Raw genomic sequence first — 112022 nt, 5'->3', positions numbered from 1 at the left:
TCGGTAAAAATGTGAAGTCTAGGTGCTGCAGAAGGTGGAAGCGGGACGACCACAAAGAGAGAGCCACTTGTGTGCGACAGCTGCGAGAGAGAACAAGACCAAAAGCAAGACACAAAACAAGAGCAAGAGAGCGCGCGCGCAACGTTGCGACGTTAATCATAAGCAAGGAGACATGTTCTAGTCATTGTTGTTGCCTGTTACCATTGAATGCTGTAATGCTTATCAAATGGAGCTCTTGAGTTGAGAGTGAAGAGGAGAGTAGGTCGAGGGGGAAGGATGATATGGAAGACACTCGGAATCGAAACGTCAATTGTGACGTCATGCGCACTTCTTGAGCAAACAAAGTTGTGCAATCAGCAATGCGAATTGTTTTATGATGTGTTTAATTACTTATTTAAACATTTATTGGTGCAAATATGAAATTGGTACAACGCCCACCCCATCCCATGCTTTGGCGTGACGTTTGCAAAAAAATTTCCACAGCGCCGCCTGAATTAATGTAGTGCAATTTTCATAGGCGCTTATCAGAAAGACAAAGGCCAAGCAATTTTGTGAAATGTTTTGATTTTAATTAATTTAGTGCATCTCGAACTTTTCCATCGTGCCAACTGCCATAAATTGTCATTTATTTGCTATGACATATTATAAACGATGTGACGATCATCAAATTGACTTTACTACCAACAACGACGACAATAACAACATCACCATCATCATCGTGACGCTGATCATGAGTGTGGGTGCTTTCAATGGGATCCGATTTCATTCTGTCAAGTCTCTGACATTAAGTACGACAAATTGTGGGTATTGAATATTATTAGTTAATTGCGAGTGATTCAAGTGAATAGGTAAGCACTTATGGTTTTTTATTCATATTACATTATCAATATTCGAAAGTTTAAAAACCACAAATCACAGAATACCGCAATCAAGGTCAAGTTAAACTGTTTTGATATTCAAAAGTTTTCTACCTAAAAAGTCCTTTTTAATTTCCCTCCAAATACAAATAAAATATCCCAAAGTCAATAAACGAAATGATGCATACTTTTATGAGGTGTCATAAAATGGAATTGGTTTGTGTCTCCGCTTATGTTGACTGTGGCTTGAAATTTATAATTTTGAAATGTTTTTTTGAAAAGTGTTATATAAAAAACGTGATATACTCAAGTATAGGTAAATTTTAGGGCAGTTGTCGTGACCTTGAATCTAACTAGAAGTTTTATTTCGTTCGTGCACGAACTAAGTGCAAAGTCTATGAATTAATTTGACTATATTTTGCAATGATCAAATATCACAAATCTAGGAATTGTGTGGCCACAAAGTCCTGCTGGCCATTTGCATATATCGATAAGCAAATCTCACTCAAACACACACATCATTCCAAGCCCACGCTGACATTTCATTATTCAAATTTACATTTGACGTTTCGGCGTGGTTAACGCCCAACATTGTGTGTGGGGAGGGGGGACCATTGTCCTTGAACTTTGAGGCGCAGCATGACAAGGCACTGCGAGTGCTATTTTGCATGCCTAGTTGCGAGTCCTTAGTCCGTAGTCCTCTTAATCCCCTGGGTGGCACATACACATAAGGCATTATAGAGTAAGTTATGATATTGGGCTTGGAGCAGGATGTGAATGACTTGCTGAACGGAACGGGACAATGACAAATGAAAGGCCGGATATTAAGCAGAGGGTCAGTCAATTAAGCAAATTAAACGCCAACTACAAGTACACACAACACACACAGCAATAACAAATATATAAAGCGCGGAAGTTTAGCTTCAAATCACATGCAACTCACAGATTTGCGGCTATTTAGCGAAAACAGCTTAATGCGCAAAGATTAGCGAATCTTCGGCTTATCAGCTAGCTGACTAGCTGAGGTTGGGGTAAGCAAAGCAAACATATGCTCATTCCCATTTCGATTCTCATGTCGATTCCCATTCCGATTTCCATGCTAATGGCTCTCGAACACAACACGTACCAGATATAACACAACTGCCGTGCCCAAGCTACAAAAACCCCAACAACAAATGCAGCCTGAATAAAAAGTTCAAAACAATATATGTGTATGTATATCGAAAGAAGCGTTAAAAAACAATAATAAATAAAGAACAAAAAAAAAAGTAGCTAAAATTGAAATACTGTTCTCGGTGTTCGACTCAGACTGAGCAAATACAAGTATGTTTTTATACAACAATTAAATAAACACAAATGGTAAATGGCAAATGGCTATTGGCCATTGGCCATTGGCGAACAGAACACACAAAAGCTCCAACACACGCACTTCAGTGTGTCAATCAATTCGATTTCGATTCGTTTTGTTTTTATTTTCATTTGTGTACTTTTTTAATTCAAACTCAAGTGTTGCCGGCATGAGGCTAAACAAAAACTCCATCCAAATCTAAAAAAAAATAACAAACTAAAAACCCAAAACCACAATTTTTTAATTGCCTGCAATTTCTGGCAGCGCACGCGTCGCGTTGGCAGGAAGTGCCTCAAGATGACGACGCCTCATTTGTCAGAGATCTCAACGCAACGCAACTTAACGCAACTCAACTCAACTCAACCGATCTCATCTTGATCTCGCAGATTCTTTGTACTCTTCCGAAGTGTATTTATAGCACTAGAAATGTGTTTTAACTACGGTCCACTTTACATTAAGCTAAAGTTTAGTAAAACATTTATTTGACGATTTGATAGTATACTCCTCTTAGTTTCTCTAGTTATGCTTTGGTTTATCTTTAAGAGAATCTTAAGCTGCAGTCGTATACTTTATTATTTTATGTAAATGTTCTGAAAATTTCATTAGTGCAGCATATTTATCATTAGTTTTATGATGTCTACAGCTTCCTATTAAGCAATTTATGATGCGCAGTCAATTGATCAAGTTTCTTCACCAAAGAACTTCGTGGTTTGAGCACTTGCTAAAGGGATATTCGCTAATTACAAATTGGGAAATATGAGATATGTATACCATTTATTGCCCACATTCTGAGTATGCAAGTTAAGTATTCTATTTTAACGCTAAATTTAGCATACTAAAACATTTTTGGTGCATACAATAATAACTTTAGTATTTAAGACTCCTGAAACTTGTGAAAGTTATTAAAGATATATTTTTATATGGACAAAATGCCTACTTACTATGGGTCTAAGGTGCTTTGGCTGACAATATGGTATATTTTGAACTCTATGGTATATTTTGAATGTAGTACAATATACCTAAAACAGCAATTGGTATATTTTTATTATTGTTGTTGTATATTAATCTGGTATATTGTGCACTCTATGGTATATTGTAAATGTAGTATTATATCAATATACCTAAAATAGCATTTAGTATGTTTCGTATTATATTCCGGTATATTAATTTGGTATATTTTGCACTCTATGGTATATTTTGAATGTAGTACTATACCAATATATACCTAAAATAACACTTCGTAAAATTTGTAGTATTTTTGCAGTATATTCATTTGGTATATTTTAAAAGTAATACCGCTTTTATTCAAAATTGGTAGCGAATATCACACAGTCATGTCGCTTTCTTACTTTTTTTCTTATGAACTTCTTCACTTCTTCTTTTCACTTCATTAAAGCAGAGTATTTTCAAGTCGAGCAATCTGAAATTAGCTCCTTCAGATCGCTGTTGTGTAATAATACTTACTCTTCTTACTCTTCGAGTATTAAGATTGGCACTCATTGGCGAGCTGTTCATTGATGGAGCTTGCAAGGCGGATTAATGCGTATATTATACCAGTTTTGCATAGCAGATTCGAGCGAGATTCAATGGGCAAAAATGTGAGTACATTCCGAACTGGAGTACAACGACGACAACATTGTTGAGGCATTTGGCGAAACGCCCACGCAACGCACTTGAAGGAGAATTTCCCACGATCTGCGTGTGTCAAAATGTTGTCAATGGAGCTTAGAGCAATTGTGTGGCCAACAATAACAAACGGTTCGCCGAAGTCATGGCGAAAACCAAAAGCAAAGATGCGAGAACAAAAAGTAACAAGTCAAAAAAGACTGAAAGCTGATGACAAGCGGCGACTGAATTGTGAATTATTGAGGCGAAAAAGCAGGCGATGGCGCTTACAAAAATTTGCATTAGGCGGGCATTATTAGTACATAAATACAGGGAACAGGTATATATATATATACATATATAGTAAGAGATACAGAGACAAGTACAAGCACGGGTAGAGGTTCAAAAACACTCGCAAGATTGATGGATGAATCTGAAGCTGCGCTCTGAAGTGTCAAAGCTGCAGCCACAAAACCAGCATTGAGCCGACGACATTGACCTTTATTCGCTCAGGGTGTGCGGGTGTGCGTGTGTGTGCGTGTTTAGGCCAAGTTAACGATCATTTTGGACTGACAACAATTGCACCCCCAAAAGTGAAGTGAACCAATTTTTGGCGCAAATGTTAAATCAAAGTTTTGTTAGTTTGATAATTTCATGGCCCGTTTTGTACTGACTCATGGGCGTTTATTGCTGGCTGTTAGGCTTTTGCCTACACACACACACAGAAATTCATTTCGTCTCGTGATTAGCGTCGGCAATAACTGTAAATCATTGCGGCCAACAACATTGCGACTCGATCGCACATCGCGACTGGATTCCATTTGGAGCGGCAAAATTTCTTGCCTGGAAGCTCGTCGGCACTTACAGATACTTTTATTTTATTTGATTTCTTTGCGGGGCTTGAAAGCTCGCAAAGCTGCTTCAATGTCGCCATCAATTGGCGACGCCAGCTCCACATAGTGGGTGGCTGGTGGGCGGATCGAGAGGGGAAGGGGAGTCACAGTCAGCGGCTGCGGCAGCTATTGAATGATATTTGAAAAATTGTTTTCATTGTGCGAACAATAAACAGGCCGCAAGTTGGAGTTATTTTGATATACCCTGTATTATGTAGATACTAAATGGGTATTGGGATTATGCAGTTAACATGAACAAGAAAGAGAGCTAAAGAGGTGAAGTTACTATATATTGTTAATAAAAGCTAAGAAGTGCTGCATTATTCTTAAAATATACCAAATTAATATACCGAAGACTATATTTGGTAGATCGATATACTATTAAAATCAGAACATAACCATAAAAGGAATTTTTAATATCATATATTCTAAAATTGTTGATCAAGAGAGAAAAAAGTGGGGCATCTCTATTTTACAGGGTATTAATTGCTTAATGTTTATAATAATTCAATTTATTTAGAACAGTATTAAAGAATAAATCCTGCTTTGAAAGGAATGTTGAACTTGACAAAAAGCTAAAAGCATATTTATTACATTTTATTATTATTACTTTTAACATATACTTTAAGTTTCGTTTTGTATGCTTTTATGATATTTATAGGGTATCAGCTAGTATTGCATTTGAAATAGTTGCATTCATATTTTATTTATGTAAACCAAAAAGGTAATTGAACAAATTATACACAATTTTTGGCCATATTTGCCATAAATACCATGCAAAGTTGTGTATACGAAGGGTATACTCAATTTGTTAATTGTTATAAGAAGAATTGAAAATATATGTATATATTATAATAATATATTTTATACTAAAAAAAAGAGCAAAATCGCATACAGTGATTAATAAATATATGAAATTATTCTTTGAGGTTAAGAGAATCAAAATATTTTGTTAGTTTAACAAAAGAAAATAAAAAAATAAACAAAATAAGATAGGACAATTCTAAAACCAATTAGCAACATCTAATGATCGTAGGGTATCTACAATGAATTCTAAAGTTATATAAGCAAAGAAAAAACGAAAGAAAACTATAAAGTTAATCAAAGTTTAATTTGCTGGGAAATTGGGATACTAAATTTGTAGATTTACGACTGAAGATGAGAATGGAAACCTTCCAAGATTGCGTCACTGGAATGAGTCGACGGCAAAACTTTGAAGTCTGTACTAGAGATCTAATGAAAGTGATTAAAATTGTATACTATAGAAGAGTGTAGAAGTAATAATAATTTGGCGAAATTGTCCAATTGTTCAATGTGATTAGATAATGTAATGAGATGTTATATTGTAGAATTCTCTGGACATCTGATTAGTCGAAGCACAATTCCGATTATTGCGTTGAGCAAAAGTATAAATATTCATATTCACATTTGAATAATTCGTTCGTGGCAGTTTAATGAGCGTCTGTGTGTCTTTAAGCACTTACTGGTAATAATTGCTTAAATCGTTCGGTCGGTTTCTTTAACTTTGGGTCCGCCCCACTCATAAATAGAAAAATCTGTCTGAGCGCGCATTACTTATGATTGTTTATCAAATAACGAAAAAATGAATGAAGAAAAAAACTATGATTGTTTTCGTTGTTGTCTGTCATTTGTTTTGTCAATAAGTTTGCAACTGTTGCTTGGGCCTGAAATAAATATGACAAGGTTCACGAAGAGGTTACGCGCCCTCTCTACAGAGACAGTTCCATCCATTAACTTAGACAAGCAAAAAAAAAATAGGAAAAAAAAACAGTCTGTAATGTGCAATAATAATCAATATTAAAGCGGAACTGAATCCAAAGCCGAACCTAAACGAGGGGAAATTGCTCGAAAAAGTGAAATATGAAAAGTGATAAGCGCAAATTCTTTCAACCATAACCCATTAGCGACTGGCAAAAACAAAAATAATACTCTAATGTGCTGCATGCCTTTTAAATGAACAGCAGTAAAAATAAAAATGAAACTGGAAATGAAAACGAAATTGAAAATATCTGATATGGATGTATTGCCCAGTCTCTGGATGGAGGTCGTGCTTGGATAACTGTTCCGTAATCAGTCTGGACGGATTAAGTTCTTCACATCGATAAGGTTTTCCCCTTGAGCAAGTTAATCTACCTGGGCCACATGTCGCATTATTTCTGGAGTGCAAAAAATGTAGTCTAGTGACGTTATTAATAAAGGTACATAAGTGCAGATCATGCATACTTACTATATGTGATTGATTACAGACTTGCTGCACGCAAATTGTTTGACGAAGATTAGATCTCGATTAGATCTCCGAACTGTTATAATATTGTGATCATATACTGATACAGACATCATTAAAAGCATGTCTTCAAAATAGAAAATCGGAAGCATTTCTGCAAACTGTTATACTATGTTAATCATATACTGTTATACTGTTTATACACTATGATCATAGGGGATATGACAAGTAAGAAGAATATTACCACACTTAATACAAACTGTTATACTACTGGTATACTGTTATACACTATGATCATAGGGGCTTTTGTAAGAAAGAAGAATATTGCCACACTTAATAAAAACTGTTATACTACTGGTATACTGTTATACCCTATGATATTAAGCAGTATATCTTGAATTAATAAACGTTACCCGTAAGAAAAATAGTGTGTTTCCTTGACATGCTAGTTAACATGTTGAAAAGTAGTTAATAAGTTGGCAAAGTCGGAATCCCATATGAATAATTCAGCAAAAATACTAGGCACGAGAAAATGCGTGCTTTACACATTTTTAGAGGGTATACTTGGTATACATGACATTACCAAATAAATAAAAAAGGCAATTCCCAACTAAATAAGTATAAAATTAACGAAGAAACATTTTTCTGCACTCCCGCAAATACTCCCGTTGCGAGCAGAAACTTACAGGGTATACAACCTGTATGCAGAACCATTATTAAATTTGCTAATTAAGTCATAAGGGCAACCCCGAGCCCAATCCAATCCTTTAACGACAATCAAACTCCACTGAAAACTGAAAGCAAACGGCAAGCCCAAAAAACAAAAACAGCAACAACAACAAACTCTAACGGCTGCGCTCTGCTGTTGTCGCAGGTTTGGCAGCAAACGTCAACGTCAACTTCGCTGCTGACGCCGCAGTCGCAGTCGGCGCATGGTCGACTGAGAGTATATCAGTTACAGACACAGCGCCAGCAACGTTTATTTGCGCTCGAGCAGCGAACGTGGCAGCAAGCAAAAGCAAAAGCATAAAGCAAAGACAAACAGCAAAGCCAAAGGCAACGGCAAAACGCAAAAGCAAAGACAAGCAAAATCAAGTGCGAATCGAATCGAATCAAAGCGAAGCGAATCGTTTTGAATTAAATCAAATCAAATCGAAATAATAAATCAGAGTTCGTCGAGTGTTAACAATAATAATTTAATTTAAATTTGAATTAAATTTGTGCAAAATTGTTATTGTTGATTGTTGATTGTTGTAATCGAGTTACGCGCTTTCGTTTCAAGTCAATTAAGACCCATCTAAAAATAAAATATTGAGGAAAGATCTGCAAAGAAAATACGAGAAGTGGTAATAAATTGTTGTCAAGTGAAATTGACAAAAGTTGGCAAATCATAAATAATAAAAAAAAACACTCTTAAATCATTTTTGTGTTTGTGTTGGGCGTTTGCGCAATTGCAACTCGTTCAAAACAGGCGCTTTTCAATTTCGAATTTCAATTTCAATTTGAAATTGAATTTCGAATTGAATTTTTATGGTCAAGTGGCAATTGTGCAACGCAGCCAGCAGCCACTTAACCTTAACAATTATTATTACTATTATTTGGCAATAAGACATTTGGCACAATAATTTCATTCAAGTGCGCCAAAAAATATCAAACAACGGTATCAACAACAACCACAACAACAACACTAACGCACTTTTACCACTGCGAAATAGACAACGAAAGCAAAACAACAAAAACACAACTCAACGAACCCACGCGGCGAACGCTAAACTCTAGTGGCAACAACAACAACGATAACTCCGACAGCAGAAGCAGCAGCCAAAGACAAAGAGGGAAAAGAAGAAGAAACAGTGCAAAATGGTTGAGAAAACAGGTGAGTTTGAGTGCAAGTGAAGATCGAACACATTATTGAGCAGAGTGAATGGAATGAAGTGCGGTTGAATGAGTTTTGGGGAAATTACAAATGAAGGTTAATGATTTCATGCGCCACGAGTGGGAAATTTTGAATACTCGTAGTTTTAATTGCCGAGTACTCCCCCATTTATAATAATTATTTGACTATCTCAATTGTGAAAACATGGATAATCGAAATCCAGCACAATTGAATTCAATAACTTGCTGTTGGCAATCTTCACATTCCATGTTGTTCCTGCATGTTCTATTATGGCAAAGAAAAGAAACTCGACTTGTTTGTAAGCAAGCAATAAAATTTGATGAGCAAATAACTCTCACTTGACTTTGTTTACTTTGCTTCTTCATAAAAATATTACTACTATAAAAACTAATGGTATGTGAGAATAGATAAACTTAATGGAACCAGAAACAACTTGGCGCTTTGAGAGCATATTATTTCATTTATTTAATGTTTGATAAAAAAACATTATTTATATTTAATATATAATTATTATTTTTATTATAAATATACATTTATTTAAGAACTTGTTTATTATTATTTTTATAAAATTTCAGTTATTTTCTTTTAAAAACTTTTATATTAATTTTGTAAAACTTCAGTTACATTCATTTAAAAACTTTTATATTGTTATTTTTATAAAACTTCAGTTACCTTCAGTTTTAATAAAAAATCTGTATTGTAATATTTTAATTTTAAATTATGTTCTTCTTACTTTTTATTCTTCAAAACTATTCTAAAACGATAAACAAATTCTATTTGACAAAAAAAAAATAAAAAAAAAAATCTTAAATAAACATAAGAATGAAATTGTGATAGTAAATAATGAAATATTTATCTAAAGTTGCTTCTATCTACATGAGATAAGAAAATGAAAAGGAAAATTATATAAAATATTGATTAAATTCGTATGCCACAATTCTTAGAAAATATAAATACATTATGAATAGAGTTGTATTGTTAGAAAAGAATTTCAAATTAAAACAAAAATGAATAAAAATGTTGTATGTTCTATTCTGAAATTTATATGTATAACATTTTAGTGTTCTGCAACAGTGGATACGCTAAATATCATGCGATCCAATTTATTTAACAATAAAAATGCCGATATAATATTGGACTTTGTTGCACCCAAAAATATATTGCGCTATTTATCTAATCTGATAATTTCCTAATGATCGGATAATAAACACAGAAGTTGTACGACAAACTGTGTTATATAAAATATGAGGCAATTTATCAGTTCGAGGTTCAACATCTGTTTTTAGCCACATTGTCAAGCATAAATTTGACACAGCTGAACAAAAGAAGTTTAAAAATAAACCCAGATTAAAAGAGTTGTATTTTTAAAAAGAATATTTGTAAGACTTTCAATTTTTCAATTCTTCGGGAAAAGATTAATAAAGGTTTATTTTTAAAAGACAATTTTTCAGTTCTTCGAAAGCTTTCTTTATGAAGGGATTACGAGTTGTGTGTGTTTTAAAAGACAATTGTCAGGGAAATCTTTTCAGTTCTTCTTCGGGAGCTTTCTTTATGCATTTGCATATAAGAAGTTAACATAACGTTAAGTGTTGTAAGATGCCACATTAATCATTTAACAAAAAAGTGTAAAATCATTGGCGCACGTTTAATCAAAACATGCATGCTAAAGATTGCAAATGTTTTTTAATATCTTTCTTTGTGATTGCTGTTGTTGTTGTGGTTGTTGTTGTAGTTTTTTTTTGTTGTTTATCAATAACAAGATGATTGCCTTTCAATATTTTCACCGCGTGGCAAACATGACGGCAAATTAACTGCTGACTTTTGTGGCAACAGCTTCAGCTTTAGCTTCAGCTTCCGTGCCAGTTGCTGTTCGATAATTAGATTCGAGAGCTGAAAGTTGCATGACACAACTCCACCTCAGATAGAGAGAGAGAGAAAGAGAGATGATGATGACTTCCTCGACGAAAGCGGATCGTAAAAACAATAAAAATGAAATAACAGTTAAAAGCGCAAGTGAATGAACTGAAATGTGGCCAGAATCTAGTGTCGAACAGCATCTGGCTATTGAGTACACAACAAAGTCTTATGGCCCATTATTTGTCTCCGGCTATTTGCTTCCAACTGACGTCGAAAATATTTGCTGGGGCTAATTAATTTACCCAGCGATTTGCGTAGACTTCTCTAATTAATGTCAGCCCATATTTTCTTTGTTATTATTTACACACAGTCAATATTTTTATTTAAATTCTCACAAAGTCACAGTTTACATGGCTCTGACCTTGGTCATGGAGTTTTTCCTCTCTGAGTTGTACAATTTTCTTGACTTTGGATAAAAACGTGTCTCTAATTTCACCTGCTCGTGAAATTGTTGGCAATCGGAAGTCGAGACGCGTCGCGGCTTTAAACATTTCTGTTATTGTTGTTGTTGATAATAAAACTGAAAAATTGTGAGTCCCAAGTATTTTGCTATTAATCGCCAGTTGACAATTGACAGTCATGACATCACGGTGAAATTCGCATTCGCACACAGTACAATTTAATCACAAATAATACTCATGAATCGCATCGTATCAATTCGAGTTGAAGATACTTTTAGGCGCCAGTTCTATTGGGATTGGGAACTGAGATTGGAATTGAAACGGAGATTGAGCTTAAATGTGGAATAGGCGTAGCAACGTGTTATTAATGAACACAACTTATAATTAAGTTAATAAGCTGATGTTCTCTGGGATTTAACAAAAGTTTCATGCTCAAATCTTCCCATGGAAAGTTTTTCGTAAACAAACAAAGTCATTATTAGTTGCACACATATGAAATATTATATTTCGATAAATAAAATAGTGATTTTTCAACTCTATTGTGATGCAATTGGCATGCGATCGCCGGAAGCAGTTGATCTTTTGATCACTTGGGATAAGTTTAATCCGTAGATAATCGAATTAGGAAAGCTAACGAGCTTATCGAATCAACACAATTAAAAGTTAAAGTAAAAAATATCATAATTAAGAAATTGTCTTGATTAATGGAAAAAAACTCTTTTATATCAGATTAATGATGAAAACAAATAAATTTAATGTAGTATTTTGTATTTAAAAAATACTAACTTTATTTCATTAATTTATTAATATAATTGCTTGTTATTTTGTAGGAATATTAATCTCTCAGTATTAAAAAAAATACCGAACATTATTTCATTGATTTATTGAAATACTTGCTAAATATTATTGTTTATAGTTAAACACTTATAACTAAAATATATCTAATTTTGCCAGAATATTAATCACTCACTATTAAAAAATACTAGCGCTATTGCAATAATTTATTGTAATGCTTGTTAAATATTAAAGTTTAATAATGAAAACTAATAACTAAAATATATTATTTTTTAGGAATATTGGTCTCTCAGTATTAAAAAAATACAGACCTTTATTTCATTAATTTATTGCAATACTTGCTCAATATTAAATACAGTTTAATGATAAAAACTAAAACCTAAAATGTAGCATGTTATAAGAATATTGATCTCTCAGTATTAAAAAAATACTAACTTTACTTCTTTAACTTATTTAAATACTTGCTAAATATTAAAGTTTAATGATGAAAACGAATAACTAAAGTGTTTTATTTTGTAAGAATGTTGATCTCTAAGTATTAAAAATATACTAACTTAAATATCATTAATTTATTGAAATATTTGCCTAAGTATAAGAATGTCTATAATTTTTACAGTATTTTTTTTTTTAAGAATATCGACCTTTAAGTATACAAAAATATGTTATCTTCATTTCATCAATTTTAAAGTACTTATTATTGACAATGTTATTTCATGTGATATATTATTTAACTTTATTTGCAATGTAATACATTTCAAATACTGTTCAATATTAATTACCTTTAAAATTCTCTCGATAAAAACAACAATTAAATTGAAAAGTAAGCAATCAAAATTTGAAATATTTGCAGATCTGTAGATTGATCTCGTAATGCGAAAAGATCTTTGAACCGTAAACACCGAAATGCGTGTAAAAAATATTGTGAATAAAATCAGCAAACGATCAGTTAATGTGAATTTAATCATTCGCAAACGATTCGCGAATTGTTTTTTTAATGCTGCTGCGATCATCCAAATTCACAATAGATACAAAAAATAGTCTCTATTAGGTTATGGGAGTAGAGAGAATTGGCGCTGATTTATCGATTCTGTAATCGAGTCAGCTTAAAAGCATAAATTAGCAGGCCATAAAACACACCTCCCGCATACAAATTGAATGGAGACCAGAGACCAGAGAGTTGACTAATTAATAAATTTATAACGAAATTTATGACCGAGCAAAAAAACAAGTTTTGCAGTTATGAAGAACTGTGATTCGATTCGTTTTGTTTTGTTTATGTTTTGGTTTTGGTTTTGGATGTTTCAATAAAATCATCACCTAAGCGAGTCAAGTGCTGGGAAGAAAATTAAAAAGAGATAGAAATCCAAATAATCGCATTAAATTGATTAATTATTGTCGTGGGATGATGATAAAGTTGGAAAAACACGCGCCTTTTGTCTTCAGTTTTTTGGCTTTGTTTCTTTGCGACTTTGCAACTTTGTGACTTTTTGTAATTATGGCCAAGGAAGCGAGACAAAGGCTACTAACAAAAATTGATGTGTGTTGCTCGAAAGCGAAAAAGCGAAAAAACGTAATAAAACATTAACCAAACATATGCTCGCATATGAGGTGAATATACGTAAATTAGCCAAGTTATGTACGATTCGCGTGTTTGCAGCTCATAAATGAGTCGCTTGTTCTTTGAACTTATTCAGCATTCGCTATTTGCCATTTAGCATTTTGCCATTTTGCTATTTTGCCATTTGGCATAATCAAGTTGGCAGCAGGAGCAGCAGCTATCAGAGCTGTCAGTGACATTGCTCATACGCAGCGTGGTGCGTTCATCATTCAATGCCACGCCCACTCACTCATCGCTAGTGATTTCTTAAGGCAGGATTCAGGTGTGTCACACAGCCAAGCCTTTGACTGCTGGTGTGGCACGTGTGTGGCATGCCGCGCCTTCTGGTCAAGGCTGCCACAACGAAACTTGCTGCACCTTGCCACTGACACAACATCCTTTTGGCCATGTTCAGGATGTGCCCCAAAAGTCGGAAATCGGAAGTCGACTGCAAACTGCAAACTGCAGCGCACATAAATTTCTCAACCATTTTTTTCGAGCACATCGCGTGACCCCAAAAAAAAAAAACAAAAGTCGAGGTCAAGTCTGTGATAATTGTGGCAAACATATTAAAGTAACTCAACTCATCTGAGCAGACAACTCACACATTCACCCATTCACCCACTCACACACTCGTGAATAGTATTCACTAGCATTCTGTCTGGCCTCGTCATTCGCTTTTATCTTATCAGTCTGCACACATTTCTAATGCTCGTAAATTGCTCGACGCTCGTCGGAGCACATAAAAGGCGGACACCGAAGATCGTATCTGAGGCACTCACTGAACAACCGCAATATGAATGCCACTGAGTGTGAACAGCCATGCCCACTTTCGAGGGCGCAACTTGACAAGTTCAAGTTGACGGTTCTCCACATGAAATTTCCCCAATTTCTTGAGGAAGTCACATAAATTTGCAAATAATAGTTACTAATAAAAATTAAATAGAAAAACAATTAGTCAACTAGTTTATTTTTAGTAAGGAATAAATTAGAATTTCATTAGTCAACTAATATAACTACTTTTAGTTTGAGAATTTAAAAAAAAAGAAATTATGGAATACATGAAATAATTCGTTCAATGAACGACAGAAAATTTCAATTGTAAATTCTAAATATTGAAATAGAAATAAATCATAATTACATTATCAATTTTTATAATTCAATAATCAATAATCAATAATTATAATTTAGAAATAACTTATAATTAAATTTCTCAACTAATATAACTACTTTTAGTTTGACAATTAAAAAAAAATGTAATTATGAAATACATGAAATAATTCATTCAATGAACGAAAGAAAACTTCAGTTGTAAATTGCAAATATAAATATAAAATATAATTTCAGCAATTTTGATGGAAAATTCATTAAAAATATGTCGTAAAAATTATGAAAAACCTTTCAATTTACTGATTATATAGCATCTTAAATAAATTACTATGAAAAATTATTATTGCTCATTAAATTATTTCATTTATAAACTTCAGCCGGAAATAGCACGAAAATGATGTAATCAATAAACAATTGAAACCATTCAGATTGAAAATAAAACAATATTTATTTCTTTAATTTTAAATGGAAAAATCAGTGTCAGTAAATCATCAATTTAAATTTCTCAAATTTTAAATAGAAAAATCATTGTCCGTAAATGATCATATTAAATTTGTATAAACTTTTAAGTAAAATATAACCGCAAAATAGAACAGCGCAAAGTACATTAAAAATATAGTTGTCGATTCTAATAATATTTGGAGTAAATCAATAAATTACTGAGAATAATTTTTGCAGCAAATAAATATATTAATATATATTAAATACTAAGCTGCATTGGAATAGAAAATATCAACGCACATAAGGTTTTAAAATATAATATTTTATTTAAACATTTTTTTCCGTATTCCTATTATATTAGATAATATTTGATTTAAATTGTACTTTATCTTATATGTTACTTAAATCATATTCATAATCCAATTTTAATTCAAACAACAAATGTGCACAATATATAATATAAACCATTCTTATTGTAAATAAGTAACAATCACCAAGTTCCATAATTTATTTTGTGAGATTAATTTTCTTGCTTAAATCTTAAAAAATTCTTTTATAAAAAAAAAACATTTCACGATTTCCCTACTGCCTAAGCAACCCTCGCTAGGTTTTCTTAAAGTTGCCTGAAATTTCCCGAGTAGCTTAAAGATTTACCGTTAGGCAAAGCGGCCAAGAATCAGAGGCAAAACAAACCCATTGATGGCACTCAGATGATAGCGAAAGTAGCTTGCATAAGTTGGAGTTCGAGTTCGAGTTCGAGAGTGAGTGTGAGTGTGAGAGTGAGTGTAAGTGTGAGTATTTGCATGAGTACTCGACCTTGACATTAGAACTGAATTGTACGAGCTGTGTGTAGTGTGTTTGTTAGTAATTCAACATATGTATTTTATTTATAAACAACAACTGAAACGACATCAACAGCAGAAGCAACGGCAGCAGCAGCAGCAGCGAAAGATTATAATCTTTGCAAGCCAAATGCGGAAGAGTTCAGTGCAGAGTCCGGAGGCAAAAAGCGAGCTCGAAACTGTGCTTCTACCTGTTTTGCATAACAATTTCGCGAGTACTCGCCGTTTTGAGTGTGGCATTCATTTGCGCATTATTCGCGCATCGCTCGTTATTCACGCCAGCTCGCAAATGGGTTAACAACTATTACCTGTTAGCTGGCTGTTTGAATGTGTTTTGTTCTTGCCTGTGCCACTTTCCTCGCTCCAGAATTCCGTTAAGCGTTCCGAAGGCGGATCGCATTACACATGCCACTGCACTATGTTGAATTTGACCCTTTTTTGTGGCCAAAATTAAAATTTTTTAAATTAACAAGATTTTTGAATGCAGGTTTCTTGTATAATAAAGGTTATTGCTATAGGAAGGTATTTTAGAAAAGTGGGCGTGTCAACGCCCACATAAATCGAAAAAAAGCGAATATATAAATCAATTTTCAAGTTAGAGACTCGAATTTTGGAACACATGATGAATGTCCTATTTCAAATGCGTCCTGAAAATTTGGTTCAGATCGGATAATAAATATGGAAGTTATTCAAGAAAAAAAAAATCGCAAAGGCTTTAGCAGTTCTGCAATTCTGGTCAAAATGTTGCTTCCCAAAAATTCAAATTACGCAAAAAACCGCAAAAAACGCATAATGAGCTTACATGTTATGAATTGAGAATTGACAGATCTACAACATGTATATGGACACTCACTGAACAAATTTGAACATTTTAGTTAAAACCTTTTGGAAAGTTCAACTTTTTTTCGAAAAGTGACAAGGGGACAACACTTGCTAAATATACAAATTGTTAGAAAAATACGAACAAACCACGCAACATATTAGTATCAATACATAGTAATAACTTGAAGAAGTAATATTCCTTTTGAATTTTATTATTCAATGATTTTTTGTGGGAGATATGCCAATTTGAAATTGCATCGCAAATTTAACATTTAACACTGCACGTATTGTCTGCTTGCAACAGCTTACTTTAACAGCTGTTATTTTAACATTAAACTGTTAAGTTAACATTTTCGGTATACAATATCGCGATTTGATCATTTCTCAACATGGTAACATTAAAGACACGGAAATTTGAATACTTGCGAAAAATGAGTTTTGGCCACGAAAACGGGTCAAATTCAACATAGTGCACTGGAATATCAACCGACTGCCGCTAGGTGGCGTCTTTCTGCTGCCTGACATCTCCTTACACATGCCACTGGAATGTCACCAAACTCCCGATAGGTGGCGTCTTTCCTCCGTCTGCCATCTCATTACACATGCTATTGGAATGTTAGCTAACGACCGCTAGGTGGCGTCTTTTTGCTGCCTGACATCTCTCAATTAAAAATCAATGTTATTTGTATTTGATAACAGGTTGTTTTCGAGTACTCATCGTTGTATTCGCTGTACTCGGATGCGCACTCACTAATTAATTTCTATTGAACGCTTGTCTTTGGCCTCGACTCGATTCGACTTGAATCGATTCGACTCGTGCTGCGATTAATTGGTTCGGAAAAGAAAGCCTTTAATTTGTTAATTGATTCAATTAGATGCCATTAAAACAATACTCTTTAATTTATTTGCGCAGATTTCGTGTGTTTCCATCAGATACACGATCCGAGACATTTGTAGCCTTGCTCGATGTTATTTATATTTATACAATATATTTTCGTTTGTTTTTATTTATCTCTTGTCTGTTTTCTGTTTGTTTGTTGAGGGGGCTTTTAAGTCCATTCAATGTCTTGTCGTCACGCCCTCACAAGCAAAAATAATAATCATAATAATAACAATAATCGCCTTTCATTTGCTTTGCTGCCTTTTTGTGTGTTTATGTGTAAATTTGATTTGATTGTTTCGCTGGCAACAATTATTAATGTGCTCAAAACAATCGCAATTCATTTGTTTGCCTTTTGGCCATTTTCTTAGACCCATTTTCAAACTCAAGATCAGTGATACTCATCTACAACTCTAGTCCAAGGATGTCGAATAAATATATTGTAGAAACAATAATAATAATAAATTTCATCTGCACACGGCACGCCCTGACATTGAAGAATGTTGAAGCGAATCCATCCATTCATACATTCATCCATTTTGGCATCCATGACACCATGACATCTAAACAAGCGAGTACTCGTGAATAAGTGGGCCATAAACCTAGAGAAATTCGCTGAGTAATTTACGGGTTGATTATGCTCTGGCCACCAGATTGATAAGATTCGTCCAAATCCACAGAAGTGGACTTCTGATTTCTGATTTTTGCTACTCAACTTTGTGCGACTTGTGACTTAGCTGATAAGCCAACTGTTGGCCAAATTGTTGCTATCTTTACGAGCATTATCCGAGCAGTAGCCAGCCACAAGTTTAATGCCATAAAAACTCACACACTACTATTTATATTTGCACTGCGAGCAACTGAATAAATGCTGCTTATGGTAAACAGCAGCTTGTGAGCTTATTTCTGTTTCTGTTTCTATTCCTAATTCCAATTCCCCAGTTTAGCTCGTTAAATAAAAGAGAATCTTATCTGGATTTCACTTGCCTTACACTCTTGACTCTCCAGATACTATATCTCTATAGCCTCAACCGATTTTTGCTGCCATTTCGACTCAGTCTCAATCTTATTTTCACTTGGAGAGCAAGCAAGAGCCGAGAGCTATTCCAGGTAAATAATTTTGGATTGGCTTGAAAGCGAGTGATGACAGCTGAAAAAGTTTCAATTGAAAAGTGTTCAAATTAATTATCAAATTTGTGGTAACAGCTGTGAAGTAATTGAATGTGAAATAATAGAACATCAAAATAATAATCATGCAGATACTTTTATTTCTTATTAACGTGATTAAATGATGTCTGACAAATTTCTTTGTTTTACATTCTATTCTGCGCCTTAATATATAAACATATTTAGTTAATCAATATTTATATTTTAGTAGTATACAAAATAATACAAAAATAAAAAAAGTGCTTTAGTTTCTTACTCAACTAAAATGAAGTTTGACACATTACTTTATTTTTCAACATTGTGCTTCTTTATCTTACGATATACTTATTGTGTTTACTTCATGTTTAATATTAAAACTTAACTTGTTAACAAATATACTTGTATTGATCAGTTGTCATTTTGTTATACCACAAATAGCGACACTTCATAAACACTTATTTTGTGCTTTACATTTTCTTTTTTTTTGTATATTTTGTTCGCTGCACACGTTTAAGTATCTAACAGATACTTTTGCATTGAATGTGACGAGCACGTGCTAATACTTTCTAATCTGAGGAATTCCATAGATATATTTTTGATTTATTGGCCACGCTTCCAGAAAGAAATGTTTAAATATGGAACAAATACTTTTTAAGCTGACAAATTGAATCTATTTTAGCGTCTTATGTATAAAGACTGCTAATATCTTTAAATAACTTGCTTTCTTTTGTATTTGTTTTTTATATAAAATCAGGTATTAAACACTTTACTTAATTTTAGAGTAAGAAGAGATTACTGGCTGCTAAGAACTTTAACTCAACTGTTTCTTTTTTATCATGCAATAAGTCAGGGATTAGATTAAGGTTCATGTCTAGGCTAAGCTAAGCTTGGATTACTTTAGTCGAGTGCTTTGAAGTTTGGCAATTTCTCAAATCAATAGAGATAACTTTCTAACTTTTGCATTCTTCCACTTCAACAAGTATTATATATAGTATGTTACTTTGAGTTCATGCCTTGATCTTTCAGAGTCGCACGCTTGCGAGCATAGTTCAGTCAGTCAGTAAATAGATGTCGAGTTAGAGTATTGAAGTTTCACTTGTGTTTGCTTATCAAACATAAATATCTACACAAGTATGAATACGAATACGAATACGAATACGAGTCTGAGTATGTGTTTAGTGTGTTACCCCATTCCCATTTGGCCATTGGCAAGGTGAAACCCATCAATTATACTCGCACCCGTAACCCGTGAGTCAGTCGAAGTCGGTTCGGGCTAATAGCTTATGGAATCTATGTATATGGCATCAAGTATAAAGTACTATAAGTATATTGTACAATTTGAACGAGCCTATCAACAAAAAAAAGCGGCCTAAGCCAGTTGGCAAATAGTTTTATTTGCTCTTAAAATAGAACTAGTGGCTGGCTGTTCATAGCGACTAATTCAAGTGCTAATCAAAAAGGGAAATATTTATATTTGTTTGCGACTTTGTGTGTGTGACAAGGGCGAAGTTAACACCTCGTTTGAGTCAAGACCGTTGCCATAAATCATTTGAATTTTCAATAAAAATTTAAGCAGTTGCAATTTCAATTGCCCATTTCCAGATGACACTGCATTTCAAGTTGAAAGCCACAGCCAAGAAAAGCTAATGCTTAGCTGGTTTCATTGAACTTGAATTGCGAATTACGATTTGCGATTTGCCTCGAGTCAAATGATTAATATACTCGTAGTTGTTGACCGTTATGGATAGAGCGTATTAATGATGAGCAGCATTGCAATTATTGCTTGATTGATAGATTGATTGATTGCCGGCTGGCTGGCTAGACTGATTGATTGATTGTCGCACACATTAGCATCGCTTGTTGCAATCACCCATTCAATGTAATTACAGGCTTGACATTTTGCAGCCTTCATTCACCTGTTGCTGCTGTTGCTGCTGTTATTGTTATTGCTGCCACAACTGCAACCTGCAGCCAACTACTGGTTGCAAGCACAGCTTGCAGCATTTGCATAAACAAATTGAGCGCACAATGCGTTAAACAAATGTCCAATGCAAATAAACCATAAATTTTGGCTTATGCTAATTGCCTTTGCCGTTTGCTGTTTGCCGTTTGTCGCTTTCAGTCTCAGTTTTTCAATCGCAGTCGGTGCGCGGATGTTGTCAACAAGTTGATCTCGTTTCGTCGAGATTTATTTATGATTATTTCATTTTCAATTCGAAATCTTTCAATCTCTACCATCATCTGTGGGTGTTGGCATCAGACGCAAGACTTTGGCATAAAAGAACGCTGACATTTGTGGGTCGCCTTTGATCTGTCAAATTGTTGCGATTTGATGAATTTCAATTAGATGGTAAATTTGGAATTTATTGGCTGAAAGCATTGTATCTATTCTTTAAATTCCAATCGCTTAACATAGTTTAAAGTCTAAGGCAATACCTTAACTTGTTCGAAACATTAAAAGTGTAGGGTTTAATAATAACATTCGCAGAGATTAAAGTATAATGTGAAACACTTGCTACACAATCTGATAAGATTAAAAGTGTAGCAAATAATTCTAATAGAATAGTAATTCTAATCTAATAATCCACAATTTCTATAACATACATTTTCTATCTTAACATTTTGAGCTCATTAACAGCTCAAGGTTGTGGAGGGTATTACTTTTAGAGATAAAGAATAAAGAATCATAAAGTAAAAGTGTTAAAAATTTTTGTCGGTCATAAGGAACCTTCCGCAAAAACTAGAAATAGAAAGTAAATATTGTGAGCTATAACTTTATATAACTACTACCCATAGAGTAGAAGAAATTTAAGGAAGTTTGTTGATAGAAGTTATTAAATAAAAATTTTTGTATAGGCAAAAACGCCTACTTACTAGGGGTCCTATTTTACACTCTATAGTAATACTGTATCAACATATCTTAATAGCTTTTGGTATATTTTTAGTATTTATACGGTATATTAATTTGGTAGATTTCTTACTTGTTTTGGATTGATTTAAATTCCTTTGTTTTACAATCAGGTATGTTTTGTGCTCTATGGTATATTTTGAATGTAGTACGTCAAAATACCAAATATTTTTTAGTTATTTAGAATAGTACCACAATGTTTTGCATAGATAGCCAGCATCTTACAGTCAAAGACGCTCGACTGTAGCTATCTTACTTGTTTTGGATTGATTTTAATTTCTTTGATAGGCAATTTAGTATTTGTTGTGTTCTATAGTACATTTTGAATGTAGTATGGGAATATGCATATTCTTATAACATAGTATTTAGTTCTTTAGAAATACAACACACTGTTTACCCTTTTTAGAATATAAGTATCAAGAATTTCACAGTTGAGCATCCTCGACATTAATCTTCTTACTTGCCTGTTAATATATTATAGCAATTTTAATTATGCTTTTCAATAACATGACAGAAGCAATTAGTTCTTCACTTTTCTTGCAATTTATTATTGTACTACCCTCAATCGATTAATTTGTTAATAGCTTTATTATGACTTTTGTGGAATTCTTTATCTCGCCATTAGCTACCGAGTAAAGTTGAACTTTCTCAGTAGCTATTTCTCAGCTATGAACAATTTGTGCTGCGATAATATATGCCGAGATTGTTTATACTTTGTCAAGCGTTTCAAGTGTAAATTGTTCGAAATGTGTGTTTTATCGCAATGATTGACTTTGATTGATTATTTTATTCGTGCTCGTGCAAATAACTCGACTATAAATAGTAAGTAGTACAGTAGTCGCAGTCTTTTGAAGAATTCACTGGATGCCGCTGCCTGTCATAAGCTCCCGCATATAGAATTTTTCCTCTCAATTTCCTGACGATTTTCAACAACACAACACATCAATCAAATCAAGTCAAGTCGCATGCTGAGCACGATTGAATGCATTTTGTTTGGTGTGGCGATTGCACAACGACGATTGTAACACGATATGTGTTCTCTGTGTATGCCCAATGAATATGAATCTGAAATGTTAGTCAAGTGGTTGTTTTACGACGGTGTGGAGTTAACTGTTATTTCTGGTTAAACTATTTGCACCAAGCCAAATAACTGGCGCTATGTTTCAGTCACAGTCACAGTCTGTGTCTCTCCCTCTTATCAACGTGTCATGGGACTCTGGCCAAAATGACAACAATGTCGTCAAGTGAGGAGGCGTGAGCAACATGCAAGATAATTGGCGTATTAAGTGAAGTATGCGCACCTCACTGATAACGTGGCTTATCAGCAACCAACCAGCCAGGGGGGCGGAAGACAACGCGGGGCCAACTTTGGGGAGCACTTTTGATGCGTTGACACGCTGCCATTCACAACGGCACTTCGGTATCTATTTACAAGCGGATTACAAGCAGCTTTATGACCCATTTTACGACCGTCTGCCCAGCAAATCCTTTTCTAAGAACCCCAAAAAAGTCAAGAGACTTTGGAGAGAGAGACCGCGACAATACTCGTAAATATTCCAGTTACAAGTGGCTATTATTGACAACGTCACTTATAAGCAATAGTCTGGAATATAATGCAATACTTAAGAGTGCTTTTGTTATTTAAATACTCTGCACGTGTATGTAAGAAGAGAATGCATTTATTATCAACTTGTCAGCTGAAGTTCAGACATTCAAAACTAAATGCCAAGTAATTGTAAATTACTGAATTCAAAGCTTAAAATAATAGTTTAGTTAATAAACTTAAAACATTAGTTAAATTCAGCTTTTTAGAAAAAAACATTCTTATTTTAAGATTAATACCGAAAGACATTATTTCTGCTGCAAAAGATCTTTAATTTCCATTAGTAACACAGAGTTATCAGAGGTAATTTTAGTAGCTTTTATTTTATAATTTAACCTTTAAAAGTTCACCTTTAAGAAAAGTATTAATGGAATACTCAGCTTACATTTCTTTATAAAATCAACAAGTTATAATGCCACTGTCGAGTGTGGTCGACTGTGAGATACTCACTACTCCACTCTCAATAAAGGCAAAAAAACAGCAGAATTATTATTTAAATGTACTAAATTAATATACCAAAAAGTATATTTGATAAAATATACCAAATTGCATGCTGAAAAGAATATTTGGTAAAATATACCGAAATAATATACCAAAAAGTATATTTGATAAAGTGTATCAAATCCATATACCAAAAAGTATATTTGGTAAAATATACCAAATTGATATACCGAAAAGTATATTCGGTAAAATATACCAAATTGATATACCAAAAAGTATATTCGGTAAAATATACCAAATTAATATACCGAAAAGTATGTTCGTTAAAATATACCGAATTAATATACCGAAAAGTATTTTTGGTATATTGATATAATAAGAAAGAAAAAACGTGCCAAATTCAAGAATAAAATCTTGAATCAAAATTGGTTGATGTCACAATTTAACCAATAAGTTTTATTCGTAAATCTAGATCGAAGTTCGAACATAAATCTAGATTGGCTAATATTTAAAATCGAGATAAGAATCTTGTTTCAAGAATGCAAAAATCTCAATACAACTAAATAATAATAATAAAATATTTTAATAACTAATAATATTCTACATATCAACAAGATTTTATTGCAAGCTAAAGTCTACTTTATTGTCATACCTAAATCCACAAATACAGCACTAAATTTTAAATATAAACAATGCGATTTGCATTACACCCTACCTTACTTTTATAGGATATAAAGACTTGTGCATTTGGTTTAAAAGAAAGTCATAAATAGCGCTAATTGAAATGTGTGTGTTCGAGTAAAACGGCACTTGGAATAATTGAGATATTTATGCCAAAACACGTCGAGGAATTAGCTAAACAATTAGCACTTCCAAGGCAGCTAATAAATCAATAATATTATTGCTCATTATTGAATTGTTAAGAGATACCTTCAATATTTGATTTATTCGTTTGTTTAATATAGATTCAAATAAACGTTTGCATTATTAATACAAATAATCGCAGGTATTGAGGGGATTGCAAATGAGGCGCTAATATTACGACAGCATTAACGTTATTATTTGTTTAAACAAATTAATTAACACCCGCTTTGTTTTTTTTTGCATTCAGCTAAGGTAAACAGCAAAAAACAGCCACAACAAATTGCCGCTAACTAAACAAATTGTGGGAGGAAGCGAAGAGTGCAGAGGGCGAGTGCGATTAAACAAATTAATTAATCAAACAATGTGAAATTGCGAACGCAAATGCAAATGCAATTACGAATACGAGTTTATCAACAGCTCATGAGAAGTTTTTTACTCTAACTAGACTATGCGAATTTATCCAGAGATTAAAGATTAAAGAACGTTGTGCAATAATTACCTGCAAACAAATTGTAAATAATGTAATTGTACAACAAATATCAAAATTATGGCTTTAATTCTTCTACTGTGTAACTTTCGCACCTTTGGGATTTTATGCCTCAATTATATAGTTTATGAATATGGTAGTTGGTAGTTAGATAAGTTCGTTAGTTGATTGTTTTTTATACCCGTAAACAATAGAGTAGAAGGGAAGCTTTATGCCTGCAGGAAATGCATATAAGCGGCAGAAGGAGGCATCTCCGTCGGTCTGTCCGTCTGTCCTTCTGTCTGTCTGCCTGTCTGTATAAAACACTGGACCTTACAGACTATAAGAGATAGATCAATACCAATCGACAGTACTTGTTGCACGCAATATTTCCTTGTCACGCCCTCTTTCGACCTCGGAAATCGAAAAAATTAAAAACAAGAAAAATTTTTAAGTTAGAGAAGCGTTTTTTGGTACATACAATAATAACTGCAATATTTGATTGCGATCAGATGAAAATTGTACAATTTACTTAAGAAATACTTTATGTTAAAAACGCCTACTGCAATCGGGTCGGATTTGCTTAGCCTGAGAATCTGGTATATTTAGTACTCTATGATATATTTTGAAAGTAGTGCTATATAAATATACCAAATAAAGCAGATGGTATTTCTTAGTATTTTTGCTGTGTATTTTTAGTATATGTGTAGAATATGGTTTTATGAGAGACGGGTAGCGGGTGTCGCAGAGTCGAGCAGACCCGACTGTAGATTTCTTACTTCTTCTTTTTCAAATTATGCATATTTTCGAGAGATTTATTTTGAAATAAATTTCAGTTTATAAATATTGTCGCTAATTTAAATAAGTGCATTAAAGAATAATAAAACTATTTCAACGAAATTTGTTAAGCAATTATATTGTCTGAAATTTTAATTATGTTTATAAGTGTTAAAATATACCAAAATTCTTATAAGATATGTATAGTGGTCAAAAATTTCATGTTTACTATCTGAATTGATAATTAACAGCACTAAATATAAATTGAAATTCCCACTTTAAATAGGATTATTAAATATTTAATATCATAATGGTTATAAAAAGTCGTAGATCGTTTATTGATTTTTTTATTGAATTTAATGAGCCAAGACAAACTCGAATAGCTGAAAAATTAATGTTTTCGCAATAAAATATATCATTTTTTTTTTGAGCTGCGCTTATCGAGTGACCTCTATTCAGAATCAATAAGATCGTGTTAAATCCCAAAAGCACAGCCCACATTTCCTTTTCAAATCGATTGCAGATCGATAGATCGAGTCTCACATAATAATTAATTAGTATTTTGGCATGCGTTGGGCGAGTTCTTAATCAAAACGTGTTGCTCCTAATGAATATTAATTCATAACGAATTGCTTTTATTTATCTCTCTCTCTCTGTCTCTGTCTCGTTTTCTCGCTCTCTTTTAGATATGTCGAAATTCGTAGGCGTTGCCGATATCACGGAGAACAAGAAAATCTGGCGCATGCTGCTTGGTGAGCTGGTTGGAACATTTTTCTTGGTTTTCATCGGCGTTGGCAGCACGGCGACCGGAAGTGCAACAGTGCCACAAATCGCATTCACCTTTGGCTTAACCGTAGCCACATTGGCTCAGGTAAGTTAAGACTTAAGATTGCCATCGAAAGTTTTATTTTGGGCCAATAGCCATTGCCAATTTGCTGTCAAAGCTCGATCGCTCGCTTTGCTCGAATAACAAGCAAAACAAAATCATGCGTTCAAGGACACGCCACCGCCGCGTTACACTTTCAGCTTGGTTCGGCTGAAAAACTCATTCACAAGCGCTACGAATGCAGTCGCATTTTGGGCAAGACATTGGCATTTAAGACAACGACGACGAGCGAACAAACAAACGCATAAAAAATAACAAAATCGACGCCAATCGACGACGCGTTGGCCGCGCGCGAATGTAATTTACAAAATTGACAGATAGATTTACAGACGCACAAAGATACAGATACAAATACAAATACAGTTGCAGATACAGATACAAATACAGTTTGAGATACAGATACAAATATAAATACTAATACAGTTGCACATACAGATACAAATACTAATACAGTTTAAGATACAAAGCTGTAGCTCTGATCATGATCATTAGCGCTGCGCACGCTGCGTATGAGTAACGCACAATGTTGCTGCATACAAAATGCGAATACTGTGAATGTGAATGTGAATGCGAATGTGAATAATAAATGCGTACTCGCTGCTGCGACTGCGGCTGCGTCGGCAATTAACATTAATCAACACGCAAAATATGCAATTAGATTATTATGCGTTTAATTACGTTATGCCTTTGATGTGTGTTCGTTGTTGTTGACGATGTTGTTGTTGTTGCTCTCGTTGTTTGTTTCGCGCATTTTAAGCACTCAAAATTTGCATTGATGACAACACTTTGGCATCCCAAGCACAACTAATTGAGACTTATAGCTGACATTTAGATCATATCTAATAATTATCGCTACTTATAGACTGGAGAATATCTACGAGAATGCTGATTAATTACCCAATAAATGTAACTTTAAAATTAAAAACGAACACTCACGTCATTCATAGCTTCAAAAACTAGGGTTAACAATAAAGATTATATGTTGTTAGTTAAAAAATAATAGCTTCACTTTTATGTAGATAATAATGTTATTAGACATGCGTATTAGCTCAAATTTGATAACAATAATATTAATAATTAATGAGCAACACTAAAAAGTTGTTGATGTAGAAATAGACACATTTCTTACACCTCAATATATACCCGTATTTTACAAATTTGTAATAAATTATTGTTAATTCAGTATATTAAATTTACATAAGTCAAATAACAACACCTATAATAGAAAAGAATTTAAAGAAAATAAAAATAGCGCCTCTTTCAAGAAGTATTCATTACAAAAGCGGCTCCAATTTAACTTTTATTATACTTAAATATGTTTTTAATCACCAAAAAAGGTTTAAAATAAATATTAGTGCTATTCTTAATTTCGCAGCTGATATAAAATCACTTTTTTCAATTGTTACATTTATATGGTTTAGAGATTTTTAAAAAGAAACCTGTATGAAAGCTACAATCGGGTGTGCTCGAGTGTGATATACCTGCTACCCATTTTCAATAACAACAGTGCGATATTATTCTTAAAATAAACCAAATATACATGACAAAAGATTCTAAAATATACCGAAGACTATTTTTGGTATTTCAGCATGGTACTACATGAAAAATATACCATATAATAATACAAAATATATCAGATTGTCAGGCAAAGTAATAAAGACCCGATTGCAATAGGCATTTATTGCCAAACAAAGTTTATTTCTTAAACTTAACTTAGGCCACCAAATTTTCAGGAATTATAATAACTGCAGTTATTATTCTCTGTAAAAATTAAACGTTGGATGCTGATGTAAGTCCATTTTTTCCATTATTAGATTAATATAGTTTCGAGATTTTTAAAAAGAAAAAATACTTTCTTAAGGTTAAGTATAGAGAATTAAATCTGATCTATAAAATTTATGCTTAGATGGTTTACTTATTAGCATGGTCGTTACTTTTCCCGCTCTCAACTATTTGATAATGTGTTGAAATGGTAAAAGTTGTAAAAGTTTTCACGTTCTGCGAGATATCACAATAAGTTGCAAGTTACAAGTTGCAAGTTGCACACGTGTGCCCCCAAAAGTGAAATATTGAATGTAACACAAATTGAGTAATATCCATCGATGCATCTCCAGCTGGGTTTTCCACACTTTCGCCAATTGGTAACAGATTCGTTACGATTGCCAAATGCCCGCGACAGGTGAAAGATAGTCACGAGTGTGTTTGTTGTTGTTGTTTATGAAAACCGAGCAATATTTCAGCGATTAGTTGCAGTGGCAGTTTTAGTTGCAGTTGTTGTTGTTGTTGTGGCAGTTGCAGCTGCAGCTGCAATGACGTGTGCCACGAGACGTGGTCCGAGTGTGGGCATTCATTTGGGTTAACTGAACTCGATCCGTGACCAGACAATGTGACGACAATTGCCTTTAGCTCCAAGCTGACGACGATTCCCCATTCTCTCTATTCGATATTCGTTATTCACTGTTCACAATTCACAATTCTCCAATCGCCCAGTCAATGAAGTGTAACAAATGAAAAACGTGACAATTAACTGAAATTTAATGCTTAACACTCACACACACACAAAGTTAAGACTTATATGGAAATTGAAACCGGAGAAGATTGCGACTGGAATGTAGATTTTGTTGAGATTTTTGTTGAGGGGGGAAGGAAACTTATAAGAAGATATACTATGCACATATATAAGTAGGAAATTAATGCGAAAAATATTAACTTGAAATTAAGTTCTAAGTATTTTTAGGCTAAGCAAAAAAATGTATATCAGGGATCTTTTAAAACAGAATCTATAAAAAAATTAAAATTTTGTTCTATTAAATTAATATCTTTTTATTACAAATTCTGCAAGAAATGAATATGTAAAACCAAATTAAACATTGAAAACATTAAATTCAAAATGTTTCGCTTTTTATTAGTTAAGCAAAAGTTTTATGTTCAACAATTAGAAGACATTTAAACTTGGAATCTGTGCGAATTTATTCTCTTTTGAATTCGACTTTAATAAGAGGTTGACTAGTTTTGTAAGGTAATAATTAAGAATTTTTTATGTATCTATTTAAAGTCGATTATAAACAGCCGAATAAAAAAAATGTACTTTTTTAATTATAAATTAAATAATAACAAAAACTTTAAAGAATCTTATAGTTAACATTATTGAATTCAAGACTGTAGTTCTTAAAAGCAAAATAGTTAAAATAAAAAGAAACGAATTCAAGAATTTTTAAGTTTTAACTAAATTAAACTTAAATATAGTTAATTTTGTGTAAGCTGAAACTGAATTTATAAGCGAAGTTTTCAAATTAACTAAACTTAAATATAGTTAATTATGTTTAAGCTGAAACTCAGGCTCAAAAGTCGATATAAACTGTTAATCTGTTCTTAACGCAATCTGAAACTTTTCATAAGACTTAAGGACTATCTTAATTGTGATCTGTTAAATCAGACTTTTCAACAGATAGAAGTTAAAGGCTATCTTAATTATGATCTGTTAAAAGTGCCGCCCACTCGTCAAAGTATCAAAGTATCAACTCGTATCTAGATGCGACTTTTAAGGCAGTCAACAACACAAATGTTATGCATGAGTTAAGCGCTGATCCCAGCTGCAAAAGTATCTCATAGTATTCGCTTTCCCCGCTCTACACTCGCTTTCCCTCCCATCAAAAACAAATCGCTCCATTTGTATGCAGTTTGCAAGTTTGGCTCGTTTGATGTGGAGACGTTCGCTTTGACAGCTTGGCCAAAAGGAAGTGGCACACAGCAAAGACCACAGCGAAAATGCAAATAACAATGCAAATAGCAATAGGCAAACGCTTTTTATACCCGCTACACATAGGGTAGAAGGGTATTTTAAACTTTGTGTCGGCAGGAAGTGTATGTAACAGGCAGAAGGAGTCATCTTCCTATAAAGTATATATATTCTTGATCAGTGTCAAAAGTCAAGGCGATCTAGCCATGTCCAGCTGTCTGTCTGGCTGTCTGTCTGTCCGTCTGTCCTTATGAACACCTAGATCTCAAAGACTATAAGAGATAGAGCTATAATTTTTTTCGACAGCATTTGTTATATTTGCACGTAGATAAATTGACAAATCTCGAATAACAAGCGTAATTTTAAAGCTAGAATTTTGGTATATACAATAATAACTATAGTCCTTGAGATTCATGAAAATTTGGTTGCGATTACTTAAAAATTGTAGAAATTATTTAATAAATACTTTTGTATGGCCAAAAATTCCTACTTACTAGGGATCTTAGTCGTCTTGGCTGATAATCTGGTATATATTGCACTATATGGTATATTTTAAATATAGTACCATATCAATATACCAAATAGATATTTTTATTATATTATGTATGTATTATAAATACATATTTTTAGTATTTTGTGATTATTAATTTGGTATATTCGTGCTATATTAATTTTGTATATTTTTGTATATTTTGCTTTTATTCAAAATGATTACCTGGTATCTCACAGTCGAGCACACTCACCTGCAGCTTTCTTACTTGTTTTATCTTGGCAAACGAATCGAAGGGGGAAAATTCCAGCATTGCTTTTGATGCGGGTCCCAAACGAATCACATGAGTGAATGTGTGAATGAATGTTTGAATGAAGAATGCCAAGAAGCGCTTGAAGTCATAAATTGTGTGTGCAGTTGCCGGCAATCGAATCAGACTTTTGAAATCAGCCACAGTGGCTGGCAAATATATTTTGGGGGTTGGGCCCATTGATTAATGGGCAGATGATCCGTGAATACTACTCGCTAAATTATGAAAAGGCCAATGTGAAATACGCCTCGAAAACATCTCTAGCAAATGGAGTCAAAGTCGCTAGAATCAAACCTCCAGCAGCAATCAAGGTGCAACATGCAAGATCAATAAAAGCCCAAATCAACGGCAACAACAACGACAACAACAACAACAACACAACTGCAACATTGGCAACGCAAAATTGTGCGTGCGCCATTCACAAAAGTTGAAATCAAACGGCCCGAAATCAGCGTAAATGGCAAAGTCAGGCTTGACGGTTTGGGCCAATGGCTCAAAGCGAACTTGAAACGTTACACAGCAACAATCACCAACAACTAGCAACAACAACTAGCAACCAGCAACGACAACAACAACAACAACAACGTGCGCAGCGGGCAGTTGCAGAAAAGCAGAACGAAATAAACAAGTTAACATTCAATTTAACAAAAAGCTATAAAATATGATTTAAGCGCAAATGTCGCACAACAACTTGGACAACAACAACATTAGCAACAACAACAACAACTTGGACAACAACGCAGACATTTGTGCGCCGACGCTGCGCATGCGTAAGCCTCGATCCCAGCGATCGATATCTCTATATACTATACACTCATATCTTCCATGGGTAACTGACAGTCAAAGCGACAGCCAGACAGCCAGAGAGACAGACAGACGGACAGACAGCCAGACACTTAGTCAGTCTCACACGCAGTTAACCAGTCTTTTGCTTATACCTTAACGCAAATTCAAAGCCATTAAAATTAGACGCGTTGCAAGGTCACAATCTTTTCATGTGTATGTCAAAGTTAAAACAGTTGGTGCTAAAAATCTGCCAGACAGTTCAGCCACATTGTTGTCTCTCTCTCTCTCTTTCTGAATACATTGTATTTTTGTTATAGCCCAATCGACCCTCTGCCACATATTCAATTACTCTACAGACTCTTTGACAGCGACGCAATTCAGTTGCGAGTGTTGACATCATGCCGACTGACGCCTTAGGCTGGCCAATGACTAATCAATTTGACCAAGTTAATGACACTACCTGTAGTAGAAAAGGAAAGAATTTTAAAATAAAAGTAAGATATGGCTTAAGATGAATACAAAACTCACCATAAGAATCAACAAAATATTTTCTAAGAAACCAAATTTCTGCAAGAAATCATTTGACATAAAAGTTGTTCAATATTTTTAATCAATTGTGAGATTAACATTTTATGTAATATAAAATGCTATGACGGTTTTTTTAACCTCATACAAGTGTCAATGCACACCTCGTAGATAGGAAAGTCATTCGTTACTTTGCCATTTACTTGAACTAAATAGCATTCATTGGTTCTCGAATTGTATTTATATTGATACATTAGAGCTGGCACATGAGAATTTGGTTCTTCGTTGTTGTTTCCAAATTCTGGTTTTCCACATGGATCCGCATTTAAATATTCACAATATTTATGGATTCGATTAATAATTAATGCAAAGTTAGTTCTTTTTATGGTATACATTGAATAAATAAGACTAAATATACTAAAAATATGCAGATATACTAGGTTTAAAATGCGAAACGGTATTTTTTCCTACCAATTATATTATATGTTATACTGATATAAGTATAACATGTGAAATGGTATTTTTTTCATATCAAAACTATATTATACTGCTATATTTACAAGTATATTTAGTATAATTTTATTTATACCGCTTTTATTCCTTACCTAATGGACTGGAATGCACAGCACCAGCAACCAATATCAAGAAAAGTACAGCGAATTTCATTCTTAGTTTGTTGATTATTTATAAGTTATTATTTAGCTGCTCACTTTCTCTACTTTAAGTTGTTTTTAGAAGAGTCAAATACGAACTGAGCTGTTCATTAAACAATTGTGTATTTTATATGATTTAATAATATACTAAATACTTCAGAAATTCTTAGAACTTTCATGACCAGTTGTTGATATTCCTGATTTTACTTCTAAACAAACAACAAAACATATTTGAATATTGAATTATACGTATTAACACCTATTAAGAAACCAACTGTAAAGTTATCATTATAATAGACCCTTAAGGGAAGATAAGAGAAAAACTTAAAGAACTTACAAAGATTTAAAGGTACCAAAAATTCTTGTTTGATGTACACAATTCTATATTTAAACTTATATAAATTTAGTATGAAAATATACCATTTCATTCGAAGAATACAATATATATATATAGGTAAGAATTAGGTAAGAAATATATATATATAGATTTAAATATTTGTAGTATATTTAGTAGTATTTTATTTATGTCGCTTATATTTCTTACCTATTACGAATATACATATAGGATATAATGAATAATAAGTATTAAGAAGTTGACAATGAAAATTGAACTATTATTAGTCAATATTTATTAGTCACAATAAAAAATAAGAAGAAATGATGAAAATAAGCTTTCAGAGCCAAAAAATTTAAGTCCGCAATTCTGAATTTGAGCTGTCTAATTTCGGTAAACTTAATCGACTCATTTTAATTTATTTGTATGTGAAGGGTCTAACTAAACAGTAAAGTGGAAAGTAAATAAAACAAAAGAGAGGAAACGTTTATATATATTTTAATTGTAGTTACTTTAAATTTATAAACTATGATTTTATAATTTTCGTAAATTTTTAAAATTTCAACAGTTTTCTTTATTTATACTTCATAAGCAAATGAAACTTTTATAAACTGAAATATTTTGACTTTAAGTTCGTATATCGTGTAATAAAAGTCATAGTATCTAACATGCTACATGAATGAATCACGTGGCCGCATTCTCACGCACTTGTGGCATGCCACTCGGTATAAGTTAATGATGGGTTCTGCGTGCCCCATCGAGTGCTTGCCACAAAATTTGATTAATATCAAATGGTGGCGCGATGCTGCCTGCCTCAAGTGCGCAATTAAAAAGTGCGCAGCCAACACAATCGCAGCACAAAGCGCTAACAAAAGCCCGATCTCTGATCGATGTGGCAAAGAGCTGACTCAGCCTCAACACTTGAGAGTGTCTGCCTGACTGCCTGGCTGCCTGACTGCCTGACTGCTTGCCTGATCTTGATGATTTCAAAAGTGCATTTTACTACAAGTCGAATGATAATTCGATGGCGTACACAAAAAATTGCAATATGCGTGCGTATGCCAAATGTCAAGTTGCCACAGCCGCTGTTGTTGTTGCACACACACACACACACACACACACACACTTGCAACCCGTTGCCGGGCGTAAACTTGCGGCAACTTTTAGCCGCCTCGACAGGTCTTTGCTTGGCCTGGCCCGGTCTGAACTTGCTCTTAACTCGCACTGTAATTAGCAGCACTGTGGAGCAGCAAATGGCCTGCGATCAACGACCAGCAACGCCTCCATTCCCCTCCAGCTGCCGGCCATCCCCTCGGGCTTTGTGGCTTGCGCATTTATTAATTAAACACACGCAGACAGCGCCGACATTGGCCATGTGTGCACTTGAAGCTGCGACCGTTGCATGCCACAGCCAAATCCAAATCCAACTTGAAATCCAAATCCAAATCGATATCTAGCAAGCCAGAGAGTTGCTCTGAACTCTGCTCGACTTAGAAATATTTGGTAATCAGTTAAGATTACGAATGATTAAATTGAAACTTTAACAAAAAAATGGATAATTACAAATCTTACAATTTTTAAAAGAATTTCTTCCTTACAGACCAATTTCGCTTTTTCTATGTTAACAAAAGAAGTTTTCTTCTTTACCTCACAATTTTGCCTTTTCTAGCTTAATCGATTCGCATAACGAAAAACAAAGTATTAAGAAATGAAGGAAAATCTTTTGAAACAACCTTATACAGAGTGAAGTTATATATTTGTGTGATCATATTTTTAACTTAGAATCAAATTTCAAAAAGATAAAACAAACAAATCTTGAGATTGAGAACTTTAAGAAAATTCTTAAGAAATGATGATATAAACAAATTCTTGAAACAAGATATCGATTTTAAATTAAAGGATAAAAAATTTGTTTTAATGCTGGCTATTTAGAATAACCTTTGATTATTTAATATATGGATAATTTTAATTTTAATTTAATAAATAGCGCTTTCTACTGATGACTTATTTCATTACGACTGATCTGCCAATACCGATATAAATGTATATAGAATATAAAACACAATGCGAAAACAACTGAAATCTTTATTTTTAAAGGTTCTTTGCTTTGAGAATAAAACTTTTGTAGTGAAATAAATATAATTAAATATATTGATAATATTTGAAGAATATACATAATATAGCCAATTAATGCCTAGAAATCACTCTCTTAGTGCTTGACATCGAAGTTTGTCACTTAAAGAGGTGGAAAAGCATACATTCATACATTTTTAAATATCCAACTTCACTTTCAATACTACTTTCAATTACCACAACACTATCCTAACCATTTCAACTACCTCCATCGGGTATAAAATCCAAATCCGATACGAAAAATCAAATCGCCAAATGATATGGAGCTACATAGAAGCCTGCACATCGACCTTGGACCAATGCGTTTTCATTCATAATACGATTGCGAATGCAAGTGTGACTATAAGTGTGAGTGTGAGTGTGAATGTGAATTTGAGTTTGAGTATACTCACTCATACAGCTCGAGTGGCAATTTGTTGTGTTTGAATTCTAAGTGAAGCGACGATGGGCACTTGAGTTACGATGATTCAACACAAACAAGCAAAGCGAAGCGAAACGATTCACTTTTACTTTCGATCTGCCAAATGGGAATTGCACTCAACATGGCATTAACTTTGGCTCTAACTGTAGCTCCAGCTTTGGCACTTCTCTCTGTCTTTGGCTTGGAAGTTCAGTGCGTTTCCATGTCAGATAAAATTGCTTGTATCCGTTGGCAGCTCATTGACACTCTCGGCTTGTTTTTTGGTCTGCCTCTACAACTGCGTTTAACTCTGTTGCGTAATGACCAAAATGCAGACTCCGTGGCAAAGGGTAAACATTACCCAACCCATCGTCATTGCCAAAACGTCACTGACTTTAAGTGTCAACTTGACATTTGAAGTCATTCACATGCAAGTGGAAGTTGCAACTAAAAGGAGGTGAAACAAGAGGGAATCAGGAAACGTTGTTCAACTATACACGAATCTTTAACTGATTAGAATATTGATGCTTATAGTTGTACTCGTACTACAGCAAATTATTATTTAGAAATCAAAAATATCTTTGAGCACAATTACTAAATATTAAGTATACGTTTCAAATAATTGGGATATGACAAATAAAACGAAGCTCAGCAAAGTCAGCAAATGAATCTTATGTTTCTAAGAATATTAGTAATGTTCTTTGTAGTATATTACTACTACTTCCGAGTAGTACTCATAAGTATACTTAAGGAGTACTCAGCAAATATTAAGTATAAGTTTCAAATAATTAGATATGAAAAAAGAAAGCAAAGCTAAGCAAAGTCAACCAACTTTATTCAACTATTCATGAAATTTAAGTTTTATTACTTTTCTTTTCACTATATTCTCTGCTATAGTGCAAAGCAAGAAAGTAAATAAGTATTAAAATTATATTCGGAACCAATGTGAATATTTTAATGTATTCTGCAAATATTAAGTATACGTTTCAAATAATTTGATACCAACATTTGTTGGCGAAACTGGCCAAAACATTGTTCCACAATTATTAAATGCTAAATGCACTTAGCATTTTAGAATTTATGGAAATCTTAAATTGCAAATATCAAAAATTACGTATACGTACATAATAGTCATATGTACATCTATCGTGGGAGAATCTTCTATTTCAATTGTATTTAATTTAAAATTATATGCTAAACAGATTATCTTTTGTTACATCATCGAACAAATATGAATATATTAAAATGCTTTGCGAATTGGCATTGCGGGAAGATATTTCAAATATTTAAATTTAAAAATTTTGTTTACTACTTTACACTGCTGGTTTTTCGTTTGACGCAAGCTTACTTACGTTAAAGTTTGTTTAATATTTATTGTTTTAACGAGGATTGAAATTAAATTCATTGGTTAATAGGAAATATATTTAATTTTCAAGCTGTTACATAGATTTCTATAATGCTAATATGAGAAAGCTTCTTAAACAGATTTTCCTTTGTTCATAAACAAAAAAACAAAATATTTGGCTATAACTGAAGTGTGAAATTTATTTCGTCTTCTAGTCTTTTCGTAAGAATTTCTCTCATCACGTAATCGCATTGTTTTTTAAAATTAATGTCACATTTGTCGTTACACTCGAAATACTCACTTAACGAGTTAATAAAAAGAAGAATTTATGAGCGCAGCTTTATTGCCAGCTATAACACAATAAGACTGACTTTACGATATTACTTAGATCAAAATGAACAGATTACAAACTGACAAATTGCTCTTGAAATCTGTAATTGCAAATATTTTTTCCCCAAATGCAATGCTGATTCAAAGATACTCATTGCAAACATCATTTACCACTTTTTCCAGGGTCTTGGCCACATCAGCGGCTGTCACATCAATCCGGCTGTAACCATTGGCTTTCTGATCGTTGGCGAGATGAGCATCCTCAAGGCAGCCTTCTACATAATCGTTCAATGTGTGGGCGCCATTGCTGGAGCTGCTGTCATCCGGGCAGCACTCAGCGGAATTGTGACCAGTGGACTGGGTGTCTCTTCGTATGATGAGTCTCTGGATGCTGGTCAGGTGGTGTTGATCGAGGCTCTGATCACCTTCATTCTGGTGTTTGTGGTCAAGGCTGTGTCGGATCCTGGCCGCCAGGACATCAAGGGATCGGCTCCCCTGGCTGTTGGTCTCTCAATTGCCGCTGGACATTTGTGTGCGGTAGGTGACAATACACAACTTATTCCACAATGAGAGACTTTAACGTTTTCTTCACCATTTTCAGATTAAGCTCAGCGGTGCCAGCATGAATCCTGCTCGCTCCTTTGGACCAGCTGTTGTCCAGGGCATTTGGGCCAATCACTGGGTCTACTGGGTGGGTCCCCTTGCCGGCGGTATTGTGGCCGCCATCATCTACAAGTTCATCTTCAAGGTGCGCAAGGGCGACGATGAGGCCAACTCGTATGACTTCTAAATGGAGTCAGCAACGGACTACGAAAACCTTTGTTGTTGTGTGTGTGTACTAAATATGTGTCTATTGTACCGCAGATGCTTTGCAATCGCATTCACATTCACATTCGTATTCGTATTCGTCTCATTCACACAATCAATGTATTCCAAACGAATTGTATTCGATTGAAAACGAGCCCACAATCCACTTAGATTTAGCCAAGCGAAAGCCGCACAATTTCCAATTGTACAATTTTTATTTGTTGAAAAATAAAAATGTTTATCGCTTTGTTTTTAGCCTTAATAACGTCTAAAATATTCAATATATGTACTCTATGTTTTTATGCTTAAGATAAATTTAAAGCGCATTATTATTAAACTGACGAAATTGTATCTCGAAATGTAATTACAATTCACTTAACAGAATTTCCCCCATTATTTGTTGAAATTGTTATAAATGACAAATTCTATGTGTAATAAAAAAAAAACGATGAAAATAATCGAATTTGTTTTATGCTGTCAATTATTTTATTTGAATTTACCGCGCAACAACAGTGCTGCAAAGAGCGTAGTATTTGCAAGCGTAAGTCGATTATCGATATTCTTATCGAAGTCATGTTATCGAAGCACTAAACCAGCGCTGTACAACACTAAAGACAATTCGCTCGATTTGAAAATTTGCCTTGCAGAAACTAGATTCAAAATAAAATACTGAATTTATTGATGTAAATGCGTGTCTAGACGAGATTTTACAACAGTAATTTAATATTAGATTCCGTCATTTACAATTCATAGGAATGTTAGCTTATCTAAGACTACGACACGTTCATTCCACACTCGAAACAACAGGAAGAATTAAAATAATAAATAGCAAAACTAATTCACAAATTACATAGTAAAGACACACTTTTCAAGTTGTATCGCTTACTACTAGCTGGCTTTTCTCTTTAAACACAATTGTCTGTATATAGTAATAAGGAAACAATAATAATGTATTATTATCATCGGAGAGTTACTGCTGAGCGTTCAATATATGTATATAAGACTCATTAACGACACAATATATAAATAGCACACAATCCAAACCGTATCTGTGCATTAAATTTTGCATTATCTTTCGATACATAAAATGTATGTACGTGCACAGAATAGCAATCACTTGACCAGCTATATACACAAATCTTAGTATATATCTGTCTGTCTGTATATAGATAGATGTGTATGTATATAGTATACCTATTCCTAAAACCAATAAGCAAAGCTAATGGGGCTGCCATTTACAATTTACGCCCTAAAGAATCTTACAACTCGTACAATGTATTGTCGGCAAATCGGGCACTCGGGTAGCACTTTTCCACAGTTGGTGCATGTCGCCATATGTCCGCATTCCAAGAACACGCATTCAATCGGAGCATCCATGCATATCTTACACAGCTCATCAGTGGCAAGTTTCTCAACAGCTACGGAGAAAGGGAAATCCCATTAATATAGAAATCTTTGGTACTCCTATCAAGCCTTACCTGGAGCAGTGCGCATTGTTTTCCACAGCCTTTCGACGCGATCGAGCAGCTCGTGCTTCTCGCAACAGCCTTTGAAGTCAACACGATGCAACATCAGTACTTCCTTTAATTGTTTTACCGTTAAGTTTTCCAAGTCTTTTCTGTGGGTGCAATAAAATAATGCTTTCATAGGTAGCCTCATAAAGTATATAATAAACTTACAGGTCCTCAAAGTCTTCCAAGTTTACGAATCGTGAATCAATGCCATTGGCTGGCTCATAACCAAGTGGCGCCGCATACACATGAATGCCTTCATCATCGTCCCAAGGCCCATCGTCGTCCTGCGTCGGTGAGAACTCAATGGTCGGTGTGATTGGCATTCCAGAGCCTCGACCACCAGCAGCAATGCTGCCCGCTTCGGCACCGCTCAGCGGCGAAACGACATGACTATCGGCCTCGGAGCAATCCAAGGACTTGGTGCGCTGCTCCAGATACGTGAGAAACTCTTTCAGCTCCCGCTTGATATCCTCCTCGGACATTTGTGAGTTCTCCAGATGGCGTCGCATCTTCTCCACATGCCTGCGTATATTGGTCTTATTCTTGCCACAACGCGAACAACTGCTGGAGGCAGGACCTGGTTCCGGTTGCTCACTCAATGTGCTCAGCACTGGAGCATTGGACCCCACCGGTGATTCATCATCGCTCGAATGATGTCGTCGATTCAGATAACCCTCCGAACGCCGTCTAGTTACCTTTTTCACGCGCTGTGGCAACTGCGGTGGCATCGTCGTGACCGTACGCTGCTCAATATTTGGTGTCTCCCCCGGCTCATTGCGTAGCGTCACCTCCAGAATCTCCTCAGTGGCTGCAGCAGCATCGGCAGCAGCTACAGCTGCATCGGGAGCCTGTGGCAGTTGATTGCTGCCATTGGGAGCAATTTGCTCGAGTAACTGCCATTGATCCAAGTTGCTGCTGTTCGTATCCGTTGCTGCCTTGCTCTCGTCCGAGATGCCCCCAATGGCGCCCAGTTCCTCGAAGCTGGACTGCGAAGACTCCGCACCACATGCATCGACTTTAGAGCTAAGCGATCCCTGCTTGGAGTAACCCGGACTGGTGTTCGTTGTGGCTGGCGTTGCAGCCGCTATTGTGGCACCTAATCCCGCAGAGCCACCCGTCGTCATCTCGCCATCTGTGTCCAATGGACGACTGCTGTTCTCGCTGTTCTTATTCGATGCACGCTCGCTGAACGTTTGCATAATCTCATCATCGGAGCACTCGCACTCGGAGTCATCGGCGGCATGGGCAGCACTATTATTGTTAATTGACCTAACTGGCAATGTGGCGGGCACCGGCGCCGATCGACGCTCCTCCGTTGCCGTCGGCGATGTTGTTGTGCGCGTCGATGAGGTCGATGGACTCACATGGACATGCGCCGTCTCCACCGAGCTGCTTCGTGTTGCCGTCGCTTGCGTTCGTGCGTTCGCTGCACTCGCATACGTGGGCAACTCACGGGTTGAGACGCGTGGCTGCTCAAAGATGTGCGTGGGCGGCGGTGGTGGAGCCGATGGCGCATAGTCACCATTGTCGTGGGAGGCATGCCGACTGTTGGCGCGACTGTTGTTCGCTGTGGATTTCGCACTGGACTTTGTGTCGAAGGAGGCAAAGGAATCACTGATATTGTCACTCAGATTGGTGAAGAAATTTTGGCACGTTTGCTTCAGACTGTCCATGGGATTGGCTTGGCCACGCCCCGGACTATGATTGGGCGGCGCTCGTCCTGCACGATCCGTTTGTGCGACATGCGCCAGCACCAGACCGACCAGCTCCTCCTTCTCTATAAGAGTATAAAGTTCAGCGACAATTTGAGATAGGCCAATCTATAACTGTGACTCACCCAGGCAGCCTTCAGTGGAAATGTGTTTGGATTGCAAATAGAATATCAAATCTTTTGGCTTCAGTTTCAGCAGATCTGTTCGCAGCAGCGGCCGCTGAGCAAATATTGCACATCGTTGGCAGCGTCGTGTTGTCGTCACAGTCAAACAGTTGTTGCAGTAATATCGCCTATTAAAATTTTACTCAATTTAATTGTGGAACTTGTTTAATTGATGTGAGATATCAAGTTACCTGCAATCGAAGCAGCTGCGTTTGCGGCGAAATACCGTGAATTCAACGCCACAGCTCTCGCAGGGCATCTTGTGATTCTTTTCGCAATTTCTATGCTCTCCTTTCGATCGACCGTTGTTGTGCTTTATCCTTGCCCTTCGTCGCTCTACTTCTTCCACCACAACCACCACAACAGCATGGCATTTGTTTTTCAATGTCAAATCGTGAATCAATTCACTAAATCCTCCTCAGTTTACAGCTGTTTGGTGTCGCACTTATTGCGTGGTGATATCGTTTATCAATGTGCTATTACTCACCGCGACGCGAAGGAACTATAACATTAGCAACAATATGATTTTACACTTTTTTTTAGCAAATAAAAATATATGCAGCCAGCCAGTAAGTACGTGCGTCTTACATATGCACGTACGTGTGTATGAGTGTGTTTATGTGTATGTACAATTGCGAGTGAACTAGTGAACTTGTTCACACTTAATTGTCACCGTGTTCTTCAGCCCTCGTTTCAAAATATTTTGCTGACGACAGAATAATTTGCTTGTAATAAAATCCTCAAATTTCATTTGCACTAAATTTGTTTTTTATAAGCAATATTTCTTCTTTTCACGAAAATTAACGTTTTTTTTTATTGAATTACAAGGAATTTCAAAATCTTCAAATAACGATTGCCACAATTTCGTTATGAACTAACGACATTATTTATAAACGTATTTTTTAAGGAATGTTGACTCACGCAAGAATTAAATTTCGCAATAAAAACAATTTTAGACAAAATGAGCGAGACTGTGTTTACTCAGGGCTGAGTAACTCCAAACAGCTGATTCATACTTACACCAGGGCAGCATAAAAAGCGTCGATACCATCACGGCTGTTACAATTTGAAAATTAAGACGAATAATCCAAACAAAATTTAGTTTGAAAAGAAAAAAACCAAAATAGTCAAATTATAGAGGACAAAATTTGAGCTTTTTAATTGGGCTTACAGTAGCAATTCGATTTTATTTGTTTTACTTTTATTCAAAATGAGTTTACATTTGAGAAAATAAAAGTACAAAGAAAACAAACCCTTTATATTAAATTCAATTACTTCGTTTAACTGTTCTTCAGGGGTATTACAATTTGAATGTAGGATTCAAATTAATTTATTTAAGCTAAATTATTAATATAATACATAGAGGGGAGGAGGCATTAATTAGTTTAGTTTATGTTTATTTAATTCACATCCACTACTTAGAGCTAAGTATGTAATTTATATGCAATTCAATAGTTACGTGCCATAAAATGTTGCAATCTTTTCAATTTAAAATAATACATCCGTTAATTGCTATATGTATGTTTGTATATATATTGTTTTTGTTTTTTTCGTTTTATATATATATATCTATATATTGTATAATATACGATTTGCACACATTGAAAAGATGTTTGCTCTTCTACTTAATCAAGTCAAGTTAGTATATACACATGTGGTTTCGTATGATTGAGCTTTTCATTTTTTAAAATTCTTGTTGATAAGTCTTTAATTTATAAACAAATGCGTCCGTTGCCCTTTTCTTGTTTCTTGTGTCACTACGCGCACTTTCAATTTTTTTTCTTTTTGTTGCTTGCAAGTTAAATTATCATCTAGCTGGCTCAATGGCTCACTGGCTGGTTTTGTTAACACTATGCATTTGTTCTACTTCTTCGCTTTTTTTTTTTTGTTTAGCTGATTGTGGTATTTGCTGGTGTTGGTTTAATTGTTGTGAATCATCATCATCAAGCAGCGCCAGCACCGCATCGTAGATCTATGTCCAAAGGTTGGCCAAAGAAACTGACTAATAGAGGTGTAAACACAATTAAGCGTTTGCTAGAGAACAGCGTGATTGATTGATACTTGGTTAAAGTTAAAGAGAGCAAATCATTATATCGAGTTTTAAATATACAGCATTAAATTACTATTGGCGAGTTGAACGTTGTTGGTTGCTTGGCCCTAGACGGTTATATATATATATAGTGTATATAAGAGTGTGTGTGTCGTGTGTGGTGTGAGTGTGTTTGTGTGTTTGGCTACTACTGGCTGCTTCTTACAACTATGACACGTGACGCGTTGTTTCGCAGCCGGATTTGACATGGCTCTGTAATGGATCGTCATTGTTGTTGTCATCATCGTGCACGGCCACTTCCAGCTTACGATTCTTTTCATAGTCGACAAAGTCATCGAAGAGACTTGGCCACGCTTCGGTATCATCGTAATTGTCTATATCACATTGTTCGGTAAAATTGAGGTACATGTTCCATGTATCCTTGGGTATGCGGCGTATGTTCGGATGCTTTTCGAGGAAGTTTACCCAGTTTGAAAAGAGATCAGGTGTTTGTACAGTGAACACAAGTTTCCACAAATCGATTGCCATTTCCAGCGACAAGACCCGCTGATCGGGCTCCAAGCCAAATCTGTAACAACATGACAATAAAGTAGTTTCATTCATTTAACTATCAAAATTGAAGTCTTACCGAAAGGTAAAACGATAGAGCTGCTTGAACATTTCCGCATCCACCTTCAGCATCTCAATAGTCTGTTCAAGTCTCAGGCGTATGTTGGCAATTGTGTCCGCCCGCATTTTGTGCAGTCCTTCAATGAATTCGGTTTTGGTAAAGCGGCACATCTGTGAGGCATCCAGGCACCAGGCAAGCACAAGTATTGCAAACTCATCGGGCTGATAGTTAAGATCGTTGCACAAACGCTCAATGCCATCAGTGAGTATCATATCTTCATCGTCAGGATCTTTGTAGACATCAAAGAGTTTGTTAAGCGTTTGATGTGACACCTCCATTGATTCCTTGACCGCTGCACAAACAAATAAACAAACACAATAATAATAATAATGTAACAAATGTATTCATGTATTCAATTAAACGATGTTAATCAGAGGCACGCAATGCAAGCACGCGATCAGGTGACTTGATTGACTCTCGCAAGGTTTTATTTTTGTTTTGTTTTGTGTTGCTTTCTTGTGGTGCAAGGTGAACATTCTTTCTATATACATATATCTATTTATAGATAGTGCAAATATTTTGTCGTACATACCAGTTGTTATAATTTCGCTCATGGTGGGCGCACTTCCATTAAGCAAGCCTAAGGACTTAAAACTATTACGCTTAGTATCACAATTGTTTGCTGGCTTGAGTGGAGTTCGAGAAGAGAGCAATTCATCGGTTTCTGTAACAAAAACAAAAATCACAAAGCACCATGATGACACATACAATATATGAGTGTGTATGAATTTTCCTATCACTTACCGCGTGGCCTGTCGTTGTAAAGGGCGTAACGTTCATTTGAATTGGGCCCAACAATTTCGTAGCAGTTGCCAATGCTGGTGGCCGCTTGGCAGCTATTGGCGTTTGTGTGCAATGCGTTTGGAGATGAGCAGCTGGTTGTTGTTGTTGTTGTTGTGGTTGTTGGCAACGTTGGTGCGGCAGACGAGGACTGGAAGCATTTCAGGCAATTGCCCATAGTGCGTTGCACGCTCTCCAGCGGCCCTTTTGGGTTCCAATTATATTTTGTTGCCTGCTCTGACTTACTCTATGTTTATGTATGTATGTGTTGTTGTTGTTGTTGTTTTTGTAGAGTTGACACTTGTTTCTAACTGATGTACAGTGAGAGGTATCCCGGGTAATTGTATTGGTAATGATAATGAGAATTTAAGCGAAGCAATAGGTAACGAGGGCGGGGAGGGGCGGCAACTATTGAATGATATATATTGATAATAATCACTAAGCTAGCGTTAGCTCGCTTTGACTTTGACTGCTTGACATTGGCACTGGAATTTCCATGGAACGTTACCGAGCTGACGATGCACGCGGACACACCATAGATGCATCGAACATATGGTGAAGACTTTGACTTCTTCTTTGTTGGTTCTTCGACTGCTACTGCTATTGCTGCTGCTGCTGCTGTTGTTATTTTGATGCCTCCTACGCAAACTCATGTGTATGTATTTGTGTATGTGTATACATACATATACAATTGTAGTAGTCAGCAACCACCACAAATGTGCGTGAATTCATCAATTCCACTGGTTTTCACATTTTACTTGTGTTTCCCACGGCACTCTTCTTATTATTTATCATCTTTGCAAATAATTTATCAATTTGCTTTTGTAGTTTTTTTCACGAGGCTGCTGCGCTTTTTTCTGCAGTTCTTTTTTTTTGTTGGCCCTAAATAAGTATCGCCACAAAAGTATCGATATGCTTTTGGCAGAGCAGGGCTGGGGAATACGATACCACTGCACAGGGCTGCAACTTGTTTATAAGTTTTATTTTTTTTAAATAGTAATATATTTAATTTATGTTTTTGAATTTACCATCATTTTTTTAAATTTCAAGTCAATGAACATTTTTATAATTTAAATTTTATAACAGAAAACATGCGCATCTGTAACGTGGCAACTCTAAGTTCCAATTGCGCGCTCTCGCTTGCTTGCGCTCCCGGTTTTAAGCCAACTTCAATTTCAGTTACCAACAAACACTCGACGCGGCCAAAAGTGAATTACACTCCGTCAGCTCAACTGATCGCGTATGAGAGAAAAGAAAACTCTCGATTCAGCTGGCATAGAAAAAGTGTCAAGTTGTTGGAAAACATTTCGTATGTGAACTTTGCCAAAAAAGACAAATAATAAAGCCATCCCATTGCAAGTGTTATTTTCATTTGATGTAAATGGTTGAGTGCCTTAAAACGAAACTTCGCTGGTTTTTTGGGCAATTCAAGAGACACCAACAAGGTTGACTGAACTTGCTGCTAGGTATGTACCCAATAAACATATGTTTGTAAGTCACTTCGTGACCGTTCGTCGCTATGTATGCAAGAATGTGTGTGTGTGCACACATGCATTGCAGATGCTCGCCTATATGTGCGTGTGTGTGTGTGTGAACTCCAACCGGAACGTAGTCCGAGCTTTTCCTTTTCACTTCACTGAAAGTGTCATGTAGAGTACAGCACATGAAGAGTCTTAATAAAAGTGTAGATTTATAGCGTGTGAATGTGTTTTTTCTTTTCTTGTACTATATTGTACCTTCTACATTAGGCTCGATTTCTTTTTTTGTTGTAGATGTTGTTCTGGTACAACAAATTTGAACCCAGTTTAACGAACTTAACTATACATGTTTTTAGCCATTTCAGACATTTTCTTGGGCATGAAAAGGATGTCATCAAAATATGATATCAGCTCGGAGAATTGATTCGCTGAGGATCCCGATGCAGATTCGTCTATTTCACACATGACATTATCGCACTCGTTTAACATCTCATTCATGTTGTAGTTGGGTCTTATTGCTTTCTTTTCTGCGACATTTCGTCGACTCCATGTGGTGACGTTTGCCACTTCAGTCAAGTTAGATTCCAACCAGTCTTTGCCCTTTAAATTGGTCTTATTCTTCAGTTGATGCAATATTGGTTTTGTCAGTAGCGTGCGCTTCTTTACACGCCCAGATCGTTTTTCCCAGAGGCTGAGATCGGTGGCTTCATATGATGTATACAATGGATTCGAAGTGATTTCTTGAGATGGTATACATTTTTTGGGGGTCAGATTGGATGGTAGAACGTTCGCTTGGTTAAGCATGCAGGCCAGTTCCTGATCACTATCCTCAAACATGGTATCTTTTGGGTTTCTTTTTTAAGGGAGAATGGTTTTACAAAGAATTTGCTGTGTGTGTCGTCAGAGCTAGAAAAAGTAAATATATTATTTGTATGTATGAGTGATATTCAGCTTGACTTACTAGACTTATGTCGAGTCCTATGTCGATAACTCGTATTATGGTCAAATATTAATTTGTTCTTACTGCAATTTTCAGGTACTTCCGCATTGCTCATCATAATTGTCTATGGAAATAACTAAGAGATAGTAACGTCGAACGAAACAACAACAAAAATAGAATGTCTTCAGATCGATTTCACAAGTGAGTTGAGAACATGCAATTAATAATGCTCCCTCGCTGTCCTATCTTATCAGTTCTGGAACACGAATATTTCGTTAATTGTTTTGTTGTTTGCTGGCAGAGCGGCCAAGGATGGACTGATCGATGTGCTGAAGGAGGCGACACGCAAGGATGCCAATGCCAAGGACGATGATTCAATGACTCCCGTGATGTGGGCGGCATTCGAGGGACGCCTCGACGCTCTTCGTTTGCTGTGTGGCAGAGGGTTAGTCAACCGTGATGTTTATGAATCACACACAAATAGCATTAGCGATTGCACTTACCTACTATTATTACTATGTTGTATATTGCTTGCAGTGGGGATCCCGATAAGTGTGATCAGTTTGGCAATACGGCACTGCACTTGGCCGCTGCCAAGGGTCATTTGCACTGCGTCGATTTTCTGATCAAGTTTGGTGTCAACATTTATGCCCTGGACATTGATCGGCACAATGCCAAGGATCTGGCGGCCATCAACAATCGGGATGAGATCTTGCGCTATTTGGACGGTGCCGCGGCCAACTTCGAAACTAATGAAAAGTGAGTGATAGCGATGGTCAGAGCTTTCGATAGTTTAGTGCGTTTAGTGTGCCAAAAGCCTCCAAACTGGCAGCGATAACGATAAACGATAAGTCCTTCTAAAGCTAATCGCTACTAAAATGACGGTTGAAATTTCAAAATAAACAATCTGTTAATGAATCAATTTATTAACTATTCCGCATTTGCAGAAAAAAGGCGAAGGCGCTAAAGGAGCTGGCTGAAAAGGAGTGCGAAAAGCGTGTTAAGGAATACATGAAGCGACAGCAGCAGCAGCGTCAAGGACACGGCGATTACAGCGATCCAAAGCCGAGCAGTGCTCAAACGTTAACGAGCAGCAAGTCCAGCAATATGCTTTCGACACTTAAGCAAAAGATCTGGTCCAGTCAGGGCAATCTGAATAAAACCCCCAAGGAGCAGCCAGCAGCTGCTGCTGTTGCGCCTCCGCAGCCACCACGCAGCGGAGCCAAGTTCAGTGATCTGGTGGGCAGTGGAAGCAGCAGCAGCGGTGGCTCTACAATTGCTAGTCGCATGGGTACAGTTCAAAAGAAGCCTTCACTACTACAACCAGCAGCCAAGAGCCACCAACACTCCAGCGCATGTCCACATGCGGCGGCAGCTAATGATGGTGGCTTCAAGGTGCGCGAACTTGAGCCGGATGGCAAAAGAACAATCACATCGCTGACGGGATTGCAACGAGACTCGGAGGTGCTCTATGTGGGCACATTTAGTTCGACGGAAGAGAGTATTGGCAAGCGTGGCAAGATCGCCGATGTCTTCGAGGTGGACGATGGCACAATGGAGCGCGAAACCAGTCGATTGGGTTATAGCACCGCGTTGTCACGCAGTTTTTCCCAGCCGGATATACTTGGCGATACACAGCTGACTCAAGAACTAAACGAAGAGTTGGTGCTGCAGCGTCCAGTGGGTCTCTTTGATCGCCCCACAATGCTGGGCAGCATTGCATTTAGACGATCGGTGACGGCAGCGTTGAGTCAGCTGCAATTGCAAACAGATTGTGTGGACAGTATGTCCGGTTCAACAATGCGAAATGCTGCCAATACTAACAGTAATAATAACAATAATAAATCGCGAAATGGCGGCAACAAGGCGCGTTTGTATTTGAATCTGTCCGATGAATCGGACTCGGAAGGCGATGGCGATGATATTTACAGCGACGACGACGAGGATCAGGAGGTTACGGCAAGTGCGCTGCAGCGATTCCTTACCGTCTGGGCATTGGATGAGTACCTGCCAGTGTGAGTGCAATGCAAGAGGCTTTTTCGGAACAATTAATTCAATCATTTCTCTTGCAGTTTTCAGAAGCAGCAAATCGATTTAGAGACACTTATGCTCCTCACAGAGGCGGATTTGAAGAGTCTAGGCTTACCCCTGGGACCCTTTCGCAAGCTAACCTTTGCTATACAGGAACGACGAAATGCTCTCGCCAATCCCGGACCCATGGTCGACAGTAGACTGTAGTTAAATCATTATAAAATAGAGCTTTAATCGATGTACAACAAATAGAACTACAAACTAATTAAGTTTAACAACATAAAGCCTAACTGGCAACCTGTTGCATCATATAGAGATTGGCATAGATGCCATTCAGTGCCATCAGATGATCATGTGTTCCCTGCTCCACCACAACTCCCCTCTTCAGCACACATATCAGATCTGCATCTCGGACAGTGCTGAGGCGATGTGCAATCGTGACACATGTGCGTCCAGCGCGCGCCTCGTCGAGTGCCTGTTGCACCACCTTCTCGCTCTCCAAATCCAGCGCCGATGTCGCCTCATCCAATATCAGAATCTTGGGATTACGCACCAACGCTCGTGCAATGGCAATGCGCTGCTTTTGGCCACCCGAGAGTTGTGACGTCTTGCCCAGACGTGTTTCGTAGCCCTGTGGTAGGGAGCTGACAAAATTATGTATATTGGCCTTCTTGGCCGCCTCGATGATCTCCTGCATGGGCACATCATCGCGGAAATTGTTGCCATAAGCAATATTCTCGGCTATGGTGCGATCGAAGAGCACCGGCTCCTGAGACACCAATCCCAGTTTGGAGCGTATCGTGTCCAGCGGAAAGTCCGTGCTGGGTACGCCACTCAAATTAACCGAACCAGAGACGGGATCGTAGTAACGCAGCAGCAGCTGTATGCAAGTGGATTTGCCAGAGCCAGAGGGACCCACCAGAGCCACAGTGGTGTTCTTCTTGATGGTGAGATTCAAGCCGTGCAGGATGGGTGTATCCTTGCGCGTCGGATACTCAAATTTGACGTTCTCGTAGACAATGTCTCCCTCGGATTTCTACAATAAAAAATAGAATAGATTAGTGAACTGGTAGATGCTTTTGGACACATGACAGCAGAGCCATATTAAGATAGAGCAAGAAAGTGGAAAGTTTTCAAGTTAATTATACGTTTCTAAGCATTTTTTCGAAAAGTCTAAAGTTAATACGTTATCCCAATTTGAGCTTAGAAAATCCTTTTTCCGAACTAAACTTATACTTACTTCTGCGGTGTTGTAAGGATTGAGAGGTGGATTAGATTGCGTCGGCGTCTTCTCAAACAGTTTCATTAGACGTCCAGCCGAGATGATGGCATCGTTGACATTGGGCGCATAGGCCAAGGCCTGACCCAACATCCAGGAGCCAAAAATGAGCGCCTCGGCCACCTTGATGACATCCTCGTAGGGCAGACCATCGTTGGCAATAAGCATGCCACCATAGTAAAGTGACACGCCGTAGGCAAGGAACGGAGCCGTCTGTCCGAGAGCAAAGACCAGACCACGGAAGCGCACCTTCTTGCGACAGGCGAGATCCACCTGATCGATCTGCTTTGTGTAACGCTCCAGCACCTGTTCCTCCAGTCCCAACCCGTTGACAGTGCGGATGTTGGAGATGGCCTCGACAGCCACCTGGGAAGCATCCTCGATGGCCTTCTTGGACCACTGCACGCTCTTAGCAATAAAGCGACCCTCCAGATACACGGAAAGACAGAGGAACGGCAGTGTGACAATGGTCAGCAGTGTTTGCTGCCACGAGAAGACGAAACCCACAATCATGCCCACCAAAAGGGTGACCACGGCCTGCAGCATGATGCCCACACGAGCACCGGTTGCCTGTTTTTGAAATGACGCAGCAAGATTAGTTAGGTCGGAAAAGTAATAAGTAATTGAGCTGCTGAACTTACCCCCTGAACGTTAGAGCAATCGCCGGCGAGACGAGCGCAGAGAGCGCCAACGGAATTCTTGTCATCATCAAAGAACGCAATCTCCTGGGACATAATGGTCTTGAATGCTGTTTGCCGCAAACGACTTGTCATCTTCACGCCCGCCGTGGTAAACAAATAGCTCTGCAGCATGGTTCCCAGTCCAGCCATCAATCCGATGCCAATGAAGATGTACGAGATGTTGTTTCCCTCGTGACGTACAACATCCGGATCGCCATTCGACAGTATGCCAAAGAAGTCACCGAAGAAGAGACCCCAGAGTGGGAAGGTTATGCCGTGCATGGCAGCTGCAATGCAGCCCCAGACGATGTAGCGCCATTCGGGCGCATTCAGTTTCATGAGCTGCATAAAAGTGATCGTAGGCTCCTCCACCTTGTTCTTCTTCTTGCGACGCTGTGATCGGCCTGTAGGGGAGAAGAAATGGAGATAGGATTAAGCCAAATGAGTTCCACAATGTTTTCTGATTAAAAGAGTAGTAAATATTCATTAGAAGACAAAAAATAGAGAAGGACCTTATCTTACCTTGACCTTATCATTTGATTTTATAATAAGGCACTTTGTTAATTGCTATACAACAATGATCTCTTAAGATTATAAACTAATTGTTAGTCACCAATTATGAGTCTAAAAGTTAGAATGAGCTACACACTTGGGGAAAATGATTAGAAATAAAACAAAAGTAGGGTAGAGTGGTTAAAACGGGGAACAAAAAAGAAACAGAAATTTTACTGTTTGATATCATACGATAGATTAGCAATCTTGATATGGAATTTTTTTTCAATGATAGCAAATGGTCGTAGATAAGAATTATAATAGATGCAAATATAGAAAAAGATAATCGAAAAAATTATTCGGTATGAATGGGAACAAAAACGAAAGACTTTGTCAGTTTAACGGAACAAGGTCGATAAAGATTTAATTAAAGCAGGAAAAGTTCATAAAGGTACCAGCGAAAGGAAAAAAATGATGATGAAGCCTTCTTTGGAGATTAGTTAAACCTTACTTATGAATATATATAAGGTAGTAAAAGGAGTAGAGAGAAATGATGATAGACTTGTAACCAAAGGGAGGGTCGACTGTAAATGAGGTAGGTAAGGAGTAACAACCCTCTCTCTCTAGGCTTAAGGTAAGGTAAGGTATGAATACAAAAGGAGGCACTTACGTTTGCCACGTGAGCTCACGCTGAACACGTCATCCTTGCTGTCGCTTGCCGTATATGCTGGATTCACCCCATCATCGTCTTCGTCATCCTCATCACCATCCTCGTCGGTCTCATCGTCTTGCGCATTCACAATATCCTGCTCGTTGCGCTTTGATAGTGCCAACTTGCCAGCAGCACCGTCCTCGTCCGCACCCTCGGTGGCCTCCTTGCGCTTGGTGATGTTCACTAGCTCACAGTATAAACCACCCTTGTCCATCAGCTCGTCATGGGTGCCCTGCTCAGCCACAACGCCGTCCTTGACAAACACAATTTTATCGGCATTAGTCACAGTCGATAGACGGTGTGCAACCACAAGGGTGGTTGGTCCCTGGCTGGCCAGCTCCAGTGCGTCTTGCACTCGTTTCTCGGAGGTGGGGTCCAATGCGGATGTCGCCTCGTCCAGCAGCAGGATCTTCGGATTACGTACCAAAGCCCGGGCAATGGCAATGCGCTGTTTCTGTCCCCCCGACATCTGGGCACCCCTTTCGCCCACTTTGGTATCGTAGCCCTTAGGCAGTTTGCTGATGAACTCATGGCAATTGGCATTTCGTGCAGCACGTTCGATATCCTGTTGGGTAGCCTGGGGATTACCATAACGTATGTTCTCGCCAATGGTTGTGGCAAATAAGACGGGCTCCTGACCCACAACACCGATCTGGGAGCGCAGCCAGGCAACGTTGAGCGAACGCAGATCGCGGCCATCCAACTTAACCTGACCTTGTTCGGGATCGTAGAAGCGTTGCATCAACTGAATGACGGTGCTCTTGCCACAGCCCGAGGCACCAACAAAGGCGACCGTTTGTCCAGGTTCCACATCCACAGTGAGACCCTTAAGGATCTCAATATCCGGCCGAGAAGGATATCGGAAGTGTATGTCCTCGAAGCGCAGACGTCCCGTGATGCTGTCTGGCTTGCTGCCAACGTCAGACATGGGATCGATTTCAGACACGCGATCGATGATTTTAAAGAGATTGCGTGCAGCGCCTAAAGCCACGCCAAAAGAGTCCACATGGGGTGAGGAGAAGCCCAAGTTCTGAGCTCCCATAATGATTGCAAACAGGACAATGACCAAGACGGCCGGAGTATACTGACGGTCATCCAGATCGCGATCGTCGAGGATCAAGTCGACGCCATACCAAATGGCAATGGCCATGCAGATGTAGATTAGCAGCCACATGACACCAGCTCCGATACCCGAGTAGAGACCCTTCTTTGTACCGGTGACCTCAGCGGGAACGAGGAGCTTGGCAAATCGTTCGTTCTCTTTGCGTTCGCCACTAAAAGCGAGCACTGTGCGAATACCACTGAAGACCTCCTCAGCCACACCTCCAGCATCGGAGTAGGCTTTGAGCTCCTTCTCGGCCAGCGAACTTTGGATCTTGGCCACCATGGCGGTGGCTACCATGATGAAGGGACTGCAGCTTAGCACAACGAGTGTGAGCTTCCAGCCATAAATAAACGATGCTATAACTCCCATGACGAAAGTCATGATCAGGAAAGTCACAATCGCCACCTGAAAGCACAAAGAATTAACTAGCTGCAAACGATAATGAAGGTTAAGGTATACAAACCTTTTCACCGATGCCTTCTTTGACCTTATCCAGATCTCTGTAGAGCGTAGAATGCAATTGATTAATTCAAGCTCCCTTAGTTAGTCTGTAATGTTTTCACTTACTCTGTCATTTTGCTGGCAAAGTTTGTGCCGGAAGAGGTGTCATACCAGGACATATCCTGTCGCAGGATGGCCTCCAGAAAGAGTTTGCGTATGCGATTGATTTGATTGAGCGCCACGCGATTGGAGACATCGATGGCAATGATGATGAGTATAAACATAATCACAGATCCAACTAAACTGCCAATGCCAAAGGCAATTGAGTCATCAATGATGGCCTGCTTGTTCTCCTCCTCGCTGGCATCGGTGCTACATAGGACAATCAGATATAAGATTATAACATATAATCCTTAATTAATTAATCCTTTACTTACAGTCGTTGTCCGCCACCAAAAAGGGCGAGTATAAATGTGGGCGAGGAGGTGCCTTTTCCGACAGTCCGATCAATGAGCAGGGATGTAAATTCTCCGTAGATCAGGATGAAATATGGTATGAATATGGAAGCCAATGTGGCCACAATCATGCTAAGTGCGAGCAGAAAACGCTCCCCACATGTGGAATACCGAAACTAATACAAGAAAAACTCAGTAAGGAGGCGAATTTCATTTACAATAATGATCCTTGCGACTTACCAGGTCAAAGTAGGTGTATTTACGCTCTGCTTGAGTGTTGGCATCGGATGCCTTTTGTACTTGAAAATCGCCCAGGCCAGGCAGCTTGGCGCTGCCCTTTTTGGAGTGCTCTTCGCTGGGCATTCTGAGATCGACTGCGTTCCTGCTGTAAGTAACATAAAGTTGGTGAAGGGAACGAGTTTAATCTACTTTGGTATTTCGTATGCATTTAAATTGTCGATGCGCTCAATTGGGATGCGGTTTTCATTTCAATTTAGAGCAGACATCAAATAATTAACGTACCCTCTGCTGTTACAGCAATTTATATAAACGAGAAGTGCACTAACAGACAAAAAACAAAAAGTTGAAACACGAAAACAAATGATTTCCCAAGACAATTTGAAACAGATGCAGCTTGATAAATTGAAATGATGATGATTGCACACTTGTGGCAATTGAAAAACTGGAAAAGCATCCATAAATGAATAAATTACAAGTGAAATATCTTTGTGATCGATTATTGTTTGAAAGGCGACAGGCGACACAATTGAATTGTAATCTGCTCTGCTCTGCTCAGCTCTGTGCTGAAGCTCAATCAATTTCATATTTTATTATTACCAATTTATGTATGTAGATTTATTATCACGCTTCAATAATTGAATCGACAAAAATAGGAGAATTCAATTTCTTGACTATATTATTGATAAGCACAAGCTGTAATTTTTGTCCGTTCGTTTTCGATTCGTTGATTAATTTGATATTTGCGCGTTATTCGCGTTTACGGTTTGAATTCGCGGCTAAGAACGATCTTTCCGGACACCAAAACACATTGCATCTCGACAGCTCGCGTGCGGAATTGGAACTGATTGGACCAGCGTGTTTGGAGCCGACAACACCTCGGTTACCGTCCAGTCTTGTGTGTCTTCGTCATACAACTTGCTATAAGAACGTTGCGAGAAACGCGACATGGCAAAAACAAAAAAAAAACCGAACTCGGTTGAATGGCAATAATAAACACGATCGTATAAATTTAATCGGCAAGAGGCGGCAATTAAATGATATCTCGGTTGGTCAAAAAAAAAACCAAAAACCAAAAAGCACAAGCAAACACAAACAAAAGTTTAACATCTGGTGGTAAACAAATCAGCAAACTGATAGTTGTTTTTTTTTGGTTTTGTTTTTGTTTTTATCAAGCGTAGCACTCTCGTGCAGCCACGCCCACTACGCCCCATCGCATTATTCACGTCAATCTGTGTGCTCCCCCCGTGCCGAAAAGTCACAAAACAGAAAACTGGCTTCATGACTCGTCAACAATTCTGAGAGATCAATTCAAGCTTTCACTGCACTTTGCGCGCTCCAAAATGATATTTCCCTGCTATACCAAGATGTATTACTAATACAGATCACGCACTCGAAAGGCAAAACTGCAGAGACTAAGCTGGGGGGGGAATTACCAAAGTGCGCTTGACGTGGATACTCTGTTGGCTCGGTGGTTGCCTTCTGTAAATTCCTTGGAAACTGCAAAAAAATAAAAAAAAACCTGAAATCGCTTCCCATCCACATTGTGAAATTCTTGTTCACTTCTCGAAGCATAATACGGGTTTCTATCTTTGGCAACGGCAACAGTCAGAGCCACAAGCATTTGCCTTTAATCTATATGATGTCTACCCTCCATTACCCTATCTATAAGTATACGAGTATGGGTTTGTACCTGAGATCTCTATATAGGTATATGGTATATAGTATTTGTGGAGCCAGACAAATTGGTGCAAACATCTAATCATAGACGAACATTCGAAAGAGAGATGATTTTCCAAAAAAAAAAAAAAAAAAAAAGAAAACAACAAATTTATATTTATAAATAAAACTGATAACTTCAATGTGAAATGCGCATTGCTATTTGCGTACTTCAGCGTAGTCTAGGCGTAATCTGTGGGCGCATGTGCAGCAATGAAGAGTTCTGCACTTACACTACAATACAAAGTTTTTGGGCGAATGAAATATTTTTATATTTTTGTACTTTTACACTACTTAAGTTATGATTCAGAAAATTAGGAAATTACTTTCAATTGTTTACACTAGTCTACGTGGATTGGGTACTAGAAATATTGTGTTTATTTTTTAGTTGTGGAAGAAATTTTTTTAGGAACTTGCTTGGAATGAAAACAGAATTTGCACTACACCATATAGTATTCAATTTTAAATATTTTGAATTGTATAGTAGTAAAATTTTCAAGTTTTTCATTTAATAATGGAGAAGCAAAGAATTAATATTTACAGAGCACTAAAGAACAAAAAAATGTAAAGTAATTTTCCTTTAGAATAAAACAAATATCAGGTAATTCGTTTGCACAACACAATAAAGTTATAGTGACTTCATATTATCAAATTAGCAAAGTGTTAGGCAATGAAATTCAAGCTTTATTAAACAAAAGACACTTTTCCGAATTGATATTTAAGCCCTCAATACATCTTGTTTTGGGCACATTATTCCTATCATCACCAACTTCGGGTAACTGAGCAAATATCCCTAGATCAAACTCACACTTATGTAAGCTATATTAATACCTTACACTACACTACAACATTTCGCTACAAGCAAAACAAAAATGTTGAGTTTACTTTTAAAGTATTTCCCCCAAAAATTTTACACTGGTATTCAATAAATTCTACAAGAAAAAAACACAAATTTATAGGTTAATTTTAAAACACATGTATTTCCCCTAAAATTTTACGCACTCGCTAATAACCAAGATTGTATTCAATAAATGTTATCAAGCTATCATAATGAATGAAAGAAATGGATAAGATATGTTTTGAATCTCCGAATTTCACAACCTGATGTAATTCAGTTAAAGCAATATCCTAAAATGTGTTGCCAAGTGTTTGGGAACCATTGACACTTATCTATTTGAAGTGCCCGCATACCTTTATGAGAGGAATACGACAATTTACAACACCGCTATAAACAAACCATCAAGATTAGGTTTGCAAAATTACGTTTATTAGTGTAAATATTTACCAAAATGTTATGCCCTCAAACTGTGCGGCTAAAACCGAATCGCTTAGATTGATAGAGTGTCAGACAACACCGTCAGTCACTTACCAGGTGTGCTGCTCTTGTGATTGAATAATAATGAAATACTAAAAAAGGTTCGTACTAGTTTTGTATCTCGTAGATTCTATGCCGATTGCGATTAATCACCGAACGGCCGAACAAACATTATCGAACTGCGCTGCACTGGCGAGAAGCGCCAACATTTATAGTCCCCGAGAACCACTCGAGAGTTACATCAGCGGACGCAACTGGCATTATTCAGACCTGTACACCGAATGCATACATTAATAAATTGACTTGGTCAGGTCAAATCGGAGTCCGGTCTAGACGTCATTAGTTGACATTCCCTGCGATAACTGTGAGTACAGCAGTAATTTACATACTTATTATCTCATAGGTTCGTTTTAATAAGGATTTATAGATCAAGCTATATTTCTACATCAAATTAGTTGGTGTGAACTGTATACATCTTTACTTTTTTCTATTAAATTATCATCATTAAAGTCTTATTAAGAAATTATTGAAATTTTCATAAAATTAGCATCATTAAAATCTTATTTAGGAATTTGTAATTTAATTGGAATATTTGTACTTCAATTATTAAACATACTTGCAATAAAAATTGCAATTCAAATTATCTATTAATTGAGTAGTAAATAATCTTTTAATTTATGGATGATATGATATAACTCATTAGAAATATTTTATGTAAAAAGTTTGTGTCTAAATTAAGCATTGTTAAACACTGTTCTTATTTTCCTGCATACATCAAAATTGGTAAAAAGCCTTTTATTAACAGTTTTACGATATAATAACATTAAGAATATCTTTGTAAGAATATTTTTAATTAAGATTCTTCATAATATATTATAAACTGGATAAATCTTCTCTTATTGAAGTGTTTTCAAGCTCAAATTCATCTCACCCTGAACTGAAATTGAAATTCACAGTGCGTTTTAAGAAAAAGAATAATTCCCCTATAATTGTTTTCTATCGTAGAGTTATGCGTGTCTGGGACATGTGTTAAGCTTATAATGATAACCAGAGCGGAACTTCGTAGGTCTGCACACGTACAAGTGTGGCTTGTAAAACTTTTTAATGCCACAACATTAAATGGCAAGGCCACAATGTGTGAAGATGATCTGATTTCTGATGAATGAATTTGAAATTTGATTTATGAGTATTCTTATTTAAGGCAAACACGTGTGGGATGCCTTCGTTAGAAAGAGATACAAAAATGCTTGAGGGATTGATAAACAAAATCTATCTTATAAAACGGTCACAAAAAACTTTGCAATAGATACAAATATATAAGAAAGTTTGCACAAACATTATGCATTCAAAAGTCTTGAATAAAACATAAGGTAGCATTTTATATTGATCAGATTAACACTTAGAAAATCAAAGAATTTATTATAAAGTCAATTAAAAACCGGTTGCTGCAATAATAATCCATTTCTTCATCATCCATTGCATTAAATATTACAACAATAAAATCAATGTTTATTTTTCATTATGAGGTGTCTGCGAAAAATACTTTTTGTTGTTGATGACTCATTGTGATGTTTGAGTTCAGCTTCAGTAATTCGTGTTTGGAATGCAAATTTCTCAGCATCGAAAATCTTGATTTAAGATTTGCATCATTAGTAGGTTTGAATTTAAATGAAATAACAAAAAATGTATATTGTTTTCATTTTATTTGTTTGTTTACAATTCATTGTGTTTACCAATACTAAATTAGCATAATATTTTAAATTCATTATTGTCAAAAATGTGATTTACCCATTTGATCGTTGTGCGAAAATTAATGAATGAAATTTTTTTTGTCAGTTCAAAATATAAGAGCATTATCCCATTTGTATCATAATCACAGAAGGATAGTCGCAATTTGTATATAATGTGAATAATATAATGTTAAATATTAATAAATAACTTCAAATAATAAATAATAAAATAATTATATTAACATCTTATTTGTTTTCCCTATATTTTATATATATTAAATTTGCTTTCACTATATTTTATATTATATTACGTGCCTTACATTATTTTTCTGTACATTTTTTTTATTAAATATGTCTAATAACGATTACTTTTAAATTTTTTCCTTTTTTTCTCATAAAGTGTTCTGAAAAATCATTTAAAAACTAATACCATTTTTTTTTTGATACATAATACCTTTTTTGTTTCCATTGCATTACATCTTCATTCAAAAGTTAATAGTTAACTTACTTTATTTGTTGTTCCGTAGCAAATTAAACCCAATTTCCACATCAAGTGCATAAGCAATGCATCATTATGCCAATCAAAGAACTGCTTTAATAATTCCATTTCTATCATGATCACCAAAGAATTATTTGCAATTTTTATAAATTCTGAAGATCACTTAATAATATATAATTTGTTTTCACTATATCTTATTTTATTCAATACATTGTTTTTCTGCAAATTTAACCTATTAAAGAGTTAACAAACTTTATTTGTTATTCCGCAGGAATTTAAACTATAAAACTATCGCAGTTTCCATCTCAAGTGCATAAACAATGCATCATGCTGACAATAACTATTAAATTGTTAGTGTTATAACTAAGATTTATCTTTACAATGAAAGAGGAAGCTTAGATAAGTATTGAAGCATCTATTTGCTAGCTTCATATTCATATCTAGCTCATGGCAAAGATAATAAGAGCAGTAGTTAAGATTAACAATTATAAAGAGAGTACACAATTTGTAGATTTGGAGTCCTAACAAAGTTTGCTTCGATGATTCCACTATAGAGTCGATTCTTAACTTCTGTGAAACCTTTTAAGCTATTATCTTATAGAAGGTGAGTTATACTCATTCATTTCTATATTCCCAGTCATATATTCATTCATCATAATTTGAAATAAAATGTAAACAACGTTGCTAATAATATTACAATTTCAAAATTGGTTTCCAAGTGTGTTTTAAAAGTGTTGGTTATAAAGAAAGCTACGATATGACGTCTAAGAATCTGTATGTTTTTCCCCAGCAAGATGCTGACAATGCTGCAATTTATCTATAACTACAACTAAGTTGTATACTGAGAACTGTGAAAGGGGGTCAGTAAACCTGACGCCCCCAAGGCTGAACCTGAACTGAATAGAACGCACGGTTCTGGTTTAATAAACACACACACAGATAGGAAGCTAGACTAGAATTATGGGTTGTAAAAAGTGGAAGACATTAGCTTGGGTTTACGTTCGTGACGTAGCCCGTGAATCATGCGACGAACTTCCCCATTGCGTGAACGTTTGAATAAATACGAGTATATTTTGTTAGTTAGTGAATAAAAGTGAATACATAAATGAATAATAACATATAAATCAGTATGTGCGTCTTAGGCATAGGTACAACGTGTATAAGAGGTAGTTATAGAGCTGCTCAGTTAACCAAAGATGACCTTCCCCTGGCTTCTAGTACGAAAGGTTGACGGCCTGCTGACGATGGAAGATCTCGCTGCGCACCAAAATCTCATAGCTGCTGATGCCCACCTCCTGTCCGCCATACGGAATGTGAATGCAACGATGCGATTGTTGAACCTTGCCCGGCGTCAGGCTGCCACAATAGCGAGCTCTGCCCACAAACAGAGGCTCCCCGTTGAAGGCACGTCCCGCCTCCACGGCTCCAGGAGCAATGCTCCCCTCTGCCCGATGCACCCAATGGTATTTCCCCTGACCCACGAGCACCTCATAGTTCGACTCGATGAGTTCGCGACCCGCATCCGTAATGTAAGCACAGCCACGACTTGGCGCCGCCTTGCCCGGAATGTGACGACCATCGAAGTAACCGCGGCAAACCAACAGCGGAGTCATGTCGCTGTCGTGGCCACCATGCACCGCATCCGGAGGCGTGTAGCCGGGACTAGCGGCCAGCCAGACATCGTAGAGTTGGCCATGCGTTGAGGCAGCGCCATAGTTGGCAGCTGGCGCCACTTGGGCTGGCGTGTAACTGGAGCAACTGGGTCCATAGGGATCGAGTGGTGGCTTATAGGTATCGGCGGGTGCATAGGCACCCATTGGTGGCTTGTAGGTATCTGCGGGCATATAACCAGCAGCGCCCAAGGAGGAGCACGACGAAGAGGACGACGAGGAGGAGCTGTAGGCGGGGCCAGCTGTCTCCGCTGGAGCGTAGGAAGGCGGCAGCGCTGGCTTGGGAGGCAGCGGAAGTGCCACGCCCACTGGTTGTTGATAGGAGGGCAGTATGGAAGGCGTAGGCGGTGGATAAGGATCCGTGCTGGCCAGTGGAGTGGGCATGGGCATGCCCATCGCCTGGGCCATGGGAGTGGGCGTGTACTGAGGTGGACGATCGTGAAGAGAAAGTGGAGGTGCATCGTAAGCTGGGGGATAGGGATAAGGCTTCAATCCAATTGGTGGTGGAGCTGCTGCTGCGACTGCTGCTGGCGGTGGCGGTGGCGGCGGTGTCAGGGGACATTTCTCCAGCTGCGGGGATAGCGGTGGCGGTGGTGGCAATTGCCAGCCCGGCACTTGACGCTGCTCCTCCACCAGAATCTCATACGAATCCAAACGTCTCTCAGCGCCACGATACGCAATGAAGAGAGCTCGATGCACCGACGAGATCTTGCCAATGATCAGATGTCCCTCGTAGTGTCCGCGTCCAATGTACACCGGCTGCTCCAGCGAAGTGCGTCCACACAGAACCGCATTCTCGGGTATCACGTGATCGTAGCACTTGATCCAGGCCAGATTGTCGCCGCACAGCATCTCGAAGATGTCCTTGGGCAGCGCCTCGCCCCGCTGCGAGATGAAACCGATCTGCTTGGAGGGCACAACCTTACACACGAGCATGTCGCCCTCGTGCTCCGCCCTGCCCACATAGATCATGGCGCCGTCTTCGTCATTGCCGCCCACAACTGCATTTGGCGGCACCGAGGCGTAGGCCGATGACTGCACCCATTTGTAGGCTGAAACGATACCATTTTATCGATAGGTTAGTTTATCGGTTTGTCATCGAACTTAAATCGTATATTACACAAAGCCCCAACATTCATAGCAACAGCGCTTTATCTTATCAGCATTGGTTTGTGGTCTTCCACAGTGTGATGAAGTTTGCTTTTATAAACATTGATTTACAATATCAATGTGCATATAGTTTATACATATATTGTATATCAACAGTACTACATTTATTAATGTTGATTAAAATATTGCAATGCACCATAAGTTAAACACATGTACAATTTCGTATTACTTACTGCAAAGTAATAAACCGTCCTTTTATCAACTTGCGAGCAATTATGCATAATATGCATTGCATATATATAGAGAAATATCACTATTAACATAATGAATTACTCACACCATTTCGGCAAATGCTATCTATAGAGTAGAGGGTAGACGCCTACTGCATTCGGGTCTTTGTTGCTTTGGGTGCCAATCTAGCATATTTTAAATCTAGTACTATACTGAAATATCAAATGTAGCATTCGGTATATTTTAGCTTTTTTATAGGCATATTTAGTGAATATGATTTTTTGTGGATGCGTAGATTAAAATTTGGTATATGTTGTACCCTATGGTATTTTTTAATGTATTTCTATAACGACATACCAAATGTAGCTTTCGGTATTATGGGTACAATTTTCGAATATGGTTTTTTATACCCGCTACCCATAGGGTAGAAGGGTATTATAACTTTGTGCCGACAGGAAATGTATGTAACAGGTAGAAGGAGGCATCTCCGACCCTATAAAGTATATATATTCTTGATCAGCGTCAACAGCCGAGACGATCTAGCCATGTCCGTCTGTCCGTCTGTGTGTCTGTGTGTCTGTCCGTCTGTGTGTCTGTCCGTCCGTCCGTATGAACACCTAGATCTCAGAGACTATAAGAGATAGAGCTATAATTACATACAAAAGTATTTCTTTAATAACTTCGACAATTTTTATCTGATCGCAAATTTTTAGGAATCATAACTACTATAGTTATTATTATATATACCAAAATTCGCAACTCTAGCTTTAAAATTACGCTAGTTATTCGATTTTTTTTATTTGCGGGAGCGGAAGTGGGCGTGGCAAAAATTTTAAACAAACTTGATCTGCGTGGAAACATAACAAATGCTGTCGAAAAAAAATAATAGCTCTATCTCTTATAGTCTCTGAGATCTAGGTGTTCATACGGACAGACGGACAGGGCTAGATCGTCTCGGCTGTTGATGCTGATCAAGAATATATATACTTTATAGGGTCGGAGGATGCCTCCTTCTACCTGTTACATACATTTCCTGCCGGCACAAAGTTATAATACCCTTCTACCCTATGGGTAGCGGTCAGGAAACCTTATTTTTGGTTCCTAATGGTTTCGTTCCTAATGAATATTATTTTTATCATTCTTATCTTAATAATCCTAAATTCTTAATCATCATGATTGTAATTTAATAATTCTAATAATTGATTCTGAAATCTTTTCGCTATTTTTTTAAATTTACATCAAAATTTAAGAATAAATCGATTTAAAACAATTTTATAGCGAAAAAAGAATTATACTTTTCAAATTACTTATTTGTCAATCTAAGTTTTATCTTTAGACATAATGTGCCCGAAAAAACAATTAATTAAAACAATATAACTCAGTTTTATCATTATAATCATTTTGACTAAGGAAAAAATGTTTGTAAAATGTGAGCTGCATAAAGATATACTATAAATCATTAAATATTTTATGCACAATATAGTAAATGTTTAGCAATATTGTTCCTGAGAATTTCTCTATTTTTAATTCCAAGTCATTGAAATTTAGCCCATGACTTAATGCCTGTCGTTAACCCAACCGGAAATTTGCAATGATAAAAGATTGGTTTTATTATGATCAGGAGACTTTGGATTACAAAATTATAGTACACAATGGAACAGCTTGTGTTGCATTATTATATTTTTAGTACAGCATTTTATTTTTGTTATGAAGGATTATCTTTCTTGTTATATCAGAAATTAATATTGACTGTCATAAAAAGAAAAGTCACAAACTGACTCACTATCTAAAAAAAGGACGGGAGCAAATTTGTAACCGTGTATGACCGAGTTCGTGCTAAAAGAGTCCGAGTTAAGCGAGGGCTAGGCGTATTTTAAAAACTAATTAAATTATTTTCTTACACTGCACTATCGACAACTATCGACGATAGATTTTCCTTGCTATCGTCGATAGTCGACAGTTTATGGAAACTATCAATCACTATCGATGACGCAGACTATCGATAGTTGTCCACCTCTAGTGTGTATCTCTTACTCGGTTTGCGAGTACTAAGTAGCACCGGCACTCAAAAATGTATGAGTGAGTTGAGTGTCGAAATTTGCCACTCTTGACGATGTCTTTTGTACAGGCTCCGATACGATATCTTATCGTTGAGCCGGACTACCGACAATGGCCAACAACGCAGTCAACAACTGAGTCGGGAGCCTTATAAAACAACAGTTTACTGTCCACGCCAATCAGTCAGACTTTAACCACGGTGAGAGCACATCACTTAATTAGTTACTTTCGCTGTAAACTTGAGCAAAACACACAAAATGGGTAAGCAGAGTGCTCGAAATTTGGAAAATTGTGGATTACACTCGCCAAAGGATTAACAACTACAACAAGCCGTGTTATCGATTATCGATCTTCCGTTTCGTGCACAGCGCTTAGGCAATCTTTCTATTTTCGAACACAACTATCTGCTAGATAGTTGGACTCGATTAGTGCAGTTTAATATTTTCAATGTTTGCACATACTATATATCAAAAGTATGGTTTCATCAGGCGACAACAAAGCCAGCTAACTTATCGATCAAAGTGTGAGCAGTACTCCGCTCCTTGGTGTAGAGTTTTTACTTTAGCAAGTCTGCATGACTTGGTGTATAGCATGTATATATGTACGTAAAGCCAAAATTAGGTTTAAATTCAAATTGAAATATCAAAAAGAAAAATATTTTAAATTGGAATCTAATTTCTGAACTATTTTTTTAATTTAAAGCGGGAAATATAGAAACCCTACATAAAACACACCTAATAGAATATTATTACATATCTTTTATGTTAAGGACCTACAACTAATTCACTTCCAATTTCTGTAAACTCAAATAGATAGAAAATTGAGAAATTCATTTAAATCGATTCGAATTTGTTAAATGTATGTTATAATGATTCATTTGAACTACTTTAAGAGATTCAATTTCACCGTATAATTTGTTTGGTAATGATAACTTCCAGACGATTCGAGCTTTGGCGAATTTTATTTCATGAGCTTCAGCTGTATTTACACAGTTTTAATTTATCTCGTTATCCTTTAAGACCGTTTCCTTTGAAATAAACTAAAAAACGATTAACTCGGTTTACATTTAATCAATTTTTATTTTTCTCGTTCCTTTTGCAGATCACAAATGGATTGCCCGCAACGTCAGGGATCATCTGCCGCCATTGGCCATCGTCGCCGGCTACGATTCCAACAGGGATCCCATCTATGTGGCTCGCGCCCGTCACAATGGCGAAATGCTGCCTGCCAAGTTCATTCCCAACAAGAAACAGGCCTACGTCTCCTGGGGCGGCAAGGAGATCACCAAGAATGACTTTGAGATCCTGACCGGTCACAAGCACAGCTGGCACCCCGCCAAGGGCGGTAAGGTACACCCCGGTGCTCTGCGCGCTGGTCAAACCTCCGGTGGCGAGCCACTGTATGTGGGACGCGCCTATTTTGCCGGCAGTCTGACACCCGGCAAGGTGCATCCCTCCCATGGCTGTCTGTACATTTCGTATGGCGGAGCTGAGAAGCGTCTGGAGGAGTATGAGGTGCTCGTGTGAATTCATCGAGCAGCAACATTGTGCACGGCACCATTTTATCAACATTATCTTAAAAATGAACAGCAATATCGATTTATGGCATTCTAAAAATTCTTCCAGAATAACACTTATAACAAGCCATATACATATATTTTAAAAATAAACATAATGAGTATATTGTACTTGGCGAAGTTTGTTCTGCCGAAGCTTGATTGTCCATTTCAGCGAAGCGCATTCCGATGCATTCACAGGCGAATTCTAGAGCACACTGCCCGCTCGATCATCTTACTGTCTACGCCTGAGCCATCAAACCACACTCGGCGACAGCGACGATACGCTGTCGCCCCGCATTAACGGTTCTTCTCAAAGCTACAAAGCTCAATCACAGCACAAATAAAGGATGATGCAATATTAACATGCATACTCACAACTACGCAGTGACAATGTGCCGAATCTGCATACATTTTTGCATTATTCAACATAATTTATTTTTAAATTCAAGGCGAAAAAGCTTTAGATTGGTATTGCATATAATTAATGCGCAGCGTAGTAAATAATGTAGTATTCCTTAGTATACAATTTTTTATTATTCAACATCATTATATCCGCTAGCCGTAGCGCAGAATGATATCATAGTTTTGTGCTGGCAAGAAATGTATGTAACAGGTAGAAGGAGGCATCTCCGACCCCATTAAGTATATACATATATTCTTGATCAGCATCAATAGCCGAGACGATCTAGCCATGTCCGTCTGTCTGTCTGTCAGTATGAAACACTGGATCTCAGAGTCTATAGGAGATAAAGCTATATTTTTCGACAGCATCTGTTATGTTTGTTTCAAATTTTTGCCACGCCTACTTTCGCCCCCGTAAATCAACTAAAATCGAATAACAAGCGTAATATTAAAGCTAGAGTCGGGAGTTTTGGTATAAATAATAATAACTATAGTAATTGTGATTCCTGAAAATTTGGTTGCGATTAGATAAATAGTCAAAGTTATTAAAGAAATACTTTTGTATGGACAAAATCGGCTACTTACTAGGGACTTAGTTGCTTTGGCTGACAATCTGGTATATTGTACAGTCTATGGTATATTTTGAGTGTGGTACTATATCGATATACCAAATATACCATTTGGTATATTTTTTAGCAATTGTGTAGTATTTTTGGTATATTTTGAGAATAATACCACGATATTTTGCTTTTATTCAAAATGTGTAGCGGCTATCTCACAGTCGAGCACACTCAACTGTAGCTTTCTTACTTGTTAATTATTGATTCAGAAATATTTTCGCTCTTATTTTTAAATAAATATAAAAAATGAAGAATAAATAAATATATTTTCAAACAATCAAAACAGGATTGCACTTTTTAGATTGGACATTTGTGAAACAAAGCTTTAGCTTTGGACATAATGTCTCCGAGAAAACAATGAAATAATACAATACTCGTATAACTAACATACTTTGGGTCATTTTAACTAATTATGGAATAAAAGTTTACAATGGAAAACTCTTTGTAATACATATCTGAGCTGCGTTATATAGCAAATGTTTAGCAATATTGCTCTTGAGATTTTCTCTAATTTTAAATTCAAGTTATTTAAGTGTAGCCCATGATTTAATGCCTGTGGTTAACCCAACCATAAATTTGCAATAATAAAAGATTGTTTTTGTTATGATTGAAAAAATTATAGTACTCAGCAGCGTTACGATGCATTATTATATTTTTAGTACTGCATTTTATGGTTTGTTATGAAGGCTTATCTTTCTTTGTTATATCAGAAATGAATATTGCCTGTGATAAAAAGAAAAGTCACAAGCTGACTCACTTTGCTACGAAATATTAAACATTGTCTATCTTTTAGTAAATAGGATATATGGGCATTTCCCAAAGTCGCGAACGTACGTTCGTACGAGATAAATTAAAAAAATAAAATCGAAAACAAACGTTTCTTGAAACTTTTTTTTTACTCTTCGACAGCATTTGTTTAGCTCTTTGGTTAGTGTAAATTATGGGGGCTTATCGATTTTTAATTTTCATAATATTGTCAAAAAACATGCGGTCGCGAACGTACGCAAAATGGAAGTCGAATTTGACTTAATACAGTAAAATGCAAAACTCTGCGAATTGAGACGGAATATTTTAAAGAAATAACTTTACTTTTAAAGTAGAATCATGTAGCTTTCTATTAAGTCTACTCCCAAAAAAATATCTCCATTTATTTATTTTTAATTTAATTAAGTTCCGGTCGCGAACGTACGGTCGCGAACGTACGATTTTTCCATGTTGTTTTATTTATTAAATTTTTATTTTTACCACAACTTTTTTTTATTAATAACTTCATATTTCATAAAAACAAACGGATGTAACTCAATTTAATGTGTCTAATAACATTTAAAAGCAAAAAAAATAAATTTTTATTAAATATGAAAAATGTAGTGAAATTTATTAATAGCAAGAAAAATATGTAATAAATAATAAGTAATAACTAACAAGTAATAAGTAACTGCAAATGACATAATTTTTAAAAACAAAAACAAAAAAAAATTTTTTTTTGTTTTAAATCCATCCGACGCTAGTAAAAATCGACATATGCTTATAGGTAAGGTCGCGAACGTACGCTACTTTGACAATCAATAAAAAAAGATTGGTTTGAGTAACCCCAACGATTTTTTATATTTAAAATATATATACCAAAATAACTTAACACGCGAAGTTTCATTCACCTGCTTGCACTTAATGCGAGCAATTACAATAAAATGATGTTTTCGGTCGCGAACGTACGATTTGAACATAGATAAGAAGCTAAATAAAAATAAACAGTTAATTGAACATTTTTTCGCTCACTTTGCATTTTTCATCTTATTATTGGATTGCTATTAAGAGATTTGGTAGAAAAAGAGCAAACATATCATATGTTTTCCTTGTGAAATAATTAATCAAAAAAATGCATATAAAAGTAGCTAAATGTGAAAAAATTACATTTTTTCAGTTTGCAGGCAAATTTTTTTATAAAAACAACGGAGATATGGTACGGATCCATTGTATTATGAAAATTTGGATATTTCTTTATGACATTATACAAAAAAATACGATGAATGTGAAGATTTTTTTTTTCGGTCGTGGTTTACCTTTTTTTGGGAATTGCCCATATACTATGAATGGATTTTTATGTTGAATCGAGTGTCTAGATATAGAATATATATTTTCTTTTGGTAAAATAAAAGTGTGCGAAGAATTTTTCGCCATATGACAATGATGTTACCGAAATTGCCATAGAATATTCAAAGTGATATCTTATCGGTAAAAATAGATAATTATAATTATAAATAAAAATGTTGGGGAATTTGTAAAGACACAAAGGCATGAAAAATGCCTTTAGAATAGTAAATTTGCAATAAGTAATTGTGTTGTAAATGAAGTCGCACCTTTATTAGGAACATTTTAAGATCAGTATGGCGTTTAACAATGGCACGGCTTAAAGTCTATAAAGTATGTGAAGATTAAAGAGTAATGAAGGCAGTTCCTGCTTATTGTCTGCAGAGTACTTCATAGGAGTCGACGCGAATCTCGCGACCACCGTAAGGAATGTACAAACAGCGTTGGCGGGCAGAGATGAGACCGGGTGTCAAGCTGCCCTGATGATGACCACGTCCATAATAGATGGGTTCGCCATTCCGGGCACGTCCCGTGCTCACCGCATTTGGTGGCATGCCGTGGAATCCAGGTCTGATCCAGACATATCCGTAACCAGTCAAGACCTCGTAGGTGTTCTTCGGGATCTCGTAGCCACCGAAGCAGACGTAGGCTGTGCCCTTGCTGGGCACAACCTTAGCGGGTAGCATCTCACCCTCATGCATGGCACGTCCCGCATAGATGGGCGTCCTGTCCGAATCGTGACCAGCGATGACAGCTCCCGGTGGGGTGTAGGCTGGCGAAGCGGGCACCCAGACATCCTGCTGCTGATGGATGAGCACCTCGTAGGTGTTGATGCGCACCTCCTGGCCACCGAAGGGAATGTAGAGACAACCATGCGATGGATGCACTTTGCCCACGCTCAACGAGTTCGCGTAGTGACCACGTCCCACATACAACGGCTCCCCGGTGCGTGTGTTGCCGCTGCGCACCGCATTCGGGGGCACGCCACCGCTGGCGCTGCCCACCCAGGCGAAGCCCTGGCCGACGAGCACCTCGTAGTGGGTCTTCTGGTGCTCGGTGCCGCCGTAGGCGACATAGGCGCAACCCTTGCTCGGTATCACCTTAGCGGGCAGATTCTCGCCCTCGTGGAACGAGCGACCCACATAGATCGGTGTGCCGTCGGAGTCGTGGCCGCCGACAACGGCATAGGGAGGCAGTGCGGCATATGGAGTCGAGTGCACCCAGGTGTGTTCTGCAACGAGAGAAGCGGACGAACCGAGCGGGTCACGATTAGCGATAATTCGATAACGATAACGATAGCGACGGCGATAAGATAATGTGATTGCGCTGTGGAAATTCGATTTGAGAACTCCACGGGAACTTCACTTGGGATTCACTCGCCTACCAATGCTCACAACTGCTCCTGGCTGAACTGCACCTGCAAGAGTGCAAAGAGATCAGCTCTGCAATGCACACGGACTCGGCAAATGGAAAGCAAAGCATCTCTAATCTAAAAACTACGAGTCGCACTCTAAAACTTACCCATGATTCACTGTGTTTTGTATGTATCGCCTTAAATACTTCGATGTGCGTGTGTGTCTGTGTATTATCTCTCCTGTATAGATTAATTGATATAGACTTTGCACTTGTTTTTGCTCCTCGTGGCACGACAACTATCCACTTTGCTGTTTGTTAACTGACTAAGCGCGCCAACGGCAATGGAAACCGCTTAAGAACAACGCATTCATTGCAGTCAATCCATTGCCAGCTGGTGCTTTCGCCTTATCGCGGAGCTTTTAATACCCGACAGCGATAAGGGAAGTTGGGTATATAGCATTGAGAGCAAATAATGCCGAAGCGCACATATTTCCAATCAGTAACAATAATTTCAGTGTTTACCTCAAACTTATAGACTTTAAGAAGTCAGACCCTCATAAGTTGGAACCAATAATCCATTGTGGCGAATTCCCAATCTTCCTCTCTAATAACCTCCTAAATTGTTATGCCATTCTTAATTTTAACAAGCTATTCAAATTTACTCTTATTAAATATTATCTTAAAAACTAAAACAACTTCAGTTGCTTAGTTTGGTGGCAATATTCTTCTGTTCCATTGCAATTTGATATCTCCCTAGCCTAGAAAAACCAATATTAGAGTTTTAATTTTTCAAACACAATAATAACCGAGCGCTAAACAAACTCTCAAAATTTGAAAAGCAAAGCTAGAGTATTTCCTTTAAAAACTCATAATATAAAACGAATGCTAAACATGTTCTGATAATTAAAAAAAAATAATCGAATGCGTCTTTCCTTTGAAAACATAATAAAAACCAAATTCTAAATAATTTCTGAAAATTTAAAAACAAAGTGAAAGTCTCAAACTTTTAAACACAAATCAGTAACAAAATTTAATCTTAACATATTCTGAAAATTTCAAAAGAAAATCGTGCGTTGAAATCACAAAATAATACTCAATTCTAAATATTCCATTGAAAATATTAAAATACAAAGTTGGAGTCATTAATCTGCTAATAATAATAACCGCATTCTAAATGAATTCTGAAAATTTCAAAAACAAAACTCAATCGTTCTTTTTTCTAACAAATATGTATAATAACTGAACTATAAACATACAAATTTTTAAAACACAATTCAATAACAAAATGAGTTTCAAACATATTCTGAAAATTTCAAATGAAAATCGTGAGTTTTATTCTTAAAACCACAAAATAATAACTCAATCAATAAATAAGTGTTTTCGGAAAATATGAAAAAATTAAGTTAGAGTTTTTAATTTGATAACACATAAAAATACCCGCATTCTAAATATACATATGTAAAAAATTTCAAAAACAAAACTTAGCGTTCTTTTTTCTAACAAATATGTATAATAACTGAACTATAAACATACAAATTTTTAAAACGCAAATAAATAACTTAATGAATTCAAAACATATTCTGCAAGTTTCAAAATAAAATTGCGAGTTTTATCGTTAAACCACAAAATAATAACTCAATCAATAATCAATTTTCGGAAAATACGAAAAAATAAATTTGGAGTCCTTAATTTGATAACTCATAATAATAACCGCATTCTAAATATATTTTGAAAATTTCAAAAACAAAACTCTAACGGCATATTTTCTAACAAATACATATGTATGTATAAAAACCGAACTCCAAACATTCACCCAAGATTTCAAAAACAAATATAGTGTCTCAAATTTACAAAAATGTTTTGATACCCAAATTCCCAAAAATTTCTGAAATTTTCATTAAAATTACTACTGCTTATTTAACGGTGACAGATATTTCATAGTCAATCACTTTTGTCCATAACTAACTTATTTGTTTTGCTCATTGTCACATTGGTGATATCGCACAATATTATCAATTTCTCCAATTCCACTTGTTCGACAAAAGCTCGCTTATCAATTGCGCCATGAATCATCCATTGAACATCGAGGGGGAATTTTCTGATGTTTCCCCTCCGCTTCGAATGTAAAAGGTACGCATCATTGGTTCAGCTGGTCACCCAACTCTATTCATAGTTCAAGCACTTTTGTTGTGAAATTTTTGGGAGGAAATAAATGTCAAAATGGATTACGCGTTTATTAATAGTTTCACTTAAATTATTCACAACTGATTACACACTAAAACCAATATGTGTACTTTGTGTGAATTCCCTTTGTATCGCAATCAACATCATCATAAAAATTAACATCAATATCGATTTATGACATTCTTAAGAATCTCCCAGAATAACACTTTTCAAGCCACAAATTTTAAAAATAACATAATGAGTATTTAGTGCATATGTTTGCAGAATCTATATTTATAATATTTTGCATTATTCAACATAATTTATTTTTAAGTTCAAGGCGAAAAAAGCTTTAGATTGGTTATGCAAATGATTAATTCCCTGTATAGCCTAGTATATAATATAGAATTTATTATTATAATATTTTGTATTATTCAACATCATTTTAAATATGTGATTAGTGTATAAATACTGAATACTCTATATATTATATTTATTATAAAATTGTCGTGATAAATAAGAACAAATATTTAAATATTGACTACACTTGATTATTCTAATGAATTATATTAGTTTAAAAGAATTATATTAAGTAAAATGTGTTAAGAACTAAATAATCTTATAAAATCTAAATAGTAATGTTATTATATAAAGATATATCTTTTAAAAGTGCGTTAAAATTCCAAATTATATTTATTTGCATATTTTATATTAATATTTATAACTAACAAAAATACATAATCTTATAAAATATAAATAGTCATCTTATAATATAAAGATATAGCTTTTAAAAGTGCATTCAAATTGTATTTATTTTCATATTAACGTTTATAACAAACATTCAAAAAACTGAAATTATGAACTCACATGAACAAAGATCTACTTAGATAAAGGAATTTCATTTTCAGATATGTCGTATGTATGTATACATCGAATCAATATACATTTAATATACGCTTAAGGGTAGTAAAAATCTCTACACAAATCTCGTTTACCCCACCGCTAACAAAACCATAATAACCCCAGGAAATGAGTAAAGAATAAATATGGAATATGTGGTAGGGGCAAAGTACAGCAACCCCGTAAACAAAATAAAACCAATTTCTAATAAGGTAATAGAACTTTAAAAGTTTGACTGTGTGTGAAGAAATACTCGCAATAATTGAGAACATATTTTCGAAGATATGGCAATTACATTATTTCAAAACGAAGAAAACATGAAAAAGAATACAACAAAAAACGTGTGAGTCATAAATTCTATTTGCAGTTATTTAGTAGGTGTTGTTCCTGCTGTTTAAATGAAACTTTTTCACTTGTCAACTGAGTCACATCGAGTTTTGAGCAACTCTATGAGGTTGAGGCTGAGTCTGAGGCTGAACTCCAATTCGAACTGAAAACCCAAAACAAAAACAGCTGCTGTGGCTTTCACTTTATCAGTTCGCTAAACTACGGGTTTCAAAGTACTCTCCGGTTGCGGTTGTATCGAACAAAGAGCTTCTTAATCAACTAGTCCGGCGACGAAGGCATAAAAAGCGAGGCATTCGCATTGCTTTAATGCAATCTGCAAGTACTGCAAGTGGTGAAAAGTTCTCCTCAAATCGCAATCAAAATGAGTAGATTCGGTGAGCAATGTGCAAAGTATTTTATTTTTGCTATAGAAGAGTTTACTGTTTCGATCAAGGATACGTGTTTTATTTCGTATATGACATATATTAATGAGCCGATTGATTAAATGTATTTTGGGCCATCGCGATAAGGTCTAATCGATGCAATCGCTCAAAGATAACCAAAGTCTTAACGGCTGCGTCTAAGCAAACAAGTGTATAAGCCGTTGTCGAGCTACCTCGACAGTGAAACACGTGAAATTAGGTTTGTTGTACAGGAGAAATGTGAGAAAAACCGGGTTTTAAAAAGTTCATGTAGTGACGGAATTTCGATAATTAATATACAATGCAATAATACACAATACTGTTAAATAATGTTATATATATATACTTTTAAAATTTGTTCTGCAAAAAACCTACATCTGAGTGAACAAAAATGAAATATAAATTAAAAATTTGATAACTTTATCTGCCATGAGTAATGAGTCATGAGTAATAGCTGTTAAAGAGCGCAGACAGACAGGCAGACGGATGTGCACATAAATTATTCTACAAAGTCTACACTTTCTTTTTGGTTCACAACAAGTTCACACTCTCTTAATCCTCAAGCTGACGAGTGTTATAAACTATTGACTTTTAAGGCCGGCTAAGTGTAATATGTATACATTTGATAGTTGCCGCATGTTTTGTCATTGTTATTTGTTCTTAGTGTGGTCTTAGTGCTGACTTCACACCTCGACTGTTGGTCCAATCCCCAGGGCCCCAGGGCCTTCTGTTCGTGGGGTGACGAAGTGCCACACAGCTCCTCCTATATACTATGTACTATATACTAAATGCTCTATATACTTGTACACACATGTTTACTTGGAAATACGCCACAGGCTCCGATACGATATCTTATCGTTGTGCCGGGCTAGCGACAATGGCAAACAACACAGTCAACAACAAATTTCAACCGATAACAGAGTCGGGAGCTTTATAACACAACAGCTAACGGGCCACGCCAGTCAGTCAGATATTAACCACGCTGAGAGCTCATCACTCACTCAGTTACTTTCGCTGTAAAACTAGAGAAAAACACAAAACTCACACACAAAATGGGTAAGCAGAGTGCTCGAAATTTGGAAAATTGTGGAATATACTCGCCAAAGGATTAACAACAACAACAACAACAAGACGTGTTATCGATTATCGATCTTCCGTCGAGTGCACAGCGCTTAGGCAATCGTTCTATTTTTGAACACACAACTATCTGCTAGATATTTGGACTCGATTAGTACAGTTCAATATGTTCAATGTTGGCACATACTATATATCAAAAGTATGGTTTCATTAGGCGACAACTCAAAGCCAGGCCAACTTATGTGCTTTCCATGTCATTCATTCAGATAAGACTTGAAATTCGTGTGAATAATGCTGAAGAGTGCCACGATTTCGTGCACTTATAGATAACTGTCTACCGTCCACCGTCTACCTGTCGCTGTCCCTCAGCCTTATCTAACTTTACACACACACACACACAGTTGCACTCACACGCATATCGATCAAAGTGTGAGCAGCCCTTCTCTCCTTGGTGTAGAGTTTTCACTTTTGCCTGCAGGCGCGTCTGTGTAGAGTTTATCTGCTAAGTCCTCAACAGGAAGTTTTTTTATTTACTAGAATGGATTCTCTTCAGTTTCGCTTTTAAACCTGGAATTTAGATTTCTGGCTCTTAAAAGCCACGCTCTAAACAAGCTAAGACAAGACGAAAATAAATTGATATACAAGTAAAGCCAAAATTACCTTTAAAAATCAAAAAGAAAAGTATTTTAAATTGGAATTTAATTTCAGAGAAATATTGAACTCATTTTTTATTTAAAGGGTCTTTTGTATAAATGGAAAATGTATAAATCCTACATTAAACACACCTAATAGAATATTTTCACTTTTTGTTTTTAAAAATGGATCTAAAAGTAATCCAATTCTAATTTCGGAAAAACACAAACAAATCAAAAACACCAAGAAAACTAACTAGCAATACTTAATCCATCCCTTTTCCACTTCTACTTAAAAGTGTAAGGTATATAAATAAATCGAATTTCTTAACCGTATAATGAATCACTTCACTTACTAATTGTAACTTCCGGAAGATTCGAGCGTCGACGAATTTTATTTTATGAGCTTCAGCTGTATTTACAAAGTCTACATTTATCTCGTTTACTTTTAAAACCCTTTCCCTTGAAATAAACTTAAAAAAAGGCTTTGCATTTAATAAATTTGTATTTTACTCTTTCCCTTTGCAGATCACACCTGGATTGCCCGCAACGTCTACGATCCTCTGCCGCCATTCGCCATCGTCGCCGGCCACGATTCCGACAATGATCCCATCTATGTGGGACGCGCCTATCACAATGGCGACATGCTGCCCGCCAAGTACATTCCCAACAAGCAACAGGCCTACGTCGCCTGGGGCGGTGAGGAGATCAACAAGCACGACTTTGAGATCCTGACCGGACACCACTACTGCTGGATCCCCGCCAGCGGCGGTGAGGTGCCTCCCCATGCTCTGCGCGTTGGTCAAACCTCCGATGGCGAGCCTCTGTATGTGGGACGTGGCTACTTTGCCGGCAGTCTGACGCCCGGCAAGGTGCATCCCTCCCATGGCTGTCTGTACATTCCCTATGGCGGCGCCGAGGAGCGTCTGGAGGCGTATGAGGTGCTCGTGCAGCCCGAGACCTGGGTGAATTCGTCGGGTAGCAACATTGTGCCCGGCACCATTTTGGCCGGCAACGATTCCGATGGCGATCCAATCTTTGTGGGTCGTGCTTACCACGAGGGCGATCTGTTGCCCGCTAAGGTGAGTTTTAGATTAGAATCCTTTGTTTTACGTCATGACTAATCTTCCTCTTTATCTCTCTCTCAGGTTATTCCCAACAAGGGCTGCGCCTATGTGCCTTATGGTAATCACGAGCATGTCAAGTACGACTTTGAGCTGCTCGCTGGCTACGGATACGGTTGGGTGCCCGACTCCTTTGGCAATGTGCCCGGTGGCGCCGTCGTCTGTGGCCGCACCAGCGAAGGCGAAGCTCTCTACATTGGCCGTGGACATTACAACGGCAGCTTCACACCCGGCAAGATCCATCAGTCGCATCGCTGTCTGTACATTCCCTTCGGTGGCCAGGAGGTGCGTCTGGATCACTACGAGGTGCTCGTGAGGTCCTAAACTGACTGATTCGACTGACTGTAATCCTCTCCAGCAGAACTAATTCGGTTCAGTCCTCCTGCCTTCCTCATTAATGCTGTCAAAACATTTCCAACAACACCAAAAATCAATTAAATTATTCGTCTTTCATCTATCACTTAATCAGTTATGCCGTTATTTGATACGATATTAAAATAAAGCTTAGATACATTTGTATATACTGCGTCCAATCATTTCAGGTTAGCTTTTGGAGAGATGGGGGAATTAAAGTCTACACCACTTTTATTACACACTGAATATATTTCAATACAAATGCTTATATAATTTATTACTTAATTTAGCATAGACTAAAGTATAAATGTCTTATAGAATCGAGTAGCACATAAAACATAATCATTTATTTATTTATATTCAGCATAAATGCGAGTAACGCATTTTCTTCGCCGCATTCAAAACTTTTTAAAGCATCAACCCAAAAGTATGCTACACAAAAATGTACACAAAATGCAGCGCACAAAACTGTTGTAAGCTTTTCTTACACTCCACCAGCATTTTCACACATCATTGGTTATTCACTCACACTCAACTCTACAAAGATAATACATACATTATATTTTCACTACGAACATACATAAATCATAAAAAATCGTTTTACAATTCCTTTTCGCTTTTCCATTTGCTTGCGTGCAAACGCAGTGTGAGCTTTTACAGAGCTTTTGGGTGCGCTTTCGCAGTCGTGTAGAGTTGTAGAGTTGGTCATCGCTCACATCGTACACGAGCTCTACACCAGCTGCGCTACAAAAGTGCGCTCTCATTCGTCGTCGTGCGTGCTGCAACGTGATTGGCCAACGAACCGAACTGCGACCATTGCGATTGGCGGCGTGCTGTGCAGCGAGTCTAGGGCGTTCACTCGACTCAAAGCGAACGGCGACAACGAGTCGACAGCGAGTCGAAAGTCGGCTAATATTTATGAAATGTTAATTAGTATCTCATCATCTTTTATTTATATCCACTGTCCAGGTGTGTTCGCTGTTTCTTTTTTTTTTTTATTCTCTTCTTTATTCACTCGGTTTGTTGGCCAAGGTGCTGCATGCTGAGTAAACTGGTTTTTATGGACCTCATTTTCAGCTCGTCGTTGGAAATGCCGTCGCTTTGACAACAACCATTGAACGTGCTGCATTTGTAGCAAGCGAACAACAGCAGAGAACAGTTTCTTGTCTGAGAATATTGTTGTTAAGTTGGCTCTTTATTGGGTATTTGAATTTTGGGTCTTAGAAGATTTGCTTAAGAAATTGCGAGTTTTCTTGTAGCTTTCTAGGAAAATTCGTTTTAGATTCGAGGCTTTAGTTTCTCTATTCGTTAAATAGAACTTTTTGGATAATTTTGTAGCTAAAATTACGTTTTTCTTAAGTTTTGGAAATGAAAGAGTTATATAGACATATGTTTACATAAAAGTGCAGTAATCATCTGAGTACAACAGGCGAATCTATTACAAATCTACTTTGTCATAATATGTTTATATTAAAGACTGACAGATTCCTAAGTAACCGATTCTGATCGAAATAAACAAAATAAAGATTGGTATACATTAAAAATGAGGTATACGCGAATATCTTTATCAGAAAAAGAAGCATCTTTGTATTTATAAAGAGTCAAAGAAGCTTCCTAACGACATTTGCAGTCATATTAGTAGAATTGCATAGTGAAATATCTTAGTATCTTTATAAATTGCAATAAATTTAGGATTTAACGTCTCTCTAACTATAAAAATGAATGGTGAGAAATCTAATTGTATAAGTGATGAATGCAGAATGGTAAATTTAGAGGCTATATTATTACCAACTTCTGTATGAAGAATATTTGTAAGCCATAAACATTAAAGAATCTATCATTGTAATGGAAAATAAAGCAAAATAAATAAAGAAATGAAATACCACATGCATTTTTTTTAAATTCATCCTAAGAAAACTTACAAAAGTGAAGAAAAGAGGTGTAGAAAATGAAAAATATTGGAAATGTCAATTTGGAATTGATTTCATCTTCCAAAACTGAAGGGAAACGGTAAAGCTTCCAATAGATTTCTTTGAAAGACAAGGAGCCTTGTAGACATTTCAGGGTAAAGATATTTTTGTTGTTCAATCAGTTAGGTAGCATGATTTCAAAAGATACGAACTCACAGAAGGGATAGAAATGAAAATGTCGTATACTAAGTAGAATGAACAACAAACTGCCGAGAGTCTCCACTCGCCGACGGCAACGGAAGCAACATGTCTTTTGTAGAGAAGATGCGTAGGAGTTTTCTATTTCCTGTATCTTAGCAGACAACAGTCATGTGGGCAGCTTTTCTTCCAGCTTAAATACTTTGATACGATATTAAACTGCTTCAGTCGCTGTAGGCAATATAAATTCTTGTAATTTCGATTAATTTTAAAAGCTACAAAGAAATGGAGTTGGGCATGATGGTATTGTCCCTGATGTTGTTGCTACGACAGCGACTCTGTCATATCGGCTTCAATATCCATTTAGCTAAAATGTATTAAAAAGTAACTCAGATGCTATCTCAGGCAAAGGGGCTATCCATCCATTGAAGCTTCCCAGGCAGACGCAGCGAAGCAGAGCGGAGCAACAACACAGAGACACGGAGACAAACGCCGCGCGACATCCCTCGAATAACTTTCAAGGAATGCTCGAAATTCTTGCCCAGAGCAAACAGCAACAGCAATAACATGGTAGCTTTGGAATATCAGTTTCTTCTTCAGCAATAACAGCAGCAGCATCGCCGGCAGCCGCAGCAGCAGAGCAGCGGTAAAGGCAAAGGCAAAGGAATGAAACGAATGACAAAATTTGGCCTGTGGGGCTGTAGCTGTGTCGCTAGAACACACACACAAATACACATGCACAAGTAGAGACAGAGACAGACAGAAGGACAGACAAACTGTAGTAGAAGGAAGTGCGTTGAACGCAAGCGACAGGCAGCGAATGAAGGCTGCAAAACGAGAGGAAATCTTGTATATACGAAGAGCAGCGAAAGGGAGGCAGAGCAAATGTGCTGATGAGCTATGTGCTGCGAATGAATGGAAGCTGTCTTATATACAAATCCTTACATACAATGTATGTGTGTGTGTGTGCGTATGTACAGCACTCATTTAGTGTGTGTCAATGTGATTGTGTGCGTGCAGTTACAATTAGTGGCGACAAGAGCCGAAAAGAATGAAACAATAAGCGCTGGCAACAGATTTGACTAGCTGTGTGAGGGCGAGTGTATGTGTGCATGTGTGTGTGAGCATGCGAGAGAGTGAGTAAGTGGTGAGTGAGTGCTGAGCAAAGAGCCTGTGGTGTGAGTTAAGTGTGGAGGGTTTTTTGTTGTTGGCTGCGTTGGCTGCTAACGGCGACGGCAACGGCAACGGCAACGACTTGGACATAGGGGGTGGAGTGTGGAGTGGGAGATTGGAGATGGGTACAGCAAAAGCAAATAGGGTTGCGCTTGGACTTGAACCAAACATTCGAAACGTGTCTCATCGGATGCTTCAACTGCAAGCAATAACCAAAAATCACACTCACACTATAAATGAGCAACTATGTATGTATGTGTGCGAGTGAGAGTGTGAGTGTGTGTGTGTGCGCGCGCGAATGAAGCGAAATGGAAATGCAAAAGAAAATATGTAAAGAAATACGAAGCCACAGAGCAAAGCGTAAAATGAAAAATTTTGTACATAAAATTGGAAATGCGAACGATGCGATGTGAACAGCCGGCTACGCATTGAATAACCCTCGTCAGGGCGGTCGATGGGCGTGGAGTACATAAAAATGTAAAGCCGAAAAGCATGCTTGAGTATGATGTGAATGTGTATGCGTGTGTGTATGTGTATTTATATACTGTTTACTGTTTATTGCATGCTGGTTGCCTTGTGACTGAGGCCGACACTAACGTGAGCTGGTAGGTCAAAACCAGGCAACCAAAAGCCCAAGATTTCAACTAACTAGAAATGAGCGCGTGACACGATAAAAGTAAGCGATATTAACGTTTTATATGCGCTGCCCTTTTAATTTGCCAACTCCGACTGCAATCAATAAAAAGGCACCACCGCAAGCATAATTAATTGAAATCGTTGGCAGCCATTGCTAGCTATGCTGCTGGCTCACCGCAACCACACCAAGCCGCATCGATTAATTGCGATCGATAAATGCATAAATTATCGCCGCCCCACCACAAATGAGTTTTCAGCTCGATTCAGAAAAACATAAACATACAAATGCATTGCATTGCTCACTCTCACTACGCTAATTAGTTTTTATGTTGAAATCTAAAAATAAAGCAATACTACACAAACATAAATATGCATACAGCAGAAGGTGGTGGAGGGGGTGCTATGAAGGCAGTTCGATCTGCTTCACTTGGCAGTGAACACAGCCTCCAAGCATCCCCAAACTCATTTCAGGCGCATCTCTCATCTGTATTTGGTTGTCGCTTATGCGTGATAATTCAATTAGGAATGTGTGAATCAAGCAGCAGCAAAAGCAACAACAAAAACAGCAGGCACTCTAACGCAGCAGCAACGAAAACAAAAACAACAATAACAGCAGCTAGCAGCTACGTCGACTGCATCAGCGACTGCAACAACAAAATGCAAGCGGAAACAGCAGCAGAAAGAGAATTGAACACAAAATACTCTTTCCCAGCAGCCGCAGCCAAAAACAGAAAACCCAAAACGCCATGCCCAAAGTGCAGTACACACAACGGGCAGTTGCATGCAACCCTGTTTCTCTACGCTATGTTTGGATGTGTGTGTGTGTGTGTGTGTGGCACAGGAACAGAATCACAATCAGAATACGGCCTCGGCTCGGGCGGCCTGAAACAATTTATGTGCCATGTATTTTGTACATAAAAATAGCGAGCGAGGTAACAGCAACAACAACAGCAGTCCACAGTTCACAGTCAGAGGAGGAGAGCAGCAACGATAGCAGAGACGCCAGCACTGGCTGAGGGGTCGGAGTGGAAGGGGCTATGGATATGGACAGTGAGCGGCGTGTGGAGAGGGGCTTATGTGCGCAGCTTGCCTCGAAAATATTTCAACACGAGCATGCGACGGCGACTGGAACACTTAACGAGCAGTGGCTCACTCAGCAGGGTTGCCAAAGGCTACAAATGTAGAGTTACAAAGTAATTTACAATGTGGATAGACCTGTCAAAGAAATTTTCAATTCTTGAATAACAGCTGGACAAATAACTTCTATTTAACTATTCTCATTAAATATTATATTATTTTTAAAGTATACTTTAAAATTAAATTATAAACTTAAATTACTTAACTTAAATTATAAACTGAACAAAAAAAAACACATTTAAACTAAGGTTAATAATATTCATAAATATTTTTAAAATTCAGTTTTGTAAAACATTAATATAATATAATAAAAAAAAAATAGTGAGTCTACAATTTTATTAAATTAAAAACCGGAACAATATTTTATTAGTAATTACACATACATAGAGAATTTTTAATCATAAACAGACCAACCCCTGTGGTAGCATAGCAAGCTACGCCGCTGTCTTATATCTTCAATCTTGCTGTACATACAACCACAAGCAGAAACACGGCATGCATGTATAGCACTGCTCTCTATGCTCGCTAGCGTGTGTTTGTGTGTGTGTGTGTGTTTTCAAGTGTGCGGCCCAGCGATAGCAACGAATAACAACAACTACAGCAACAGCAAATACAACAACAACGATGTCGACCACGAGTTGGGCCTCGTCGTCGTCGTCGTCGTCGTTGTCCGTCGCATTACCAATTTAAATTCCCATCCAATGCCCGCACGTAGCAAAAGAGCCGGTAAGGAATAAAATCGACAGACAGCGAGACAGGCGGACGGACAAACTGATTCAACACGACAAACTCTCAAAGATAGAGTATTTAATGAGCGCTACTGTTCTGCGTGTTGTTGTTCCGCTTATACATACATATTTTTTTTTTGTTGCTTTTTTTTGTGTTATTGCTTCCCAATGCAATGCCAACTCGATATGTTACATTTCAGAGTTTGTGTTTTTTATTTTCTTTACCATTCGCTGTTCACTCTCTTTCTCTCCCTCTCGCTTTCGCTGCATGTCTTTGACGTAGTTGCTGCTGTTCTTGTTGTTGCTGTTCTGTCTTCTATTAAATTAGGTTCATTTGCCAGAGCGAACGGCTGTCGCTGCTGTCGACGTCGACGTTGACGCTGCTGCTTCAGTAGCTTTTGCCAAAAGCACCCTCTTTTCCTTTGTCGTTGTATTTGTTGTTGCTGCGTCAAGTGGGCTGTGCAAGTTTATGCACGTGAGTGTGTGTGTGTGTGCATGAGCTCTTATCGACTATGTGTAAACCGCACGGCTCACTGGCTGCCCGGTTGCTTGGGGCTGCACTGTCGCCGTCTCTTTGACGCCGTCATTGCGGTTATGAGTGTGTGTGTGTGTGTGTTTTATATATAGCAGCAAAGGTATATTTTGAGTGGTGTATATAATATGAAATATGTACTGTCAACCCGTCTACACAACCACTGCTGTTCAAGTTGTGGCATGTTGATAATTCAATAAGCTGTAAAAAAAATGCGAATATTTTTTGTAGCGCTGCAAATTGGCAATGAGTGACACACACTTACATATGTGCAAATTTGTGTACTACATATTTGCTCTGCTTTATATAGATTTTTTTTTTTTGTTTGCACTCATTACAGACACTTGAGCGTTATGTAAAACTCACTCAGCCAGCAACAAACTCGCTACGTCATGCAGCTGCAAGGGACCGCAACTGTTTGCTCTTACTCAACATCAGCAGCAGCAGCAGCAGCATCATCAAGTAAGTCTACGACGACAACTCTCCTCTTCTCCGGCCACTTGAATGAACTCCAAAAGTGGACTGCCACCCAACGTCACAACTTCATTTGCAATGCAAACGCAGTAACAACTGAGTGAAGCGAAGTGTATGCGAGAGAAATGCGAAAGAGAAGAGAGTGAGCGCAAGTCGTGAGTGTGTCTTGTGTAATCAACTAATTACAACAGCCGCCTAGGCCTGCCACCATCTAAGCTGCCTTTACTCTCATTCTCCTTCTCAATCTTACCCTCGCCTAGCACCCCACCACCCGTTGTGCCAGCGCACAATTTATCTTGTCGAAATGACTTTGAAGCTTAAGCGCCCCCTCTTTACACTCCACCTGCTGCCTTCATGGTCATCATGAGCAGCACATCATTAAAGTCAATTGAGTAGCTCTTAAAAGCTCAAGCGCGCCACTCAAATCAATCAAACTGAAACAGCATAGAGAGCGAAAATAGAGAGCAAGAGAGTGTGAGAGCCAAAACGTAAAGAGAGCGAAGCCAAAGTTCAGTGTTGAGTTATCGGTATCGGTATCGCTATCGGTTGCTTTAATGTCGCATCTGCTTCTTCTTCTTCTTTTTAGCAATCCCATGCAGTTATTATTCTTGTTTCCGGTTCAGGACTTTCGTCTGATTTCGTCTCTGTCCCAGGAACAAGAACTGGAATGAGAATGCGATTGCGTCTCTGTCTCCTTGGCTGCCTCTGCACCCTGACTGCTCTGTAAATTGATACTTTTTTTTGGGTTTCGCATTTTTTTGATGATGCAAAAAAAAGAAATTGAATGCACGGCAGCTAGAAAGAGACAGCGTGCGAAGGAAGCGAGCCCATAATTTGGGACGCGACGACGACGACGACGGCGGCACTTTGGGTCTTGCTCTTGGAAGTCTGCTCAACTCGCTGTCGTCGTCGTCGTCATATTCTTCAATGCATATTAATAATGGCGCTCTAATTGGATCTTAATGCGGGGATTTCATTACATGACTCAATTATGCCTGTTGAATAAAATTACATTGACATCAAATCACGGAAAGTGTTGGCAAAAATTATTTCACTTTCTTTTGCACGCTGCTTCCATTTGACAGACAGACAACATTTCTTTGCTTGTAACAAAATGTCGTAGCAATCTTACGGATAGCTGTCAAAAATAGGCCACAGCTAATCTCAAAGAACACGGTTGCCAAGCAGCTAAACTGGGGGAAGGAAGTTGGAAAAACTTTACAAAGCTTAATAAATATTTCTTTTACACTTTTTAAGCTAATTAAATTGAAGACCCTGTTTTAAGTTCCCTAAAATTGGATTAAATCTTGCTTAAATCATCTGCTCTGCAAGTTGTCTTTGAAAATATTTACAACATTTTTTCAAACAATTAACTTAAACTACAAAATTTGGTGAAATCATTTCTGATTCCACATTGTGTTTTAATGTAGGTCAAATTAGAAGAAATCTTAATTTATAATTTTACGACAACTTAAGTCCTTGGCACATTTCAACAATAATTAGAGTGTTATTAACTTGTAGTACTAAGATATAAATAAATTCTAATAACTATAAAAAAAAAATGGAATGACAAAAAAATAAACCATAAAATCAAGGCAAGCCCGTTAAGAATGAAGTGTAAAAATAACTAGCAAACAATTAACTTAAACTAAAAAAATTTTGAAATCAATTCTTATTCATATTCCTCATTGTATTTTATTTTAGGTCAAATCAAAAGAAATCTTAATTTATAGTGTTACTACTTTAAGTATACTAAATAATTCCTTTAATACCTCTTCTCGAATAATAAGGTTAATTATTAGACAAGGAACTTAACATGCATATGAAAATATAGATTGATATTCAGCTTAAATAAACACTTTTCAAAAAGCAAATTAAAAAAGATGAAAGCAAAAGTATATGTTAGCCTTGACATAAGCAAGCGATAATTTACAAATTTTATTTAGAACTCGATATGATATAAAACTGTCGAAAATAAAAACTTTTTTTGCTCTTCAAATTTCATATTAAGCGATGACTTACAAATTACATATATTTAGACTCGATTTGAGGTTAAAATAAAAATATTTCTTTGCTCTACAAATTTCATACTAAGCGAAGATTTACAAAATACATTTAGACTGTATTTGATACAAAACTGTCTAAAATGAAAACATTTCTATGCTCTACAAATTTCATATTATGTTCCTTACATTGTTGATTGTGAAAGGTTTTTAAGAAATTCTTTGTATGGGGAAAAACGACTACATACAACAGGTTCTAGTAACTTTAGCTGTCTATCTGGTATATTTAGTACTCTAATGTAGCGCTCTATCAATATACCAATTAGAGACTTTAGTATATTTTATTATTTTTGGTATATTTTAGGAATAATACCGCACCGTTATGCTTTTATTCTCAATTGGTAGAGTATCTCTAGTAATATCTCTCAGTCGAGCACACTCGATTGTAGCATTCTTATTTCTTTTACCGCTAAGTTAATCTGTTTAGGGTTTCTACCTAAAATTGCCTCTGTAAGCACGTAGACTGACGAGAAATATTCTTATATAGTTTTCAACTACATTTTATGCATTTATAAAATACACTATACAGATGTCATTATCCATGTTCTAAGGATCATTTGAAACTAAAACTAAACTAAGTTCAATAATTCATTTCTCTCACATTTCTCAAACTATAATACACGTTAATTCCAACAATTATTAATCTCGAGATTTGCTGCGAATAGTTGAACCGAGAGGGAATCAATGTCGTCTAATGCGATGACAACCATAAGAAGGCTAATTGAATTTCTCGAGTTAAGCGTAGCTAAAGTCGAGAACTAATTTCTGTCCCATTATTATTATATGGTTTTCGTATAGCGCAAAATGCTAAGCACATAAATCGTTATTTAAGCGCCAAGTTGTGTGCCTAAGATTGCCACCGCAAGGTAAGAAGGGGACAACTAACATAAGATTAGTGGCGGAAGGGAAAAGCACTAACAAATTGCAATTAGAGGACGTTGCTGGGAAAACTTTTGTGGCAGCCACAAGAGGCATCGCACATCGCACACACACATATACACACATCGAAACTTTTGCTCCCAATTCAATTAAATTCGCACTTCGCTCACCTCGTGGCAACTTTTGCTGCGAGTTGAATTCGGCTGCTGTGGCAGTGTGGCAACTGTTTGTGCCACACTCAGACACATGCAACTGTTGTTGGTTAGGTGTAACTCAATATGATTCCATTAATTACAATTACACGAGCATAAACAAAGCTAAACATACAACCAACAAAAACAACATTTCTCATTCAAATGATGTTTTACTCCTTGGCAACTGCAGTTTGCTAACTTTTTGGCCATTATGGCCTGGTCATCTGATAGCCACAGCTTGACTGCCTTTGACCTGAGTGTGGTTTGTTTAGTTTTGCAATTTTCGAGTACAACAATAAGTGTTATGTTGGCACATTAAAGTTTAAACTGCAACTGCAGCTTTTGAGTTTATTGCACAATTTTTACGACTGCCCTTCGGCTGCAATTCCAAAACAACATGATTTCAAATTCCAGATTCTCACAGTATTGTCATTAAGTTACATTCTGCACTTTAAGACAAGCCATTAAAAGCTTAGAAGGTAGTTGCTCATACCTTCTGATCTTAGGTTAGAAGCACGTTTACTTGCATTCAAATTTGTTTAATATTTATTATTTATTTATTTATTGAATGATGATTGAAAATAAGTTTATATGCAAAAACATTAGGTATTTAATGATAATTAATATATAATATTGAAATGACTATTCAAATTTAATAAAATTGTGTTTTTCAAACATTTTTGTAAAGTTACTCAAAATAAGATTTATATTTCTTGGTCATTAGAATAGACGCACTTATGCTTTTTAATTTTTTTATATTAATAAGAAAAATAATTATTTTTTAATTAACATTTTTCGTTGGTATTAATATTTGATTTATTAGAAGTAATAAAAAATATTCTCAGTTATGAGCACTGCCTCCTTTGTTAGTAATATCTTTTTATATATTCGTTCAATGTTCGTTAATGTTTTCTTAACTTTCTTATTGTATTCCGACTTCGAATACTTTCCGTTTCACATTTTCAATTAAGTTAAGATCTGGAGAATATAGTGGCCAGGTCATAATATTAACTTTTTGTTGAAAAATATAAGGAATTGATGCAAAGACATCATTTATTTTGGAAATACGGACGCCAACAATGTTTTTAAATATACCGAAAGTTATACTGGTATATTGATATACATAGAACTACATTCAAAATATAGCACAGGTTGTACGATTTTCAGCCGAAGCTGCTAAAACCCGATTGTAGTAGGTGTTTTTTGCAATACAAAAGAATTTATTAAAAAACTTCTTCAATTTTATCTTTATGTTATCTGGTCGCAAACAATATCAGGAATCATAAATACTGTTGTTACTTAAAATAAATCGTGACTTTAGTTTAAAATTTCGCTCGTTATTCGATTTTTTGCGAGGGTGAATAAAAAAGATTGCTCTATATTTTATATTCTCTAAGATCTAGATGTACATACAGGCGGACGGACAGACAGACGGACATGGCTATGTATATCGTCTCGGCTGTTAACGTTGATATAAAATATACTTTATAAGATAAGATACTCCCTTTGTGATATTTCATAATTAATGTAAAAGTAAAGTTTTAATTTAATTAATTTACATTTGTTTCATTCATTGCGCAATTAAAAGGATGATGATGCATTGCATGTCAATGTTGACTGCAGAGTAGCACCAAAGTCGAGCTGACTCGTTTTTGTGGCACTTTCGCGCGTGTAAACGATCTTGGATGTGGTGAAAGGCTAGATCAGCCACACAGTAGTAACTCGTGCCATGTGGACCAGCTGTTGATGGCCCAAGGAGAGAAAGAGAGACTGAGGCTGAGACTGAGTGATGTGAGTATGAGTGTGTGTATGAGTATTTGCACGAGTACCCGCAAGCCTGTTATGAATCGATAATAAGTGTGTGTGTTTGTAAGTGCAGTTTTACATTTCTAATTACCTGAATGAGTATCTGTAGGTACGCCTGTATCTCTCAGATACAATTATGAGTGCGAGTGTGAATGTGAATGTGAATGTGAGTGTGAGTATAAGTGTTCGAGTGTGTGTCTTGTGCTTACACAAATGATTTATAAATGCTAAATTAATGCGTTAAAAGCCAAGCGCATTAAACTTGTTTTTCAGATGTGCCCAATACTCGATCTCGCTCTCGCTCTCGTATTCGTATTCACATGTGCCCCGCTAGAGATACTTGTGAATACTCATAAGAGTATTCGCCGCCTGCAGCTGTGGTGGGGCGGGGTCGCGGGACAGGGGCAGCGAAGCAACGCCAGTCGGCTTAATTATTGTAATTGGAGTTTTGGCTCAAACACCACACACAACTTCATAAATTATTCAGCTGCGGCTGCGCCAAAAGAGGCAATTTTGGTAAAACTTTATGAATGAATTTTGCATTTTAAATTATTGCCACATTTAAGGCGATGCGCCAAAGCAACTGTTTAACTTATTATGCTTATGCTAACAGAGTGTGTTGTGTTTTATATATTTTAACATATTCAGACATTCGGTCTTCAAGGATTCTAAACTCGTCTTTCATTTTTACACCCTTTATGCATATTTTAAGAGATTGGAGTTCTCTTCAAAATTTCATAAAAAAACAGTTCTAAATTTCAACATTTAAAGCATAAAATTCATGTTTAGAAATCTTCAAGTAAATGTCAATCAAAATTATAATATTTATTTTATTACAGTTCTTAGTATAATCAGCTAGTTTTAATTGTAATATCCGCTACCCATTGAATAGTGTCTTGTATTTTGTAAATACTATATTTTAACATATTCAGACAGGATTCTAAACTCGTCTTTAATTTTCACACCCTTTATCCATATTTTAAGAGATTGGAGTTCTCTGAAAAATTTCATAAAAAAGCAGTTCTAAATTTAAACATTTGAAGCTCAAAATTCATTTTTAGAAATCTTGAAGTTAAAGTCAATCAATATTATTGATTTTATTACAGTTTTTAGTATAATCAGTTAGTTTTATAGAGTAGAAGGGTCTTAAGAAAATGTTTGTAACATTCCATGTAGCTTCAACCGATATCCATATGAACAAAACTATAAATAGAGTTCAAAATTTGATTAACCATGCTTGATATTGTGACGCGCTAAATAAAAATCGAATAAAAGTCGAATATCAATTTACGGTACGTACAATAATAATAGCAGCCTAAAAAAATTGGATGAAATCAGATAAATATTGTAAGTTTTTAAGAAATAGTTTTATGTGCTCCAGCTGTTGAGTTTAAGTTTCCTTGTTGATAAGTCGGCATATTTTATACACTATGGTATATTTGAAATGTAATAGTATATTTCAGTATTTTTTGGTATGTTAATTTACTTAATTTTAAGAATAATAATTCTGTCTTGGTATATTAATTTACTTTACTTTAAGAATAACAATGCACTCTTTTGCTATGATTGAAAATACGTAGCGAGTATCTCACAGTCAATAACGCTCGAGGAGCTTTCTTGCTTGTTATACCTGTTCCCCATAGGATAAAAGTAAAGTCAATAGACCAAATATAGTCTTAGGCATATTTTTAGTATTTTTGCGGTAATAAACATGTATATTTTAAAATACCGCACTGTTTTGATTTTATTCCAAATAGATAGCGAGTATCTCACAGCCGAGCATACTCGACTGTAGATTTCTTGTTTATTTGATACTTGTTTTTTGTTTTTCTGTTCAACTCTATGTTAGCTTTTTATTTATTTCTTTGTCTATAGTAAACAAAAATGTAAACCCCGATCAGCTGATTAAAATTTTCAGTTGGTTGGCATCTAAGAAAAACGCACCCCAAGTTGGAGTTTCCATAAATATATTACGCAGACAGCTCGAAATTCAACACCATTTACAAAGGCCTTGAAAAGGATATGAAAATGTCTATTTACTTAAATGTATAAAGTCCAATTTGATATTTGTTACATTGCATATCCATACCCTGTATAAATATTTACAAAATCATTTTTCTAAACTTTGCCACCCTGAACATTGTAAATTTAAAGCCGTATCTCAAAGTCTCCAGTGTGCAATTGAATTATGTTACTCTAACCCCGAATACATATGTGTATTAAAAAGTTTTGTGATAAGGGTTTTTTCGTGGTTTTCAAACAGGTTCAGGGTGTGAAGCAGCAAAAAACCGAATGATTGCTCAAATACAATCCTTTCTCAATTCATTCAGGAAATGTATTATCATTATTATTTAAATTTAAAAGAATGTATTCCCATTGGGAAACAAATAAATGTATTCAAAAACGTTCCGAGTATTGTACAGGGTATTTAACAGTCCAGCCAACATTACATTCTTCGAACACTAATAGTTATTGGTTAGGCCATAAATCTACTTGCGAAATCTGCAGCGCCGTTAAAGCAATTCGCACCTAATCCACCCCTCAAACACTACGCCTATCAAGATACTCTTCGTTTACTTCTACCCGCTGTTTCCGTTTTTCCACTTTTCCGAGGGCTGGTCGAACATCAGCTCATTAGAAGTATCTCTCTGTCTGTGTGTGCCTGCCTGCGTTGTCTTTTGGGACTCATTCCTTTTGCGAAAATTGCCAATTTTCGATAGCGTAAAGCATAAGAAAAAAAATAAAAGGAAAAGAAAAAGGAAAAACAAGGAAAAGAATGGCCAAAGGATAAAAGGCAATGGATTTGCAATGATTTTCATTGAATTTCGAACCCAAAAGATGTCAGTCAGGCGAAAAACCGAAGCGAAACCAAACGGAAAACTGAAAACTGAATACCGAATACCGATGAAGATTCCTCCGAGAGCGTCCCGTAATCTTTTATTTGCTTTTTGTCTTGGGCATTTTTCATTTTCACTCAGACGCGACAATGAGCAGCGCGACACCACAAAGGGTCGCTCAGCGGGATTAGGGACGTCCAAAAAAAAAGGGACGACCTTCGATGCGATGCGATGTGATGCATTGACCTTGTGACCCCTCGATGGCCAGCTGGTCGATTGGCCGGCATTGATTGGCATTGACTTTTTCCCCGCTAAGAATTAAAGTAAGCCAATTTTCAAATGTTTACATTGAATATAAATAATTTTATTTATCGATTATTTTCGTTTATGTGGTAGAAAAACGCTTTTTTACACTTACACTCGTATGTAATCAACTTAATCGATAGCTTAATTACTAACTTAATTCAAATGGAGAAGAGCTTTGTGCATGTGCTTTCAAAGCTCTTCAATTTATTATCTTTTTACGTATTTACGTGCTACAGCTGGAGCTTTCATTGCAATGCAATTTTAATGTGCTTAGCAGTTGTTTGAATTTAAAAATTACATTGTTGGTATACAAATACTTAAGCATATTGATTCTGAATCGTTGTCTTCATATATCGACTATTTATATAAAATATCTATGAATATTTGTTGTGTATAATTTAATAATACATTTATATATACAGCTTTTGAATGCCTTAATTTTGTGTTAAAGTTTTTTTGTACAAAACGAGAAAAACGAGTAACGAAGCAGAACGAACAAAAAGAAGGTCTTTAAATATTAATTAGTGCCTTTACAGCATGGCCTTCGCTTTGAAGCCGCGACGCATTCACTTCGCTAAGCTTAAGGGTGGCTCGGGTTGATAACAACTGGTGGGTGGTTGGGTGGTTGGTTTGGGTGGTTTGGGTGCCGCACTTCACTTGCTCTTGGCCAGGGGCAGTCCATTTGTCGTGGCAGCCGCCTGTGGCCTCGGACTCGCATTGTTTTTGGTCAACGCGCCCGGAGTGGCGGCTGGCGTCAGTTTGCCACCGGCTAGCGGCGAGGTCTTTGGACTTGCGGCCACCGCGACGGGGGCAACGGGGCCGCCGGGACTAGGCAGCGTGACGGTGGGCAGCATGGGCATCACGGGTTTGTGTTCCCCACCCGACGCTTCGCCACCGGCCGCTGCACTCTTCAGCTTCTGGAGATAATCGTTGAACACCTCGTTGCCGGCGCGTTGAATGCGCGACAGCTGCTCCATGAACATTGCCTGCTGATAGTTGTACATGGGCGACGATGCCAAGTTGTACAGCTGTGCCACCTGCGCTTGGGCTTGAGCTTGAGCCTGGGCCTGAGCCTGAGCTTGTGCCTGCGCCTGAGCTTGTGCTTGAGCCACCTGGGCGCGCATTAGATTCTCCTTGAGGAAGTTGCTCAGGTCGAGCTGATTGGCCGCAGCGGCCACAGCGGCACTCGAGGCAATGCTCAGCGGTGCCGAGAGATGCGGATGCGGAGCTGGCGGACCCATCTTTGAGCTCGGCACAACTGATTGCGGTGGCGGTGTTGGCTGCTTGTTGTTGCTGTTGTTGCTGTTGTTCGCCTGCTTCTTGCCACCTGGCGATACTTTGGGAGGTGAAATCATCTTAGACAGCGCCTGATTGCCATTGCTGAGCTTGGCGGTTGTTCCATTACCTCCAGTGGGTGACTTTTTTGCTAGCCGGGACCTTCTTGCTGGCTGCCAGATTGGTTGCAAAGTTGTAGGCGGGAGGCAACACGCTGGGAAGCTTTGGTGCCAGTTCGTTGGCGGCATTCTGACGCGGCAGGATGGGACGAAACTTTTTGGCTGCGGGATCACCAAAGTGCGCCACCAGCTTGTCCAACTCCCGCACCAGCTTGAGCTGATTTCGGTGACTTGTTCTCACTGGAATTGGGTGAGTGGCTGCCTTGAGCGACACCCGCACTGCGTTTCTCTGGACTGGGCGTTTTCTTGTCCGCCTGCTGTGGCTGCAACACGGGTTTCAATGGCGGATTAACTGGCGCACCAGCACCGGGCGACGTCTTGGGCGGCGTGATGACACGTGGCACAGCAGCAGCAGCAGCGACGGCAGCGACAGCTGCTGGTAATTGCTGTGGCGGTGTCATACGTGCCAATAAATGCTGTGGCGATGGTATCGTCTTGCTGGGCGGCGCCGGCAGCTTAACCGGCTTTCCCATCTCCTGTTTCGCTTCGGCAGCAGGCGCTGGCTGATCGGGCAGCTTAACAATCTCAATGTAATTGTTCACTGGACTCTTGTGCTTGGAATGCACACCGCTGTTGGGTGACGATGCGTCGCCATTGTCACGTGAAATGGTGATGGACAGCGAGGAGGGAATATTGATGTTGCACGAGTTGAGGAGCGACTTTACCTTCACCTGTTGCTTCTCGGGCGCATCTTCGCCACCGCAAGGACTTGCACTACGTTGCTGTTGCTGTTGCTGCTGCGTTGGCTTGGCAGGATTTGTGTTCTGATCCGATTTGGTGGGTGGTGAGGGGAAAAGACCTCCGCCACCGCCACCAACCGATGCTGAGCCATTCAGCATGCTTTGCAGATAGTTGCTGGCATTCGACGCTGCTGTTGTGGAGCTTGGTTTGGGCGTGTACTTGTAGGTGGGCATCGTGGGTATGTTGTAGTTGGGCACGTACTGCGGCGAGCTGGGCGAATAGATGGGCGAGTTGGGCGTGTACATGGGCGTGCGACAACCCGGTGGCGCCTCCTTGCCCTTCGACTTGCTGGCATTGAACAGCGCTAGATTCAAATAGTTGTTTGACTTGTTGTTGCCGTTGTGCGTCGAGTTGTTGTTGCTGCTCTGGTTGTTGTTGTTGTGGTTGCTGTTGGTCTTGGCTGCGTTGGGAGCTGTTGGAGGCAAAGCTGGGGGACCCATCTTGTGTTCCTGCGACATCTTCGGACCGTAGACATGAGGTTTCGGTTGCGAGGATGCGCCAATGCTCTTGATCTCGGTGCCTGCATCCTTTAGCAATCGATTCACATCGCTGGGAATGTTGGCAAACGGATTGGGACGCGCTGCCTTTGGCAGAATGGGCTGATAGCGTTTGGCAATCGGCGTTCGATTACCCGGAGCTGCCATCTGTAGTCCCTGATGATGCAACGGCGCTGGCGGCGTAAACTGTGGCAACACTGGCGACTGTTGCTGCTGTTGTTGCGCCTTGTGGCGTGCCGCAGCAATCGGAGCCTTGGCGGTTGGTGGCGGCATCAGCGGTTTGTCGGCAGCTGGCGAAGGTGAATTACCAGCTGGCATGGGCAGGCGTATCTTAAAGTCCTCACGTGGCAGTGGCGGGGAAAGTTTTGGCTTCTTCGAGACCGCCTTGATGGGCTCTTTGCTCTTGCGCTTCGAGGAGGCTATCGACTTGGGTGGCATCGCACTGGGCGGCTTCATGAGCATGCTGTCGTCCAGGTGACTCTTTGACTTGTTGTTGTTGTTGCTGGCGGGTTGTGTACCGTTGTTGCCATTGAGTGTGGCGCTCTTCTCGGGAGATTCCACCTTGACCTTGATGGGTGTCAATGCAAACGATTTGAGGAACTCCGACTTGGGATCCTCGACACAGGCTCCGCTCGTAACTCGCGGACTGAGCACAGTTCCCATGCCATTGGGACTGAGTATGCGCTCGGTGCGGATGGTCAGAGGAGGCACTGTTAGTGGACTGGGACTCTTGCGTTTGCGTTCGCTGCTCGAGGACTTCGGACTGCCGTCCTTGTCCTTTTTGCTCTTGGAACGGGATTCCTTCTCGGGTTTCAGCGGCTTGACAATCTCTTTGCGATCCGGATCGGACATGTTGATGATGGTCACGCTGTTCTGCTTGGACAGATCGATCTTTAGCTTGATGTTGGGCTCCTCCTTGTTGGCCGTGGGCGAGGGCAAACTCTTGGCGCTGCTCTTTGTGGTAGGGGAATGATGTGTTTTCTCGTGCTTCTCCAGGACGTTGCGATTGATGACCAGCTTAAGGGAAGGTTCTGTGGGGGAACTCAGCTTGGGTGTCACACGGAATTCCTCCTGAGGCTGCGCTGGCATTGAGGGTTGTTCCAACTTGATGCGCGGAGCGGGTGGCGAAGGAGCTTTGATGGCGGGTAAAATGGGAGCGGGAGTTACTGCGGGAGTTACTGGCGCAGCCTCCTGCTTCTGTGGCACTACAGGCAACGGGGCAGCAACTGGAGTTGCAACTGGAGCTGGAGCTGCTGCAACTTGGGGTTTCATGGGTGGCTGTGGCTTAACCAAAGGTTGCGGTGATTCATAGACGCGGAAATAGAAACGCATCGGTGCATCCCGCTTCCACGTGTAAATGTAAGCGATATCCATGAGCGTGTAATAATCCAACAGCACAATTGTCTTCACCTTGTACATGAGATCAATGCTGAAGCGTTGCGCATCAATCTCGAACTTGTCGTAGACGAACTTCTTCAGGTGACTCACACGACACATCGCCGGACACTGCAAATAACGTGGACGGAGCGTGTCCCCGAATTCCAATTCGGATTCGGCATTCAATTCGCTGAAAGTAAAGAAAGAAATTTAACATTAAAAGGTGTTACAATTGAAGTTCTTTCCTCCATTTTTACAACTTATTCAAAAGCTTGAAAAACTCTTCATATTGTGCACACCAAATTTCCAATTAAACCGGTTTTTACATGCATTTGACATCATTCATAGAGGTTTCCCTGTTCATTTGAATATTTTACAACCCTCTTTGGCTTATGGGAAAAATCATAATTTATGCGTTTAACAACCAACCAGATTTTACCATGGCTTAATGCTAGCTTCCTTTTAAAGTCTATTTTAGCTTTGCTTTCAATTGAATTTGGTTTTAGAGTGTTTCATAAATTTCCGTAATTTTAACCCCTCCGCTTCCGTCCTTTATGATTTCGATTTTAGCTGGCATTTCGAATTTTTTGGAAATATTTACTGATTTTTTTTGTATATATAACAAATTTCAAGAACTTACTCTTCTAACCCTTAAAAATTGATAAAGTTTATTGTTCTATAATATAATAATTTCCCTATGTTGTTTCCCTATGTATGTTTTTTTTTATGATAAATCGCTCTTTAATTTTCTACCTATTATTTAATTTGTTTTCTCTTTTGATATTTGTATGTCCTTTTATCATGATGTATTGTTTTTTATTATTATTTTCATTATTTATACTTATTGAGCATATTTACTGGATTTTTAGTATATATAACAAATTTCAGAGAGAACTTGCTCTTCTAACACTTAAAAATTGATAAAGTATTATTGTTCTATAATAATTTCCCTATGTTCTTTCCCTATGTATGTTTCTTCTAATATAAATCGCTCTTTAATTCGAATCTATTAATTAATTTGTTTTTTCTTTTGAAATTTTTATGTCTTATTATCATTAAGTATTTCTTGTTATTATTATTTTTATTGTTTTTTATACTTTTTATATTATATTATTATTATTTTTATTATTTATTGTACTTTCTATATTATATTAATATTATTTTTTATACTTTTTACATTATATTATTATTTTTTATATTATCTTGTTTCCTGTTATTACTTTTCCTAACTTTGCTGTACATAATTTCTAGTAAATTCTTCAAAGATTCATAGCGACTTACCCAAGTTCGGCAAATTCAAGCGACAGCGACATATCATCGGAGGGACTGAAGATTAGATGCTCGGTGTCATCGCCACGCTGTTCGGGCGTGGCCAAGGCCGCCTCCTGTGGACGATCCTTGTAGAAGGCGCGTTTGCGCATTAGCTCCCGTTCGTAGAGACCTGGCACGAGTTTATACACAATAGCCTGCAATGTGGTATCCGATCTAGAGAGGAAAGAGAGAAAAAAAGAGAGACGGAGATTGGTTAGTTGAGGTGTTGCATAATGCGCTCTAGCCTGAGGGAGACGTATAAAACATGAGACAAGAGACATGTGTGTGCTCAGTGAAATGGAAAAGACACACACACAGACATAGGGAGACGGCTGCGTCATTGTCTTGAGCATGGTTTTTTGTTGTTGTTGTGTGTAGTACTGGAAAGCGGGAAAATTAGTCAAAATAAGAAGTCAGCAGCTAGAAGGGACAGTCACTTCCTTGGCGCGGAAATGAGCGCACAACGACCCACAAAAGACACACACACACACACACACTACACGCACACACACTTTGGGTGTAGAAAAAAAAGTACAAATTAGACGGCAGATGCAATTGCTTGAATGGCACGCAACAAACGCCAAAGACGCAACAGCAACAACAACAGCAACAACAACAACAGCAGCAACAACATTAAATGTGTGGCATGCGCTGAGCTGTTGCTGCCCCTTAAATTTAGTGGTTGCTTTGCTGTTCACTGTTCGCTGTTCGTTGTACAGGAACTCGCATTAAGTCGCATTTCACAGAAATTTACAGACGCAGCCGCCTCGCTTCAATCATTTCGAAGAGAATTGAAAAGAATTGAACAGAGAGAACAAAAGAAAAGAAAAGCAAAAGGAATAGCGAAAAATAAAAAAAGAAGTCGCGCAGATGAGAAAGATGAAGGAGGCAGCCAGCGAGCGAGACATTAATTTCCTACCCAACAACAACAGCAAACGAAAGAGTTCAGAGCAGAAAAACATTTTTTAAAGCATTTCAATCATTGTGATGATCTTGATTGGATTAAAATTTTGCATGCTCTTCAAGCAAACTTATCATATTTACAATCTCTTATAAACAACTAGTCTTAAGTGCAGTCTTACAAAGCAAAACAAAGACGCAAAGCATAAATAAATTAAGACTTTTTGTAATCACAATTTCAACATTTTTGAAAAATACCTTTGAAAATGTTTTAGTTCATGTTTTTACAAAAATAAAATTTAAATGTAGGATTTAGTTATTAGGAAATAGGAACAAATCAATGAAAAAAGAAGAAAAAGACGGTAAAGAATAAATTATTGTTGGATTCATAAAATATGTTGAGAATTCATTTATAAAAGATATTACACAATTTCCAAATTTGTGAAAAAAGAGTTTTTAAACTATCTGAGTTGCTGTTTTATAATATTATAAAATAAAATGTATATTTTACTTAAGGAAATTACAATTAAGAGATTATAACAAATCATTAAAATAAGAAAATAACAAGTACAACAAAAGAAAATAAATTATTGTTGGTTTCAAGCAATTTGGTAAAGTTTCTCAAAGTATCTGAATTCTTATTGTTTCTACAAAATTTTAAATTAAAATGCACATTTCACTTTCGGAAAATTACACGAAAAGATTAATATCTCAAACAAAAATGTATTATCTCAATTAAATTCAACTTTATAAGCGAAAATCGTTTTTCAGCAAATATTTGTTAAAAATTGAAAATATTGAAAATGATTTTAAAACAATATTATCTCATGAAAAATCACATTTCACTTATGGAAAATGACTTTACAACATGATTATCTCAACAAAATTTAATTTACTAAAAGAAAATCACTTTGCAGTAAATACTTTTAAGTAAAATTAAAGATCTGCGGCTCGTTTTCAGCAATTATTGTCACTTTGAAGGCTCTTTTTTGCAGCCGTAATTGGCAACACAACAAATTGTTAATATTTGTATAGAAGCTTAGCGAAATTGAATTGCAAGTGGACAGGACGGCATCATTTAAGAGAAGTTTAGATTAAAGCAAAGCAATGTCAGAGGTTGAATGAACCCAACGTTATTTTCGTCGAATTGGTTCTGTGATTGTTTCCCCCCTCACGTTAGAGTAGAGTTTCCTAGTTATCTCTTTGCCCAACCCTCGGTGGTTTGGGGAAAACTGTTAACTTTAGCAAGTTTAGTTGGGATAGATTTTTGGCAGGACTTCGACGTCCGTGTGCGCAGTGAAGCAGCCGCAGAAGTTTCACAGTGTGGTAATTGTGGTTAGGCAGAAGGTTGAAAACTTGGCTAAATGTTTGGGGGCATCAATTGCGAGAGGAGCCTGGGGATGGAGAAGGGAGAAACGCACCTTGAATTGAAGTTGGATGCTGACGTCTGTGGTGAACTTTATTTGATGCCTGCCAAATATTTGGCCACTTTTTTTATGTTCGTGTGTCTCCCAAACTTTTGTGGCCCTGCCTATCCGGGTGTTACGCTGTTTTGCTGTCTATTTATCTGACGCACGTCTCTAATGAAAAACACGTTCGTGACGAGCGAACGAATGAACGAACGAGCAAAGACGAATCAATTTAAGGTACAGCTTTAATGGCACTTGCAGCACTTTACGCTCAGCAGCGACACAGCAACCACCCGCTGTCAGGGTTGCCACCCCCTGCTGTCGTGCTATTATACAAATCGTTAGACCCACACCACGTCCAAATTGTTGATGCTGCTGCGAGTCAGGTTGTAATCTCGTTGGCTGCACACAAAAAGATAATGAATCCGACTACAAATTCAGTGATAGCTAGCTAAGGCAGACACACAACAGGCGACCTGCAATGAATGAACCTTTTTCGTGGGGGACCAAAGCTAAAGCCGCGAGGGCAATTGGTGTGAAGTCAGCAGAAGAGAACTATGCGAAGTGCGACGAGAGAGACAAGTGCTTTTTGTACGTGGCAGACAGACACAAGAGTCGAGGAGTTGAATTCCCGGTCTCGTCTCCAATTAAATTTATTGCAAAAGTTTATTGTTAAAACCCAAAAAAACAAGAAGGAAACCGAAAATTGTTAACAAAAGACGAGACAGCACTCTGTTTATTTATTCATTTTCTTTTATGACCGATTTTCGTTGCATAAAAAAAGAGAACTCAAAACTGGACTTGTCGCCGGCCATGTTTTAATATCTCATTGTGGTGAACAGCCAACTGATAAACTGCTAAAATAAAGAAAACAAAAAAACAACGAAATAAAAACGGAAACTTTGCAAACGCAGTTCCAAGAAAAGCAAATCGAAAAACGCCAGAGATAATTAACGGGCGGGTCTTGTGCTCAGTTTCGCCGACGGCAATCAGCAAACCGGCAACCAGCAACCGGCAACTGACAACAGACAGCAGCAGCAGCTGGAAACACTTCACAAAAGCCAGGCACACACACACGCACACTTACACACACAGAGAGACAATCAGAGACCCTTTTGCTGAGAGTGTGTCTCACCTTTTGTGGGTAGAGAGTTTTTTGGACATCGCGACTCGCTGAAATTTTTAGCGAACACAACTTGGCAAATGCATAAAAGACAGCAGCAACAACAACTTTGGAAGCAGCCAAAAATGGAAGTTCCCGCTTTGGACACAAGTTAACTTGTTTGCTTACTTGTGCTGGGCTAAAAAGGGTCGTCAACTGTCGTCTTTGGTTGAAAGTGTCAATTGGCCAGCTTGTCAACATCAAAACAGTTTCAATATGCTTAATGTTTATGCGCATTTTAAAGTGTCATACGAAATGCATGGAAGTGGAACTTGCGAGTGAAACAAAATATTTACTTACTTCGAAATGAAGTCACTTGCTTTGAAGCCAGACCAACTCTTCTTTTTAAAAGCATATTTATGAATACTAATAAGAAAGAATTGCTAGGAACAAACACCGTCTTGTATAAACACATTTAATTATTTTTGGAATTGAAACTTTCAATTAAAATATGTAAATTTAGCAAACAAAAAATTAGAATTGAGATGACCAAGAGCTAAAGAAATTTAAACAGGTTCCTGAATTGGAATGAAACATTCAGTAGAAATATGTAAATTTTACAACAACCAAATGTATAATTGAGCTGATAAAGCAATGTGACTTGCTAGAGGAATTTGGAAATGAAGTAGATAGGAACATTGGAATGAAACACTTAGTGAAAGTATTTAAAATGTACAACAAACTAATGCAGAACTATACTGACTAAGCAATATGATTCAGACGCGAGGCAGGAACGTTTGGAATGAAACACTTAATGAAAATAATCAAACTAATGTAGAATTTAGAAGATAAAGCAATATGACTTTCTAGAGGAATTTGGGAATGATACAGGGTTTTCAATAAATAGCTATATGAAGCCAGGAACGTTTGGAATGAAACACTTAGTCAAATTTTATAAATTTTACAACAAACTAATGCAGAACTATACTGACTAAGTAATGTAATTTATAAATTACAGGCAGGAACGTTTGGAATGAAACATCACATTTAATTAACAAGCGGCACAAGCTTAAATGCAAGTTTGTACAATAACTTACAATTAACTAACCACTGTTCCAAGCAAGCCATGCCACTTACTTCACACATTCCATAGCAACGTGGAATGGAACACTTTATTTAGCCAAGCACCAGAATTATCTCCGCACAACAATTTTATGTAACAACTTTGCATCAATTGCTAGACAAGTTGTCAGGGAAAATGATGCGTAACCGTATGAGGGGCGTTTTTTTTTTCGCCATTCACTCAACTGACAAATGACAAGGAATCCTCATCTCATGTCCTCAAGTGCTCCACAGTGTCTAATATCAAATCCTAATTGCAGTTGTCAGTGACAGTCTTTCCTTGACTTGAGCTGTCGCTCCATCTGTGACCCTCTTTTTTGTTTTTCTACTCGAATATTTGCGATTTACTTACTTGATGTTCGGCTTGGCGTTGTTGATGACCATCTCGCAGCGTGGACAATAGCGTTCCTTCCGCAGGTGATTGATGAGGCAACTGTGGCAAACTGCAAACGATAAAGAGATTGCGAAATTCGGTTATAAAATGTGCAAATACCTTTTGGGAAAAACGTATCGATAGAGAGAGAGACGAGACGTAGCTCAGATTTGTATACAACTTGTATGTTCTTTTCTTTTTTGTTTACCCCTTTTTGCCACCTCACAAATTGATATGATTCAAATTTATGTAAAGCCCTGAAAAATAATTCCCCAAGCGAAACGCACGCCAATCCCAAAACTCATACAGACTCTCTTTTACAAATGCAACAACAGGGCTTATTCCTCCGCCCTCTGACTTTCCGCAAAAGCGAAATAACAGCAACCAGGGAAAGGGAGAAAAAGAGAGACATTGAATTCAGAGCAGAAACCACCCACGGGCCAAAACGAAAATGCTCCAAAAACACGAGAAGAAGAAGGAAAAAAGTTGTTTTGACTTTAATGTCAATGCCAGTGTCTGGTTGCTGTCCCGTCCTGTGCAACTGTCAAGCCAGGCGACAGGAACATGGACGGACTCCGCAACGGGCAACCCAGACTAGACTCAGAGCCGGGATACGCCGGGGGGAATCACATTCGGTTCGCCTGTTACGCTTGTCTGTCAGGAAAGCAGAGAAAAAAAAAATACAAAAAAAAGGAAGGGAGAGGAAAGCAGGGCAGAACAGAGAAGGGAGCAGGGACCAGGGACAACATCCCGAGCGCAGAACCAACTGGAGCGTATGCTGGGTGTGTGGTTGGCTGCTTGGTTGGGTGGTTTGGGTTGCTAGGGGGGGGTGACGGAGTAGTGGCCTGGTGGGATGCTGTGATGTTGGGTGATGGGCGAGCTGTTGGCCAAATGGCCTCGAGTATGCAACAAAGTACGCAACTGAACCGAATCCAACAGCTGTTGCTGCCATCCATTTACGAGTTCTGCTGACGCCATCAACTCTCCGCTCTCCCTCTCGCTCTTTTTCTCGTTCCAATTCCAATTCACGATTTACAGATGAACGACTACAACTCCCAGGCGCACTCTGGCCAGGATTGGAGCATGGGAACAAGTGATATGTCGGTCTGACAACAGATTTAAATGAGGCTCGAACCAAATGAATGTCATCGACACATTGCTTTCCAGATTTACTCGACTCAACTCGACTCCAACTGCCCCATTTCAGCTAATGGCGGCGTCTATTTCTCTATGCGTCCGTCTTTCCGTCCTCCTCTCTTTCTCTGTTTCACTTTCTGTATGTCTGACGCCTGGGGCTGTGATTAGCCATCACAATCGATTGGAAATGCTCTCTAATTTGCGAATTGGCCACAGAATCAAAGGAAAGCTTTGACTAATTGCTGATTTCTAGTGGTTTTTCCTCCATTCGGACTAACTGTCAACAGCAGCAATGTGACAACATGACGCAAATGAAAAGCTCAAGTGTTCAAATTGCATTTTTCTTTAGCCATTATTTATTATAAATTAATTCAAGTGTGGGATAAAATACCATTTTAAAGAAAAACTTCACGTACTCGCGATTTATGGGTTTTTTAAAACTTGCAGCAATCTGGCAACCCTAACGAGGTTTTTCATGCCGCATTAAGTTGGCTGCGGCTGCAGAGACTTACAGATTTTGTATTTTATGCTGTGTGCTGAAAACTAAACGAAATACACCGGAAATTGAAGTAGCGAATTTCTGTGAAAGCTTCGCAATGTTTTTCAACATTCTAGTTTGGGTTTTCGCTTTTCTCCCATAGCTAGAGAGAGAAGAATGGGGGGAAGTAGACAGTCGTGGCATGACCAGGAGAGACTTGTTGCAAGTTCGGGTTCGGGTTCGACTTGAAAATGTTGTTTGATTTATGGTTCAGTAGTTATTAACCTGTATCCTCTAGCAGAAACCATTTGTAATTATTTAGTCTGACATATGTACCATATATCTCTTGTCATTCCCTCCCCCCTCCTCCTCCGCCTCGCTAACTGTCGCTGTCTCGCTCTGATGCTGCTCATCTCTGTTCGGTTGATGGGGCATATGCAAAAGGCAAAGGCAAAAGCGAAGGCAAAGGCAAAGGCTCATTAATGTTGGCCATTAACTTATCGCCAGGCAGCATCTGCAGACCAGGCGGAGAGGGACTGAGGGGCGGTGGCACTTTTGCCAGTTTTCTAATTAGTCGCGAGGCAAGTGCTGAGTGGCAAGTTGGGGAACAACCAAGGGAAAGGGAAAGGAGTGATTCTTTAGGCTGTACTTACACGAGTGCAAACATTCCACGATGGTCGTCGCATTGATCAGATACCCTTGGCACAAGTGGCAGATTATATGCGGATTGACGGCAGTTAGAAGCACGGGGCGTGGCGTTGTCATCATCAGCGACGTCGTCGACGTTGTTGTTGCCGGCGCCTCTTCTGCGGTTGTGGGCTCTTCATCCGCTGAGGCGCCACCGTTGCTGCTGCATGCATCCTCCGAGTTGGTTGTCGACCATGCCGATGACGATGACGATGTCGATGAACATGACGAGGCTGATGATGAACTGTTGCCCTCGGCTGCCGATGTTGTTGTTGTTGCTGTTGTTGCTGGAGGTGTTGATTCTTTCTTTATGCTTTTTTTCTCCAGCAAAGCCTTTGTTGCTGTTGTTGTAAATGCATTAGTTGCATTTGCAGCAGTTGTTGCTGCGGCTGTTTTTGTTGTGTTTTCACTTTTTACTTTAACGCCGTTTGTCGTCACATTTTGTAGCTGCTTTTGCATTTGCATTTTATCAACATTTGTCGCCTGCTTTTTGCTACTTGTGTTGTTGTTATTATTATTATTTATATTATTGTTATTGTTGTTGTTGTTCACATTGCTGACAAAGCTTTTAGCCGACTTCGTTTTAGCCGTCTGCCCATTCGCAGCCGCTGCCAGCGTTGACAATTGCAGCGCAGTCGACGCTGACGCCGCTGCTGGCTTTTGTGTATGCGCCATTGTATTTGGCGTTGTTGTTGCTGTTGTCGCTGCTGCTGCTGGTGTTGCTTTCGTTGTTGTTGTTGTCTTCGACTCTGGCGTCATCATAATAATAATAATAATACTAGTACCTAGCAGTCACAGACGCCGCATTAAATTCGCTTTTATTTCTGCAAAAAACCGAATGAAACAAAGAAAAAATTGTAAACATTAAATATGCAAACGAGAAATGTTAAAACAAGTGAGTATATACGACTAGCATGATACCGTGTATTGACATATATAGAAAGATGATAACATAATTTGCAGTATTTTTAACAAAAATACTAAAAATTATTATCTAATCTGTAATTTATAATAATTACAATAATTTAAAAACTTTAATTGTAAAATTTTGTATCACCTAAAGCGAAAAATGTTAAAAGAAGACACCATAATTTGCAGTATTTTTACTACAAATACTAAAAAATATTTTCTAATCTGTAAAGAATACTAATCATGATAACATAACTTGTAGTATTCTTACTAAAAATACTAAAGATTATTTTATAATATGGAATGTTTACTAATTTCCACAATTTAACAACTTTGATAGGCAAATTTTGTATCTCCCTAAACGAAAAATGTTAAAACATGTGCTTGTATAAGACTAGAAGATACCGTGTACTGTAATATAGAATGAGTATTTTTACTAAAAATACTAAAGATTATTTTCAAGTGCAAAGTATGATAATTATGATGATAACGTAACTTGTAGTATTTTTACTGAAAAATACATTTTATTTTTTTGATCTAAAATCTTTACTAATTTCCATAATTTAACAACTTCAATAGTAAAATTTTGTATCTCCTTACAGTAAACCGTATATACCCTTCAACCAACTCCATTTATAGGGTATGAATAAGCACCGTTCGCTTCTGCAATTTGTTGGGCATAACACAGCTAAGCTCTACAGAGTGTTAAGCAAATAGCAGCAAAAGCACTGCGCCAATCGAATTCTTTTGTCTGCTTCTCTCGCTCTTGCTCTTCTACAGAGTTTGATCCTGAATTCATACAATATGCAAACACACAAACACACAATGAATTCAGCTCAAGTTCCGACACACATCTTCAATTTCCACTTGAGAAACTCGAACTCTTTTCGAGGGAACTCACAATGAAAACTCGAACATTCTGGGAAAAGTCTTTGGCCTTTTAGAAACTGCTGATTTTGGACTTTTTAATTTGTTAGCAGAAAAGCTGATTAAATACACTAAGAGTGCATCATTATAAGTAATTACCATCGTTATGTGCTATAACAACATTTACTGGACTTTCACTAACTCATGTAATATTCATAACTCCATATAATGGGAATCAATTGAAAGTCAAATTGTTCAGGACCATAACAATAATATTGTATAGTATATAGGGGGAGGCTACTAAATAAATATATAGAGCATATATACACAATCTGTCGATGTTTAATGGATGCTTAAAGCCTCCCCTCCGAAAAGTACCTCAGTATAGTTGCCATGGGAATGTGAACGACTGCGAGACAACACTCTGGGGACTGGCTGAAGTTAGAGATGGAAGTTGGGGGGATGGGATGGGAACCATTGTTTAACAGCCAGATAAGTTGGGTTATGTACGCTCGAGCAAATGAAAATGCCGTTGAGAGTGAGGGCTGTGTGTGAATGGAATGTGAAATGTATTTGAAAACATTTTCAAGTTGTTTTTGCATCAACGCGCCAGTAAAAAGTCGACACAAAAAACTTTTACGCAAAACTTTTTAGACCAACGGCAACAACAACGAGAACTCTCTCGGTGTCCCTTTCTCTCCACCTATCTCGTTCTCTCATAGCAGAAAATGGAAATATGAATGAATATGAAATGTATGCAGGAGCAAGCGAATAATGCTTTAAAATCCTTTTTACATAAAATTTAAGTGAGGACGAGCACACACACACACACTCACACAATTTGCGAGGCCCCAGCGAACCCAAGCTTAACCCTTTCCCATGCCCAAACGCATTCTGGGCTACGGTGAACAGGGTAAACCGGAGGGTAAAGAAGTAGCGCGCAAATAAAAAAAAAACACATACACACAGTGAGTACGAAACATGAAAAGGATAATAAAAAAAATGAAATGAAAAGAAAAGAAAAAAAAAAGCAGTGAACAACAAGCAACGGAATTTCACGTGAACAAAGCGCGGCATGCGCGACTGTAGAAATGCGCTACTCGAGGGCCAAAAAGGTAGGAAGAAAGAATGCAGCGTAGCAAAAGTGTAGGGTGAGTGAGAGAGTGACGCGGTTTTTATCTCCAATATCACACACACACACATGCACACGCATAGACTGCCACTGCTTTCATTGAGTAAAAGCAGAGCAAGAGAAAGAGAGAGAGATAACGGTGCATTTATATAATTGCAAATATGCTTGGTATTTTGCGCTAGACATACATAAATACATTTACTTAGTATATACCAATGTATATACTATATACTTTTTCCATGAGAGAGCAATGTTCGTTTTGCCAATCGCAATCTACACTGCGCATAAATCTGTTGCTGCCACTCACTCTGTTGTCGTGCTTTTGTTTTCTTTTTCCTAGATTTCCTGCAAGCACAACTGTTGTTTGTATGTTTTCATGTGTGTGTGTGTGTGTGGGAAGAGAGAGGGCCCTTTTCTTGGGGGCCGCAGCAGCGCGCAACAGCTGTGCGCTGTCCACGCCGGCTGTGACAGTGTTGGAAAATCACATAAAAGAGAGCAATTCACCGAAATGCATTCGAAATTAAAATTAAATTTATTCTTGTTGTTATTTGTGTCTCATCTTTCTTTCTTACCTCTCTTTCTCTCTCTTTGGCTGCTGCTAATCCAAATAAATGCGCGGCATTTTGTGTTGTTGTTATTGTTTTAATCCAATTGCTGCATGTGATAAACGTAATCCAAAACGCGATGCAGTTGTTGTTGTAATCCAAAGTGCAGTTATTGGCTTAATTTCACACACACTTTCACAATTTCAATACACTCTCGCACACATGTGTATTCTTCGCTTGGTTTAATTAGATTTTCAACAATTTTTCTCTTTTTGCTTTTCTTTCTTCAGCGCTTCAGCTTCAGTTTCAGCTGTTTGCTTTGCTTCGTTTTATTTTACTCCACTTCTCCTCTACTTCTTCATCATCGCTTTGCTTTTGCCTGCGATGTTTCCCAACAAACACAAACACGAACACATTTCACTCACACACACACATACACACATGTATAGAAACTCGAGCGCTGCTGCTGCTGTCACTTTTGGTTATTTGCTTTCGTGAGCACCTTTATTGTGTATTATGCTTTGCTTTATGTTTTCTGCACACACACACTCTCGTTCGCTCGCTCACTCGCTCTGCTGACGCTAACGCACGCAGCGACTGCGACGTTTACATAGACGACGCGTTGTGTATATAAAGCGCAGCCTGTTCACTGCTGCTGCTTCTTCTTCTATCGCTGTTGTTGTTGTTTCGGCATTTGTCACACGAGACACAAAGGAAATTTGTAGCATACAAAATATACAATTTGTTGCTCAACTTTTACTTTTCTTTTATACACAATTATTATGTATATGTATTTTAATTAATTTATTGTTTAATTATTACACTTAATCCATGTACTGCGTTACTTAAGTTGTATCACTTCAAAATTCTGGCAAAACAATGCGTGCACATCCGTCCGCCTCAACGTTTCGCGTACAACTGAAGCAAGCGCTGCTCTTGCTGCTTCTGCTACGTCGACGTCTCAGCTTGGGCAAGCGACGTTGCTTCTTATTTACTTGCACACACATATATGCACACGCCTATTTACATAGACGGCGGCCAACTGCCTGCCCTCTGCTGCCAGTTTTGTCGTTTTCCTTTTTGACTACTGCGCGCTCAGTGGCTGCCACAATGCCGTCTCTCTCGCACATAAACTCTCACTGGGCGTGCAAATGCTGCGCACTCGCTCTCGCATATATACATACACACACACGCACGCTCGCTCGCTCGGTTCGTTCGACTGCTGCCGCTGTGTTTTATTTGCGTTGGTCTCTCTCGACGCGTTGTGTTTGGCGCGACGGCAACTTGTATTTCTCATTCGCCGCTGACAGACCGAGTAACGAACCGCTCCCGTTCGAAGTTGCTTTTGCACTGAGCGCACATATCATGCGATGTCTGGCGTTTGCCGCCGTTGCCTTTTGGCTCTTTGGCTGTGCCTGCTGTTTCTTTGTTGCTTCTTCGACGCTCTGTCGCTGTCGCAGCCGCAGTTGCTGTTGCTGTTTGCTATCGTTCCATGCATTTGTGTGAAAGGAAGGGCTGTCGGTTGGCTTATGTACCGAAAGTGTAGGAAAGATACATATGGGTGTATGTATGTTTTTATGTATTTACTTAATTGAATTGGTAAGGGGCGCCCTTCAGCTTTCATGTGTGTATGTGATACATGAGTAAACACCTTTGATCTGTATATAAAGTGAATATATGGTTCGAGTTGCTGATATCGAAGTAAATAAATACAAACGAGGGTGGCTTCATACATACTCACATGCTACATTTATTGCATATACACATAAGAAGACAAAAAAAGGAAAAAAGGAACTCGTATTAATCCCAGGTGCTTATGTTCAAGGAACGACTCTCCTTGTGTTGTTGCCAGTGTTACCCCTCATAATTTGCAGGATTTATTCGGCTTCTCCTTCTCATGTGTGTCTCAGGTAACAAAAAACCGCCAATTAGACGACTCAGGAAATGCGGAAAGTACATAACGTAATTCTATGCCTCTTTTCGAATTTGTACATAGAATATTAGAGGGAGAAGCATTTTTTTGTAACGAAAGAAGATAAGGGATTTGCGATTTTATCGTTAATAATAAATAACATAGAAATAATGCTGATGAATTAGTTTGTTTTGAAAACTATGTTAGTCCGATTAAAATTAATTAATCATAGCATAGCAGAAGTAACAAACAACATTTAAGTTTTTCCGGATCTTAAGATAAGACATTCGAAACACTTATTTCATTAGAGTATTCTCAGCATTCCCGAAAATTGAGAACATGAGTATGTTCGGAATAGAGAAAGTGATGTGCCCAGTATTAGAGAATTGTTCTTTGTTTATTTATTAAAATACTTAAGATTATCATATAAAATGTAATGCAAGAAATTTAAATTCATTTAATTTTAGTTATTGTCGGCCGTTTATTACAGAAAAACTTGGTATGTTAT

At 37.5% G+C, this 112022-nt stretch overlaps 9 protein-coding genes across 16 annotated transcripts; 4 read left to right on the top strand and 5 right to left on the bottom strand.

Annotated features, from left to right (window-relative positions):
- Positions 1–7930: 7930 nt before the first annotated feature.
- On the top strand, positions 7931–38972 carry LOC132788697 (aquaporin). 3 transcript variants are annotated; one of them, XM_060796218.1, is made up of 5 exons: positions 7931–8294; positions 8585–8824; positions 26542–26726; positions 37970–38323; positions 38388–38972. In XM_060796218.1, the coding sequence occupies exons 2-5, from the start codon at positions 8809–8811 to the stop codon at positions 38574–38576; spliced, it is 744 nt and encodes a 247-aa protein (XP_060652201.1). In that variant the 5' UTR covers positions 7931–8294; positions 8585–8808; the 3' UTR covers positions 38577–38972. The 3 variants fall into 3 exon arrangements, with proteins under 3 accessions (XP_060652201.1, XP_060652199.1, XP_060652198.1); XM_060796216.1 differs by having other exon boundaries at positions 8558–8824; XM_060796215.1 differs by having other exon boundaries at positions 7931–8824.
- A 276-nt stretch (positions 38973–39248) lies between these two features.
- On the bottom strand, positions 39249–42693 carry LOC132788696 (uncharacterized). The gene is made up of 5 exons (XM_060796214.1): positions 42175–42693; positions 41945–42111; positions 40273–41884; positions 40072–40211; positions 39249–40011 (listed from the first exon to the last, which is right to left on the bottom strand). The coding sequence occupies exons 1-5, from the start codon at positions 42240–42242 to the stop codon at positions 39836–39838; spliced, it is 2163 nt and encodes a 720-aa protein (XP_060652197.1). The 5' UTR covers positions 42243–42693; the 3' UTR covers positions 39249–39835.
- A 675-nt stretch (positions 42694–43368) lies between these two features.
- LOC132793652 (DCN1-like protein 3) lies at positions 43369–46367 on the bottom strand. Its single transcript, XM_060803666.1, has 4 exons — positions 45448–46367; positions 45236–45367; positions 44662–44995; positions 43369–44601 (listed from the first exon to the last, which is right to left on the bottom strand). Exons 1-4 carry the CDS (start codon positions 45659–45661, stop codon positions 44241–44243), a joined length of 1041 nt encoding a protein of 346 aa, XP_060659649.1. The 5' UTR covers positions 45662–46367; the 3' UTR covers positions 43369–44240.
- A 155-nt stretch (positions 46368–46522) lies between these two features.
- LOC132793649 (ankyrin repeat and SAM domain-containing protein 4B) lies at positions 46523–51304 on the top strand. Of its 3 annotated transcripts, none has more exons than XM_060803661.1 (6): positions 46523–47876; positions 47998–48102; positions 48203–48346; positions 48439–48660; positions 48849–49916; positions 49974–51304. In XM_060803661.1, the coding sequence occupies exons 2-6, from the start codon at positions 48080–48082 to the stop codon at positions 50137–50139; spliced, it is 1623 nt and encodes a 540-aa protein (XP_060659644.1). In that variant the 5' UTR covers positions 46523–47876; positions 47998–48079; the 3' UTR covers positions 50140–51304. The 3 variants fall into 3 exon arrangements, with proteins under 3 accessions (XP_060659644.1, XP_060659643.1, XP_060659645.1); XM_060803660.1 differs by having other exon boundaries at positions 46524–46949; XM_060803662.1 differs by lacking the exon at positions 46523–47876 and having other exon boundaries at positions 47951–48102.
- Positions 50140–56157, bottom strand: LOC132793648 (multidrug resistance protein homolog 49). The gene is made up of 9 exons (XM_060803659.1): positions 55934–56157; positions 55337–55481; positions 55079–55272; positions 54768–55013; positions 54664–54700; positions 53054–54605; positions 51853–52295; positions 51173–51781; positions 50140–50968 (listed from the first exon to the last, which is right to left on the bottom strand). Exons 2-9 carry the CDS (start codon positions 55457–55459, stop codon positions 50219–50221), a joined length of 3954 nt encoding a protein of 1317 aa, XP_060659642.1. The 5' UTR covers positions 55460–55481; positions 55934–56157; the 3' UTR covers positions 50140–50218.
- Positions 56158–61046: 4889 nt separating this feature from the next.
- Positions 61047–72055, bottom strand: LOC132793650 (uncharacterized). Of its 3 annotated transcripts, XM_060803664.1 has the most exons (3): positions 71855–72041; positions 71718–71750; positions 70580–71564 (listed from the first exon to the last, which is right to left on the bottom strand). In XM_060803664.1, exons 1-3 carry the CDS (start codon positions 71856–71858, stop codon positions 70705–70707), a joined length of 897 nt encoding a protein of 298 aa, XP_060659647.1. In that variant the 5' UTR covers positions 71859–72041; the 3' UTR covers positions 70580–70704. The 3 variants fall into 3 exon arrangements, with proteins under 3 accessions (XP_060659646.1, XP_060659647.1, XP_060659648.1); XM_060803663.1 differs by lacking the exons at positions 70580–71564; positions 71718–71750 and adding an exon at positions 61047–63318 and having other exon boundaries at positions 71855–72055; XM_060803665.1 differs by lacking the exon at positions 71718–71750 and having other exon boundaries at positions 71855–72039.
- On the top strand, positions 65825–67352 carry LOC132790206 (uncharacterized). Its single transcript, XM_060798666.1, has 2 exons — positions 65825–65926; positions 66767–67352. The coding sequence occupies exons 1-2, from the start codon at positions 65923–65925 to the stop codon at positions 67189–67191; spliced, it is 429 nt and encodes a 142-aa protein (XP_060654649.1). The 5' UTR covers positions 65825–65922; the 3' UTR covers positions 67192–67352.
- A 3132-nt stretch (positions 72056–75187) lies between the features above and the next one.
- LOC132791388 (uncharacterized) lies at positions 75188–78853 on the top strand. Of its 2 annotated transcripts, none has more exons than XM_060800279.1 (3): positions 75188–75474; positions 77739–78292; positions 78359–78853. In XM_060800279.1, the coding sequence occupies exons 1-3, from the start codon at positions 75462–75464 to the stop codon at positions 78656–78658; spliced, it is 867 nt and encodes a 288-aa protein (XP_060656262.1). In that variant the 5' UTR covers positions 75188–75461; the 3' UTR covers positions 78659–78853. The 2 variants fall into 2 exon arrangements, with proteins under 2 accessions (XP_060656262.1, XP_060656263.1); XM_060800280.1 differs by lacking the exon at positions 75188–75474 and adding an exon at positions 76417–76557.
- Positions 78854–93620: 14767 nt separating this feature from the next.
- LOC132789733 (polycomb group protein Psc) lies at positions 93621–110940 on the bottom strand. The gene is given in 7 exon segments (XM_060797957.1): positions 93621–94985; positions 94987–95139; positions 95141–97820; positions 98912–99115; positions 103827–103917; positions 106116–106973; positions 109630–110940. Coding segments are annotated over 6 exon segments (4695 nt in total). The 5' UTR covers positions 106912–106973; positions 109630–110940; the 3' UTR covers positions 93621–94214.
- Between the last annotated feature and the right edge of the window lie 1082 nt (positions 110941–112022).

Source organism: Drosophila nasuta, chromosome 3 (assembly GCF_023558535.2).
Source record: "Drosophila nasuta strain 15112-1781.00 chromosome 3, ASM2355853v1, whole genome shotgun sequence".
Taxonomy (NCBI): domain Eukaryota; kingdom Metazoa; phylum Arthropoda; class Insecta; order Diptera; family Drosophilidae; genus Drosophila; species Drosophila nasuta.
Note: the sequence above shows the minus strand (reverse complement) of the source record. Positions and strands in the feature narration are given on the sequence as shown.

Excerpts from the sequence above, each read along its gene's own strand:
- LOC132788697 (XM_060796218.1), top strand. Across the intron at positions 26,727-37,969 it reads CCGTAGCCACATTGGCTCAG|GGTCTTGGCCACATCAGCGG; the intron begins GTAAGTTAAGAC and ends CACTTTTTCCAG. Across the intron at positions 38,324-38,387 it reads CCGCTGGACATTTGTGTGCG|ATTAAGCTCAGCGGTGCCAG; the intron begins GTAGGTGACAAT and ends CACCATTTTCAG.
- LOC132788696 (XM_060796214.1), bottom strand. The coding sequence starts at position 42,242 with ATGCCCTGCGAGAGCTGTGGCGTTGAATTCACGGTATTTCGCCGCAAA. Across the intron at positions 42,112-42,174 it reads CGCAGCTGCTTCGATTGCAG|GCGATATTACTGCAACAACT; the intron begins GTAACTTGATAT and ends AAATTTTAATAG. Across the intron at positions 40,212-40,272 it reads TTGGAAGACTTTGAGGACCT|AAAAGACTTGGAAAACTTAA; the intron begins GTAAGTTTATTA and ends TTGCACCCACAG.
- LOC132793652 (XM_060803666.1), bottom strand. The coding sequence starts at position 45,661 with ATGGGCAATTGCCTGAAATGCTTCCAGTCCTCGTCTGCCGCACCAACG. Across the intron at positions 45,368-45,447 it reads TTACAACGACAGGCCACGCG|AAACCGATGAATTGCTCTCT; the intron begins GTAAGTGATAGG and ends TTTTTGTTACAG. Across the intron at positions 44,602-44,661 it reads CTCTATCGTTTTACCTTTCG|ATTTGGCTTGGAGCCCGATC; the intron begins GTAAGACTTCAA and ends ATGTTGTTACAG.
- LOC132793649 (XM_060803661.1), top strand. The coding sequence starts at position 48,080 with ATGTCTTCAGATCGATTTCACAA. Across the intron at positions 48,661-48,848 it reads AACTTCGAAACTAATGAAAA|AAAAAAGGCGAAGGCGCTAA; the intron begins GTGAGTGATAGC and ends CCGCATTTGCAG. Across the intron at positions 49,917-49,973 it reads TTGGATGAGTACCTGCCAGT|TTTTCAGAAGCAGCAAATCG; the intron begins GTGAGTGCAATG and ends TTTCTCTTGCAG.
- LOC132793648 (XM_060803659.1), bottom strand. The coding sequence starts at position 55,459 with ATGCCCAGCGAAGAGCACTCCAAAAAGGGCAGCGCCAAGCTGCCTGGC. Across the intron at positions 55,014-55,078 it reads TTTGGTGGCGGACAACGACT|CACCGATGCCAGCGAGGAGG; the intron begins GTAAGTAAAGGA and ends TGTCCTATGTAG. Across the intron at positions 51,782-51,852 it reads ATTGCTCTAACGTTCAGGGG|GCAACCGGTGCTCGTGTGGG; the intron begins GTAAGTTCAGCA and ends TTTCAAAAACAG.
- LOC132791388 (XM_060800279.1), top strand. Across the intron at positions 78,293-78,358 it reads GCGATCTGTTGCCCGCTAAG|GTTATTCCCAACAAGGGCTG; the intron begins GTGAGTTTTAGA and ends TCTCTCTCTCAG.